We start from the raw sequence: 144,179 nt of genomic DNA, 5'->3' as shown, positions 1-144,179 counted from the left end.
CTTCTCTTCTAGACTTGGTTATGACTAACTTCCCTGCTAATGTCTGCTGCTCTTCTTCTGCTCCAATCGGTTCTTCTGATCATGTGCTTGTCAAAGTGGACATCTCTCTGGCCATTCTCAGAGAGCCTCCTCAGCGTCGACGAGTCTGGCATTTCACTCAGGCCGACTGGGACGGTCTTCAAGCAGCCATCAATCGTCTGGATTGGTCTCCCATCTCCACTGCCTCTGACATCAATTCTTCCTGGGAATTCTTCCAAAGCAAACTGATCTCTCTCATGCACAGATTTATCCCATCTCGCCTTCAGTTGTCTTACCCTTCCTCCCGTCCATGGTACACTGAATCTTGTGGTGAGGCAGTTGCCCTGAAACAACTTGCCTTTGCCTCTTGGAAGGCTAATCCAACTGAAGGAAATCTCAGTTCCTTCCACCAAGCTCGGAACAAGTGTGTGTCTACCCTCAGGAGTGCCAGGAAGCACTATCTCTCCTCACTCAAGGATGAACTCTCAAACCTGTCTCCTTCCTCCAAATCCTGGTGGCGTCTGGTCAAATCCGTTTCTGGTGTTTGTTCCCCCTCCATCCCCTCCCTTACCTCGTATGGCCACACAGTTGACATCGCACGTGACAAAGCCGAATGCCTCAACTCTGTGTTTGCCTCAAAATCCTTAGTCCCAAACCCATCTCTCTCTGTTCCCACCTTTCCCAGTCGAACCAAACTGCTCCTGGACTCTGTGACCTTCTCTCCTGACAAGGTGGAGAAGTTTTTATCAAACCTCGACTCTGATTCTGCAACTGGACCAGATGGCATCAGCCCACGGGTCCTAAAATCCTGCTCTGCCGCTCTATGTCACCCTCTCGCTGTTCTTTTCACCCTATCTTTTGCTCAAGGTCATCTGCCAGCATCCTGGAAATCAGCAAACATTACCGCTTTACACAAAAAAGGTGCAAAAACAGATCCTTGCAACTACAGACCAATCAGCCTGCTCCCAATTATCAGCAAAGTCATGGAATCCATCATTGCTTCGGATATGAAATCTTTCCTCTTCTCCAATGGCTTGATCTCTGATCATCAATTTGGTTTCAGACCAGGTCACTCTACTCTGGACATGCTGCTTCTGCTGTCTCAACAATGGATGGAGGTCCTCAATGCCAAACAGGAAATCAGAGCTGTCTCCCTTGACATATCACGTGCCTTCAATACGGTCTGGCACCCAGCTCTGCTCACCAAACTCTCCTCCTATGGTATCCATGGAAATCTCCATGCACGGCTTGCGGACTTCCTCTCTGGTCGTAGTCAACGTGTGGCCCTGAATGGATTTCTCTCATCTCCCCTTCCCGTTCAGGCTGGAGTTCCCCAAGGCAGTGTGCTGGGCCCTGTGCTTTTTCTGGTCTTTATCAATGATCTCTCCGACTCTGGAAAATCCTCTGTATCTCTTTGCTGATGACTCCACTCTCTGCCGCTCCATTCCTCTTCCCTCAGATCGGCAGTCTGCAGCCTCCTCACTCTCTGAAGACCTGGACAAAATCACAGACTGGTCAAACATGTGGAACATGTCTTTCAATCCTGACAAATCTCACTCTCTTACTATGTCTCTCCGAAAAGATCGACTGGACAACCCTCCCATCTACTTTCTCAACAATCCTCTCCAAGAAGTTCTGTCGCTCAAGCTTTTGGGTCTCACCATCTGCCATGATCTTTCTTGGGAAAACCACATTTCCAAGCTGGCCTCCAAAGCCAGTCGCCGACTGGGCATCCTCCGTCGTGCGAAGTCCTTCCTAGGCACACCTGAGCTCCTCACCACATACAAGGCTTTCATCCGCAGCTCAATGGAATACTGTTCTCCCCTATGGTGCTCCTGCCTCACACCTGGCTCGGCTTCACGCTGTTGAATCCAAAGCTTTCAGAATCATTGGAATCTCCCGCGATGAAGCTATCTCTGAGGGCCTTTCACTCACTCACCGCAGGCAGGTAGGTGGTCTTTCTGTCTTCTACCGACTCCTCTCCGGCCTTGCTCCCCCAGCTCTCTCTGTGCTCTGTCCCCCAAATATTCCTACAGGTCGCACAAGATCTGCCAGCCACCCTCTGATGGTTAAACTGCCGAAATCTCGGCTCTCTGCTCACCTTCACTCTTTCATTCCTCTTTTCTCCCGCCTCTGGAACAAACTCCCACACTCACTTCAATCACACTCCTCCCTCCATGTCTTCAAAACAGCTGTTCACCACCATCTCTTATCTTCCCCCATCCAAAACCTTGATCTTTTCTACCCCCACTAATTCACCCCATATCCACCTTGTTTGAAATTCCAACTTCTTTCCTGGAAGTCTTGGCAGTGTCCATATGTTTTATACCTCTCCCACCCCCCCCCCCTTCCCATGCCTCCCCCCCAAAGCCCTCTCCCTCCCACAGTTCTCTCGATGTCTCCATGTCTCTCGGTCCCTGCTCTCAAATGTTGTGTTTGTGTCCTTCCCCCTCTCTCCCCATCTTGTCTACCGCTCCCGATGTTATTTGTTTTGTGTGTCTGTTTGTCTTTCTGTGTGATTAATGTTCGCTCTTTCACGAGCCTCGATCTTGTATACAAAAAAAAAAAAAAAAAATTAGGAGGGGCTGTGGGAAATGAGCCGTAGCTGACTTACCTGTTCTTTCCGCTCTACCCCCCTTAGCAACCATTCAAATATTTGAGTTGAGTTGAGTCCTTGCTCCGAACTCCTGGGCGGGAGGAAAAATGTCACCACACAAAACCACTCTTTCTTACTCACACACCTTAATCAAAGACCATGAACATTTGTACAACCCCTGTATCTCTCTAAAGACCACTTTCCACAATGCCCAACAAAGATGCTACAATGCCCAACATTACCTGCGGAGCCATCCCAATGTACGCAAATTTCTGCGGGCCCTGTCTTGGTGGAACAGGTGAGTGACATGATGCGCTGGATCTTCCCCCATTCACTCACATAAACCCACGATAATCAATCATACACATTTCAATAATCACAACACTTCTTCCAACCCCCCCTGCAAAACCATGGCTTCCGTGTCATTACCCACAAGTGTGAACCTCAATTACGTAGCTGGGCGGTACCGTACACGCAAGATGGTGGGGGCACTTCAGGCTTTGGTGCCCGCAGTCCAAAAGGTGTACATTTTGACTGACTTCTTCACTCCCCCTTACCCTCTTTTAACTATATGCCCCTGACAGCCAAACAGCTCCTTATCTGTCGTCCTGCCAGGAACGGTATCCGCACCAGACTCCCTTGGCCTCAGGCTGTCACAGCCTCTGGGCCGCCAGGGGTCTCAATACCCGCTGGTGGCCCAACCAGACCCCCTCTGACCGGTTTCCAATTTCCGACACCACCGGCTGCCAGGGACAAATTACCTCGGGGAGGAGGGGGGGCGCAGTCACCACTCATCCAGAGCTTGATCCATTCCTATGGACACACTCACCTTCCCCACCCACAAAATCCAAAATGACATTCATTCCCCTGCTGCCATTCAATTCTCAACACAGTCACGCAATAAAGATGTTGGTATTTGTTGGTGTACTGCCATGGCCTGCTTACATGTTGTGTTTCCCATATTCACTCTTCCAAACACAATTCAATCTTTATTCTCACGACAATACAAAAACACCAAAACGTTTACACATATACAATCGCCACCCAAAAGACACTTTGTGGCGCTCAAACCGATTCCCTCACCAACCATGTCGTCACTCTCATCCTCCCCATTCCAAATGACTCATTTTACAATTTGTGAGCAAGTATCAAATACTTGGGACAGTAAACATTAAGGCCTTACCTAAAGTGCGGGTAGTCACAGGTTGGTCGGGTCCAAGAGTGTCATCCACCCTGCCGAATTTCCAAATTTACCCATGGGGCCAACCAATTTCCTACAAATTTCCTTTTATCCAACTGTACTGACAAGCATGTGGACCCGCCTCCTCCGGTGACTTTTATTACACGACTAAACTTGGTTACGACAGCTCTGCCCCTCTACCGTGCGAGGGCTATCGGGACAAGTTGAACAGCCAGACCGCCAACATGGCTAACAAGTGTCCACAAGGGCGTGACCCACCATCCATCCTTCAGCCTCCTGTGAGGACCACAGCTCCACTGGCCCAAGCTGGCCAACGTGGTGAGCACCTGCCGCCAACTTCGCCATTACCAATGCCTCAGACATGAGGAGCACTGTCGTAGTGCATGGCATCCCCATCATGTCCCCTGCACCTCCTCGCATCCCCCAGTTCGACCAAATGTGCAGCCCCAAGTGTCCAACCACATTTGACCTCACCAAAGGTCTAGTTGACAGTCGTATTCAACCAAGAAACTCAATCCCAGAAGACATGGTCGCACACCTCGGCCACCCATACCACCACATTGACCTCCAGACTGCCCAACTCTGTTTTTACAACTCCGCATCCCAATATTGGCGCCGTCACCACCATAGCCATTTGAAGGCTGTGTCCTGAATACCTATCAATTTTTTTCCCAGCCTCCAACACTTTGGTCTAACGAGGATTAATTTCGATCATTCGTATTAGGTCAACACAATTGTAATGAAATAATCGATTGTCCTCTGCATGGGATTACAATGAAGAATATTTTTAATTCTCGGTGTGGTAGAATTTTAATCCACAACCTCTCAAGATATAGAGCTTTATGGAAAGCAATCTCCACATCATCTACAACAAGGAATAAGCAATACATTAGAACTCCAAACATAATTCCCGAGCACTTCTCAGGCAAGCCCATAAGCAACATTAGTCAACTTACCAACTCAAGTCCAGTCACATTTAATAGCGCAGTAATCCCTCACTCCCAAAGCCGTCCCTCTTATAGGGAAGCCCCACTACTAGAGAGGGAATTACAATGAGGATCTCCTCCTTCATTTCATCACACTCGGGAGAGGGGGTCTGGCACAAAGAACATACCAAAGATACAGAGGTACTTGGAGTACCTTCAAAAGTACATTAAAATAACATCAAATACAGAACAGTAACATCATTTAGGCCAGGACCTCTCTCACCCTCCCTCTCTCAGTGGTCTCAATTTTATACTCTCGAACATGGCCGATTATCTCATCAACAAGGCCACAGCAGATGTAATGTTTTGAATTATGCCGCAGTAGACCAAAGGTTGTGTCACGTACAAGCGATAGGGATTGCAGACATCTTGGAGCCCAGGGCGTCTTGAGCTTTGTATGGACATTCATATATTTAGTTATAAGACCATTTTTATTAAAGGTGGGCGCGATTCGGAAAATTTTAAGTCCGCTTACCGCTTATCCGCTCCGCCAGCCCGTGTATTCCGATTCGCTTATCCGCTTCAGCGGCCGAAAATCTTAGGCCGCTTACCGGTTATCCGCTTATCCGCTTCGATTCGATTTTTTTAAAGCGCTTCGACGTTTTAAAAGCGATTTTTGACGTTTCTAAAGGGAATTTAATGCTTTTTAAGCCTAAATAGCCATTTCTAACTACTACAAAGACAAACAAAGCTTTTAAGATCAAAAATATACATTTTTATTTAAATAAAATTTATTCAAAATTTATTGAAATAAAGTTTTCCACTCGACTCTACTCTACTCTACAGTTAATTTAAATATAATTTTAATATATGCAAGTTACATTAAAGAAAAATCAATTTGCCCATCCTTTCTTTGACAAGAGAGTCTACGAGTCAACAGACTAGCAGTCTGTTGACTAGTCCTCGTCTTCCTCCTCCACCTCGTGGGCCTTCTTGAGGATTTGGAGGTTGCCCTTCATGAAGACGAGGGCCTCGAAGTTCGGTGCAGCCAGGGCCGACCTCTTAGGCCTGAGGATGTCCGACCCGTAGCTGAACACGCGCTCGACCGAGGCAGAGCTCGGGAGCGACCGGGTTGTGGATGTCGCTGTGCTGGGACTGCTGGTTTGCGTCGCTCGTGTGCCTGTCCCTGGCACTGCCGCTGGGCTGGAGAGTCAGAAATCTCTCCATCTTGACGTTATTGCCGCTCTAGCGTCCAATAAAATATTCAGTTTTCACTTATTATTCACTTAAATAAATATTCACAATTCTAGAGTAAGGGCTCAGGCTAACAGCTGATTTGGCGAATCGCGATGCGCTTTAATTTTTCGGTAGTCCGCGTACGCTTATCCGCTTCGGTTTCCGGGGGTTGTTCCGATTCGCTTATCCGCTTCGAAAACGTTAGTCCGCTGCAGCGGATAAGCGGATAAGCGGACTTTCGAAGCGGACCGCCCACCTTTGATTTTTATTAACCACAATACAATTGACAAGTTTGCCAACATTTTAATTCGAATTCACAACCATGTAAAACGGCACACTATTTCGTTTAGCATTTAAGATGTAACATATAAATTGCATATTAATAGGGCAAATGTTTCCTTTTGTGAGATGTTCGTACAAAGGTGTTTGCATTTATCAGTTCAAAACAGAGGCCGCTGTGCTCCAGACATCTGCAAACACTCCAAGTGAGGAGTTGGCTGGCCTTCACTCCATGCTGCCATCTCACCAACAGCACTGCTGGGGCACAACACTCTTAGAGGAGATTTCATGAACTAAATAGTCTCCAATAAATCAATCACCTTTAAAATTATCCAATTAAAATACGTTTCTCCTTTGTAACATCCTTACTGAGTTAAACAATGTCAGTGTGTCTGTTGGTGTGTGTCTGCCTGTACATGTGGATTCAAATCTTCGACACACCTGGATCAATAATGGTGTCACTGGCCCCATTGTCCACCATGGCTTCAGAAAATTCTCCCTCAATTTTGCATCTCACCCTCAAATTATCCGATTATTGAGTTGACAGGGTTTCTTTTTCAGCGAAGAAAAAAACTTTTGTGTTGTACACCATAACTTATTTGATGAATGAAAATGTATTTTATTAGTTTCGAGTCAAACCTTGGTTATTGCATCAGTGAGTGCTTGTTTGGAATGTGCTTATTATGCAAATGTTAGTATTCGATTGTGACTATTGTTTGGGATTCGGTCATGAATACATTTGTTTTACTTCTTTGCAGAAGTCACATGTCAAGACTGACTTAAATGTGGGAAACAGTCCACCAACCTTTGCAAGGGAAACATTGGTTTCCCTTCTGGCTGCGATGCTTCGGGAGGATCCAATGGAGAGGCTCACTATGACGGTGAGGGATTGATGCAGTTTTCATCTGCAGTGTTTTATTTGCATAAACATGAATGTTCACACATGCTGGGGTAACTGCCCTCCTGTTGTTGTGGATCAAAATGCAATTGCTCACCAGTGGAGGTGTTTCATGATCGTGTTCATGTTTGATTCCAACACATCCATTGTTTTGCAGGAGATTGTGAACCACACTTGGTTCAATGAAAATCGCCCCATGAAATATTAAAGGTAACCGGCACTCCTTTTGTTCTGTTTTTACATCTTCCATTGTTATTGTTTCTCTGCAACATGGATGCTCATGGAAGAGCATGGTGAGAGAGAGCGTGAACTGATGATAGGGCAGCAGGTCAAGTCTTGAACAAAATAAACATGTACTTCCGTCCAGCTCATGCATCACCACACTCTTAATGGCTTGAATCGTGCCATGTGTCCTTCAAGTTTATCAAAGCTATGTGTTCGGACCAGATCCGTTGTCTCTCCATGTTTGTAGCTCTGCCACCATCGGTGGGCACAGGTTATGGAATTTCACTCCTGTCTGTCTATTTGTTTGTTTGTCTGTGAACAGGATATCTCAGAGTTGTGGATGGATTCGGAGAAATTTGGTGGAGGGTTTGAGTGTGTGACAAGGATGAAATTTTGGTGATGATCCGGATCTGAGAGTTTAAAAAGTGATTCCCACCATTGAGTGATAAGCTCATGTTAAATCAGATATATTGCAGAATTTATTCAAATTTGATGAATATCCGAATACCAAAATGAGAATTTTTTATGTTTAAGTGATTCTTCACCAACAACAACAACAACACGCATTTTAAGGCCATTTTCCCTGCTAGAGCCGGGGTTAGCCTTGCGGTTCCCATGACAATCTTCTCCATTTTGCCCTATTTTCTGCATCTCTCCTTGTTAACCCCCTTGCCCGCATTTCTTCTTCCACCATCTTTAGCCAAGTCTTTCTCGGGCTTCCCCATCCTCTACCTCCTTCGACATTCATTTCCATCACTCTTCTCAACCAGTCACTTTCATCCTTCCTCAACACATGACCAAACCATCTCAACCTGTTTCTCTTCACAGCATCAATCACAGGCTCTATTCCCATCATCTTTCGCAATTCATCATTTGTCTTCCTCTCTCTCAACGATACTCCGCACATCCACTGAACCATTCGCATTTCCATCCTTTCCAGCCTTCATTGCTGCTCTACATTCATGACCCATGTCTCGCTCCCATAAATCATAACACTTCTCACACATGCAGCATACCCTTTAGCTTCAACGACACTCCCCTCCTCATCAGCACGCCACTCAGTTCCCAAAACTTCTTCCATGCACATCTCACTCGAGCAACCGTTGCCGTGTCTGATCCACCTTCTCCATTCAGCATGTCTCCGAGGTAGCAAAATGTTTTCACACCTTCCAGCTTCACGCCATCTCGAAGATCCAACTCAACATTTCCTCCATCTGCAGCTCCCTCTGTGCACACTTTACATTTGAATGTAGCTGCCACACTGGTTGATGACCCTCTCATACCACTACATTTTTGATGAACCCACTCAGCGCATATTGTACATTGAATGGAGTTCACTCCGGCACCCTTCCTGCACACAGCACATGGCCACTTCCCAGTTCTTTCGACCTCACCACATGCTTTACCACTTGCCATCACCTTCGTCTTTCCTATATTCACCTTCAGACCTTTTGTCTCCATACATTCCTTCCACTTGTTCATCTTTTCCTTCAGTCCATCCATACTTTCTGCAATCAACACCAGATCATCTGCATACAACAACTCTCACGGTAAACCCTCCTTTACGTTCTGAGCCAGCACCTCCATCACAGCTACAAATAGTAGTGGACTTAGTACCGACCCCTGATGCACTCCCACCTTCACCTCAAACTCACCACTGTTTCCGTCCTTCGTCCTTACAGCTGTGCACGCTCTTTTGTACATTGCCATCACTACTCTGATCAACCATTCCTCCACTCCTAACTTCCTCAATGCCCATGTCAATACTTCGCGTGGAACCCTATCGAATGCTTTCTCCAGATCAACAAACCCAAGAAACAACTTCTTCCTCTTCTCCATGTACTTCTCCTGCATCTGCCTCACAATAAAGAGCGCGTCTGTCGTTCCTCTTCCTGGCATAAATCCAAACTGCATTTCGTCGATCTTCACCTTCTTCCTTATCCTCCTCTCCAACACCCTTTCCAATACCTTCATTCCATGCTCCAATAACGTTATCGCTCGGTACGAGCCACACTCCAGAGGGTCACCTTTCCCCTTGTATGGAGGGACGAGGGTACTCAGTTCCCAAACCACTGGAATGCGGCCTTCTTTCACCACCAGATTACAGATCTCTGTCATTCTCTTCACACCCCAACTTCCTGCTGCCTTCAACATATCTCCCACAACTCCCGTCGGCCCTCCCACTTTTCTACTCCTCATTGCTTTTATCGCTTCCTCAACTTCCTTCTCAGTTATCTTCTCTGCCGGTCCGAAAACTGGGTTACTCTCTATGTTGCCATCCCATTCATTCTCTGTATTTAACAGCATTTCCATATATCTTTTCCATCTTCCTTTAATTCCATCTGGGTCCACAACGATTTGTCCCACTTCATCCTTCAAGCAACTCACCCCCATCACATCACACCTCTCTTTCGCTATCTGCTTTGCAATCCTGAATACCGCTCTCTGACCCTCTTTTCTGAATCCAAGCGTTCTCCGAACATTTTCCTATATACCTCCTGCGCCTTTGCTACCTCTTTCCTTTGCTTACTCTTTTAAGTGATTCTTTACCATTGAGTGATAATGCCAAAAACGATTTTTAGCATGATATTGTGGACAGGTTAGAGCAAAACTAGGTGCATGATTTGCATAGGTGTCAAAAACAAGCCAATTCAATTTTGGTTCACGTCCGGAATCGGATCCGGCCTATTGGTGGGATACAAAACATAAACTGCTGAACCTTGAAGAGGTATTGGCTCTACTGAATGCCCTTTCTAGTCTATTTATCTATTCTCCGCCAGTCTGTTTGTCTGTCCGTTCAGGAAGGGGCTTCAAAATCAAGTCACTACTGTTTTTAAGCGGTGAAGCCGCTTCAATATAGATGGCTATGTTCGTAAGCCTAAATGAAGAAGAAGAACCCTTTTTCATTCTAAAGGTTCAAAAGGGTAATTTTAATTGGTTCGAAGGTGCAATTCTAAAGGTTTTTAAAAGGATAATTCTAATAGGTTCGAAAGGGTAATTCTAAATGGTTCTAAAGGCTGGTTCTATCGGTTTATTAAGGGTAATTTTAACGGATTTTGTGCGTTTCTCGGCTTTGCCAATTTCATATGAAAAATGCTGAACTGAACCGCTTCCTACGGACTGGTGCTATATATATATATATATATATATATATATATATATATATATATATATATATATATATATATATATATTCTGTTTGAAAAGTCAAATGTTTTCCGATTTCTCGGGATTTGTTTGAGTCGAGTCTTAAACTTTGTCAGCAGCAGTGCAAAAATGATATCACAAAACGATGACATCATAAGAATAAATCGTAGAAGAGCCCAAAATGCTTTAGCTTTGTGACGCCTAAAAGCACGGAACTTTTAAACATTAATAAAATCAAAACCTGAGTCCCCACAAACACACCAGTTTTTATGGCGTCGGGCAAAGCCATCTGGAACAGTGTTTGTCTGTCCGTATGTTTGTATGTCCTTCACAAAGGTACACCCACCAATCAGAGCTGAGGATCTGGTCACATGACAGGGATGATGGGATGTGATTATGTCTGTGATGTCATCATGGTGTAAGATGGCTGACTATACACACCACCATTTTGATTTAAAATGTGTTACGTGCTCCTCCCCAAACCCCGGCCACGGTGTAGCTCTGAGCCCCGAAAGGAGTCACGGCACAAAGATGTGCTATTATGTGTGCCAATGACCAATGGTGAAACCATACCAATCAATTGTTACAAAAACCAAGTTTTGTATTAAAACCACACAATAATAACAAGTAACGCACGTTCAAGAAAAACCTCACTTGCATAGCAAACACCATATAATTTCTATGATGGTACCACCAATTTCCTGAATCAATAACTCACGGTATTCCCACATGAGCAATCGGTAACATCCCCCAAAGTCACCGTGTCAAAATACCAGGCCAAAATCGATCCCCTTGGCTCTCGCGATCACAAGAAAAGGTCGTACTGAGACCTGAACCCAGAACGACTAACAGTCGACGCTGCTGAAGAGCCGCTTGGTGAGGTGTCGGGCCGACGTCGGTCCGTTAAAAGTTCACCCAAAAGGTGACTGGGAATTCACACCTTCGGTTCACCAGACAATGACGCTGACATGAACGATCAGTGGCTCACAAGCGGAGAACCGCGAAGAACCGCGAGTTCCCAAGCGAAATCCACGACACACACGAGAACCAGGCGAATGGCTGGTCCGAGGTGAAATGGCTGGTGGGAGGTGAAATGGCGGACGGGCCCGTAATGGGGGCGTACCTGCTCTCCAGCGATGATTCACTTTCGGAACCAACAGCAAAACCCGTCACGCAGGTTTATTTGCCACAGCAATAACGACACTGTCACAGGAATCCCTTTCCCGGGGAAACAAATATTCGCTCGTGACCAATGTCCACCAGCGTCCACTCGACATCTCGAAGCAGATCAGCCTCCTTTCCCGATCTCACTCGATGCACTAGCCCTCCTCTTCTTCTTCTTCCGTTTTCGCCCTCACCCATCTCGTTTTCCTTCTGAGACATTATTTTTCCGTTTGAAGACAGTTATCTCCATTTCACACTCAAACTGTAACAATAATAGTACATGAAAGTAAAAATGCTTCAAGTGGATGACAACCACAAAGACGGAAGTGACGAATCCGTAACACTCCCCACCCTCAAGAAAGAAAGTTTGAACATAGTGAAAACTTTCTTTTCATGCAAAAACCCGCTTTAACAAACACAAGTAAAACTCACACCCAAACACTACCAATCAACCTATGGCTGACCAACTCACGTGAGCAACAATAACTAATATTCCTCAGAAGAAAGCAACAAAACTTCCAAACAACCTACAGGAATTTTTAAAGTTAGTTCACTCTGGATAAAGCATCGGCAATGACATTGTCCTTGCCCTTTACATGCTCAATTTCCAAGTTGAACTGCAAAGACAAACTCAATCTCATAAACCTCTGATTTTTATTTTTCATTTTTTGAATGAAGGTTAAGGCGTTGTGATCAGTGAAGACTTTTATAGGAAAGGTAGTAGTTCCCAGATACAACTCAGAATGCTGAAGCGCTAGCAGGAGAGCAAGGGTCTCTTTTTCCACAGTGGCATAATTTGCCTGATGTTTGTGAAACTTTTTCGAATAGTAGCACACCGGGTGATCCACGCCATCATCATCTTCCTGTAATCGAACTGCCCCAGCCCCCACATCACTTGCATCAATGGCCAACTTGAAAGGTTCTTGAAAATCCAGTGCTGCTAGGACAGGAGAGCTCATTAATATCGCTTTGACGTGGACAAAGGCAGCCTGGCATTTGTCATCCCAAACAAACTTGGTCTCTTTCCTCAGCAAATTCATTAAAGGGGCTACCATATCATAAAAATTCCTGCAGAACTGCCGGTACCAACCAGCCATACCCAATAATCTCATAAGCTCCTTCTTCCCTTTTGGAACTTGGAAGCGATCAATGGCTTCTAACTTGGCTGTCACCGGTTGCACCTGACCCTGACCTACTACATGGCCGAGGAACACCACCTGGGCTTTTACAAACTCACTCTTAGATAAGTTGATGGTCAACCCTGCCTCGGTCAGTTTCTTGAAAAATGCCTGAATTTGTTTAAGATGATCTTCCATGGTCATGGTGTGGATGATATCATCCAGATAAGCCTCCACCCCCTCAAGGTCTGCAATAAGCTTATTAATCAGCCGTTGAAATGTAGCAGGCCCGTTTTTCAATCCAAAGGGAAGAACCTTGTACTGATACAACCCATTTGGTGTGACTAAAGCAGAGATTTCCTTGGCTCGATCAGCAAGAGGAATCTGCCAATACCCTTTCAGCAAGTCAAATTTAGTTACAAATTTAGCTGGGCCTATTCTATCAATACAGTCATCAATCCTCGGGATGGGATATGAGTCGGTCTTGGTCACTGCATTAACCCGTTTTAAATCCGTACAACAGCGAAAACTGCCATCGGGTTTTGGAACCAACACACATGGTGAGCTCCATTCTCTGCTGCTTGGTTCGATGATGTCATTCTCCAACATATACTGAACCTCCTTCCAAAGATAATCCATCTTCACAGGGTTCATCCGATAGGGGTACAGGAATTTTTCACAGGAGTGGCTTCCCCCACCTCAATATCATGATATACCAAGTCAGTACGACCAGGTACATCTGCGAACAAATGTGCAAACTCAAAAATTAGGCTGGATAGTTGTCCTTGTTGTTCCCTCGTAAAATGACCTAATTTCTCGTCTAAACTACTCAACACTTCCGTGTTCGTCAATCTGGGACAAGCCTGGTCATCAATGTTATCAAACTTCACACCGGCCTCAACCTCTGGATTCTCTTGCACCCCGACTACAGGCACGACAGGTGAGACAAAAACCATTTTTCCCACAGGCTTCCTCTCATAATATTTCTTCAGTCGGTTGACGTGACACAGCTCCCGCTTTTTCCGTCGGTCGGGAGTTGTCACCACGTAATCTGTTTCATTAACCCTCCTTTCGATTGCATAGGGACCAAAATACCTAGCCTGTAGTGGCTGACCTGAAACAGGAAGCAACACTAACACCCGGTCCTCAGGACTGAAATTTCTTATCTGAGATTTCTTGTCATGTCTCACTTTCATTTTATCCTGTGTCACTTTCAAGTTTCCTCTCGCAACTTCACAAGCCTTTGCCAATCTGTGCCTATCCGTTGACACATACTCTCCCACTGTTGACTGCGACTCCTCCTGTAGCCACTGTTCTTTCACCAATTTCAATGGTCCTCGAACGGTGTGTCCAAACACAAGTTCAAAAGGACTGAATCCCAATAACTCCTGAACAGATTCACTCGTAGCAAACAACAATAAGGGTATTCCCTCATCCCAATCCTTGTCACATTCAAAACAGTACGTTCTGATCATATTCTTCATTGTCTGGTGAAACCTTTCCAAGGCCCCTTGGCTCTCGGGATGGTAAGTACTTGATCTTACTTGCTCCACTCCCAACAGGTGTACCACTTGCTGAAAAAGCATTGACATGAAATTGGAACTCTGATCAGACTGGACGACCTTAGGTAAGCCAACCAAAGTGAAAAATTTAATCAAGGCCTTCGCAATAACTGCCGCAGTAATTTTCCTAAGAGGCACTGCTTCTGGGAACCTTGTGGAAGCGCACATGATGGTCAGCAGATACTGATGTCCAGCCTTAGTTTTAGGTCAAGGGCCTACACAGTCAATAATGACACAGCTGAATGGCTCTTCAAAAGCTGGAATTGGTTTTAAATGTGCAGAAGGGACTTTCTGATTAGGTTTTCCCACCAGCTGGCAAGAATGGCAAGATTTACAGAACTCCGCCACATCACGTCACAATCCTGGCCAGAAAAAATGTACCAAAATTCTGTCACATGTCTTGTTCACTCCAAGGTGCCCGGCCAAAGGTGTCTCAATATCTCCTTCCGGTACGGCGGTGGCACCACAATTTGGTAATGAAGTTTCCACTCGTCATTTGCTGGCACCTCCGGTGGTCTCCATTTTCTCATGAGTATTTCCCCTTTCATGAGTAACCAACAGGTACCTTCATAGCCTCTTCCTCTGTAATGGCTTTACCAATCAAACTCCGGAGCTCCGAATCTCTGTGTTGTTCTTCAACAAGTCTCTTTCGGACAAGCACCGTTTGTTCAGCCTCGTTCCCAGATGTCTCCGACGGACACTCCATTTTCTCTTTTGGTCCAGATGGCACCTTTTCCTTAAGTTCCTTGATGTCACTCCCTTTCCTATTACCTCTTCCAGACTTTTCCTCCAATATCTCTATGGAACCCATATCCGCATCACCTTCCGTCTCCTTCTCTTCAGAGCACTTCCTACCCATAGCACGAGTCACTGCACAGGATGGAAAGATACCCGGAATCTCCTGCTCTAACTGTGCTGTGTTATTTTCCATACTGGGCTTTTCAACCAACATCGGATTTTCCAGAAACTCTACCCCTGGCCAAATCATTCCCGATAATAAGATATTCCCTCTATAGGAAGAGTGGCTTGTAACCCCACAGTGACCGGTCTTGACACCAACTCAGACTTTAAATGGATGACATGAAGAGGAGCTTTAACATAGCCACCAACCCCCTGAAAGAGAACACTAACCCCCGTTGCCGTCTTCTCCGACAATGGCAAAATGCCCTCAAGCATCAAAGATTGATGTGCTCCTGTGTCCCTCAATACCCTAACCCTCTTGGACAAGGTCGTTCTGTGATGCCGTAACTTTGGCACGGGAACCTTCACAAGGCACTGTCCTCCAAGGACGATTTCTCGCATTGGCCAACGCATTCGGAGTTGCACTAGTCTGACTCCGCTCCTGATTTTTCCTTTTCAGGGCGTAACATTGGGGCATCAAATGCCCAGGTTTCTTGCAAAAAGTGCAAGTAGGCCCGGAGGAAAAACTCGTGGTCTGCCTCGGGCCCCCCGGAAGATAGGTCTGCCTTGGAACTGCAGTCTTCTGATCCCTAAAAGTCGCGGTATCAGATTTTTCCCCATAGTCCTCTCCAGGCCGCCTCCATGAAAATTTGTTCTCTGAACGTGATTTACCGTAACTCCCCTGGCTAACTCTAGGCGGGAAGTTAGGTTTGTGGAACCCCATCCGGTGTGTCAAGGCATAGTCATCTGCCACTGTTGCTGCCTCATACAACTCCGGTACCTTTTTTTCATCCAGATGCACTTTAATGTCCATGTGGACACACTGTTTGAATTCCTCCACCAATACAAATTGTCGAAAACGGTTGAAGTCTTTCCCAATATCCTTCGAGTCACACCACCTATCAAACATAGTTTCCTTCATTCTGGCAAACTCCACATGGGTCTCACTCTCCCTCTTCCTGGCATTCCTACATTTTTGTCGGTAAGCTTCAGGGACCAATTCATAGGCCTTGAGAATGGCTTTCTTCACTATCTCATAATCTGCACATTGGTCAATCGGTTAGGCCGAATAGATATCTTGAGCTTTACCCACCAGAACACTTTGTACTAACATAGTCCATGACCCCACAGGCCATTTTAACATTTGAGCCACCTTCTCAAAGTGTAAAAAGAACTTGGCTACCTCCTTTTCATTAAAGGGTGGAACCAGCCTCACATGCCTACCAACATCCCAAGAGTTCTGACTGGTTGTCGAACTAGCCGGCATGGATAATACTTCTCTCCGTTCCCCCAGTAATTCAAGCTCCTTGAGTTTCAGTTCCCTCTGATACTCCATGTCTCGTTCCCTTAACTCCCTTTCGGCTCTCCTTTCCTCTGCTCTTTCCTCTGCTCTTCTCTCCTCGAGTTCGAGTTCCTGTTCTGCTCTTTCCTTTTCGGCTCTCCTTTCCTCTGCTCTTTCCTTTGCTCTTTCCTTTTCTGCTTTCCATTCCAACTCTTTTAACCTTTCCTGGCTCTGCAGTTGCATCTCCATTTTCCAGAGCTCCATATTTCCTTTTTCCTCTGGTAACCAATCCAAGGCTACCTCTTCCCATGCTCCTTGTCCCACCAGAGATTCTACCACCAATGTCTGAATCTCTGCTTTCTTCATACTAACTCGGACCTCCAAGTTACAATATTTGGCCAATATCGTGAGTTCCGATATTTTTAACGCCTGGAACTGTGCCTCGTTAGGGACGTCGCAAACTTTTCTACTTGAAACACCATGGTGACTATTAGTTAACACCTGTTAACCTTCACACAAAAAATTCCAAATTTTCAGAAATACAAATTTGGGAATGTTAGAAAATTCCAAATTTTGGGAATGTGAGGGAATTCTATCCCGGACGAGCCCCCAATTTCTGTTACGTGCTCCTCCCCAAACCCCGGTCACGGTGTACCTCCGAGCCCCGAAAGGAGTCACGGCAGAAAGATGTGCTATTATGTGTGCCAATGACCAATGGTGAAACCACACCAATCAGTTGTTACAAAACCCACGTATTGTATTAACATCACACAATAATAACAACTTGCGCAAGTACAAGAACCTCAATTGCACAGCAAACACCATATAATTCCTATGATGGTACCACCAGTTTCTTAACTCAATAACTCACGGTACTCCACGTGAGCGAACTGTAACACCCCCAAAGTCACTGTCACGACACCAGGTCAAAGTCAATCCACGCTCTGGGGATCACAAGAAAAAAGGTCGCACCGAGACCTGAACCCAGGACGGCCGACAGTCGACGCTGCAGAAGAGCCGCTGGGTGCGGTGTCGGGCCGACATCGGTCAGGCAAAAGTTCACCCAAAAGGCGACTGGGAATTCACACCTTCGGTTCACCAGACAATGACGCTGACATGAACGAACAGCAGTTCCCAAGCGGAGAACCGTGAATTCCCAAGCGAAATCCACGACACACACGAGCACCAGGCTAACGGCTGGTGCGAGGTGAAATGGCTGGTGCGAGGTGAAATGACGTACCGGCTCTCCCGCGATGATTCACTTTCGGAACCAACAGCAAAACCCATCACGCAGGTTTATCTGCCCCAGCAATAACGACACTGTCACAGGAATCCCTTTCCTGGGGAAACCAATATTCGCTCGTGACCAGCGTCCGCTCGACACCTCAAAGCAGATCGGCCTTTCTTTCCTGATCTCACTTGATCCGCTCCAGCCTCTTCTTCCTCCTCTTCCGGTTTCTCCCGATCCATTTCGTTTTTCTTTTGAAACACTAATTTTACCTTTGAAGACAGTTATCTCCATTTCACACCGAAACTGTAACAATAATAATACATGAAACTAAAAATGCTTCAAGTGGATGACAACCACAAAGATGGAAGTGACGAATCCGTAACAATATATATATATATATATACTATTATACGAGTGGGGTCACCCGTGGGAATTCCATGGGCATGGGCGTGTGTGACATTTGGACGTCTTGATTTAGATGCTGCACATTAAATTTTACAAAATGGTTACTGGCAATTCATCAGATCCAGAAATGGTGCAATGAACACAATTTATTTATTTCACATCATATGTGATCCCCTCACTCCTCTCCACCTGACACTCTCCTCTCTCCACCCTCACGCCTCTCCAATCCCTCTCCTCCTCACACTCCCCTCCCATACCTCCTCACACTCCTCTCCAATCCCTCACACTCCTCTCCAGTCCCTCACTCCTCTCCAATCGCTCCTCACTCTCCTCTCCAATCGCTCCTCACTCTCCTCTCCAAACGCTCCTCACTCTCCTCTCCAAACGCTCCTCACTCTCCTCTCCAAACGCTCCTCACTCTCCTCTCCAAACGCTCCTCACTCTCCTCTCCAAACGCTCCTCACTCTCCATCTCCTTGCTCCTCACTCTCCAACCCCTAGCCCCTCGCCCTCCAACCCCTCGCTCCTCGCTCTCCAACCCCTAGATCCTCGCTCTCCAACCCCTCGCTCTCCAATCCCTCACTCCTCACTCTCCAACCCCTCACTCCTCTCCAATTTCTCGCTCCTCTCCAACCCCTAGCTCCTCACTCTCCAACCCCTAGCTCATCACTCTCCAACCCCTAGCTCCTCGCTCTCCAACCCCTAGCTCCTCACTCTCCAACCCCTAGCTCCTCGCTCTAAAACCCCGAGCTCCTCGCTGTCCAACCCCTAGCTTCTCGCTGTCCAACCCCGAGCACCTTGCTCTCCAACCCCTCGCTCCTCGCTCTCCAACCCCTAGCTCCTCGCTCTCCAACCCCTCACTCCTCGCTCTCCAACCCCTCGCTCCTCGCTCTCCAACCCCTAGCTCCTCGCTCTCCAACCCCTCGCTCCTCGCTCTCCATCCCCTCGCTCCTCGCTCTCCAACTCCTCGCTCCTCTCCCGTCTCATTCATTTTGGAAATGGAAGTTTCCACACAATGCATGAATTGTCACAATCCTCAAGAGGAAGTGTCTCGTAATCATCAAATGGCAAGTAAATTACATTGTGAAAATTAAAGATTTAAAATAAGCCTATTTAAAGTGTATGCGCACAAAACTAATTTAAAAAACGAAGAAATATCTCTCGGTAATTTCCTGAAGCATATTTTAGTTTTTACTTCCGGATAATAATGTTGAATGAAATAAGAACGAAGAAATATATGTCGTTTTGTGACGACTGTCATCAAAAGTAAAAGTAATATATCTTAATGGAAAAGAAAAAGCGAATTTTTAATATTTGTCGACATTTTCCCCGACTGTTATTTTAGGCGGTGTATTATCGTGTATAATCGTGGCGCGATTTTAAAAAATATATCTCGGCAATTTCCCGTGTGTGCGTGAATGTTCTCAATTATTTTTGACACCGAGTCTAAAACCATCGATAAAAATTAAAGCAGATGATGAATTCGAGATAAAATCGTGAGGGTGACTCAATGAATGGGCTTTATTTTACAGGCCTTTGAGAAATCATTTCGTTCTATAAACGGAAACTTTCATGGGATTCTCTTCCCGTTTTTTTTCAACCGAGTCTAAAACTATGTTAGCGACTGTTAAAAATGAAATGATATATCGAATTAGAGTTGAAATAAACCTGTGTGAGAGAGAAAGACAGCACGGGCCTAACTAAACAGGCCTCAAAGCTATTTGAGGTAATAAAATGGTGGATATTTGTTTACATGAAGCCTCTCCAAGAATGGGTGGAGCTACTGTCTAAACGGAGTAAGCCACACCCCCGGACAGACAGACAGAATCACCTTCGCCTAATATATATATGTATGTATGTATGTGTATATATATATATATATATATATATATATATATCGATATATATATATATATATATAGTTAACAAATCGGTCATAGAACGAATTAAACTCGTAAGTCAAGGTTTCACTGTATATATATATATACAGTGAAACCTTGACTTACGAGTTTAATTCGTTCTGTGACCGAGCTTGTAACTCAATTTGCTCGTTTCTCAAATTAAATTTCCCCATTAAAATGAATTGAAATGCTATTAATCCGTTCCAGCCCGCCAAAAACCACACCAATTTTTTTTTAAATATACAGTATATATAAAAATATCTCGCGCTTTATATTTCACCTGTATGCAGCATACAAGTTGGCAGGATGGCCTGGACTGGAGGTACGCACACTTGACTCTAAACTGTCCAGCCTGGGTTTGAATCCCGACCCAGCTATAACCTGTCATGGGTGAATCACAGGCAGGGTGATTCATCAATGTGTGTACCGCTAAACTGGGCGCCCCGTTTGCGTCCCATTAGTTGTTGGATGTTAAGGATCTCACCGTGTTTTCCACAAAGAGAAGGCGAGCTATCGCCGGCACTCTGAACAAGTTGTGGCCTGGCATGCTCTTCTCCTCTGCCGTTATATACGTCCTCCTCGGCATCTTTTTCCAGAAGAGCCCTGTCTCGTCACAGTTGAAGATTTGCTGGGGGATGTATCGTTCGGCTTCTATCAGTTCGGCAAAAGTTATAATAAAATCTTCAGCTGCCTTCACATCCGCCTCACCAAGTTGACAACACGCACACCTCGCTCATGTTTTTCGACGATTGCGTGTTTTATATCCAAGCACATCATCCTCTTCTTCTTCTCAGTACTGCCCTTGGCATTCAATTTCTTAGAACCCATGGTTAAAACTAAGAAATTTTCCAAAATAACCAAAATGCGAAAACAAAGCAGCAGCTATATATGGCAGAGCTGCTTGCACGGCAAGATAACCACGTGACCGGAACCCACCTGGTGGCGGGTGACGTAAGCTCCAAAATAACCAAAATGCGAAAACAAAGCAGCAGCTATATACGGCAGAGCTGCTTGCACGGCAAGATAACCACGTGACCGGAACCCACCTGGTGGCGGTGACGTAAGCTCCAAAATAACCAAAATGCGAAAACAAAGCAGCAGCGATATACGGCAGAGCTGCTTGCACGGCAAGATAACCACGTGACCGGAACCCACTTGGTGGCAGGTGGCGTAAGCTCGTAACTCAGATCTCGGCTCGCATCTCAAAGCAATAAACCGCCCGAGCGACGGCTCGTATCTCGGAAAACTCGTAAGTTGGTGCACTCGTAAGTCAAGGTTTCACTGTATATATATATATATATATATATATATATATATATATATATATATATATATATATATATATATATATATATATATATATATATATATATATATATATGTATGTATGTATGTATGTATGTATGTATGTATGTATGTATGTATGTATGTATGTATGTATGTATATATATATTGTTGCGGATTCGGGGGTCGGCACTCCCCTTATCAAGGGGGGGGGGGGGGGGGTTAATCCCCTTGTCCGTGACTGACCGACCCGAGTCCTTTGAAGTTATAACGCTCCTTCCGGTCGGTATTAGCTAGGGTCATTGGTCAAGGAAGTCCCAAATACCTACTTACTAACCCGACGTAAAGCAGGAATATAACTCCTGCTCGAACCACGGACGTGATGGTAAATGCCGAGCGGTTAGCAATCCGCGGTCCGAGCCGTTAACAAATGACTAAACCCGATTCTGAGCGGTTTCCAAATCATGCCACAGGTACTCAATTGAGAAAAGACGAAATCGATCAGGTAAGAAGAAACCAGAGTATAGGAAGAACAGGTGAATTTATTTACAATCAAGAAGAAGAGGAAACGAAAGGAATATACAGGAGGAAGAAGAAGAAGAAGGACACAGGGCAATCTTATCTATGCAATCTTAACTTAACGACCCCAGGACAAACAGACACACTCACACGGGATGGTAGCTGGTAGGGGAGGAAGGTCCAAGCAGATGTCCAGGCTCCTCGTCCAGTCCCGACTCGTGCAGTGGTGGTGATGGAAGCAGGCCGGCAGCGCGTCGTTGTCGTTGACCGCGAGCGGACCTTACGTATATCGGGGGGACTGGGAGGCTACGGACGTTATACGTATTTCATGCCAACACTCTCTCTCTCCCGATTAATGTTTGTCAAAAAGGGCAGTTCGTATCAGAGGCAGTTCGTATCAAACGCAGTTCGTATCACAGGCAGTTCGTATCAAACGAGCTCCCTCACGCAGTTCCTCAAGTCCCCAAGTTCGTGCAAAAGGAGCCCGCCGAATGAGGTCCGTGGAAAGAAGTCCGTCAAAGGGCTTTGCGCGCGCGCTTATATAATGCGCTCACAGATCAATGCGCGCTTCATCAAACCACGCCTGCCAGTGAGCTCACCTCAGCCCTGGTTGGTTGGCGAGGGCTCACCAGCTCCACCCTTGACGGCGAGTTGACAGGGCCACGCCTCGTTCTTGTGTCCCGCCCCCTTTTTCCTCGGCCTGAGACCCCATGTTCAATGGCGTTTGGAGCGAGCGCTAAGGCGACGAAGGCTCAATGCAGCGAACGCTGCTAATCAAACCACGTGACAATTTGGGGAGAGACAAGCCCCGACTGTAGGGGCGCATAATGGCGTAGCTTGGAGAGAGCAGCTACAAAATGAACGGAAGGGCCTATTCTTATTTAATTGACACAATGCAGATTCAACTATTGGGAACACGGCCTTATCTGACACATAATAAGGAAATAACTAAAGTTCCTATGGTGGCCTTCGTGTTGCATATGGACTAATTAAGGGTGCAACCTTTAACCTTTTAAATGATGGAATATTTACAAGAATTATTTACAAGTGTGGGTTCTAAAAACTGCAACACTGCACCCTCCTTTCCTCCAGGCCTGGCCCGGGCCGAAACAACTTTAACTTAGTGTGACACTTAGGTGTGGTTACCCTCTACTTTTAACCTCACCCTGAGTGCGACAGTTTTAACACTAAATATGTCCCACCTGCTGCATTGCATCCTATCTAACTGACTCATGCCCACAGACTAACCGAATTGCGGAATTATTTCGAAACTACACATTTAGCCGGTGGGGAGCATTATTTACAAAAACACTAATTATTTACAAACTGTCACCCAGGACCTGTCTTTTGTGGGAAACAAGAACAAGATGTTTTGAGAAGAGGAAAATCATTGCACTGCACTGCACTGCACTGATACACCATACCATATGCACCAAAAATAATGAGTGCACCAAAAGCACCATAAATGAAAAAGGCACAAAAACAAACATTTTTAAAATAATAAATGATGCCTTGTGATGTCTTCTCTGCTGGGCCGCTGCTTCTGGTTGTCTTCTTGCTTGATGTTGTTTATTAAAAGGGCACACACCGCGTCCGCTTTTTATTACTCAGGGCCAGCAGGGCCACCTCCGGAGGTCCACCTGCATGGCATGGAGGCCACTTTGAAAACAGTGGTCCGCAACCAGATACCGCTGGCAACAATGGTTGGTCCCAGCAGAGGTGCCAGGCCACAGTACGCGTGGTCCATAAGGTGGTGCTAGGCCACAGAACGTGTGGTCCATAAGGTGGTGCTAGGCCACAGAACGTGTGGTCCATATGGTGCATCAGTGCAGGCCGGAGGCAGCAAAGGTGCGGGCACACAACTGTGGTCACCTGCACACTCCCCACCCCCACCCACCCCCCCGCTCCCCCCGCCGGGCTCAAAATAACAATGGTCCGTGAGTGGGGAAGGAAGGACAAGCAGATCAGCGGGCAGGGGCGCAAGGGTACACATCAATACAAAGCAATGCAACATGAAGGGCGCGGGAGAGCGAGCCGAGAAAGCCCGTCCCTATCCGTTCGTCACCCCCCATGTCACCTACTCTACCCTTGCCCCTACCCCGTATTTACACAATTTACAAATTACAAATTCGTCTCTAACGTCTTGTCTTTCCCATCCCCTCTAAACCGAATCCGTCATCAATCCCTCCTAAGGAGGAAGAGATGGAATATCGAACAATGTCTCACCCACGTCGAGATGTGTCTTTCATTCCAAATGCTTGCAAAAACATGGTGTGGAGTCTCATCACCTTAGTTGAGTGGATGCGGATGGTGCGAAGAGATTTTCTCCTATCTACCTTCTAAATGACATTAACACTTTATACTACCCGGGGTCTTGCCCTGCCAAACCATTGGCCACTTTACACTATGTGGTTCTAAAAACCAATTCCCATTGACCAAACTGTGGTGCCTCCCAATTTGGGGTCTCACTCCCCCGATTTTCTACCTGTGCCCTCGCACAATTTCTGGGCTGGGTCGTGTGGCTCACCAGCAGGTCCGCTCACCTGCACACCTCTGCCACTGCAGTTGCCACCCGAGCTTACCTGCTCCTCACCCTAACCTGGGGAAGGCCCTCTGGCTCTCTCACCCCGCTACCGCCTTCTCTGGCGTCGGGCTACCCGGGTCCTTCTCTGGATCCTCGGGCCCCATTGAACTCTAGCTGGCTCCCAGAGTCTACCTGCGGCCTCACCTGGCCGACAGACTACCAGTGGCGGAGTGCTCAACCAATCACACACACTAACAGGCCACACGCCCAGCCATTCCATACACTCCTGCACCCATTCAAGCAGTACTCTGCTACTTCCGCACTACAGATGTCAATATCCAACCACAATTTACCTACTCCCTCTACCTACCTTTACACTACCCTCCCCGGGTACTCATGAAGGGGTCCATCCTTCCCCCATCCACTCCTTCGCACCATACACTCCACTCCACTCATTCCACAATACTCACTCCACACCATTCATTCCACACACCTGTACTGCACTTGCACACCAAGCAAGCCAATGCACTCAATGTCATCAATACACACACATCTTTAATAAGCATTGCCTCTCAATTCCTCATGTCATCCAAAACTTAAAGCTCATACACACCGCATCATCTGGCTATCTATTGCCCTTCTAAGATTAATGCTTCCCTGTCACCCCTTATACTATTGCACATCCCTCGTCGTTATCAACCATCTAACCTGGCTACGTCCCCACTACCTATACAATGTTACTATTTAAATCTTGGTCACCTATAGTCATCTCTAGTTCCCTATACATTATCCTAACCCTCCCGAGCTAGTTTGGTACTGCCAATCCCCATAAATCTATAGCTCCTTTGCCCAAATTAGTGGAGGTGAGGGATGGTAGAGCCACCATCCCTCTACCTCGGGCATCTCCCACTATCACCCCCCAGTCCTCTCACACTACGAGCCTCCTTCGTTAGAGGTACTGGGTCCCACCTCGGCATCTAAAGCCGAGGCGATCCATGAGGGCGCCTGCTCGCCGGTGTAGGGTCTTATCTGGTCAGCATGGACGATCCGAGGGAGGGCTCATGGCCCCATCTTGATCTTAACGACCACGTCACAGACTTGCGACAGGACGACCCCCGGGCCTTGCCAGGGAGAGGTGAGTTTGGGGCACCTACCCTTCCACCTCCGGGGATTGAAGAACCAAATCTTCATCCCCGGAGCGTACTGACTGCCCTGGCTCCGGTGGTCGTACTTGTGCCTCATCCTGGCCCCCACCAGCTGGAGCTGGCGGCGGGCGAAGGCATGGACCCTCTCCATGCCTTCCTCTTAAGTGACGTGCATAGCCCTCCCTCGGCGGGATATCCGTGGTGTCTGGCACGGGACCGCAGTGCAAGTCGGCGGGAGCCCCAACTCCCGCCCATACATAAGCAACGCCGGACTGCATGCGGTGGCCCCATGCTGGCTGGTTCGGTAGGCCATTAACAAATACGGGAGATGTTCGTCCCAGTCATCCTGACGGGTGGTGGTGAACAATGCCAGTTGTTGGATCAATGTTCGATTAAACCGATCCACCATCCCATCAGATTGTGGTATTGAGGGCGTTGTTCTAGTCTTTCTAATTGACAGGAGTCTGCACACATCTTTTAGCAATTGGCTCTCAAAATTTCGACCCTGATCGGTGTGCAGCTCCTGTGGAATCCCATGCCGGCATGCAAATCCTTCCACGAAGGCCTGTGCCACCACCCTGGCTTCTTGGTTGGGGAGGGCGTAGGCCTCCGGCCACTTGGTGAAATAGTCCATTACAACGAGGATGTACTTATTACCTTGGCGGGTGTGTGGTAGCCGTCCTAGAATATCCATGGCCACCCGCTCAAGGGGGACCCCCACCTGGTGTAATTGAAGGGGGGCCCTCATCCTCCGTGCTGGTCCATTTTTAGCAGTACAGGCGTCGCATCTCCGACACCAGTCCTGTATGTCGCGCCCTATATTTACCCAATAGAACCTCCGGCGGACCCGAGATGTTGTCTTTGTCCTGCCCAAATGGCCGCCGGAGCGGGTACCATGCACCTGCTGTAATATTGTGTTCTTAAATTTGTCAGGGACTATTACCAACCAGGAAGTTCTCTCAGAGGGAACCTCCATCCATTTGCGATACAAGATGTTGCCTTTCAATTCCAGGGTCTGCCACTGAGCCCAATATGCCTTTGTTGGCGCCCCGAGGGGGGTGACCTCTTCCCCATTAGGTCTTTGTCCCAATCGAACCCATTCGTACACCGGGTCCAGGACGGGATCCTCCCGCTGGGCCGTGCTCCAAGCCATTGTTCCAAATTCTTCATCTGCGGTTAGTGGCAAAATTGGCCCTCTCACCCGGGTTGCACGGACGACGAGGATAGGGGTGGAATCGCCCAATTGTTCCTTCTCCTCGTGTCTCACACAAAATTTGCAGTTTTCCCCCAAACAAGGACGCCGAGAGAGTGCATCAGCATTCCCATGGGCCCTCCCGGCCCTATGGGTCACACTAAAATCGTACTGCTGCAACTTTTCCAACCACCTTGCAATTTGGCCCTCCGGTTCCTTGAACCGAAGGAGCCATTGCAAAGAGGAATGGTCAGTTCGAACCAAAAATTTCCGCCCGTACAAGTCAGGGTGGAAATGGCTCACAGCAGCCAGCATAGCCAATAACTCTTTGCGAGTGACGCAATAATTTCGCTTGGGCCTACTCATGGCCCGACTATAATACGCGATCACTCTCTCCACGCCCTCCTGTGTCTGAGACAAAACTGCGCCCAATCCCTCCTGGCTTGCATCCGTGTCCAGGGTAAATGTCCCGTCACTAGTGGGGTAATCTAAAACGGGTGCAGTATCACACACCCTTTCAATGCTAGGAAGGCCTCTTGGCACTCCCTTGTCCAATTAAATCTCGTCCCCTTCTCCGTAAGCCGGTGAAGGTGCCGGGCCAACTCTGCAAATTTCGCCACAAAACGCCGGTAATAGGAGCAGAGTCCCAAAAATCCCCGCACGTCCTTGATGGTACGTGGTGCGGGCCACTCCTCCACCGCTGTAATTTTGCCTGGGTCTGTTTTTACCCCCTCGCGACCGATAACGTGACCTAGATAGGCCACCTCTCTTGCAAACAAAGTGCACTTACTCGGGCTAAACTTCAACCCTGTCTGTCTGAGGCACCCAAACACCTGGTCCAAGTTAGCTATGGCTTGGGGAAATGTTTTAGCATGCACCAGGACGTCATCCCGGTACACCCGGCATGACTGCCATGGCATGCCGCCCAGTACATGCTCCATCAATCGTTCAAAGGTGGCGGGGGAGTTACACAAACCAAACGGCATCACAGTGAACTGATACAGCCCCTTACCTGTGGAAAATGCCTTTTTCTCCTTCCCTGCCCTATCCATCTCCACCTGCCAATACCCACTGTTGAGTTCCAAGGTTGAGAACCAATTTGAGCCCGCAACGGCATCGAGGGTATCGTCAATTCTTGGCAGGGGATATGAGTCCTTGAGTGTCAAGTTGTTTAGCTGGCGATAGTCCACACAGAAACGCGTGGTCCCATTCTTCTTTTTGACCAGCACAACAGGTGACATCCAAGGACTTCCCGAGGGCTCGATGACACCTGCATCGAACATTTTTTCTACCTGCTCGTCAGCTTCCTCCCTCTTGCTCCAAGGGAGCCGTCAGGTGGGCTGACGAATAGGCCGGGCCTCACCGGTGTGGATCTGATGTTTCACCAGGCCCGTACGTCCAATATCCTCGGAGGACAAGGAGAAGATATCCAAATGGGATTCAATTAATTTGTGTAACGCCTCCCTCTGGGTACCTCCAACTCTACACTACTACGATTTACCATCTCACAAATGCGATCGGGCCAATTCCTAATACTTTTTGAAGGTTCCCTCTGGGGCCGACTCGGCTGGACGTTCTCGCCCCTCACTGGCGCGACTTCGTTAACTGGGGTGCAGCCGGCTGTATTCGTGCCCCTTACGATGGTGCATGGTTCTGTACTAATATTAATTACCCGGACGGCCACCACCGGCCCGTCCGTTTTTACGAGGGTGTGGCCCACGATTAAACCAGGTATGGATTGCGCTGCCACCGGTTCGACTAGGCCGCAGGACTCCTGCCATGTTGGGCGAGCTGACCACCGGGCCGGCACTATGGCCTCGGCCCTCGGAGGGATGGTCACGGCCTCAGGAGCCTCCAGCTCCGCCCTTTCGGCCGTGCTCACCCCTCCAATGGTAGCTCCTCGACTCCCACTTGCAGGGTCCCCGGCACAAATCGATTTTACAACCGCTAGCAGTCAACAAATCCAACCCTATTAGGCATGGGTCGCACACCTCCGCCACCCAAACCTCTATCTCGCTCTTTACTGACCCCAACTTGAGGGTCACAAAACCACGCCCTATGATCGGAGCCGTTACCCCGGTAGCCAGCTGCAAACTATGATTTTCCAGACGCTGGATTTTATCCCAGCCGTCTGCACTCGAATTAAGGATCACAGGGCTGATGATCGTGGCGCCAGCTCCTGTGTCCACCGACGGCGTCACATGGCGAGCTGTTGTCGGAGCTTCGGATCCGGAAAAGCCTGGATAAAGTGATCCAGCGCCAGGCTTTCCTGGGAACGCGCTGCCATGTCAGCGTGTGCGATTCCTACTGTGCGGCGAATTCCATGGGCAAGTTCCCCGATGGTCTCCTGGGGCTTGCATTTTCGCTGAGCAAGCTGAGCTTTAACAAGCTCGCTTTGCTGTTCAATGCCGAAACGATTAATTAAGGCTGCGCGGAGGGCTGACAGGGTGAGAGCACCCCGTGGTAAAGCTGTCAGCACCTTCGTCTGGATTCCAACCGTTGCCTCCACATACATATTCGAACTGCGCCAGGTACGCCCTCAGATCACTCTTGCTGTCATATGGCGCGAGTAGGACCTTGTGGGTGCCCGAAGGCCGGACCCCGTGCGTCGCTCCTTGCGGGGTTAGCGCGGGGCCGAACCGTTCGGGCCCCCACAGTACACTATTCCCGGGGGGCTCTCGTGCATCCCCCGTCCCTCTGAACACTACCCCTGTCAGTGTCGATGCCTGGGTCGCCCCTCCGCAACCCGCTACCCACTCCATACCCGCACACCCTTGCTCACCAATACCTCTCGCACTCCCCATGGTCGGACATCCTTGCACACACCCTCTTTCCACGCACTCTGCACCAGTCGCACAACTCACCAGCGGCCCCTCACGAACGCCCGGGTCTAGACCAACACCCAAGCTCGCTGAATCTCCCCTCACACCATATACATTGCCGAGCATATCGCCACTCACCTCGGCACCTCTTCTCCTTCGCTTCTCCTCCGCCACCTGCAAACTCTTTATTTGGTCAGTAAGCACATCATCACTCTGTGAGCACAGACCTTGCACCAATTCCATCACCTCCTCCTTTATCGCTTTCTTAGTCTCCCTCCGTCTCTTCTTAATTTCACTTACCCCCTCTTCCACTTCCTCTAGCTTCTGCTTCACCTCCTTTATTTCCCGGTGCGCCCCCTCAATTTCTTCTTCTAAGCCCTAAGGCCACCTTGGTCGTTTCTATATGCATCCTGACTTCCCGTTCTTTTGTCTCCATTGCCTCTACCACCCCCTCTAACCTCTTCGTCAGTCCCTCATGTACCATCTGACATTCCCTCTTCGTCGCTATTAATTCTTTCTTTATTTCCTTCTGGGTCGCTTTCAACCCTCCTATCACCGCCGTGTTCTTTTCCACCTTCTCCCCAAGCTCCTTCTGTCCCACTGTCAGCTGCCCTACTCCCTGCGTCAACTCCTCGATACCCCCCTGTAACCTAGCCGTGCTGTTCCTCACCTCTCTCTCCATGCGCTCCTCACCCCGCTTCACCTCGTCGCGTACTCCCGCGACCTCTTCGCTCACTCCGCGCCTTATATCCTCTCCCATCTCTTTGGTAGATGCCGCCCTCATCTGCTCCAAATCATTCCTTTGGGCATCCAATTTACTTTCCAACCCATTTTTTACCTACTCTATCTGATTCCCCATCTGTTTAATTTCCCGGGTGGATTGCTCCCCTATTTCCCTCAATTTGCCTTCCATATTGTTTTCTAGCCCCTCTAACCCATTCTTCACCCTTTCCATTTGGTTCTCCTGGGTGGCCATTCTATTTTCCAACCCCGTTAACCCATCCTTCATTTCCCCAATTTGATTACCCACGTCCTCCAATTGGCCCCCTAATTTGCCTTTGAGCCCCCCTATTTGGCTTCCCATGTCATTTCTCAATTCCCCGATTTGGCTTCCCATCTCATTTCTCAATTCCCCGATTTGGTTTCCCACTCGTTCCAATTGTTCTCCCACCTTATCCATACTGTCGTTCTTTTTCTGCATTTCCGCCATGAATTGGGCCATGAAGGCTTGCATTTCGCCCACCCCCATTGGTGCAGCGGGTGCGGCCCTCGTCGCCGCCATGTGCGAGGCGCCGCCATCTTGTGCGCCTGCAACCCCCGCTACCGCCTACTCATTGCTCTTCTCCTCCCTGGGGTCCTGGATTGCCTCTAACTCCTCATTCTCCCCTACCGGCACCCGATCACCTTGACTATCCATGGCACGATTTTAATTTAGGACATTAAATAAAATTTCGGCCGCTCAAAATTTCGACCAAATTTTTAGATGGTTTTTTTTTTTGGGGGGGGGGGGGGGGGTTCGGGTCCAAATCCACTCCACGACACCAATTGTTACGGATCTCAGAGACGGCACTCCCCTTAGCAAGGGGGGGGGTTAATCCCCTTGGCCTGTTAAGCTGGCCGTCTCTAGTCCTGGTACTTATAACGCTCTTTTGCGGGTGAAATTGGTCAGGGTTATTGGTCAAGGTGTTCTCCCGAATACCTTTACCAATCCCTCCGCAAAACAGGGAGACAAGTACCGCTCGAACCACGGACAAGATGGTATTTGCCGAGTGGTTTAGCAATCCGCGATTCGAGCCGTTAGCAATTGACTAACCCGATTCCGAGCGTTGGCCAAATCGTGCCACAGGTACTCAATTGGAGACAGGACGAAAGCGATCGGGGGAAAGAAGAAACCAAAGGTAAGAAATAACAGACATTTATTAACTATATACAAAACCAGAACCAAAGAAGAAACGAAAGTAATATACAGAAGAAGAAGAAGAAGATACACAGGGCAGCCTTAAACAGTCTTATATTATCAATGCCCAAGACAGACAGACAGACAGACAAACAGACTTACATGAAAGGGGAATAGCAGGCAGGAATGACTGGAAGAAGGAGAAGGGTCCAGGTGGGACAGCAGGGCTGGAAGGTTTGGCAGAGGCACAGCAAGGAGGTCCGCTCCAGGTCCATGCTCCGGGCTGGAAGCGAACAGCCAGCGGCAGCTTCACGTATTCGTTCACGCGGTAGGGCTTTCCAAAGCAGCTTGGCAAAGGGCTCCGCGCAGCTTCGTCTCTCTCAGCCAGACCTCACCACGTGCCGTCTCCAACCCAAGTCGACTCTCGTTCATCTCCGTTCATCTCCGTAAAAAGGCTTCGCGCTGGCGCTTATATTACGTGCTTCTAAATCAATGTGCGCTTCATAGAGCCACGCCCGTGATGGTCTTTCGTCAGCCCTGGTTGGCTGGTGGGGGCTCGCTGGCCCTGCCTCTGGTGGTGCGTCGGCGTGCCATGCCCGTGACCTGGCGGCTCCGCCCCCTTCCTCCTCGGCTTGACCGCATGGCTAATGGCGGTTTGGGGCCCACAACCGAATCAAGGCAAGGAGCAGCGAACGCCGCCCGACTGTTACTTTGCGGAGACGATTGGGGGAATTGAAAGGGACCTATCTTATTTGATTAATGCAACGCAGATTCAACTATTGGGAACAGGTCCTTAACTGAAACACATAATAATGAAATAACCACGGAGAGGTCCTATGGTTCGCTGCGTGTTGTACATGGACTAACTCAGGTGCGATCTTTAACAAGCCAATTGATGGGGATATTTACAGGGGAACATTTATAAGGGAAACATTTACTAAAATTTACTACTCGTGAAGGTTCTAAAAACTGTAACAGTGTGTGTGTGTGTATGTGTGTGTGTGTGTGTGTGTGTGTGTGTGTGTGTGTGTGTGTGTGTGTGTGTGTGTGTGTGTGTGTGTGTGTGTGTGTGTGTGTGTCGTTCTGCTTGATTCATGTTCTCACTCTACCAGCATGACATGCTAACAAATATTAAATTTTGTCCTTTTTTGACACATTTAGATGTCCTTGCCTTGCGTGTACCAGAAGAAGGCAGTGGCTGAAGCTGAGGAGCCACAGACAGAGACACTTGAGCACCACTGGATCGTAGAGGACATGTATACATTTGAAAATGTGGGTTTCACAAAAGCCGCAAATGGAGCTGCAGTTGGTTCGGAAACCATGCTCCGCTACTTGGCTTGTGGAGATTGTGGGACCGGGCCCATTGGCTGGCATTCCCCCTCCATTGTACCACACGAATTTTTCGTGGCCCTGAGTCGAGTCAAGCACGAATGAGGGCTTTAAGATATATTGTGGGTCATTAAATGTGTACACAATGGAGCCAACTAACCCTTATAACAGCCCGAGGATGAATGTTCCAATGTGAGAGCCTGGTGTTTCACTGACCACCGCTAGATTTGTACTCGACGTGGAACTCGGACTTGTATACTTTGCAACTTTAATAACATTTGAGCATTGTCGGTCCATTGAGCGTGGCAAAGCCGTGTGGCCACGATCTCATCACACCATTACCGAGTCATCTTCCGCCATTTGTAAAAGACCTGTACGTGACACCCTCTGCTTAACTCTGCATAATAATTTGATGGCATGCACACAAAGTTGATAAATGTTTTGTTTTTTAATCATATGAAAATAATAAATGTGCACACATTTATATAATTGTCAGACAAATGTCAATGCTCTTCAAAAGAATGCAACTATTTGACAAAGTCACTCGGGGAAAAAAGGAATCCATTTTTGAGAAGAACAAAGATTGGAGGTCTTAGGTCGGGTCGGGAGAAATAGGTTTAAGGGAGGAAATATTGCCAAGGCAGCGTTGGGGACTGTCCAGTATTTTTGTGGTACCAACTAGGCCATCAAAACACTTACACACGCTATTTGTACTGAGTCCACTATGCCCCACTTGAATACGACTGCCATTGGCTAGTTTTCTCGAATTGCGTGGGACGTTGTTACTGCATCGAGAATGAGTTTAAAAATCAAGACCGTTACCTCCTAATGTAAGAAAAGTGCACTGTGACATGTTTAAATTCGTACAACGTTACGCATACCTGCTCGGTCCATCAATAGAGGAGGGTGCAGATTGTGGTATTCAATTTGAAGCGAAGAAATAAACGATCGATTTATTGTCCCCGTCGCACCGCGGAGCGAAAGGGGGACTATGGTTTTCCCCTCCGTCCGTGCGTGCGTGCGTGCGGGCATGTGTGCGTGCGTAAGTGAAGGACCGAATTCTAATTTTGTGTGTGGGTGCAACCCACGTCAAAATCCAAGATGGCCGCCGCCATGTATGTCTGAACCTTGTGAGCGGAATATCTTGAAAAATAAGCGAAGTACCAACTTCTAATCTGGTGTGTGGGTGTATCTAGGCATAAGGAAGAACGCTATTGAAAATTGGGTCGCCACGTCAAAATCCAAGATGGCCGCCACAATATATATGTCTGAACCTTGTGAGCGAAATATCTTGAAAAATAAACGATCGACTAACTTCTAATCTGGTGTGTGGGTGTATCTACGCATAAGTGAACGCTATTGAAAATTGGGTCGCCACGTCAAAATCCAAGAAGGCCGCCTTGCGTCTTCCACTTTGTCAACTCACATCACTTCACCGACGGGGGACCTAGGCGTAACGCTTGTTTGTTTGAATCTGGGGAGCCTCCGCCAAGACCCTACGAATATCCACGCAAGCCCTGGTCTTCTCTGCAGCCGAATACTGCACCCCAGCTTGGAGCAGAAGCCCACACGTGAGAAAGGTTGATGTTGCCATGAACAACACCCTCCGCATTGTAGCTGGTTGCTTGAAGCCTGCCCCGGCATTCCACCTGCCAGTCCTAGCGGGACTCGCCCTGGCCGGCCTCCGACGGGAGGCTGCTACCCTCGCCCTGGCAAGGAATGCCCAGAAACACGACTGGCACATCCTGCACAACACCACAACGATAGTGGCGCCTCCAAGCAGACTCAAGTCCCGCCATTCCTACAACAAGGCGGCACAAGAGATGCTCAGTTCTATCCCCGAGGACCTGTCTAGAAGCGCATGGCTTGCGGCATCTTGGAAGCAGGTGTGGGAAACGGCCGGGCCCACCCGCATCCACCGCTACATCTGGGACCCAGGGAGGTGGTGTCATAGGAGAAGACCTACCACGCCTGCAATGGACCTTGCTGAACCGTCTACGTACGGGGGTCGGCCGCTTCAAATCATCGCTGAAGATGTGGGGCCTGGCAGACAGCGCCGCGTGCGAGTGCGGCGAGCCTGAGCAGACTGCCGAACACATAATTACCACCTGCCCCCTATACAGACCACATTCAGAAGCCGGCCTCTTCGACGTAGGACCAGAGACGAGGGCATGGCTGCACGACACTGAGCTGGCCATCTGATGTTACACGAAAGAAGAAGAAGTTTGAATCTGCTTCCCTTGCCGGAACGGTCGACTCATCCAAAGGAAACCTTTTTTTTTTTTTTTTTTTTTAATGTCCTGGAACCAGCTAACGAATCACTGGAAATTCCAAACAAGAATGTCTGATGACGTTTTAAAGCTAGCGAATTCTCTCAAAGGATAAAAGTTTTACGGACGGCGCGACGCTGGGCTTCACAATTTGTCGGTGGTCGTGGCTTCAATGGCAGGAGGATCAGAGGATCCTCGCCGAGCTGGAGACACTTTAAAGCAGTTAATATCAAATCAAACAAAATGCACATTTTTAAAAAAAAAACTCAACAACTTGCGGTCTGACACCACTATGCCTGCATTAGCTGCATCACCAAACAATTGCCTGTTCTCATTCACGAGTAACTGTTTCCTGGAAGCTGGACTAGTCTGGAGCAAGTGTCTAAAATTACAGTGCGGAGGACGGGTTCTGATCTGAAATTAGCACGGACGATCAATTTGTTCATTAAAATAATGTTGCCAAAACAACATTTGTAAATCCAGTACCATAACCCCAGCTGCACATGTCGCGGCGACAACAGAGGTGCATCCTCACTATCACGTGGCTGAAACAAGCTGCTTATAAAAGGAAAACAACCTAACAGTACTAGTACCCCACTGCAAAGCCGCAATGAGCCGGCGAAGCCAAAGCCTCTTGCCACTATTTTACCCATCACTATGGCTTACATAGGTTAGGTAGTAGGTAGGTGTAGTAGGTACCGTACCTTGTTCAAAATTACACCATTTGCATTCTGGGTGAGATTAAAATTTATAAAATTTCCTTCTTGATTAATTCGGTGAATTCCGTCTCAACTTCGGATATTTCTGGCCGTGAAAAATTACCCCCTACGGCCGCGAGATTTCGAAAAAATATTTCTTCGTCAATTTTAGAATATTTGACGCCGTTTTCAGCCTCCGAAACGCGGTACCGGTAAGCTTTTTTGAAATGTTTTTTCAAATGCTCGAATCTCATTTGTTCCGGTGTTTGGTGACGATTTTCGTTGAAAATAACCAGGGCCCATGCGGGCCAGTGGAACTAGGTTGGTCTTAAAGTATTTTAATTACAAATTAGAGGTGCATAAGATTGTGAATCAAAAAAAGATGGGTGAAACAAACTCCTATTGAACTTTTTCTCAATTTTTATGCATAATTCTGCATCCGCAAGATGGCGTCCTCCATGGAGTGATTTGGTTTTTGAAATATTTTTTCAAATGCTCGAATCTCATTGGTTCCTGTGATGGGTGACGATTTTCGTTGAAGATAACCAGGGCCCATGCGGGCCCGGGAACGAGGTTGGTCTTAAAGTATTTTAATTACAAATTAGAGGTGCATAATATGGTGAATCAAACAAAGACGGGTGAAACTGAAACAAACTCCTATTGAATTTTTTCGCAATTTTTTATGCACACTTCCGCATCCGCAAGATGGCGGCCTCCATCGAGTGATTTGGTGCGTCAAAGCTTGGAATTCTCAAAGGATCCAGCAAAATCTGGCTTTTCAACATAATACGTACGCGTTCATTCACAACACCGGCTTAGCCGGCTACAAACCCAAGCGGTATTCAAACAATTTGCTGAAGGTAAGTGTTAGAGATACCCAGACAGCACTACTTTAAGATTGCACGCGGTCACTCAATGGGTGAGGAAGAGTCGTGTTGGAACATCGGCCTGGCTCCACTCCTGGACTGCTGGGGAAAAACAGTCTGTTAGCTGCTGCACAAACGAACCCGATGAAGAGCGAAGTTACATGCACAGGGCGACGATTTAAAAGTTCACGTGATGGAGGAAAATCGAAAAAGGTTCATGCGGGTTTTTGTCCCCCATCGCACCGTGGAGCGAAAGGGGGACTATGGTTTTTCCGTCCGTGTGTGCGTCCGTGTGTAAGCGAAGGACCGAATTCTAATTTGGTGTGTGGGTGAAACCCACATCAAAATCCAAGATGGCCACCGCCATATATGTCTGACGCCATCCATGTATGTCTGAACATTGTGAGCGGAATATCTTGAAAAATAAGCGAAGTACCAACTTCTAATCTGGTGTGTGGGTGTATCTAGGCATAAGGAAGAACGCTATTGAAAATTGGGTCGCCACGTCAAAATCCAAGATGGCCACCACCATATATATGTCTGAACCTTGTGAGCGAAATATCTTGAAAAATAAACGAACTACTAACGTCTAATCTGGTGTTTGGGTGTATCTACGCATAAGTGAGAACGCTATGGAAAATTGGGTCGTCACGTCAAAATCCAAGATGGCCGCCTTGCGTCTTCCACTTTGTCAACTCATCATTTCACCGACGCGGGACCTCGGCGTAACGCTTGTCCCTAGTCCTCGTGGATAATCGTCTGCCTCCATTTCCTGTACTACTACAACTAATGATCCTCCACACCCCCCAAAAAATACCAAAAATCATTTTGTTTTGCAAATCATGCTTGAATAAATCTAACGGTCAACCTGGACAGGTGCAATATAGGTAATCTCTACATTGTTGACTTCCTGTGGCAGAGTGGACCGAGAGGTGCAAAAGGTAAATACTCAAAACGAGGCCAGTTTCGAGTCAAAAGGTCACGTAGTCATTTGACTTCTGATATTCAAAACAAACGGTATAATGCTCTCCAAATGTAAAACCAGGAAGTAGAACATCGTCCGGTGAAGGTGAACGATGAGAGGCCATGCCAGAATGGGGAGCAGTTGGGTGGAGTACGAGGGGAAGCACATCCTGCGGTGAAAGCACAAGTCAATGGGCATCTTACACGGCAAGGCCTGTCAACTTCACTTTCATTTAGCAACCGCATTCACCCAATAAATAAATAGATATGGATATACAAACAAACATTCTTCGACAGACGAAATTGGGTGCGAGCATTCACCTCCACAACATTCGTTAAATACAAGGACGCTACTTACCATTAAACTACCCTTCACATTGTAAGTAGTCTTCCTCGTCCAATACCATGTCGAGACTCCAGGGTAGACGAGAGTCACACAGCAATGAGAAACTGCTGCACACGATCATTCGCGCATCCAGGTGTGATGGAACATCCGCACGTCTCATGAAAAGACGGACTACACTTGCAGTGTCACAACGCATTTCAAAATGGCATGCCTACCCGACGGAGCGGCAGGTCAGGAAAACGATCCTCTTCACCTTTTTGTTGTAAAAAAAAAGTAGTTGAAGGACCAGAGGCTACCCTCTTCACCATAGCGGTCAGAAGCCAAGTCAGGATTGTAGCTGGATGGGGTGGGAGCACAGGTGATGCAAGCCAAATCACGACCGACAATCAGTCCAAAGCACAGGGGAAGATGTCATCAGTTCCAAAATGAACATCCTCCATGAACCTCTAAACTTGGAGGCAGAGGGTTAAAAAAAATTGCTCTCACCTGTAGATGTCACACTCAGACAGCACAATCTCATCGTCGATAGCCTTCCAAAGCGCAGGTCCGAGCTCGGTGAAGCGGGAGCCAGCAGCAGAGCCAAGGGGACTATTCACTGCATTCTCCACCTGCAGACACGGCCCACAAGCGCCGACACATTACCTTTCACTACTTTGTCCCATCTTACTCGTGATGCCCAAAAATCAAACTGCACACAAACCCAGGACAGCGACGGTTCACGGCTGAACACGTGCGAGCGGGCATGGCTGAAGTCGTGCGAGCGGGCATGGCTGAAGTCGTGCGAGCGGGCATGGCTGAACTCGTGCGAGCGGGCATGGCTGAGCTCGTGCGAGCGGGCATGGCTGAACTCGTGCGAGCGGGCATGGCTGAACTCATGCGAGCGGGCATGGCTGAACTCGTGTGAGCGGGCATGGCTGAACTCGTGCGAGCGGGCATGGCTGAACTCGTGCGAGCGGGCATGGCTGAACTCATGCGAGCGGGCATGGCTGAACTCGTGCGAGCGGGCATGGCTGAACTCGTGCGAGCGGGCATGGCTGAACTCGTGCGAGCGGGCATGGCTGAACTCGTGCGAGCGGGCATGGCTGAACTCTTGCGAGCGGGCATGGCTGAACTCGTGCGAGCGGGCATGGCTGAAGTCGTAATGTGGTCGAAAGGCGGAATTCAGAGTCGACATCAGGTAGTACAACGTCTTTCGACTGCAAGTGTCACACAAGGGGCCGTCTCCACCTTCCTCTGCACTCTGACACGCGACAAAAAGTGGGGAATATTTTTGTGTCGAGCGAACAAAAGCTTGAATACGCATCAAAGGAAGCAGGACATTGCATTATGGGAACATTTTAGCTCTGATTGTGCACAATAATTAGGTATAACACCTTCCTGGGCTCACGGCCAGAGCCTGTGGTGCAGACAAGGCCTGCATGAGGTGAGGTTCTCCTTCCAGACAAAATTGCTTGAACATCTGCTTGTCATCTCCAGCCATCTTGCAAGAGTAGCTTTCAATCCTGTTAACAGAGACAGACCGTTGGCAGCAATAGCATCCCAGCAGCTTCCGAACAATGTCCATTTCTAAAATGCCGCACAGAACGTGAACCCACGAGCAGATCAGTGCACCGTTTCAAACCCTCCTTTATTACCCTTATTATTATCAAACTTAGTACATAGAAAATGAATTATGGCTTACATATGCACGCCATTGTTTTTCGAGATCAAATCCACGATGGCCGACTGGCGGCCATTTTGTTACTTAAGCATGTCTCCAACAATTTCTCGAACATGCATGGTCCAATTTTGTTCAAACTTGGCACAATCACAGCACATGATGACAAACACGTGCACCTCACTTTATTTTGCAATCTGATGAAAGATGGCTGACTGGTAGACTGGCGGCCATTTTGTTACTTAAGCATGTCTCCAACAATTTCTCGGACATGCATTGTCCAATTTTGTTCAAACTTGGCACAATCACAGCACATGATGACAAACACGTGAACCTCACTTTATTTTGCGATCTGATGAAAGATGGCCGACTGGTAGACTGGCGGCCATTTTGTTACTTAAGCATGCCTCCAGCAATTTCTCGGACATGCATTGTCCAATTTTGTTCAAACTTGGCACAATCACAGCACACGATGACAAACACGTGCACCTCACTTTATTTTGCGATCTGATGAAAGATGGCCGACTGGTAGACTGGCGGCCATTTTGTTACTTAAGCATGTCTCCAGCAATTTCTCGGACATGCATGGTCCAATTTTGTTCAAACTTGGCACAATCACAGCACACGATGACAAACACGTGCACCTCACTTTATTTTGCGATCTGATGAAAGATGGCCGACTGGTAGACTGGCGGCCACTTTAGTTGTAAAAAGCCTGATATTGAAGAAGTCCTCAACCATTTCTCGGACATGGATTCACCGATCTTGTTCAAATTTGGCACAGATATTGAATGATGGGTTACATATGCGCGGTGGGTTAGAAAGGCTCTTCTTCATATTTGATGGGTGAATGGCAGGAAGGACAAAGCCAAATATTGAAGCGGTTTATCCGCTTAAATAAATTTAAGGATTTATACAAAAGAGAGGAAATTTTAAAACAGTTAACCATAATTGTTCTGTTCCTGAATGCAAATCAGACTCACGGAAATAGAGGAAATACAAGAAATATCCATGGATGAGAGGAGTCAATTTCCTATTGGCTAGTTAATACTATTGATACAATTAGATTCGTAAACAGGATTATAAATGAAATTGACATATGTGGGAAAATTACGTGCCAGGACCAGGAATCAACCCAAGGACCTCTGGTGAACCGTACCAGTGCTCTGCCATCTGAGCTATCTGAGCGACCCTGACTGAGCATGTCATTTATCCCCACACATATTTCTCACGTATATCAATTTAATTATTTAATTATGTTCATTAATCAAATAATTGCTTCACTACGCCCCCAGTGGTGTTTACAATAGAGGACATGGATTTCTCGCCCCCCCCCCCACCCCCCCACCCCCCCCCCCCCATTGGAGGAAGACCCTCTCTTGTTCATCTTGCACGTTGGTTTGGCTGATTCCAGGTATGGATGACGGATTATGCAGAGTTGTGGGTTCAAATCGACATGAAGGTGACAATAATAAATAAATAAATATATATATGTACTAATCTTTTGGAAACCATGCATGGATTCACCTTTACTCTGATTGTTGATGAACACCCACCTGGCTCACCAATGACTAATGTAATACCTGCCCAATTCAAACCACTAACTCAGACTGCAATTCCACCTTTTGTGGTCGACGCTAATGTCACCATCACACGGATCATCGTGTTTAATATTGAACACGTTTCTCAAGATTGCCATTGTTAGATAAAGTTGTGATATGGATGGAGAATTAGCACCGGCTACGTTTATATTTACGGTCGTAGTTTTTCGCCTATTTTTATGTTATTTTGTTTCATTATTTTTTGTGTTTAATTTCATAATCGTAAACATCAGGTGAATTCTTGTTCGTAAACGCAAAGCCATGGACAGCTCCGCATCGCACGGTGACGGATGCTTGTCGATTACAGAATCGTCGTCACAACCCAAGTCATCAATGTGGGTCACATGGTTTACTGTTAGTAAAATGACTAGTGAAACGACATCAGGTGTTAACTTCGTTATGATTATTTTGTTAACAATGTCCTTCTCCAAATTTGGAATTGTTACATCATAAGAACCACACAGAATTCCACGCAGCCAGTTAGTTCATGATAAGGCCAAGATCCAGAAGGATAGGAAACGTGACTTGGCGTATGGCATCGGATGTGGAGACCCATCACACACTGAGCCCTCCGCATGGGAGAACGTTGGCAAAGTCTTCAGGCCCGTATGAATCACCATCGTCGTCCGGCTTATGAAAAGGCTCTGCTGTGAATACCCATTTGAACCTGCACGGTCACAGCTTCGATAACAGTCAAGTCGTCTTCTTGGGTAGAGAAGAAAAGTGCTTTGCTCGTGGTGTAAAAGAATCAATTTGAGAAAGAGTTGAATCACCATCTCTCAACAAAAGGGGCGGTTTGCGATGTAACCTGTCACGGACGTGGGACAAGGCTATTACATCTGTCCCACGTCGTCTACAATCATCACGGGACGCTGGATTGGTCAACAGACCACGTGGCAATGACTTGGAAATTTCCGAGGTTCCTCTTCACTTGAACGTCTGCTGTGAACAAGACGAGTGGATTCTTGCTGAAACGTCGGCTCCTCCAACTTGCAAGTCCAGCTTTTTCAATTATAAACTTTTACTGATTTATTTCCACCGGATGAATCACAACAACGTGCAAGCATTTCCATGCTGTTTCTGCAATTTCCATAATTGGAACGTTTCCATCTTGTCCACCCCATGCCCATTTTCCCCACATCCCTAATTTCCTCCAAGTCCCCCTCGATTTTGTACCCCAACCCTGTTGTTGGTGTTTCCCCTCTCTCCTTCTCCTGTTCCTTTTGCTCCGTTTCGTCCTGATCCATTCTACGTTCGAGCTCCTTCACGAACCTCGTCATTATACACAAAAAAGCATTTGTAACTCGACTCCAAGAAAATAAGTTGATTATATTTTATTATTTTCCAGTTTGTAAAAAGGTTTGGCTTCAGTTTGAAAAATCCCATAGGAAGGTCGCCCTTCCTTTAATTGTCAAATCATTCCTTTCCATTCGATTCAATTCCCTCCCCTCATTCTTTAGCTTCCCCTGCTGGCCCACAGCAGTGGAGTTAGTGATTGGCCTTTTGTATTTTCTGTGTTTCGTTTTCTGTTTGGATGTCGATAATAAGTTATTCATTTATAATCAAGGTGGAGTGACGTGTTCACTTCCATGGTGAAATTAGACTCTAAAGCAAATAAGTTTTGAAGTTAAGAGAACAGGTATCCACCAGACCAGTTTGGCAGGCCAAGCTTGCTGTGCCCTCTGGGTGTTGCAAGAGTTGCTTAATTAACAATAATGTGACGGATCCTGGAACCAACCTCACACAAAATGACCTGCATTCGTCATGGGCGCAAACACCATACGCAGCTTCTCTCACAGCGGGTGGACACATGGAGAAAGTGAGACGGTTACATTCCCCCCCCCCCCCACGCCTCCCCCCACCCCCCCCCCACGCCCCCCCCCCCCAGCCAGTGAGCATCACCATCGATGCTGCGTGGTCCAACTACCTTGAAATATCCGAAGCCCTGGAGCAGCTTTGTGGCAGCAACACCGAGACACAGGACACACAGTCAGATGCAGCTATTTGGTTGAATGGCATGATCACCTGACCGACATTTTCACTGTATACCTATTCTTTTGGAAGCCCTTTCTAACTGAGATGAATGACACCCACAAAAAATTCTTTTATAAATGCACAATAGTCATTGTTGATAATTGCTTTATCTGTGTGTAAACCACGTGATACTAAATTGATAAATAATCATTCTCAGCACTCTTTTGAAGGCTGATAATTATGAAAAGAACATCAGTGAGTGAAAATATGGAGCAGGCAATTTAACAGAGAGGATATCCTGGTCGTGGTCGTGGTCGTCGTAGTCGTGGTCATGCTCGTAGTGGTCGTCGGGGTCATGCTCGTAGTGGTCGTTGTGATCGTGGTCATGGTCGTGGTCGTGGTCGTGGTCGTGGTCGTCGTAGTCGTAGTCGTGGTCGTGCTCGCTGTGGTCGTCGTGGTCATGCTCGTAGTGGTCGTTGTGATCGTGGTCATGGTCGTAGTGGTCGTCGAGGGCATGGTCATGGTGGAGGCAGGGGTCAAGACAATATGTAACAAGAACAAGAAAGAGCAATCAGAGATAGCAAACCTTCACCAGGATGTGTCAGTGGTTTTCAAGGCTTTTGTGTTAAAACAAATATGACGGCCGAACCACGTGACCGATGACGTCATCATTATATTTTTTCTCCACCAATTTATCCCAAGATCATGCTCAAGAAATTTCATCTTGATCGGATGAAGTTTTGTACTTGTCGAATTATGACGTCATAATGGAGGCACCTATGACATCATCATTAACAGATGTTCTTCCAAATGTAGAGTTCTTTACAATGAGTCGTCAATTTTTTTTCTTTTCAGCGCTTTTGGAGATATGGAGGTGCAAAGTTTTTCGGTGTTTCCAAGATGACGGTCGACCCACGTGACCTATGACGTCATAATTATCATTAAAAAATACCGCAGGTGGAGTTGCACCTATGGTGTAAATTTCCTGCCAATCGGACCAACGGTTGTAGAGAAAATCATATTTATTCTGTGCGGACAAACAGACAGACAAACAGACAGACAGACAAACAAACTCAAATGCAACGAGAACGCCACTCAGTAGAGCGCATACTCCCGCCGTGAGTCAAGTTGGAATAGTACAATTTCACAACAGTTTGAGGGAGTAGTTCAGTGACAACACAAGACAACACAAGACAGACACTGCACAGATATATATATCGATATAATATATAGAAGATAATGTTTAAAAAAACAAGGCAATTTCACTTACATTTTCGGATTCAGCGTTCAATTCTACATAAGTGAGTGTATTTTGAGGCATGTGTGACTTCAAATAAAATTGTAAGCCAGGAAAACGTGCGTTTCATTCCTTAGGGATACAATTTAGCGGCTACCGCTGGGTATACACAATCGCCTTGCACCTACCGAGGACGCGGAGCGATCACCATGCCGGGCTCGCCCAGGACGCCCGGGCACGCCCGGTCTCGCCTTTCCAGGGCTCGCCCAGGACGCCCGGGCATGCCCGCTCTCGACTTGCCAGGCCTCGTCCAGGACGCCTGGGCATGTCCAGACTCGCCTTTCCAGGGTTCGCCCAGGACGTCCGGGCACGCCCGGCCTCGCCTTTCCAGGGCTCGTCCAGGACGCCCGGGCATGCCCGCTCTTGACTTGCCAGGCCTCGTCCAGGACGCCCGGGCATGTCCAGACTCGCCTTTCCAGGTTTCGCCCAGGACGCCCGGGCACGCCCGGTCTCGCCTTTCCAGGGTTCGCCCAGGACGCCCGGGCACGCCCAGCCTCGCCTTTCCAGGGCTCGTCCAGGACGCCCGGGCATGCCCGCTCTCGACTTGCCAGGCCTCGTCCAGGACGCCCGGGCATGTCCAGACTCGCCTTTCCAGGGTTCGCCCAGGATGCCCGGGCACGCCCAGCCTCGCCTTTCCAGGGCTCGTCCAGGACGCCCGGGCATGCCCGCTCTCGACTTGCCAGGCCTCGTCCAGGACGCCCGGGCATGTCCAGACTCGCCTTTCCAGGTTTCGCCCAGGACGCCCGGGCACGCCCGGTCTCGCCTTTCCCGGGCAAACGCTCCGGGATAATGTGTATATATATTGCTGCCCGATAAACGGGCTTTTCAGAGTACCCGAGTTGATTTGACACAATAAAGAAACTCGGACGAATTCCAGCTTTTTGTCGCGTCCATTCTTCCGATTTACGTTGGAGCCCAGCTCCTACAACAACATGTAAAACTGGCCCAAACGTGAAAACAAAACTCGCTTATTTTAAGTCGTACGAGCTAATGCGACCAGTCATTCTTCTGGGAAGAATCCCGTGCACATGCAGGTCACACTTATAACTCACCTAAGTCTTTATAAGTTCATCAAATACTGACACCGCGATTGACATTCGCTGAGGTAAATGTTGATATCTCTTCTGATGTAAAAAAAAAAACAGTTTTAAAGCATTATACGTATCAAACGATACATTTTCTGAAACGGGGAAACCTAATACACACTTTGGTGGTTTCAAAATGACAGAATATGTCTTCATTAGAAAGAAAAAAAGAACCTTGAAGATGACGCTGCTAACACAATACACCACTCTAATGCATAACCACGAGTTTAAACTACATTTACAACAAATATGAAAACTATTTTCATAACACAATGTTATATATAGAACACATAGAAGATAATGTTTAAAAAAATGAGCCCTGTCTTCCAATGGTAAAAAAATCCTTCAACAAATTCCTGGATCCGGAATAATATCCTGAGCTTCACCAAAAACTAATCAATTCTTCCTTATCCCAAGGGCAATCATCCCACCAACTTTCATCCAAATCCGTTCAGAACTTTTCCAGATATCCTGTTCACAAACACACGAACACACACGCATGGACACGATCGAATGCATCACTCTCTGGCGGGAGTAATAACCTCTCAGGCGAGGGTAACTAGACGGAGGCTGTCTGCTGTCACTAATGAAATATTAAAGGGCAACAATAGTTATCAGAGGTTTGACCATGAGATAAGCAGGTTGTCATGTATGAAGCTGCAAATATTCATCGTTGTATCCCTACACCGTGACCGCATTGTATCCCTACGCCCATGCTCGGATGGCGCTGAGGTGAATCGGGCCTGTATTGGCAGAGTGAATAAACGTGCATGACAATCGATCGTAGTTTGTCGAGATACCTTCCATAGCGACGAGGATAAACATCTGGACCATGACTTCTTTCGGCCATATCGACGAATTCGCCCCTCATGAGGGGGAGTATTCTGAGCGGTTGTCTTTTTACTTCGAGACGAACGGCATCGCGACCGAAGCCCGGATGAAGGCCGTCTTCCTGTCCGTTTGCGGAGGTGAGACGTTCACACTCGTTAAAAACCTGATTCGGCCTCGGACAATCCAGGAGCTCACGTATGCAGAGCTCAAGGCCGCTTTGAAGGAACATTGTAATCCATCTCCTTCAGTCATCCTGTGTCGGTTTAATTTTTACATGTGCAGACAACAGCAAGGTCAGTCGATCGCAGACTTCATTGCACACCTCAAAAAACTGTCACATCTGTGTGAGTTTGGGGACACGATTGATGACATGCTCCGTGATTTGCTGGTGGTTGGCATGTCCGATGACCGCACTCGTAGACGCCTGCTTGCTGAGAGAAGACTGACGTTCCAAAATGCCAGAGACACCGCCATTTCCATGGAGAGTGCTGAACGCAACGCTACAAGCATCGGTGCCACTCGCTCGTCTGGTACCAGCCCTGCTGTGAATCGGTTGGATCATGTTCAGCCAAAACGTTGGAACAAAGCTCCTCGTCAGAAGCCAGTGCAGTCTCAAACACACAACAAATGTTTTCAGTGCAACGGAAAGCACCCTCCGGAGACGTGTCGGTTCAAAGATGCAACCTGCCATTTCTGTTCGAAAACTGGCCATATTGCTCCAGCTTGCATCACTCGCAAATCGGGAAAAGGGAAAGCTGCTGACAAGATTCATCAGTTTATCGATTCGGAGGAACCTGAGCTTGACCAGGTGAGCTCTGTTTCTGACAACTCAGAATCGTATGACCTGCTTCATATTGATTCTCACCATAGGCGGGACCCTCTTCTTGCCACTGTTGTCGTCAACAATCGACCATTGCAAATGGAGGTCGACACTGGTGCGGCCATCTCGCTCATCAGCCATGCTGTTTTCACAAACCTGTGGAGTGATGCTGACCGACCCCATCTGAAACCTACTACCTATGGACTCTCCACCTATACAGGTGAGAAGATTGTTCCCTGCGGTACATGTGACGTCACGGTGGGCTACGATAACCGTGACTTTCACCTACCCCTGATCGCCATTCCTGGAAAGGGCCCTTCCTTACTCAGCAGGAGCTGGTTGAGCATAATTCGACTGAAGTGGAAAAGCATTCATCAACTCCGGGCAGTCAACGTTTCTGCTACCGCAGCATACACAATCAAAAATGTGCTGGATACGTACCCGGATGTCTTCAAGGATGAGCTTGGAACCTTGAAAGGACATACGGCTAAACTCAGGGTTGACCGGGATGCCAATCCTATATTTTGCAGAGCTCGCCCAGTCCCTTTTGCCCTGCGTGAGCGGATTGACAAGGAACTGGATCATCTTGAAAATCTCCTTTTCTTCTCAATTTGCCCCCTCTCACTCCCTCTCCTCAAAGCGTCCTCCCCGCTTCTTCCCCCTTCCAACTCTCACCTCCATCTCCCCCAACCTTCTGCCTCGCTCTTCTCCCTCCTCAAATAACACCTCATTGTGCCTCACCCAATCACCATCAAACCTTTTGTCCGCCCCATCCTTCCCTTTCTCCGAGCTATTCTGAAATCTCTGACACACCTTCAACAGCTCTCCCTACCTCTTCCACCTCTTCCACATCTTACCCTACCCCTCCTCCCCCCTGTTCTGTATCCGATGCTCCCCCGTCCTCTTCATTAACGGTATGGACCTCAAACATCCGGGCCTTCGTTCAAACTTAACTGATCTCTCCATACAGGTTGCTTCTGTCAAACCAGACGTGATCTGCTTAACAGAAACTTTCCTCCTTCATGATGTCTCTGATTCCTTAGTATCTCTCCCGGGTTACTCCCTCTTCCGGTATGATAGACCTGAGCCTCGTCCTGGAGGTGGGGTTGCTATCTTTATCAAAAACTCTCTTCCTCACTCGCCCTGCACTGCACTCTCTCCACCTCACCCCCAGGAATACCTCTGGCTACGGCTTCCCCTTCGCTCCCACCTCTTGTTCATATGTGTGTTGTACCGTCCACCAAACAGTGATGACTCCATCTACATCTCACTGTCTGATAATATGGACCAACTTCTATCTACTCATCCCAACTCTCTCTTCCTCATATGTGGTGATTTCAACTGTCATCATGCCAGTTGGCTGGGTGTGGGTACCTCTCTCACCAGCCATGGCTCCTCAGCAAAGGACTTCTGCGACTCACTGGGACTGACACAATCTGTCAATTTCCCGACCCGGATCTCAGTCAACGGAGCATCTTCTCTTCTGGACTTGGTTATGACTAACTTCCCTGAAAATGTCTGCTGCTCTTCTTCTGCTCCAATCGGATCATCTGATCATGTCCTTGTTAAAGTGGACATCTCTCTGACCATTCTCAGGGAGCCTGCTCAGCGTCGACGAGCCTGGCATTTCACTCAGGCCAACTGGCACGGTCTTCAAGCAGCCATCAATCATCTGGACTGGTCTCCCATCTCTACCACCTCTGACATCAACTCATCCTGGGAATTCTTCCAAAGTAAATTGCTCTCTCTCATGCACAGATTTATCCCATCTCGTCTTCAGTTGTCATACCCTTCCTCAAGTCCATGGTACACGGAATCTTGTGGTGAGGCTGTTGCCCAGAAACAACTTGCCTTCGTCTCCTGGAAAGCAAATCCAACGGAAGGAAATCTCATTTCCTTTCACAAAGCCCGAAACAAGTGTGTGTCCACCCTCAGGAGAGCCAGGAAACAATATCTCTCCGTTCTCAAGACCGAACTCTCTTATCTGTCTCCCTCTTCCAAATCCTGGTGGCGTCTGGTCAAATCCGTTTCTGGTGTTTGTTCCCCCTCCATCCCCTCCCTTACCTCAAACGGCTACACAGCTGACTCCGCACGTGAAAAAGCTGAATGCCTCAACTCTGTGTTTGCCTCTAAATCTTGTGTCCCAAACCCATCCCTCTCTGTACCCACCATACCCAGTCGTACCCAGCTGCTCCTGGACTCCGTGTCCTTTCCTCCTGACAAGGTGGAAAAGTTTCTGTCAACCCTCGACTCTGATTCTGCAACTGGACCCGACGGCATCAGCCCACGGGTCCTAAAATCCTGCCCTGCCGCTCTATCTCACCCTCTCTCTGTTCTCTTCACCCTCTCTTTTGCTCAAGGTCAACTGCCATCTGCTTGGAAATCAGCCAACATCACCGCTTTGCACAAAAAAGGTGCAAAAACAGATCCTAGCAACTACAGACCAATCAGCCTTCTCCCAATTATCAGCAAAGTCATGGAATCCATCATTGCTTCGGATATGAAATCTTTCCTCTTCTCCAATGGCTTGATCTCTGATCATCAATTTGGTTTCAGACCAGGTCACTCTACTCTGGACATGCTGCTTCTGCTGTCTCCACAATGGATGGAGGTCCTCAATGCCAAACAGGATATTAGAGCTGTCTCCCTCGACATATTAGACTGGTTCAATTTCCAGCAAATGTGATTGCATGAGGCATTTTTGAGGAAAAGCAAACAAATAGGTTTTTCTTAAAGGGGATTTTGTGCTGAATATGAATATCTTGTTTGTGTTTCCCAAAATTGCCTAATTAGGTCATTAATTAAGGTCAAAGGTCAATAATCCTCCCCGAATATGAATATCCTCCCCGCTTCTTCCCCCTTCCAACTTTCACCTTCATCTTCCTCAACCTTCTGCCTCACTCTTCCCCCTCCTCAAATAACACCTCACTGCGCCTCACCCAAACACCATCAAACCTTTTGTCCGCCCCATTCTTCCCTTTCTCCAAGCTATTCTGTAATCTCTGACACACCTGCAACAGCTCTCCCTACCTCTTCCTCCTCTTCCACATCCTGCCCTACCGCTCCCCCCCCCCCCCCCTGTTCTGTATCCGATGCTCCCCCTTCCTCTTCCTTAACAGTATGGACCTCAAACATCCGGGGCCTTCGCTCAAACTTAACTGATCTCTCCATACAGGTTGCTTCTGACAAACCAGACGTGATCTGCTTAACAGAAACCTTCCTCCTTCATGATGTCTCTGATTCCTTGGTATCTCTCCCAGGTTACTCCCTCCTCTGGTATGATAGACCTGAGCCTCGTCCTGGAGGTGGGGTTGCTATCTTTATAAAAAAACTCTCTTCCTCACTCGCCCTGCACTGCCCTCTCTCCACCTCACCCCCAGGAATACCTTTGGCTACGGCTTCCCCTTCGCTCCCACCTTTTGTTCATATGCGTGTTGTACCGTCCACCAAACAGTGATGACTCCATCTACATCTCGCTGTCTGATAATATGGACCAACTTCTATATACCCATCCCAACTCTCTCTTCCTCATATGTGGTGATTTCAACTGTCACCATGCCAGTTGGCTGGGGGTGGGTACCTCTCTCACCAGCCATGGCTCTTCAGCAAAGGACTTCTGTGACTCACTGGGACTGACACAATCTGTCAATTTCCCAACCTGGATCTCAGTCAATGGAGAATCTTCTCTTCTGGACTTGGTTATGACTAACTTCCCTGAAAATGTCTGCTGCTCTTCTTCTGCTCCAATCGGCTCTTCTGATCATGTGCTTGTTAAAGTGGACATCTCTCTGACCATTTTCAGAGAGCCTCCTCAGCGTCGACGAGTCTGGCATTTCACTCAGGCCAACTGGCACGGTATTCAAGCAGCCATCAATCATCTGGACTGGTCTCCCATCTCTACTGCCTCTGACATCAACTCATCCTGGGAATTCTTCCAAAGTAAATTGCTCTCTCTCATGCACAGATTTATCCCTTCTCGTCTTCAGTTGTCATACCCTTCCTCCCGTCCATGGTACACGGAATCTTGTGGTGAGGCTATTGCCCAGAAACAACTTGCTTTCGTCTCCTGGAAAGCAAATCCAACGGAAGGAAATCTCATTTCCTTTCACAAAGCCCGAAACAAGTGTGTATCCACCCTCAGGAGAGCCAGGAAACAATATCTCTCCGTCCTCAGGACCGAACTCTCTTGGCTGTCTCCCTCTTCCAAATCCTGGTGGCGTCTGGTGAAATCTGTTTCTGGTGTTTGTTCCCCCTCCATCCCCTCCCTCACCTTAAATGGCCACACGGCTGACTCCGCACGTGAAAAAGCTGAATGCATCAACTCTGTGTTTGCCTCTAAATCTTGTGTCCCAAACCCATCCCTCTCTGTACCCACCGTACCCAGTCGTACCCAGCTGCTCCTGGACTCTGTGTCCTTTCCTCCTGACAAGGTGGAAAAGTTTCTGTCAACCCTCGACTCTGATTCTGCAACTGGACCTGACGGCATCAGCCCACGGGTCCTAAAATCATGTTCTTCTGCTCTTTCACTCCCCCTCTCTGTTCTCTTCACCCTCTCTTTTGCTCAAGGTCATCTTCCATCTGCTTGGAAATCTGCCAACATCACCGCTTTGCACAAAAAAGGTGCAAAAACAGATCCCAGCAACTACAGACCAATCAGCCTTCTCCCAATTATCAGCAAAGTCATGGAATCCATCATTGCTTCAGATATGAAATCTTTCCTCTTCTCCAATGGCTTGATTTCTGATCATCAATTTGGTTTCAGACCTGGACACTCCACTCTGGACATGCTGCTTCTGCTTTCTCAACAATGGATGGAGGTCCTCAATGCCAAACAGGAAATTAGAGCAGTCTCCCTTGACATATCATGTGCCTTCGATACGGTCTGGCACCCCGCTCTGCTCACCAAACTCTCCTCTTTTGGTATCCATGGAAATCTCCACGCATGGCTGGCGCACTTCCCCTCTAGTCGTCGTCAACGTGTGGCCCTGAATGGGTTTCTCTCATCTCCTCTTCCTGTTCAGGCTGGAGTTCCACAAGGCAGTGTTCTGGGCCCTGTGCTTTTTCTGGTCTTCATCAATGATCTCTCTGACTCTCTTGAAAATCCTCTCTATCTCTTTGCTGACGACTCTACTCTCTGTCGCTCCATTCTTCATCCCTCAGATCGGCAGTCTGCAGCCTCCTCACTCTCTGCAGACCTTGACAAAATCACAGACTGGGCAAACAAGTGGAACATGTCTTTCAATCCTGACAAATCTCACACTCTTACGATGCCTCTCCGAAAAGACCGACTGGACAACCCTCCCATCCACTTTCTGAATAATCCTCTCCAAGAAGTTCTGTCACTCAAGCTTTTGGGTCTCACTATCTGCCATGATCTTTCCTGGAAAACCCACATTTCAAATCTGGCCTCCAAAGCCAGTCGCCGACTGGGCATCCTCCGTCGTGCGAAGTCCTTCCTTGGCACACCTGAGCTCCTCACCACATACAAGGCTTTCATCCGCAGCTCAATGGAATACTGCTCTCCCCTCTGGGCTGGTGCTCCTGCCTCACACCTAGCTCGCCTTCACGCTGTTGAAACCAAAGCATTCAGAATCATTGGAATCTCCCACGATGAAGCTAACTCCAAGGGCCTCTCACTCACTCACCGCAGGCAGGTTGGTGGTCTTTCCGTCTTCTACCGACTCCTCTCTGGCCTTGCCCCCCCAGCTCTCTCTGTGCTCTGTCCCGCAAATATTCCTACAGGTCGCACAAGATCTGCCTGCAACCCTCTTTTGGTTAAACTGCCAAAATCAAGACTCTCTGCTCACCTTCACTCCTTCATTCCTCTTTTCTCCTGCCTCTGGAACAAACTCCCTCACTCTCTTCAATCCCACTCCACCCTCCAAGTCTTTAAAACAGCTGTTCACCACCATCTCTTATCTTCCCCCATCCAAAACCTTGATCTTTTCTACCCCCGCTAATTCACCCCAGATCCACCTTGTTTGGAATTCCAAGTTCTTTCCTGGAAGTCCTGGCAGTGTCCATATGTTTTATACCTCTCCCACCTTCCCATGCCCCCCCCCCCCACAAAGCCCTCGCCCTCTCTCAGATCTCTCGATGTCTCCACGTCTCTCGGTCCCTGCTCTCAAATGTTGTGTTCGTGTCCTTCCCCCTCTCTCCCCATCTTGTCTACCACTCCCGATGTTATATGTTTTATGTGTCGGTTTGTCTTTCTGTGTGATTAATGTTCGCTCTTTCACGAGCCTCGATTTTGTATACAAGAAAGAAAAAAAAATCTGGGGATCATCGAGCAAATCCAGCATGCCGAATGGGCGGCGCCCATCGTTCCGGTCATAAAATCGGACCAGTCCATCCGCATATGTGGAGATTATAAAATGACCGTGAACAAGTGTTCTTCATTGGATAAATATCCAATCCCGAGGATCGAAGACCTCTATGCTCGTCTCACGGGAGGCAAGACTTTTACGAAACTCGATCTCAAATCCGCCTATCTACAGCTCCGCTTGGACGAGAATTCGAAACAGTATCTTACCATCAACACGCATCGTGGGTTGTACAGGTACCACCGACTCAGTTTTGGAGTGAAATCTGCACCTGGAATTTATCAGCGTGTCATGGACAGTTTGTTTGCCGCCGAACGCAACGTCGTTTGTTACCAGGATGATATTCTGGTTACTGGTCGTACGGACACGGAACATCTACAAAACCTGGATAGAGTTCTGAAGTAGATTTCGGACTCCGGCCTACGTTTGCGTCGAGACAAGTGCAAGTTTATGGTGCCATCAGTCACGTACCTGGGTCATACGATTGATGCCGAGGGTCTACACCCGACAGATGAGAAAGTCCGAGCTATCAAGGATGCTCCTGCTCCACGAGACGTGACCGAATTGAAGTCATACCTCGGTTTGCTTCAGTTCTATGGTCGTTACATCCCGAATGTGACCGGCGTTTTGGGCCCCCTTTATCGGCTTTTGAGGTAAGGAGTCTCCCGGAGCTGGGGATCTACTGAACAATCAGCATTCCAGACCTCTAAGGATCTGCTCAAATCGTCCAATGTTCTCGTTCATTTTGATCCAGAGAAGGATCTTGTGCTGACATGCGATGCCTGTCGGTATGGAGTGGGGAGTGTATTATCACACGTGATGCCTGATGGTACGGAAAGACCTGTTGCATTTTCATCCAGAACGTTGTCCCTGGCAGAGAAGAACTATTCCCAACTTGACAAGGAAGGATTGGGAATCGTTTTCGGCGTCAGCAAATTTTGCCAGTACCTTCTTGGACATCATTTCACGATTCGCACTGATCACAAGCCGCTGATCAGTCTGTTTGGTCCAACTAAGGCGACATCTGACACACTACCGCCCAGGATCATCCGCTGGTCCCTGTTTCTCGCTGCTTATGACTACACCATATGTCATAAGCCCGGTTCGTCTATCACAAATGCAGATGCCATGAGTCGGTAACCCCTTCCAGAATCCGTTGATGATTCGCCTACACCAGGATCCATTATCGCACTGATGGATCATCTGGAAGATTGTGCTCTCGATTCCAGCCAGATCCGCACTCGTACTCGACGAGACCCCGTTCTGTCCAGAACTGTCCAGGCTGTACAGCTTGGATGGAATTTGCTACCTGAGGGTGACCCAGCTTTTGCGGCTTTTAAAGCACGTAAAAACGAACTCAGCGTGGAAAATGGTTGCCTACTCTGGGGATGTCGTGTCGTGATCCCGGGAAATCTGCGTTCCAGGGTCATGGATGAAATCCATGACTGTCACCCCGGGATTGTGAAGATGAAGTCACTCGCTAGAAACTTTGTGTGGTGGCCGAATCTTGATGCTGATATCGAACATCATGTTCGACATTGTTACCCCTGCCAGAGCACCCGGAATACACCTGCGAAAGCACCACTGCATCCCTGGGAATGGCCCAGCGAATCGTGGCATCGCCTTCATCTCGATTATGCCGGGCCTATTAACGGCAGCATGATTCTAATAATTACGGACGTGCACACAAAATGGATTGATGCCTATGTGACGCGTGGTACTACGTCAGCCATTGTCATCGAAGATTCAGATGCTGTTTCACCACTCATGGTCTGCCCAGGATGATCGTGAGTGATAACGGTTCGTGTTTTTCCAGTCCCAAGTTTGCTGAGGTCACACGTCGGAACGGCATCAAACATAAGTTTGTCAGCCCAGATCACCAGGCTTCAAATGGCTTGGCCGAACGATCCGTGGGAATCATCAAACCCGGATTGCGGAAACTTCAGGAGGGAATCCTGGAAAGAAAGCTTTCTCGTCTCCTGTTCAAATACCGCATCACGCCACAATCGACAACCAGTGCAGCTCCGTCTGAGTTATTGATGAAATGACACTTGAGATCGACACTTGACAATCTCAAACCAGACATATCATCAAATGTTTATCAGAGCCAGCTTAATCAAAAGTTGGTGCACGATAAGACGTCCAACAGTCGATGTATCAACATCGTAGATCCAGTGTTTGCCCGAAATTTTGGTGCAGGTGCAACGTGGCTACCGGGGGACATCATCGAGAAGCCAGGTCCACTGTCCTGTGTGATTCGCCTGCAGGACGGCCGCGAAATTCGTCGACATCAGGACCACATAACCTACCATCACTGTGAGTCGATAGAGCCTGCAGCATCGTCACAGTCAGGACAACAGTTCGACCCACCACTGCCAGAGATCGTCGTGGCCGCTCCAGCCGGCTCGGATGCCCCGAAAACCTCTGCGAACGCTATACCCTTCGTGGAGACCAAAGGAATCACCTCGGACTCTGTATCCACTGGTACACCGTGACCCAAAGGAATCACCTCGGACTCTGTATCCACTGGCATACCGCGACCCAAAGGGATCACCTCGGACTCTGTATCCACTGGTACACCGCGACCCAAAGGGATCACCTCGGACTCTGTATCCACTGGTACACCGCCACCCAAAGGGATCACCTCGGACTCTGTATCCACTGGTACACCGCGACCCAAAGGGATCACCTCGGACTCTGTATCCACTGGTACACCGCGACCCAAAGGAATCACCTCGGACTCTGTATCCACTGGTACACCGCCACCCAAAGGGATCACCTCGGACTCTGTATCCACTGGTACACCGCCACCCAAAGGGATCACCTCGGACTCTGTATCCACTGGTACACCGCCACCCAAAGGAATCACCTCGGATTCTGTATCCACTGGTATACCGCCACCCAAAGGGATCACCTCGGACTCTGTATCCACTGGTACACCGCGACCCAAAGGAATCACCTCGGACTCTGTATCCACTGCTACACCGCGACGCTCAATGCGTGAGAGAAAAGCACCCGACCGGTTGAATCTTTGAAGATGTTTTTTTTCACGGTGACACATGTTCTATTTTCACGGTGACACACGTTCTATTTTCACGTTGACACATGTTCTATTTTCACGGTGACACATGTTCTATTTTCATGGTGACACATGTTCTATTTTCACGATGACACATGTTCTATTTTCACATTGACACACGTTCTATTTTCATAGTGACACATGTTCTATTTTCACGATGACACACGTTCTATTTTCACGTTGACACATGTTCTATTTTCACGGTGACACATGTTCTATTTTCACGGTGACACATGTTCTATTTTCACGTATTTTCATGATTCTCATAATCGTTTGCACACATATTTTCACATGTTTTGGAAATGTTGCTTTTGAAATGTCAATTCTTGAAATCTAGCAGGTATTGCTCTTGGTAATTTTGGACTTAAAGGGGAGGATGTCATGTATGAAGCTGCAAATATTCACGATCCCACACCCCCTCTCGCACATTTCCATCCCTCCTCCTCGCACGATCCCACACCCCCTCTCGCACATTTCCATCCCTCCCCCTCGCACATCCTCATCCTCTTGCACATCTCCATTCCCCTCCCCCCTCGCACGATCCCACAATCCCCTCTCGCACATTTCCATCCCTCCTCCTCGCACGATCCCACACCTTCTCTCGCACATTTGCACCTCCTTCCCTTCGCACGATCCCACACCACCTCTCGCACAATTCCATTCCCCTCCCCCCCCCCCCCCCCCACTCGCACGATCCCACACCCCATCTCGCACATTTCCATTCCCCTCCCCCCTCCTCGCACGATCCCACACATCCTCTCGCACATTTCCACACCTCTCCTCGCACGATCCCACACATCCTCTCGCACATTTCAATCCCTCCACTCGCACGATCCCACACCCCTCTCGCACATTCACACCCCCTCCTCCCTCCTCGCATGACCCCACGCCTCCTCTCGCACATTCCCACCGCCTCCCCCTCGCACGATCCCACACCTCCTTGCACATTTCCATTCCCCTCCTCCTCTTCGCACGATCCCACACCCCCCTCGCACGATCCCACACCCTCCTCGCACATTCCCACACCCCCCGTCGCACATTCCCACACCTCCCCTCGCACGATCCCACAACCCCTCTCGCACATTCCCACACCCTCCTCGCACGATCCCACACCCTCCTCGCACGATCCCACACCCTCCTCGCATGATCCCACACCCTCCTCGCACGATCCCACACCCTCCTCGCACGATCCCACACCCTCCTCGCACGATCCCACACCCTCGTCGCATTTCAATTATCCTGACGATTCGCCGACTACGTTAATTAGCAACGTTAGTTTTAGTGAGATATATTGAACAACACGTTTGTTACCTCCGCCACCAAAGGTGGATGGATGGAGGTTTTGTCTTCTCCACTGTCTGTTTGTCTGTTTGTCTGACAGTTTGTGAACAAAATATCTCAAAAAGTTGTGATTCGGCCGAAATTTGGGAGAGATGCAGCGTAAGTGACAAGGACGAAATGATTCGATTTTGGTGAAGATCCGGATCCGGATCCGGCTAGTAGAATGTTTTTAGATGATTCTTCACCATTGGGAGATCGGGCCCAAACGATACATCGCAAGATATCACAATAAAAATATGGATGGATTTGGACGAAACTTATTGGACAGGTTGTGTCTGTGATGAGGATGAATCGATTCTATTTTGGTGAAGATCCGGATCCGGCTACTACAATTTTAATAGTGATTCTTCACCATTGAGTGACAGGGCCAAAAACGATAAATAGCAGGATATCACAAAAAGTTGTGGACGGATGATTTTGATTAAATGTGATTCTGTTTTGTGATTTTCTCGTCTACTCTGGGATATAAAACCTAAACTGTTCATCTGGCTGAGGTATGCTCTCCACTGAGGGACGTTCGACTTTCCTGATTGGGGCTTTCTTTCACCATCATTGACACTTTCATTTTGCAATTTATCATTTATTTTCCTTTCAACGTCTGATCTCTGGGAACATAAAACAATTTCATAACATTATTTTTGGCAATAAGTGTGCGGATGACGAAAATTGACACTGAATTGTTGGCAGTAAACATAAACTTCTGGGAGCATGCGAGACAGCACTTTGTTGCCTATACACTGCCCAAACAAAGGGAGGGTTTTCTGTGGAACCCTGTTCTTCGGGTCCCTGCTAGTTTCAACAAAAGTAGAAACGATGATACAATCCACGTGGTTTCGTTTAGTTTGCTGTCCCTGGTAATCAATTATCCTCACGATGTCGCTGGTAAGATGGATCCAACATGGCGGATCGCAAGAATAGTCGGGGGAGGGGTGTTCGTTCGGGAAGGTTGAACTTGATGAGGTTAAATGGAAATAACACCTTCTATTAAAGGAATTATTGTAGCGGCTGCCGCTGGGGTTTCACAATCGCCTTGCACCTATCAAGGACGCGGAGCGATCACCATGCCGGGCTCGTCCAGGACGCCCGGGCAGGCCCGCGCTCAACTTGCCAGGCCTCGGTCGGGACGCTGGGCCACGCCCCCTGGCGCCGGGCCTGGGCAAACCCCCTGGGTTAATAGATATATATTGCTGACCGATAAACGGGTTTTCAGAGTGCCTGAGTGTTTGATTTCAATAAAGCAACTCAGATGAATTCCAGCTTTTTGTCGCGTCCATTCTTCTGATCGACGTGGGAGCCCCAGCTCCTTCATTGGTGACCTATCGACATGGACACGGCAGTCGCCCTTAAACTGCCTACCTTCTGGGAGGCTCACGCTGCGGTTTGGTTCGCACAGGCGGAGTCCCTGTTCGCCCTGCGAGGCATCACGGCCGACGACACCCGCTTCCACCATGTGGTAGCTGCGCTCGAGTCGGCTACCGCAGCCCGCGCCCTGAGCCTCCTCGAAAGCCCGCCAGCCGCTGACAAATACGGCGCGATTAAGCAGCTTCTCCTCGATGCTTTCGCCCTCCCATCGGCGGAACGCGCACGGCGCCTGCTCGAACTGCCTGAGCTCGGCGACACGCGCCCTTCCGAGCGAATGGACTACATGCTTTCACTGCTCGGCGAGCACTCTCCGGCATTCCTGTTCCGGGAGCTGTTCCTCCGTCAGCTGCCTAACCCGGTACGCCTCGCCCTGGCAAGCACGACGATCACAGATCCCCGGGCCCTTGCCAGAGAAGCCGACAAGATCTCCGCTGCAGGACGGCGCATCGCAGCGGCGACATGGGACCCACCGCCGTCCGACGCAACAACCATGGCGCCCGAGCACCCGGCACGGTCGACGGCCGAACTGCCGACGCAATTGGCGGCCGCTCTACCGTGCCGACCACCTCCACCCGACCAAGCGTGGTGTTACTATCATGCCAGGTTCGGACAAAAGGCCCGGACATGCCGACCCCCGTGCACCTTCGGCAGGCCGGGAAACGGCCGGGCCGGCGTTCATTACCAGCCATGAGCGCCGGCCATACGGGCAACTTACTGTTCATCACGGATAAAGCGTCCGGACGGCGCTTCCTGTGCGACACCGGCGCCCAACTGAGCGTCATACCCGCCTCTGACCAGGACAGGCAATCCGCGGTTTGCGGCCCCTCCTTAGTTGCGGCCAACGGATCGACTATCCGCACCTTCGGCCCGCGCAACGTCACCCTCTGCTTCGGCGGCCAACGCTTTGCTTGGACGTTTGTAACCGCCAACGTGCCCGTGGCTCTGCTAGGCGCCGACTTCCTCTGCGCACACGGACTGCTGGTGGACGTCCAACGGCGTCGTTTAATCAACGCTGAAACCTTCAGCTCCCTGGTATGCACATTGAGCAGCTCCGCGCCGACCGAGCTGGCATGCACCATCCCGGCGGCGAACGAGTTTGCTCGCCTGCTCACGGAGTTCCCGGCCCTCACGCGGCCGACGTTTTCGGCCGTCGCAGTACGGCATGGGATCGAGCACCACATACCAACCACGGGCCCGCCGGTCTACGCCAGGGCCCGCCGCCTCGACCCAGCCAAGCTCGCCGTAGCGAAGGCCGAATTCGACGCGTTGGAACACCTCGGCATCGTGCGGCGCTCCGATAGCGCGTGGGCCTCGCCACTGCACATCGTGCCAAAGCCGGGGGGTGGATGGCGCCCGTGTGGCGACTACCGCCGTCTGAATGACGCTACCACCCCCGACAGGTACCCGATCCCGCATATCCAAGACTTCTCCGCCCGTCTGGCGGGACGGGTTATTTTTTCGAAAATTGATCTCATACGGGGATATCACCAGGTACCTGTCAGGGCGGCCGACGTCCCTAAAACGGCAGTCATCACGCCGTTCGGCTTATTCGAATTCTTGCGGATGCCGTTTGGTCTCAAGAACGCGGCTCAGGCGTTCCAGCGCTTGATGGACGGCGTGCTGCGTGACCTGCCGTCCTTTTCGTTTACCTGGACGACATCCTCGTCGCCAGCACGTCCCGGGCCGAGCACCTCCTCCACCTCCGAACACTGTTCGAGCGCCTCAGCGAGCACGGCCTCATCGTCAACCCGGCCAAATGCCACTTCGGCACGACGGCCGTTGATTTTTTGGGCCACCACATCACCAAGAACGGGGCCGTGCCGCTGCCAACCAAGGTCGAGGCCATCACCACGTTCCCGCGTCCCCGCACCATAAAGGCCCTGCAGGAATTCCTGGGAATGGTGAATTTTTATCACCGCTTCGTGCCCCGCGCTGCTCACCTCATGCGGCCCCTCTACGAAGCCCTCCGGGGCAAGCCGGCCAAGCACGACATCGTCTGGTCCGCAGCAATGGATGCGGCCTTCCAAAGCTCAAAGCGGGCCCTCGCCGACGCAACACTGCTCGCTCACCCGGTGCTCAACGCTCCCATCGCCCTCACCACGGATGCCTCCGACTACGCGGTGGGCGCCGTCCATGAGCAATGGGTGAACGGGGTTTGGCAGCCACTCGCTTTTTTCAGCCGGCAGCTCCGGCCGAACGAGCTCAAATACAGCACGTTTGACCGGGAGCTCCTCGGTCTACACCTGGCCGTCCGCCATTTCCGCCACCTCCTGGAGGGCCGACCTTTCACGGCGTTCGTCGACCACAAGCCGTTGATTTACGCCATGGCCAAGGTCACGGAGCCATGGTCGGCCCGCCAACAGCGCCACCTCTCCGCCGTGTCGGAGTTTACCACGGACATCCGGCACGTCGCCGGCAAAAACAACGCCGTGGCCGACTGTCTTTCCCGGGCCAGCGCGAACGCGGTCCACCTGGGCGTGGACTTTGCGCTTATGGCGGCGGACCAAACCACCGACACCACGGTGCAAGCCCTCCGGGCGGCGGACACGGGCCTCCGCCTGGCCGACATCCCCTGTGCGGACACTGTCCTGCTCTGCGACGTCTCCCAAGGCCAGCCTCGCCCCATCGTGCCCGTCACCTGGCAACGCCGCATCTTCGCCTCCCTCCACGGCCTTTCCCACCCGGGCCGGAAAGCTTCCCAGAAGCTGGTGTCGGCGCGTTTCGTCTGGCACGGCCTTCGTCGGGACGTCCGCGATTGGACCAGCGCCTGCACGGCCTGCCAACGGGCCAAGGTCCACCGACACACCCAGGCCCCGCTGGCACCTTTCACCGTGCCCGAACGACGTTTCGACCACGTCAACGTGGATCTGGTGGGCCCCCTCCCCCCGTCACGGGGGTTCACACACCTGCTCACCATGGTGGACAGGACCACCAGGTGGCCGGAGGCCGTTCCCCTCGTCTCCACCACCACCGCCGACGTGGCGCAGGCTTTCATCGCCACCTGGGTCGCCCGCTTCGGCGCACCGGCGGACATCTCGTCAGACCGCGGACCACAGTTCACCTCCGAGCTGTGGGGCGCGGTCGCCCGCAACCTGGGGGTCAAGCTCCACCGTACTACGGCCTACCACCCCCAAGCAAACGGGTTGTGCGAGCGATTCCACCGCTCCATGAAGGCCGCGCTCATGGCCGGCCTTCAAGACGGCGGTTGGGCCGACCGGCTGCCGTGGGTCCTTTTGGGCCTTCGCACGGCCCCCAAGGAGGACCTCCAGGCATCCATCGCCGAGCTGGTCTATGGCCAGGTGCTACGCGTCCCGGGCGAATTCGTGCCCGACGCTACCAGTCCCTGGTCCGCAGCTCACCAGCGCTCGGACCTCCAGGAGGCCGCCCGACGGTTTGCCCCCGTGCCGACATCCCACCACGGTGACCCCCGGTCCTACGTCCCCCCAGCACTCCGCACAGCGGAGTATGTTTTTGTGCGTCACGACGCACATCGGTGGCCACTCCAGCCGCCGTACGACGGGCCCTTCCGGGTGCTGCGACGGGACGACAAGTCGTTCGTCATCGACATCGGCGGCAGGTCGGACCGGATTGCAGTGGACCGCCTCAAGCCGGCGCACGTGGACGTCGACCACCCACCACGGGTGGCCCTTCCGCCGCGGCGAGGCCGCCCCCCGTCCACGGGGCCCCCCACTCGACCGCCCACCACCTCACCGGACCCCCTCCCACGACCCGCAAGGGGTCGCTTCGGCCGGGTCATCAGGACCCCCCTCAAGTTGACCCTGCCGGTGCAAGTCGATTCTGGGGGGACGTGTGTAGCGGCTGCCGCTGGGGTTTCACAATCGCCTTGCACCTATCAAGGACGCGGAGCGATCACCATGCCGGGCTCGTCCAGGACGCCCGGGCAGGCCCGCGCTCAACTTGCCAGGCCTCGGTCGGGACGCCCGGGCAGGCTCGCCCTCAACTTGCCAGGCCGCAGCCAGGACGCTGGGCCACGCCCCCTGGCGCCGGGCCTGGGCAAACCCCCTGGGTTAATAGATATATATTGCTGACCGATAAACGGGTTTTCAGAGTGCCTGAGTGTTTGATTTCAATAAAGCAACTCAGATGAATTCCAGCTTTTTGTCGCGTCCATTCTTCTGATCGACGTGGGAGCCCCAGCTCCTTCATTATCATGTATTAATTCAAGAAAGGATTTTAAAATCGACATTACGATCATCATCCTGATGATCAAGTTTAACATCGAAATAGTCTCAACACCCTTCAAGTGCCCCAAGCGACCCTGAACGCAACTTCCCCAAAATAAATATATAACGATTGATTTATTTTAAAAACGTAATAAATAACGATGATGAAGATTTAAAATCTACCAATCGGATCGTGTTTAAGCGCCTCAATATTTAACGGCTAGGAAGGCTGACGTCACAAATGTATCATGTGGTAACCATGGAACAACAACATTAAAATCATCTTGATGCAGATATCTCGTGGTGTGGGACGTGTGTTCGGCATCTTGCGAATTGTTTCATAGATATTCTCTCTGCCCTCCCTCCCCCATACGTTTTTTTATTTCCCACGATGCCTCTTTTCAACAAGAGATCGCAACGAAGGTATCGCACACGGGTTTCACAGCATTAAGTGAATTTTATCTTTTCATATCGAGTTGCAGCAGGGGCATTGTCGTGTCAGTTGTTTAAATGGAGAATGTGTATATGTATATGTATATGTATATGTATATGTATATATATCCGGTTCAGCACATTTGCACTCATTTGTCGATTCAAGGGTTCTGTTGTTTTTCAGGGAACTAAATATGAACAAGTTGACTTGTTCGGACGATGACGGCATGAACCATCCTTCGCTGTCAAGTTCCCCGAAGAACACCAATTTATGGAAACGTCTGAAGTAAATAATTTTGTTTTCCTCCTCTCGACTTTTTTAAACTTGTTTTTGACTTCATCTACCACAAGAAATGTCGAAGAAGCTAACATTTGAATGTTTTTCAACCTAGGCAAAAGTTTACCACACAAAAGAAGACCAGGTGTGTTGGTGACATTGCACATGACGTGTAAGTATGAGAAAATATCCCTTTGGAATGCCCTGACATGACCCATGCTCGCAATGGAAATGGTATTCCTTTAAGGAAATTCAAGCTCTCCCTGTCGTATCTCCATCACATTTTGCTCTTGAAATATTTTCTGTGCCATTGTTTGGAAGTTTCAGGGCTGAGGGATTCCACTGAGTTGTTACCTCCACCACCAAAGGTGGATGGAGGTTATGTTTTCACCCCTGTCTGTCTGTCCGTTTGTTTGTGAACAAGATATCTCAAAAGGTTGTGGACAGATTCGGACGAAATTTGGCAGAGATGTAGCGTATGTGACAAGGACAAAATGATGAGATTTTGCTGAAGATCCGGATTCGGATCCGGCTACTAGAATTTTTTTGTTATGTTAGGTTATGGACGGATTTGGAATAAACTTTGTGGACAGTTTGTGTTTGTGACGAGGAAGAATCGATTCAATTTGGGTGAAGATTCGAATCCAGATCGTATAATTTTTGATGTGATTCTTCACCATTGAGTGATGGAGCGAAAACCGATACATCGCACGATATCTCAAAATGTTATGGACGGATTTGGACGAAACCTGATGGACCGGTTGTGTGTGTGACGAGGACGAATCGATTTGATTTTGGTGAAGATCTGAATGTGGATTTGGATTTGACAATTATTTGATTATCAAGTGATTCTTCACCATTGAGAGATCGGGTGAAAAGCGATATAAAACATGATGTTTAAAAAAAGTTATAGACGAGTGATGACGAAACATGGGGGATGAGTTCGTTGGGTGACAAAAAAGGCGATTAGATTTTGGTCCAGGTCCGAATCCAGATCCGGCCCATCGGTGGGATACAAAACGTAACTGGCGGAGGGATGCTCTCTACTGAGTGCAGTTGTAGTTTAACCGGGTTGGCATGTCTCTTGTAAAGAGTTCACAAATTATTGCCGGTACCCTGAACAAATGATGAATTCCTGCCAGTCAACAAAACGATTGGTCAACCGATTCGTGAAAACCTTGTGCTACACCTGTTCCCACTGCCACAACTGTTCCCACAGCCAGACTCCAAAATAAGGGAGAGGTATCTGATGAAGAAGAGAAAGTGTAAGGTGGGGATACGAATGTCTATCGAGAAATGCAAATGAGAAGCGTCATGAGGTACCTGATCTGAGGAGACGGATGTGATACACGGAATACCACTTAAACCAGACGTATCAAAATATTAATATTCGATTGCAAATATTTCATTAACAACGAAGAACGCAACAACTGCTTTGTACAATATTATATCAGAATAATACCAGCAATACTGTCAACCAATACAAGGGACTTTGAGGAGGCCATTTCTCCCGTAATGCCTGCTCTCGATGAACACCGTATTAATTAAATTGATCAGTTCATGTACTTATCACTGAGATGGTGTTGAGGTGGTGTTGGAGTTTATGGATATGAGAAGGTGGTGGAGGAGCTGCAGAAATATCACCTGGCGATGAACAAGCATATGTTATGGGTACATCACCTGGTAACTAGTGGCCTCTCTCGGACCTGCTTCCTGACGTTGGATCCTGAAACCAATGAGTCGTGGATAAATCCGCGACCCGACGGGTTGCGAAGCAACCACGGACGCCGTCTAAGGTGATTAAAATCTGGCAGAGTCCCTGCGGCCAACTTTCACTTTACTTTCCCGGTGACGAACTAGTTACATCAGATCGGACTATGCTCTCGGCTCCCACCTTTATCTTTTTATTACATAAGGCCGAGCAAAACCGTAGGCGGGATTCCGGCTAGACTTGCGTGGTGAATCAGTGGGGTACAACCTCCCTTCTATTTATTGTTTGCTACGTCTAACCAATGAAGGAAAGAGACAATCAAGCAGGTTTGGAAACAACAAATCTAGCATGAAACAGGCACGTATTTACAAGAGAATGCAGTGTCACATGAGAAACAGTCCTATCCCGAGCATTCAACGAAACCCCTTGTACAACTGGCTTTAAACAAAATACAGATAGGTTCCACGTTCATCCTGGGAAATTAGACAGAAAAGGGGACATAAAGTAAGAGGTCGGGGGCGTGTTGGCGACCCATTCCTCACCCTCATGTAAATAGGCTTGGCGCCGTCGGGCTCAACGAGGTGTCAATGCAGGAAGACGAGTGGTGCAAGCGAGAGGTGTGCTGTCGTGGAGTGTATCGTGGGTGTTTAGCGCTGACAAATATTGGAGGTCTTGTGTCGTTCAATGTTGCTCCACAACAGGTGAGCCCTGAGGTGTATGCGCTGAAAAATGTAAGGTTGTGCGGTGCGTGTGCGAAAGCCATGCAAGATGTCAGTCTTACCGGGATGAGGTCATTGCCTGTTCTGCTCGGCAGTTTGGGGAGCACCGTGTGTGGCGCCTTTTGCGTTACCAGGAAATGAGGAGCGAAAAACAGTTACCAGAATGTGAGGAGCTTTTGCGTTACCCAGACGTGAGGAGGTGGAAAGAATGGTGAGGTGATGTGATTTGAGAAGGTGTGTTTGAGAAGGGGGTTTCAAATCCGGGTGTCGGGAAATAACGGTTTGAGAATGGGTGCTTGAAAATGGCGGTCAGTTCAAGTACAGGTGTCGGTAAATACGAGTTTGGAAATGAGGTTCGAATAAAAAGAGGAAAAATGAAGGTTTGGGAAAAATACTGAAGGAAAATGAAGGTTTGGGAAAGAGGATTTAAGGAAAATGAAGGTTTGGGCATGAGGAAGAGAACAATGGGAAAGGCTCAAACCACAATCACAACGCATCTCCCTTTCCCCTGGTACGAGGACGGTAACCTGAAGAAGCAATCACTTTGGAAATATCTGAACTCCAGGCTCATCTTATGTGTTGGATGTTACTCTGCGAGGTCTTTTCCAAATCTGAAACGCATTGATTGCACATTCTCTCGTCTGTCCGCCCATCTTGCCAAAATTGTGGGGTTTTTTTGTTCTCTTTTATACACCGTTGCCCAAATTGTTTTATTTTACATGATGTTTCTGGAGGGGACATTATTATGTCAGTTGTTGAAATGAAGAATGTATGTGATACAGATTCACACATTTATTACCATTATTCACCATTATTACATACCAGCAGAAGTACCCGGCGTTGCTGGGCGGGGGAGGAGTGGGGGAGGGGAAGGGGAAGGAGGGGGGAAGGAAGGGGAGCAGTCAGAATTGGAAGCTCTTTTACAGAGTATTTATATCTTAAAGGGGAGGGGAGGAGAGGAAGGGAAGGGGTGGAGGAAGAGGATTGGGGGAAGGGGAGGGGGGGAAGGAGGGGGGAAGGGGAGTGGCTCACGTTTCTTAGTTGAGTGTGATGCCGATCAGGAAGAAGAAGAAGCCGTACTAATGAATTACTAATACTAATTACGTACTAATACTCATTCGTACACTTCCGGAATTGTTTGATTTATTTGTATTCAAATGTCTGGTAATTGTTTTGTATTTATTGATGCGAATGTGTACTTGTATATAACTCTCATTCATTTTAAAAGGCTTCAGCACTATCGAGCGATGTTTTTAAAAAAAAATTATTTTATTTTTGTTAACTCCAAAAAAACGAACTTTATTTTTTCAATTTTTTTTTTGCCTAAAACACTCCCAGGCACTCACTGATGAAAGTTTGATGAAAATGCGTTCAGCCATCTCTGAATAATACGCGGACACACACACACACACACAGACAACTCACGTTTATATACAGACTTGGCATTTAATATGGAATATTTTTTTTGTGGGGGTGAACATACTTTTCAAGATGACTTAGAACCAAAAGTTCATTGGAATTATGTTGAAATTATTCTAGATTTTGTTAATGTGACCTTTAAAAGAAACAAAAACCACATTTGACATTTCGAAACAAATAAATTGATCCTTGAAAGTGATGTAAACTGATATCGAACTCAATTCACGGACAGTACTGTACTGTGTTAAACTTCTGTACGTTTTCCAGAAGTATCTCTTTATTTTGCACATTAGCCAAAAAAAATTTCAACAAAAACAAAAGCGAAATTATGACTGGGATTACGGACAGTAAAATTACAGTTCAGTACTTCGTGTAACCCCCACGAGCATTCAGGAGAGCACGTACACGTCGAGGCATGCTGTTCACGAGATTTGCCAAGGTTTGGACAGGAATCGCTTGCCATGCAGTGACAATAGTCTGCTGCAATTCACGCACAGAGGTAGGCTGCTGGTCCAAGTTGTCGATTTGACGCGTTAATTCTGCCCACAAGTTCTCTATCGGATTCATATCTGGGGACATGGCAGGCCACTCCATATGCTCTACACCACGGTCAGCAAGAAAGTGTTGGATCATGCGAGCACGATGAGGCCGTGCATTGTCATCTTGGAAGACAAAGTCTCCTCGAAAGGCTGCACGAGCAAATGGAAGCAATGTTTCTTCCAGAATGACCCTGTACTTGAACTGGTTCAGGTTTCCATTCAGAACAACCAGGTCAGTTTTGCCCCCTGCATGAAAAGCAGCCCAAATGGTCACCCCACCACCTCCAGCTTGGACTCTTGGCACTATACAATCTTCGTTGTGGGCTTCATGCACTTGTCTCCGCACTCGGACACGGCCATCTTGACGAAAGACCAGAAATCTAGACTCGTCACTGAAGGTCACGTGAATTCCAGTTTCCTGGCTGCCATTGACAGTGCTCTCTGGCCCACTGCAATCGGTGCTGGCTGTGTTGTCTGGTCAGGTGTGGCTTTCTCAGGGGACGCCTGGCACGATAGCCTGCTTGAACCAGTCGTTGGTTGACTAGCCTTCTGGATACAGGCACATTTGTCAGTTGCTGCCACTCAGCCCGAAGCCGATTAGCTGACTTGGCCACGGCCATTGCAGACTAACCGGTGCAGCTGGCGATCATCTCTTTGTGGTTCTGCGTGGACGTCCTGGCCTCGGTATTGGAGTAGGGACATCCCTCTGAGCATTTCGTTTCAGGATCTTTGACACCTGACCTTGAGTGATGCCATACTGCCGAGCAATAGCACGCTGTTTCATGCCAGAATTTCGTAAAGCCACCACTCCATGACAAACAGCATTGTCAAGTTGACGGACCATCTCCAGAGGAAGCGGCAATAACTTTTGTAGACGTGCAGTAGTTGTTTTCCACTAATACAGAACGCAATAACCCATATATACCCGATTGTGAAGCCAATCGTCAAATGTACCTGTCCTTACATTTTGTCACGCCACCTGTGATATAATCTTGTTATTGACTTCTTGCTGCGAAAGACAATCGGTGACATGGTTCTTTCAGCAAAGACATCACCGAAGGGTAAAATAAACTCACCAGATTGATATACTGAGTTCAGAAAGTAAACTCAAGTTAAGAAAAAATATGTATATATTCCATATTAAATGCCAAGTCTGTATATAGATTAGGAGCATTATTACCATTTATTATTATTTATTACCATTATTACATATTTATTTATTTGAATTCATTCATTTATTGATTATTCACCGGTTTAGCACATTTGAACTCGGTTTTGGATGAAGAGATCTGTTCTTTTGCAGGGAACCAAAGATTAACACGTCTTCGTCATCGAAGACGAAGAAAATGAGCTGTTGGAAGCGTCTGAAGTAAATAATTTTGTTTTCCTCCTCTTGACTTTTTTAACTTCTTTTTGACTATATCCACCACAACAAATGTACAAGAAGCTAACATTTCAATCTTTTTCAACCTAGGCAAAAGTTTACAACACATAAAAAGAACAAGTGCGGTGGTGACATTGCACATGACGTGTAAGTATGAGAAAATATCCCTTTGGAATGTCCCGACATGAAACTTGCGCGCAATGGAAATGGTATTCCTTTCAGGAAATTCAAGCTCTCCCTGTCGTATCTCCATCACATTTTGCTCTTGAAATATTTTCTGTACCATTGTTTGGAAGTTTCAGGGCTGAAGGATTCCACTGAGTTGTTTAAACTGAGCTGGCATGTCTCTTGTAAAGAGTTGACAAATTATTGCCAGTACCCTGAACAAATGATAAATTCCTGCCAGTCAACAAAACGATATTTTTTTTTTTTTTTTTTTTTTGTATACTGAATCGAAGCTCGTGAAAGAGCTAACATTTATTTCACAAACAAATCAACCAGACAAACAAGATATATAAAAAGAGGGAGCGGAAGACAAGATGGGGAGAGAAGGGGAAGCACACAAACATTACATTTGAGAGCAGGGAGATGTGTGGGAGGGAAGGGCTTGGGGGGAGGAGGCGTGGGAAGGGGGGTGCGGGGGGTGGGAGAAGCATAAAACACAAGGACACCAAGGACTTCCAGGACAGAAGTTGGTATTTCAAAAAAGTGGATTTGGGGTGAAATTAGCAGGGGTAGAAAAGATCAAGGTTTTGGATGGGGGAAGATAAGAGATGGTGGTGAACAGCTGTTTTAAAGACCTGGAGGGTGGAGTGGGATTGAAGAGAGTGAGGGAGTTTGTTCCAGAGGCGGGAGAAAAGAGGAAAGAAGGAGTGAAGGTGAGCAGAGTGTCTTGATTTTGGCAGTTTAACCATAAGAGGGTTGCAGGCAGATCTTGTGCGACCTGCAGGAATATTTGGGGGACAGAGCCCAGAGAGAGCTGGGGGGGGCAAGGCCAGAGAGGAGTCGGTAGAAGACGGAAAGACCACCAACCTGCCTGCGGTGAGTGAGTGAAAGGCCCTTGGAGTTAGCTTCATCGCGGGAGATTCCAATGATTCTGAACGCTTTGGTTTCAACAGCGTGAAGACGAGCTAGGTGTGAGGCAGGAGCACCAGCCCAGAGGGGAGAGCAGTATTCCATTGAGCTGCGGATGAAAGCCTTGTATGTGGTGAGGAGCTCAGGTGTGCGAAGGAAGGACTTCGCACGACTGAGGATGCCCAGTCGGCGACTGGCTTTGGAGGCCAGATTTGAAATGTGGTTTTCCCAGGAAAGATCATGGCAGATAGTGAGCCCCAAAAGCTTGAGTGACGGAACTTCTTGGAGAGGATTATTCAGAAAGTGGATGGGAGGGTTGTCCAGTCGGTCTTTTCGGAGAGACATCGTAAGAGTGTGAGATTTGTCAGGATTGAAGGACATGTTCCACTTGTTTGCCCAGTCTGTGATTTTGTCCAAGTCGAGGTTGATTGGTCAAGCGATTCGTAAAAATCTTGACCTACACCTGTTCCCACTGCTACAACTGTTCCCACAGCGAGACTCCAAAATAAGGGAGAGGTATCTGACGAAGAAGAGAAAGTTAAAAGTGACATGAATGTCTATCGAGAAGTGCAAATGAGAAGCATCAGGAGATACTTGATCTGAAGAGAGGGATGTGAATTATTATTATTATTATTATTATTATTATTATTATTATTATCATTTTGTATACAAGATCGAGGCTCGTGTAAGAGCCAACATTAATCACAAAGAAACATAAATGGACACATAAAACATAAAATAAAAGGAGTGGGAGACGAGATGGGGAGAGAGAGGGAAGCACACAAGTACAACAGTAGAGAACAGGGACATCGGGAGATCTGTGGGAGGGGGGGCAGGGGAAGGGGAGGGGGTGGGAGAGGTATGAAACAAATGTACACTGGTGGTGAACAGCTGTTTTAAAGACCTGGAGGGAGGAATGGGACTGAAGAGAGTGAGGGAGTTTGTTGCAGAGGTGGGAGAAAAGAGGAATGAAAGAGTGAAGGTGAGCAGAGAGTCTTTATTTATGGCAGTTTCACCAGAGAGGGATGCTAACAGATCTTGTGCGACCTGAAGGAATATTTGTGGGGACAGAGCACAGACATCTGGGGGAGCAAGGCCGGAGAGGAGTCTGAAGAAGACAGAAAGACCACCTACTTGCCTGTCGTGAGCGAGTGAAAGGCCCTCGGAGTTGGCTTCATCGTGGGAGATTCTAATGATTCTGAAAGCTTTGGTTTCAACAGTGTGAAGCCGAGCCAGGTGTGAGGCAGGAACACCAGCCCAGAGGGGAGAGCAGTGTTCCATTGATCTACGGATGAAAGCCTTTTATGTGGGGAGGAGCTCAGGTGTGCCAAGGAAGGACTTTGCACGACGGAGGATTCCCTGTTGGCAACTGGCTTTGGAGGCCAGCTTGGAAATGTGGTTTTCCCAGGAAAGATCATGGCAGATAGTGAGACCCAAAAGCTTGAGTGACAGAACTTCTTTGAGAGGATTGTTCAGAAAGTAGATGGGAGGGTTGTCCTGATGGTCTTTTTGGAGAGACATAGTGAGAGTGTGAGATTTGTCAGGATTGAAAGACGTGTTCCACTTGTTTGACCAGTCTGTGATTTTGTCCAGGTCTGCAGAGATTGACGAGGCTGCAGACTTCCGATCTGAGGGATGAGGTATGGAGCGGCAGAGAGTGGAGTCATCAGCAAATAGAAAGAGATAATTTCCCAGAGAGTCGGAGAGGTCATTGATGAAGACCAGAAAACAGCACAGGGACCAGAACACTGCCTTTGGGAACTCCAGCCTGAACAGGAAGAGGAGATGAGAGAATTCCATTCAGGGCCACACGTTGACTGCGACCAGAAAGGAAGTTTGCAAGCCATGCGTGGAGGTTTCAATGGATACCATAGGAGGAGAGTTTGGTAAGCAGAGCGGGGTGCCAGACCGTATCGAAGGCACGTGATATGTCAAGGGAGACAGCTCTAATTTCCTGTTTGGCATTGAGGACCTCCATCCATTGTTGAGACAGCAGAAGCAGCACGTCTAGAGTAGAGTGACCTGGTCTGAATCCAAATTGATGATCAGAGATCAAGCCATTGGAGAAGAGGAAGGATTTGATATCCGAAGCAATGATGGATTCCATGACTATGCTGATAATTGAGTGCAGGCTGATTGGTCTGTAGTTGCAAGGATCTGTTTTCGCACCTTTCTTATGTCTGCCTTACCTTGACCTGGTGGTGGGGTGGCTATCTTTATCAAAAATTATCTTCCTCACTCTCCCTGCACTGCCCTCTTTCGACCCCACCCCCAGGAGTACCTGTGGCTATGGCTTCCTCTCTGCTCCCACCTTTTGTTCATATGTGTTCTGTACCGTCCTCCAAACAGTGATGACTCCATTTACATTTCGCTGTCGGACAACATGGACCAACTTCTATCAACTCATCCAAACTCTCTCTTTCTCATATGTGGCGACGTAAACTGTCATCATGCCAGCTGGCTGGGTGTGGGTTCATCTCTCACCAGCCATGGCACCTCAGCAAAGGACTTCTGCGACTCATTTGGACTGACACAATCTGTCAATTTCCCGACCCGGATCTCAGTCAATGGAGTATCTTCTCTTCTGGACTTGGTTATGACTAACTTCCCTTCAAATGTCTGCTGCTCTTCTTCTGCTCCAATCGGTTCTTCTGATTATGTGCTTGTTAAAGTGGACATCTCTCTGGCCATTCTCAGAGAGCCCCCTCAGCACCGATGAGTCTGGCATTTCACTCAGGCCGACTGGCACGGTCTGCAAGCAGCCATCAATCATCTGGACTGGTCTCCCATCTCTACTGCCTCTGACATCAATTCTTCCTGGGAATTCTTCCAAAGCAAACTGCTCTCTCTCATGCACAGATTTATCACATCTCGTCTTCAGTTGTCTTACCCTTCCTCCCGTCCATGGTACACTGGAAGTTGTGGTGAGGCAGTTGCCCTGAAACAACTTGCCTTTGCCTCTTGGAAGGCAAATCCAACTGAAGGCAATGTCAGTTCCTTCCACGAAGCTCGAAACAAGTGTGTGTCTAACCACAGGAGTGCCAGGAAGCACTATCTCTCCACTCATAAGATTGAACTCTCAAACCTGTCTCCTTCCTCCAAATCCTGGTGGCGTCTGGTCAAATCCGTTTCTGGTGTTTGTTCCCAGACCTCAATGGCTACACAGTTGACTCCGCACGTGACAAAGCCGAATGCCTCTCTCCGTTCCCACCTTTCCCAGTCGAACCCAACTGCTCCTGGACTCTGTGTCCTTCTCTCCTGACAATGTGGAGAAGTTTTTATCAAACCTCGACTCTGATTCTGCAACTGGACCAGACGGCATCAGCCCACGGGTCCTAAAATCCTGCTCTGCCACTCTATCTCACCCTCTCTCTCTGTTCTTTTCACCCTCTCTTTTGCTCAAGGTCATCTGCCAGCATCTTGGAAATCAGCAAACATTACCGCTTTCCACAAAAAGGTGCAAAAACAGATCCTTGCAACTACAGACCGATCAGCCTGCTTCCAATTATCAGCAAAGTCATGGAATCCATCATTACTTCGGATATCAAATCCTTCCTCTTCTGCAATGGCTTGATCTCCGATCATCAATTTGGATTCAGACCAGGTCATTCTACTCTGGACATGTTGCTTCTGCTGTCTCAACAATGGATGGAGGTCCTCAATGCCAAACAGGAAATCAGAGCTGTCTCACTTGACATATCATGTGCCTTCGATACGGTCTGGCGCCCAGCTCTGCTCACCAAACTCTCCTCCTATGGTATCCATGGAAGTCTCCACTCATGGCTTGCTGACTTCCTCTCTGGTCGTAGGCAACGTGTGGCCCTGAATGGATTTCTCTCATCTCCCCTTCCTGTTCTGGCTGGAGTTCCCCAAGGTAGTGTTTTTGCCCCTGTGCTATTTCTGGTCTTCATCAATGATCTCTCCGACTCTCTGGAAAATCCTCTCTATCTCTCTGCTGATGACTCCACTATCTGCCGCTCATTCCTCATCCCTCAGATCGGCAGTCTGCAGCCTCCTCACTGTCTGCAGACCTGGACAAAATCACAGACTGGTCAAAAAGTGGAACATGTCTTTCAATCCTGACAAATCTCACACTCTTACAATGTCTCTCCGAAAGGACCGACTGGAAAACCCTCCCATCTACTTTCTCAACAATCCTGTCCAAGAAGTTCTGTCGCTCAAGCTTTTGGGTCTCACTATCTGCCATGATCTTTCTTGGGAAAACCACATTTCCAAGCTGGCCTCCAAAGCCATTCGCCGACTGGGCATCCTCCGTCGTGCGAAGTCCTTCCTTGGCACACCTGAGCTCCTCACCACATACAAGGCTTTCATCCGCAGCTCAATGGAATACTGTTCTTCCCTCTGGGCTGGTGCTCCTGTCTCACACCTAGCTCGGCTTCATGCTGTTGAGGCCAAAGCTTTCAGAATCATTGGAATCTCCTGCGATGAAGTTAACTCCGAGGGCCTTTCGCTCACTCACCGCAGGCAGGTTGGTGGTCTTTCTGTCTTCTACCGACTCCTCTCCGGCCTTGCTCCCCCAGCTCTCTCTGTGCTCTGTCCCCCCAATATTCCTTCAGGTCGCACAAGATCTGCCTGCAACACTCTTATGGTTAAACTGCCAAAATAGAGGCTCTCTGCTCACCTTCACTCTTTCATTCCCCTTTCCTCCCGCCTCTGGAACAAACTCCCCCACTCCCTTCAATCCCACTCCTCCCTCCAGGTCTTTAAAACAGCTGTTCACCACCATCTCTTATCTTCCCCCATCCAAAACCTTGATCTTTTCTACTCCCGCTAATTCGCCCCAGATTCCTTGCAGTGTTCATATGTTTTATACCTCTCCCACCTCCCCCCAAGTCCTCCCGATGTCCCTGCTCTCAAATGTTTTGTATGTGTCCTTCCCCCTCTCTCCTCACCTTGTCTGCCGCTCCCCTTGTTTTTTGTGTTTTGTGTGTCGGTTTGACTCTTTGTGTGATTAATGTTAGCTCTTTCACGAGCCTCGATCTTGTATACAAAAAAAAGAAAAAAGTGAAGCGGTGATGTTGGCTGATTTCCAAGCTGATGCTGGCAAATGACCTTGAGCAAAAGAGAGGGTGAAGAGAACAGAGAGAGGGTGTGAAAGAGTGGCAGATCAGGATTTTAAGTCCCGCAGGCTGATGCCGTCTCGTCCAGTTGCAGAATCAGAGTCTCGGTTTGACAGAAACTTTTCCACCTTGTCAGGAGAGAACGACTGGGTAAGGTGGGTACAGAGAGAGATGGGTTTGGGACAATATTTTGAGGTAAACACAGAGTTGAGGCATTCAGCTTTTTATTGATACACGTGACACACTGAATACCACTTAAACTAGATGTATCAAAATATTAATCTTCGTTTGCAAATATTTGAACCATAACAAAGGACGCACCAAGTGCTTTGTACAATATTATATTCGAAAGATACCACCAATACTGTCAACCAATACAAGGAACTTTGAGGAAGCCATTTCTCCCATAATGCTTTCTCTCAATTAACGCCACATGAATTGAATTAATCAGTTCATGTACTTATCTTTGAGAAGGTGTTGGGTGTTGAGGTGGTGTGAGTAGTAGGAAAATGTTGGTTTTGGGACAATCACCAAAATAGCTCACTCGCTGCACTCATTTTACCATTTTGGCGCTTATCTCAAAACCAACATTTTCCTACGACAAGCGCCCCCTCTCCTTTCCCCTCCCCACCCTGCCGCTCACCCCTTACACCCAAATTTAATTTTTTCCCGTATCACAATGTCTAAATTTCGAATTGAAAAACTATTTGGCCAAAACCCCATATCCCTCAAATAATTTGTCTATTTCTCCCTTCCCCATCGAAGCCATCAACAAAGGTTAACTTCTCAATGGACCCCCATATTTCCTTTAAACTCACACAGAGAGCCAACAAATGTTTGTTTGTTCTATTTTAGGGAATAACTGAATTTTCTTTTTGAACTCATCACCATCGAGTATATTGACAATTAATATTGTTATGTTTGTGGGGTTAAGGATGAATCTCATCGGAAATGTAGGAATGTATTAATTAACATGGACCTTGTGACGCGAAGATGCAGAACTTCAATGTACATAAGCAGGGTAAATGTTCAGGTTAAGAGTGTTTACGTGTCACCACACAGACGGTGGTGTTTTATGTTCGTCAGAAAGGGCACAACATTAATAATTCCCAGTATGTATTGCATCCTGCGATTTTTACCTCCGCTGCCAAAGGTGGATGGAGGTTATGTTTTTACCCCTGTCTGTTTGTCTTTCCGTTTATCTGTGAACAAAATATCTCAAAAAGTTGTGGACGGATTCAGACGAAATTTAGCAGAGATGTAGCATACAGTGCAACCAGAAAGTATTCAGACCCCTTCACGTTTTTCACATTTTGTTATGTTGCAGCCTTATGCTGAAATTGTTTAAATTCATTTTTACCCTCATCAATCTACACTCGATACCCCATAATGACAAATAGAAAACAGGATTTTATAAAGTTTTGCAAATTTATTAAAAAGAAAAAACTGAAATATCACATTGACATAAGTATTCATACCCTTTGCTGACACTTGAAATTTAGCTCAGGTGCCTCCCATTTCTCTTGATCATCTTTGAGATGTTTCTACACCTTGATTGGAGTCCACCTGTGGTAAATTTAATTGATTGGACATGATTTGGAAAGGCACACACCTGTCTATATAAGGTCTCACAGCTGACAATGCATGTCAGAGCAAAAACCAAGCCATGAGGTCGAAGGAACTGCCTGCAGAGCTCAGAGACAGGATTGTGTCGAGGCACAGATCTGCGGAAGCCTACAAAAAAAAATTCTGCTGCATTGAACGTTCCCAGGAGCACAGTGGCCTCCATAATTCTTAATTGGAAGAAGTTTGGAACAACCAGGACTCTTTCTAGAGCTGGCCGTCCGGCCAAACTGAGCAGTCGGGGGAGAAGGGCCTTGGTAACAGAGGTGATCAAGAACCCGAAGGTCACTCTTGCTGAGCTCCAGAGATCCTGTGTGGAGATGGGAGAAACTTCCAGAAGGACAACCATCACTGCAACACTCCACCGATCTGGGCTTTATGGCAGAGTGGCTAGGCGGAAGCCAAACAGTTCAATCTTGATTTCATCAGACCACAGAATCATGTTTCTCGCAGTCTGAGAGTCCTTTAGGTGCTCTTTTGCAAACTCCAAGTGGGCTTTCATGTGTCTTTCACTGAGGAGAGGCTTCCCTCTGGCCACTCTGCCATTAAGCCCAGATCGGTGGAGTGTTGAAGTGATGGTTGTCCTTCTGGAAGTTTCTCCCATCTCCACACAGGATCTCTGGAGCTCAGCAAGAGTGACCTTCGGGTTCTTGGTCACCTCCCTTACCAAGGCCCTTCTCCCCCGATTGCTCAGTTTGGCCGGACGGCCAGCTCTAGAAAGAGTCCTGGTTGTTCCAAACTTCTTCTATTTAAGAATTGTGGAGGCCACTGTGCTCTTGGGAACCTTCAATGCAGCAGAATTTTTTTTTGTAGGTTTCCTCAGATCTGTGCCTCGACACAATCCTGTCTCTGAGCTCTGCAGGCAGTTCCTTCCACCTCATGGCTTGGTTTTTGTTCTGACATGCATTGTCAGCTGTGAGACCTTATATAGACAGGTGTGTGCCTTTCCAAATCATGTCCAATCAATTAAATTTACCACAGGTGGACTCCAATCAAGGTGTAGAAACATCTCAAAGATGATCAAGAGAAATGGGAGGCACCTGAGCTAAATTTCAAGTGTCAAAGCAAAGGGTCTGAATACTTATGTAAATGTGATATTTCAGTTTTTTCTTTTTAATAAATTTGCAAAACTTTCTAAAATCCTGTTATCTCTTTGTCATTATGGGGTATTGAGTGCAGATTGATGAGGGAAAAAATGAATTTAAACGATTTCAGCATAAGGCTGCAACATAACAAAATGTGAAAAAAGTGAAGGGGTCTGAATACTTTCTGAATGCACTGTATGTGACAAGGACGAAATGTTAGATTTTGGTTAAGATCAGGATTCGGATCCGGCTACTCGAATTTTTAAAGTGATTCTTCACCACTGCATTGGGAGATCGGGCCAAAAAGAATATATAGCAGGATATCTCAAAAAGTTATGGATGGATTTGGACGAAACTTGTTGGACAGGTTGTGTGTGCGATCAGGAAGAATCAATTCAATTTTGGTGAAGATCCCGATCCGGCTCGTATTATGTTTAAGTGATTCATCACCATTGAGTGATATGGCCAACCAGGCGGAGGTTTGCTCTCTTCTGAGTGCCGTTGTCGTTCCCTTCGTTTTTATTTCATCAAAAAGGGCCGCCATTACAACAACCATAATAGCCGACAGTATACCGGACATTCCGATCGGCAAGGGAACCCCACCCAGCCAAACATTCCCGAAGGATGGCTGGACTCCACCTCTCTGACTCGAGACGGAGAAACCACGCCCCGAGATTCGTGACTGGTTGAGGAGCCATGGGATGATGTAATGGGATGTCAGGATTGGTCAGGGAGTGACGTCAGCAAGGGGAAAAGGAGGATGCGTCGTTGCGTCCCTTCCTAGTTCCTGTCGCTGTCTCTCGAACTGGTGCTGCGGTCGCGTTGGTCGTGGATCGTGGAGGAGGAGGAAGAAGAAGCAGTTTCTAGTTCTCTGATGCTCGCTTTGTGGTCGACGGTCGCTCTCCTCGTGTGCGCTAAAAAGAGAGCATTCGTGGCTTTGTGGAGCCTTTGCCAAGTTGATGTAGCGGGGGAACGTTGGCCGCCTGCTGCACTGCTCGGTGCGCTGCACGATCGACCAGCGCCATTGTTCGGACGTTTTGACGTGCGGTCGTCTCAGCGACCGATCCCAACGAAGTACTCGTCGACACCGGAGCTCAGTGCCACGTCGAAGGGTGCATTTTATTTTTATTTTCTTCAATCATCCCGTTGTCTGTTTCGTGTATCTTAATAGTGCAGACATCTCAAATTAGGAATAATAGGTTATTTTTAACCTCAACATTAATTTTGCCTTTTTTTTTATTTTTATACAATATGGAGGCTCTTGAAAGAGCTAAAACGTTTATAAACGTTTCCTGTTTATTTTAATAAATTCATTATTGTTGCATTTCACTTTTGTGTCGTATTCGTTTCCTCCTTTGTGGGTCGAGGAATAAAATCCCGTGGAGACCGTCTGACTAGATTAGGCCTTTAACGTTTCCCGCGCGCGCCAACGATAATCCCGCCAAGTTTCGAAATACACCTCGGAGTTAACTGGTCGGCTGGTTTGGTCCGGTCCAAGGCCAAGGTCAAGACTGCTCTGGTCCGGTCCAAGGCCAAGGTCAAGACTGCTCTGGTCCAAGGCCAAGGTCAAGACTGCTCTGGTCCAAGGCCAAGGTCAAGACTGTTCTGGTCCAAGGCCAAGGTCAAGACTGCTCTGGTCCAAGGCCAAGGTCAAGACTGCTCTGGTCCAAGGCCAAGGTCAAGACTGCTCTGGTCCAAGGCCAAGGTCAAGACTGCTCTGGTCCAAGGCTGGCCACGGACGTGACAGTATGTTTGAACTTGGTTCTTGGTTTAAGTATCTTTGTTAGGCAGAGATGAAATGATAAACCTCTCTTGTTGCTCTTGTCTGAGAACCCCCTGAGTTGTACGTTTTCCATTTTTATACCAAGGATGTGATTTTCTCCATTCTGTGGTTTGGTTATTGCTGGTTATACCATTTGTATGCCACTAAAAAAGGTGGGGGGAGCCCGTTAACCCCCCCCCCCCACCCCCATTTCCTTTTTAAACTAATTCATATTTATATCTTAACACTCATACTTATCTTTTAAATATCTTAACTCATGTTTATCTCAACACTTATACTTATCTTAACACTTATACTTATCTTAACACTTATAACCATTAGGGAGGCTGTCAATTCCATTGTCTAAAATAAACCTCTCATCAAAAGCCCCCAATACCTTCTTATTTACCTCCTCTGAAAATAATTGATGTTTATAACTTCTTATTGTATTCATTTTTCTGTACTCTTCTTTCTCAAAGGTTAAACATTTGTAATAATGTTCAAAGTTTATTGTTTCTTTGATTACATTTTTCTTTTCCCCCTTTAACTTTTTATCACTATTTTTGGTTCACGAGTTGTCAAACAGAGTGACCACTATATTCGTCATGGGTGTGTGTCTGTGTGTCTGTCTGTCCGCAGCATAACTACCCGATGATATCATCCGATCTTGATGAAATTTGGGTGGGAGGTCGATATCATGATCTAGTTGTGTCATGCCGAGAGTGGGCGTATTGCGCCATTGTGGGCGGAGCCATGCCCGAAAAAGATGTCTTTTTCGGGGGTAACCGATTTCAAGCTACATCTTCTCCGAGGGAGTTGGTGGAATCTGACAGGGGTTTCGATATTTGGTTAGGCCAATGTCACGTGTCTAGCCCCACGGAGCTCGATTTTTCATTTTCGCCCCAAGGTCAAGGTCACAAGGTCACAAAATTTAGAAAAGTCGATTTTTGATGGTTTTATTACATTCTTCGCTTCCTGATAGGGTGAAATGTCATACATGTTTTTATATTATCACATACATCATGAAATACAAGTTTTCCAACAAATTTCAGAATCTTCGACCTTTGACCTTTGAAGGTCACAAAGGTCAAATTTTCAAAGTTGTCAGAATCGAACCCAATTTTTGGTATTGTGTAGCTAACTAACGTCATAACTGATTATACATTATATTCTATCTCATTTCAAGGTCAGGAACCTTCGTTTTGACATTTCCAGGCCAAAACCCGACACAATTACGTACAGCTGGCTCTTAAAGGCCTGCGCATGCAGCGCATTGCGGCCCTTTGTAAATAGGCATGTACACCGCAATCCAGGGGCCGACACCTGCCACGTGGGCCCCCGACCCCCCCAGTCCGGGCCTGTTTCGCTTATAGTCCGTCCTTTGTCATTGAATACCGCTCGCTCGTGAACCATCGTCGTCTTCTGACTTGTCAATATTATTATCAATATATTTATAAGCATAAGCCTTTGCTCTCAATCCTACAAATTCACTCATTATCTTTCCACCCAATTCATCTTTAAACTTTCCAATAACCTTTTTATTCTTTGTCGAGAATAGTTTGTTATCTGATTTATAATTGCTTGTATCATAATATCTATCATAATATCTATCATTGTATCATGTTGAAACATCCTGAGACATATCCTCATAAATATCTTCCGTATTGATTTTGAAAATAAAACTCTGTATCCATAAAAGTAGATTAATATCATCCACATATCTCCTCTTTAAGTTGTTGTAAAAGTAGTGATACATTAACAACTTTGACAAGTCAATAATTGATGTTCCCATATAAATAGGTTTATCCATTTCAATGCTCTCTTTATTCAAATGAAAAGCACAATAAGTTCTCTGAAAACACCTCCAACCTTTGAAAACTTGGTTTATTAATTAATTTAGATGCCTGTTTCCGGTATGTAACAAGTCTTATGTTTTGTCCATTCCTAACATTTTCCATAGTTTTTCCAAATACAGCATTATTGATTAATTTGTAAAAGTCCTTCTCAAAATATGTTTTTGCTTCCGTTCTCCTTTTTGTATTAACATCAATATAGGTCTTTTAACAATGACTTTATTTACATTCTAAAATTCTATTAACTTTCTTTACTCTAAACCCAGCAGATAAATATTGTCTTAAATTCCTTTTTTTATTATTATTTTTTATTCAAGATCGAGGCTCGTGAAAGAGCTAACAATCACACAAAAAGTCAAACTGACACATAAAACATATAATAAGGGGAGCGGCAGACAAGATGGGGAGAGAGGGGGAAGGACACAAACACAACATTTGAGAGCAGGGACATTGAGAGATCTGTGGGAGGGAGAGTGCTGTGGGAGAGGTATTAACCATATGGACACTGCAAGGACTTGTAGGAAAGAAGTTGGAATTTCAAAAAAAGTAGATCTGGGGTGAATTAGCGGGGGCAGAAAAGATCAAGGTTTTGGATGGGGGAAGATAAGAGATGGTGGTGAACAGCTGTTTTGAAGACCTGGAGGGAGGAGTGGGATTGAAGGGAGTGGGGGAGTTTGTTCCAGAGGCAAGAGAAAAGAGGAATGAAAGAGTGAAGGTTAGTAGAGATATCAGGTATGAAGATACTTGGTAGGGTAGCACAGTGTAGTGGTGGTGTTTCTGTCTGAATGTAGAAAACACAAAGAACCGATGCAGCTGATTTTCTCCTGCCTGACGGCATTTTTATTCTGCTATTGTTTCTTATTTGTGACATTTATTTAACGACAGCTTTACAAAATCTGTTTTCTGCAGGAATGCGGAGCATAAAGTGTCGAATGGTTCTGTTGATGAAGAGCTGCTTCCTGGTGAGTTTTGAGAATTTATCTTTTCACAAAATATACACTTATTTACAAGTCCAAGAAGAGAGACCTGAAAATGTTTTGTTGTTGTTTTCTTTATTTGCCAATTTGCCGGTGGTGGCTGCTTGTTCCTCACGACAGTGACGCAAACAACTTCCTCTCATCACAGCAATCTTTCCCGTGAATGCTCCAAACTTTTTGTTTTGATTCTCCAGTCATGCCATGGCAGTGTTTTAGCAGCTTCACTCGGTCACAGGTGTAACTATCGTTCAGAGGGACCCAATGTGTAATATTTGGCCACGCTGAGAATCACCTCAACCAATACAAAACAATACTGATTGGAAATGTTGATGGAAGAGGAGGAAGGCAAGGATTAAAATGGACAGACAAGATGATGGAATAGATGAGGAAGTTAAAGATCGAGCTGCTGGATAGACATTTGAATGGTGTTCCTGAAGAAGCAACCTCTGAATCGTAGACGGTACCAGATGATGGTGAGAGTGCAAATCAATTTCAATGAAAATGTAAAACGACGTGATCATTGAGGTGGAGGAAACGCTGAAAGGAAGCAAGTGATTGGTTTGGGTTGGGAAGGGTTAATGCGGTTCATATAGATCATGGTCATGAGGATGGATGACGTGAGATGGTGCTTAAACTGGGTATCCCGTGTGCCGGCATGAGGTGGTGAGCGTTAAAGATCACATGGTGACCTTCACCAAGAGTAGTGGAGCTATCACTGGCACTCTGGACAAATTCCAAATTCCTGCCTTTATCCACGACGATGATGTCAGGCCTAGCCAAACAGTTGCTCAAGGACTTGGGCCAATTCTGCATGTTCTGAGCCCTTGATCTCTTACTAGGGGATATGGTATGTGAACACCTGGCTGGCAAAGAAGAAGACGAAGACTAATTTATGAAATTGATGTCTTATTTCCACAATGCACACACACCTGAACTTCGTGATATTCTGTCCATTGATCTTTTTCTGTCACAATATCTGTTTCATGTCCATTTTGCTTCTTCTTTCCAGGATCTTCTCTCCGTCATGGTGAAGACGATGAGAGCACTTCCAGTGATGGTCGTTATTGCAGACCTGATTTTGAAGAGTACGAGCTGCCGGAGGTGGTGGTAAGCAAGACATTAGATTTACTTTTTGTGCCTCCGTTATCGAAGTCGCGGGAGGCATTATGGTTTCAGGTTGTCCGTCCGTCCGTCCGTGATAGGCTTTCATTACTGCGATAACTTGAGAACTGCTGAAGGGATCTTAGTCAAACTTGGTGCAGGTATGTATAATGATGTAAAGATTAACTGATTAGATTTTGGGGTCACGGGGTGAAAGGTCAGAGGTCATGTTTGGTAAAAATCCTGTTACCGCAATAACTTGTGAACCAGTGATGTCATTCTGCCCAAAGTTTATGCAACAATGTATTATGATGCAAAGATGAAATTATTTGATTTTGGCGTCAAGAGGTCAAAGGTTAAAGTCTGGGATAGGTCTATAACTTGAGAATGACTGAAGCTATCTAATTCAAACTTGGCACAGGTATGTATAATGATGTAAAGATTAACTGTTTAATTTCAGGATCAAGACGTCAAAGGTCACAGGTCATGTTAAGTAAAAATTATGTTGCTGCGCCAACTCGTGAACCAGTAACGGGATTTTGAACAAACACTGGTATTCGTGTTTATGATACAAACATGAACTGATTGGCTTGTGGCATCAACAGATCAAAGTTCAGAGGTCATGTCAGGTAAAAATATGATAACTTGAGAACAGCTGATGGGATTTAAATCAAACTTGGTACAGGTATTACAATGATGTAAACGTGAACTGATTACATTTTTGGATGAAGAGGTCAGAGGTCACATTAAGGAAAACATCTGTTGCTGTTCTAACTTGTGAACCGTCGATGGGATTTTGCCCAAACTTGGTATAAGTATATATTATGATGCAAAGATGAACTGATTCTTATTATTATTATTTTGTTTTTGTATCCAAGATCAAGGCTCGTGTAAGAGCTAACATCAATCACAAAAAAACAAACAAAAAAACCGGACACAAAACATACAATAAAGGGAGCGGGAGACACGATGAGGAGGGAGAGGGAAGCGCACAAGCACAACAGCAGAGAACAGGGACATCGGGAGATTTGTGGGAGGGAGGCATGGGAAGGGGTCGGGGGTGGGGTGGGGGGGTATAAAAGATCAAGGTTTTGGACGGGGGAAGATAAGAGATGGTGGTGAACAGCTGTTTTAAAGACCTGGAGGGAGGAGTGGGATTGAAGAGAGTGGGGGAGTTTGTTCCAGAAGTGGGAGTAAAGAGGAATGAAAGAGAAGGTGAGCAGAGAGTCTTGATTTTGGCAATTTAACCATAAGACGGTTGCTGGCAGATCTTGTGCGACCTGTAGGAATATTTGGAGGACAGAGCACAGAGAGAGCTGGCGTATTCATTTGAGCTGTATTCCATTTGAGTATTCTATTGAGCTGCGGATGAAAGCCTTGCATGTGATGAGGAGCTCAGGTGTGCCAAGGAAAGACTTTGCATGACGGAGGATGCCCAGTCGGCGACTGGCTTTGGAGGCCAGCTTGGAAATGTGGTTTTCCCAGGAAAGATCATGGCAGATAGTGAGACCAGATGGCAGAAGTGAGGTTGTCCAGTTGGTCTTTTCGGAGAGACATTGTAAGAGTGAGAGATTTGTCAGGATTGAAAGACATGTTCCACCTGTTTAACCAGTCTGTGATTTTGTCCATGTGTCCAGAGAGTGAGGAGGCTGCAGACTGCCGATCTGATGGATGAGGAATAGAGTGGCAGAGAGTGGAGTCATCAGCAAAGAGATAGAGAGGATTTTCTAAAATCTTCTAAAACCATCATAAAAATTAAAACATCATAAAACCATCATAAAAACTTCCCCATGCAAAACCTTGATCTTTTCTACCCCCACTAATTCACCCCAGATGCACTTTTATTGAAATTCCAACTTCTTTCCTGGAAGTCCTTGCAGTGTTGATGTTTTATACCTCTCCCACCTCTCCCCAAGCCCTCCCCCTCCCACATTTCTCTCGATGTCCTTGCTCTCAAATGTTGTGTTTGTGTCGTTCCCCCTTTCTCCCCATCTTGTGGTCCGCTCCCCTTATTTTGTGTGTTATGTGTTGGTTGCCTTTTTGTGTGATTAATGTTAGCTCTTTCACTCGATCTTGTATTGCAAAAAAAAAAAAAAAGTTGGAGATATTCGTGTTAAAATGGTAACGTGACTTTCTGAATGTTATCTGAATGGGTAATATGACTGACGTGCATCCACGTGTGTCTGGTATCAATGGATTAGCGTTCACATTTGTGCCCATAGCTTAAATATATGTTGTGCTCCTTGAGAATCTACTATAAAGTCGATGAAAGGTAACTTTCGACATTCTTTGAGCATTTCAACACCATTCACAATTTTGTTGAAAGCTCATGGTTGATTAACATTATTGTGAAAGGCCTGTTACACGTTGACTGCTCAAAATATGGCCATCACTCCTTCTGTCATCGCCATCAGCACCTGCTCATCTGGTATCTTTTCTCTTGTTAATCCTGCTCAAATCGGAGCTGTATACTTTCATCTATTCCTTTGTGGTTTTTTTTCACTTGTATATTGATTTGCTTCCTTGTCTTTGTCCAATGCCGTTACCTTCTCCATTCCTTCAAAATGGTGACTCATCACCATCTCAATTGACCCACCCTCCCCTCCCCTGTACATCTCTTTAATGACCTACAAACTCTGTGTAAAAGCACTATACTTTAAAAAAAAAACTTTCCAGATGAATAAGAGTTACCAGTGGTTTTTATAACTGGTTATTTGTCTTTTAATGCATCTCAGATACAGCTTTGCGAATGCTACCACAATTAAACAAGCGCTTCTGTCTGTGAGGGACAGCAACATTGCCCCGTACAGTCTAAAACTGAGTTGATGTCCTCAGGCTGCACAGTTACAGATTGGAGCCATGTTGGCAATAACAACAGGAAAGCACATAAAGGCAAAACGCTGGTGGCATTGTGGAAACTAGGGCATGCCCGTACTATATATAAGCTAGGACGTGCCCGTACGTGGGTGCCCGTTCCTTGCAAAAAAAAAAAAACTGCAAAAAAAAAAAAAACTGCAAAAAAAAAAAAAACTGCAAAAAAAAAACAATGGTTTGGTCCATTCGCAACGACCACAGAACCCCCACCCTCTATTTACATGAATGGTTTGGTCCATTCGCAAAGCCAAAGCGAACGACCACAGAACCCCCCCCTCTATTTACATGAATGGTTTGGTCCATTCGCAAAGCCAAAGCGAACGACCACAGAACCCCCCCCCCCCTCTATTTACATGAATGGTTTGGTCCATTCGCAACGGCAAAGCGAACGGCGAACGGCTAAATCGCCATAGCTCGGTAAGTACTTGTCCGATTAATTTCAAACCTTGAAAAGGCACATCCTCGGGTCCCCAGCAATATACCTGGCAAGTTTCAAGTATATCGGACCGGTAGTTGTCGAGAAACAGCGGTCACAGACAAACGTACAGACGTACAGACGTACAAACGTACAGAGATTACTGGAATTATAGATAGATGAAGGTTGTAGGATGTGGACCTGACATGTCTGTGTGTGTGTGTGTGTGTGTGTGTGTGTGTGTGTGTGTGTGTGTGTGTGTGTGTGTGTGTGTGTGTGTGTGTGTGTGTGTGTGTGTGTCTCCGTGTGTGAAATATACATCGGGGTTCGACCTCAACTCCGAAGGTGTGCTGTGATGAGTGTCCGTAGATGTCCCGAGGAGCTGTATTTTTCAATATCACAAGCGGCGAATGACCTTTACGGTGTGGAAGGTCACCGATGATTTAGCCCCTTATAAATGTCTGTGAAGGAACCAAGCTCTTTGTCATCGTGACATGTGTTGGCGTTGTATTTTAGTGGCACAGCATCCATATTTGCATGCCACACTGGCCAGAGTTAATTTTTCGTGATGACGATGCATCTATGAGCTGCACTAATAAGGAACTTTCTCCGAATAAATTGAATCAAAATCCTTCAACGACGACCTGCATTGGGTTTGGAACTACAAGTGTGCAGCTGCACTTCCTCGTCACCAAACAAACCTTCATTGAAATATGCCCTCTACGATGAATGAATGGCATCAAATCCCTTGTCAAACCATCAGAAGACTCATTTGCTCCTCAAGATATTGTTGTTTGTTCATGTATCGATTCCAATGGTGGGCCCTCATGAAATCCAAGCAGCTGCCTACTTTACGCTCGGGTAATGCTGGAGATTTATTGGCAAAGCAAGCTGCCTCCATTGGCTGTTTCTTATGGCACAATAGCCTGAGTTTTACGCCATGCCGGTGTCAATCTACCGTTTACCTCCCATCGTCAGTATGTTTGTCTGCGACATATGCTCACCAATTGTGTCCGACTGAAGAAGCGATGGCGTTCGAGCCATCGGGGATGTCTCCCCCATCTTTGATGTTCCTCACCTTATTTTAAATCCATCATTTTACTTTCACTACCAAGCACTTTAAATGCTTTATGCTCATCTCCAATTCTATTGAACTCCCATAAGCAATCCGTTTTCACGTGGTAATGTTTTCTGGATATGTCGTGTCTCGTGTATTTTTGTAAAACGGGGGGAATTCACGTAAAATCCGGAAAATCGTGGGGAAAAAATCCTCCAGTGTACCAGCACAGCCTTACTTGAAAGTTGGCCTCCTATTATTGTTCGGGTGGGATATAATATGTTTTTCTTGTGCAATTCTTGCCGTAGTCGTTGCTTTGACACATCTTGGAATGTCGCTCATTGTGTTTCACGACAAGTGTTCAGAAAGTTTAAATTCCGTAACTTGGACACATCATCCAACCAGGCAGCAAAATTGGCCAAGCATCCATTTTGGCCTTGTCTTGAGCGTGCTGCATGTAAACGACATCAATAATTCAGGCAGCGCACAGTAATTGGAGCCGAGCCATCAGGCGAGACGTCCACAAACCTCTCCCTCGTCTCCACCTGCAGCCGGCTTCCCACTGCGTCCCTGTCGCTCCACTGCCTTGCAGGCAAACAGGAGGGACCAAGACAAAGTGTGTACGGCTCTGGGTTCTGTGTTTTTAATGAAACGTGGCATAAAATGAGGCTCATTGCTGGTGATATGTATATCCGACAATTGCTTATCAATTTATCGAATAATAACAACGGAGAGGTGAACAAAATGATTGAATCCACAAAGACCACTATCGATAAACCCACAGTGCATACCTCGAAATATTGCTCACGCCACCGAGCATAAAGTCGCCAAGTTTAAGAATTTCCATGTGGACATGTTTGATTCTCACGGTCTGTACACGATCTTCTTTTTCCGATTGGCGTTTAGCATTCTGAGTTGGCAGGTGGGCCATTTGGAATCGGCAACCTCGGTGACTTAAAGCGGTTGCAGTCGAGGATGCTTTATACAAAATGGATTCAGGACTTCTTCATCTTTGATATCATTTTTCGAGTTATACCCAAATTTAAGCTGCACAGGTAAACATGCAAAGATTGCAACGGTGTGGATTGCTCCGAAGGATGTTCCAAGCCATGACCTTTTTGTCCAATTCCACCGGCCGCCTGACAGGACAACACTCGGCGTGTGGAGAATTCCCTTCGGGTGTGGGTGATCGAAGCGAGAGACCTTCCACCGAAACGCCGCTACTTCTGTGAGGTGTGTGTGGATGACGCCCTGTGTGCACGAACCACGAGCAAGGCGCGGCGTGAGAACCTCTTTTGGGGAGAGCAGTTTGAGTTTGCAGCTTTACCGTCTTCCGCTCGACACTTGACCATACACTTGTACAAGGTACGTAACAAACGGCTAATTGGCCAAATAGCAAATCAAATCGTTGGACAATTTGGGAAACAGGAATGCCTTATACCGACGGTAAAAAGCTAACAAAAATGTGGAATCGACAAAGTGAAAACACTCATGCCATTGCAAAAGCAGTCGGCAACCGACTGACCAAGTTGTCGGCAGGTACTGCCATAATGACCTCCGAATAGAGTGCGCATATAGCCAGCTCGCCAAAGGCATATTACCATAGTTCATTTGAAAAGGCATCCCTGAAAGGTATTTGTGGATTACCAGCGATGTGTGAAAACATATAGGCTACAGGGGATCCGTACACAAGAATCCATCCAGAAAATAATGCACCATCATCTCCTGGGTCTATCACCTGGTTAGGGCAAGAGCAACGGCCTAAAAGTTTTGCGGAGCTGGCTTAGCAGCTATGCACGGACATTGCTCATTGTCACACGGGGTTTGCTAGCCCCAGTGGCCTGAGGTAGAGCCCGGAAGGATTGAATTTGAATCCAAGTCTTGTCAGTGCAGGGGGTTTTCGCTCTGAAGCTTTAAAGGTGATCACGGGCGATGCTCCTTTGTGAACATTGCAACAACATAGGTAAACGGGCTCCTGTAACAATTAAAGGATTCATTCCTCCCGAGTGCTGGATCCGTACAGCTGATCGGACAGTTGGCGGTTAAACACAGCAAACTTGGTACAGCTACGCTGCTGATGCATTGCGTCCACACTCTATACCAGCCCAAGAATGCAGAATTTGGCCAGGGCACCGGCGTACATCGGCATGCTCTTTTTGAAAGACCGCGAGATATTTAACGTCCGTAAGTCACAAGAGCAGGTGGAACAACAAGCGTAACATCTCCCATGAAGGGAGGCGTCCTCCTTGATGCAGCATTCTGATCACAACACAAGAGATAACATGCAGCGAGGTAGCATAATGAGATCTACAATGACTTGTGATGACGATAACTACACCGTATTGATGATGCAACCAGCTGATCGTATCTGTGATCTAATCCTAATCCACAATTTGTTCCTTAAATAATTACAATCCCATATTGCACTCAGCGCCTGCTTACCTGAACTCGCTATTTATTTTTATCTCTCTTGTTTGTCGCTTATTCACCATTTTTTTCCACTGTTCTTTGTTCTTTTCTTCTTATGTCCATTGTTTTTTTGTTTTTTTTTCCAGAGAACCCATCCATTTTTTTTGGTCTTCATCATGCCCTCTTTCACCTCTTCCACAGGAACAAGAGAAAATCAAGAAGAAGAAAGACAAGGCGAGTGGTTATGTGGGGCTGGTCATGATACCGATGATGGCGGTACGGGGCCGCCAGTTTGTTGAGAAATGGTACGCCATTTCAACTCCCGGTGGCAGCGGGCCCGGTGGTGGCGGGGGTGGTGTGAGTGGGGCCGCCACTAAGCTGAGTGGTGCGGGTAAGGCTGCATCCCCACCTGCAGCCCTACGCATAAAGGCACGTTTTTTGAGCATCGCGGTGCTCCCCATGGAGTGCTACAAGGAGTTTGCGGAGCACATAACAACACGGCACGGAGCACTATGTGCTGCTCTCGAGCCCCTACTGTCAGTAAAGAGCAAGGAGGAGGTGGCACGTGCCCTCGTTCACATTTTACAGAGCACCGGGAATGCCAAGGTGAGACACAGCTGGCCCGACGAATGGACCTTCCTTGTAATATTTTGTGGACTTTGGGATCCTCTACCTATCTCTCCACCTAGATCCCTTGTCTTTTCTTCCTGCTATATTCTTTCCATCCTCTTCTTGATCGCTAGTTTCCCACTTTTGACCTCCGCCACCAAAGGTGGATGGAGGTTGTATTTTCACCCGTCTGTCTGTCTGTGAGCAGGATATCTCAAAAATTTATGAATGGATTCGGATGAAATTTGGTGGACAGGTTGGTTGTGTGACAATGACGAATTGATTCGATCTTGGTGAAGATCCCTGGTGTTGGGCTAGCGGCTAGGGTGCCGGCTTAGGATCCTAGGATCCTGGGTTCGAATCCCGGTCAATCGCTGAATTAACGCCAGGGGGGTTGACTCAGCCTGTCATCCTTCCGAGGTCGGGCAAATTGAGTACCAGTTCACTGGTAATTCCCTGCTTGTCGTTAAAGGCGGCAAAAAGGGTTGGCGTCAGGAAGGGCATCCGGCCGTAAAACATTGCTTCAAAAAGGGGACCGAAAAACAACAACAACCACAGTTCCCGAAAAAGGCCAACCCCCGCTTGCGGGGAAAAATGGCCTCTAAAGGTGGTTTTTTTTTTTGGTGAAGATGCGGATCCAGATACGAGACTTTTTAAAGTGATTCTTCACCATTGAGAGATAGGGCCAAAAAGTATATATAGCACAATATTTCAAAATGTTATTGGCAGATTTGGCCGAAACTTGGTCGATAGATTGGGTGTGTGATAAGGGCACATTAATTAAATTTTGGTGAAGATCCGGATCCGGATACAAGGATTTTTAAAGTGATTCCTCAGCATTGAGAGATGGGACCGAAAACGATATATAGCACGATATTTCCAAAAGTTGTGGACGGATTATGACAAAACCTGGTGGATGAATTGGGTAGGTGACAAGAACAAATCGATTCGATTTTGGTTCAGGTCCGGATACAGATCCGGCCTATCAGTGGGATACAAAACGTAAACTGCTCAGCCTGGCAGAGGTATGCTCTCTACCGAGTACTACCATCGCTATTCGTCTCAATGATGAACATTATTTGAGATTAATCAAAGGAAATTTGGAAACCACACTGAAATGTAAAAACACACAATAGCTTCATTTCATTGCCATATAATTTGCCACTTCCCATTATTGTATGAAAACTTCCACATTAAGCAAAAAATGCAACTTCATTGAACTCCCCATCTGTTTCTGTGCAGCCAGCCATGCGTTCCTATCTGACGTCTCTGATTGGCTCTGAAAGCCGCATGAAGGTATGTCTTTCGCATCCAATCAGGAACCAACAAAGGAAATGCGTGGCCACATGCACAGACATTGCCAGCAGATTCATGAAGTTACATTTGCTGCTTAATAGTGCTTCTGCCTTTTTGTTCTCATACAAGGGTGTAAGGCAGAAAATTTCAAATGATCACATCTTGCAATTCTCAGTTTTTGAAACGAGTGTGGTTACCCTTTAATAACTTCCTTTACTTACTGCAGCGATAAGAAACTTGCACACGTACTTACTTTTATCATTATTTTTTGCTTTTATGCTCGCGTTATTGCCACACAGTGTGACGTCATAGTCTAGAAATTTGAAATGGATCACGTGTCGATAGGCTTTGTGATCATCACGCGAGTGAAAGCTTGTATTCTTGTACCGTCCTCCAAACAGTGATGACTCTATTTACATTTCACTGTCTGACAACATGGAACAACTTCTATCCACTCATCCCAACTCTCTCTTCCTCATTTGTGGCGACTTCAACTGTCATCATGCCAGCTGGCTGGGTGTGGGTTCATCTCTCACCAGCCATGGCACCTCAGCAAAGGACTTCTGCGACTCACTGGGATTGACACAATCTGTCAATTTCCCGACCCGGATCTCAGCCAATGGTGTATCTTCCCTTCTAGACTTGGTTATGACAAACTTCCCTGCTAATGTCTGCTGCTCTTCTTCTGCCCCAATCGGTTCTTCTGATCATGTGCTTGTTAAAGTGGACATCTCTCTGGCCATTCTCAGAGAGCCTCCTCAGCGTCGCCGAGTCTGGCATTTCACTCAGGCCAACTGGCACGGTCTTCAAGCAGCCATCAATCATCTCATCTGGACTGGTCTCCCATCTCCACTGCCTCTGACATCAATTCTTCCTGGGAATTCTTCCAAAGCAAACTGCTCTCTCTCATGCACAGATTTATCCCATCTCGTCTTCAGTTGTCTTACCCTTCCTCCCATCCATGGTACACTGAATCTTGTGGTGAGGCAGTTGCCCTGAAACAACTTGCCTTTGCCTCTTGGAAGGCTAATCCAACTGAAGGCAATCTCAGTTCCTTCCACCAAGCTCGGAACAAGAGAATGAACTCTCAAACCTGTCTCCTTCCTCCAAATTCTAGTGGCGTCTGGTCAAATCCGTTTCTGGTGTTTGTTCCCCCTCCATCCCCTCCCTTACCTCAAATGGCCACACAGTTGACACCGCACGTGACAAAGCCGAATGCCTCAACTCTGTGTTTGCCTCAAAATCTTTTGTCCCAAACCCATCTCTCTCTGTTCCCACCTTACCCAATCGAACCCAACTGCTCCTGGACTCTGTGTCCTTCTCTTCTGACAAGGTGGAGGAGTTTTTGTCAAACCTCGACTCTGATTCTGCAACTGGACCAGACGGCATCAGCCCACGAGTCCTACAATCCTGCTCTGCCGCTCTATCTCACCCTCTCTCTGTTCTTTTCACCCTCTCTTTTGCTCAAGGTCATCTGCCAGCATCCTGGAAATCAGCAAACATTACCGCTTTACACAAAAAAGGTGCAAAAACTGATCCTTGCAACTACAGACCTATCAGCCTCCTCCCAATTATCAGCAAAGTCATGGAATCCATCATTGCTTTGGATATCAAATCCTTCCTCTTCTCCAATGGCTTGATCTCCGATCATCAATTTGGATTCAGACCAGGTCATTCTACTCTGGACATGCTGCTTCTGCTGTCTCAACAATGGATGGAGGTCCTCAATGCCAAACAGGAAATCAGAGCCGTCTCCCTTGACATATCACGTGCCTTCGATACAGTCTGGCACCCAGCTCTGCTCACCAAACTCTCCTCCTATGGTATCCATGGAAATCTCCATGCATGGCTTGTGGACTTCCTCTCTTGTCGTAGTCAACGTGTGGCTCCAAATGGAATTCTCTCATCTCCTCTTCCTGTCCAGTCTGGAGCTCATCAAGGCAGTTTTCTGGGCCCTATGCTTTTTCTGGTATTCATTAATGATCTCTCCAACTCTCTGGAAAATCCTCTCTATCGCTTTGCTGATGACCCCACTCTCTGCCGCTCCATATCTCAACCCTCAGATTGGCAGGCAACAGCCTCTTCACTCTCTGCAGATCTGGACAATATCACAAACTGGTCACACAAGTGGAACATGTCTTTCAATCCTGACAAATCTCACACTCTCACTTTGTCTCTCCGAAATGACCGTCTGGAAAACCCTCCCATCTACTTTCTCAACAATCCTCTCGAAGAAGCCCTGCCACTCAAGCTTTTGGGTCTCACTATCTGCCATGATCTTTCCTGGGAAAACCACATTTCCACGCTGGCCTCCAAAGCCAGTTGGCACTGGGCATCCTCTGTCATGCGAAGTTCTTCCACGGTACTACTGAGCGTCTCACCACATACAAAGCTTTCAGCCTCAGTTTGATGGAATACTGCTCTCCCCCCGCCCCCACCCCCCCCCCCTCCCCAAGCCCTCTCCCTTCCACATCTCCCGATGTCCCTATTCTCTATTGTTGTGCTTCCCTCTCCCTTCCCTTCTCGTCTCCCGCTCCCTTTATTGTATGTTCTATGTGTTAGCTCTTACACAAGCCTCAACTTCGTATACAACAAAAGAAAAAAGAAGAAGCAGATCCATTAACCTTATCTTGGCCCCGAATTCACCGAAATGATCACTCGATCACCGCAGAATGTGTTGTGAACAGCCAAGCCCACTTTTAACACACAACGACAATAATTATACAATTGTTTTGATCTGTTGTGTTGTGATTATATATCCCGTCATTATGGCCAGTGCCTGTGGAAAAATGCATCGTCCAAGTGTGCATGGATTAAAGCATAAAACCCAACAGCAGGCGATAAAAATGTTTTACTATTTATAAACATAAGATTTATCTTTCGTAACTTGTATTTAATTCAAGCAACAAGTTCATTGTGTTCACCCGTTAATTTTGTCACGGATATTATTGATAGTTCAACTGAAATGGGTGTCTTCATTTTGTCTGCTCCTTTAAACATTATAAATTGGTATCAATGACATTATATTTCTCTGCTCACCCCATCCCGCTCCCCACACCTTCCATTGTGCAGGAATTTCTTTGTGAGATGGTGCTGTCAGAGATTGAAAGGTGCGGCGAGAACGAACACCTACTCTTTCGAGAAAACACGTTGGGTACCAAAGCCATTGAGGAGTTCCTGAAGCTCGTTGGGCACAAGTATCTCCAGGATGCACTTGGTGCGTATGTTGAGTAGTGAGAACTTGAGTGTATTTTATGTGTGTTTGCTTTGTGTGTGTACATTTATCTGTTTTGTGTTTAAGGCTCATGAAGGAGCTTGTTTCTTATGGAGGAATATGGGTAGCAGAGTAGCTGTTTTTATTAACGGCACATTCACAGCTTTTTTTTTTTTTTTTTTTTTTTTTTTTTTTGTATACTGAATCGAGGCTCGTGAAAGAGCTAACATTTACTTCACAAACAAATCAACCAGACAAACAAAATATATAAAAAGAGGGAGCGGAAAATAAGATAGGGAGAGAAGGGGAAGCGCACAAACACAACATTTGAGAGCAGGGAGATGTGTGGAAGGGAGAGGGCTTGGGGGGAGGAGGCGTGGGAAGGGGGGGGGGAGGGAGAAGTATAAAACACAAGGACACCAAGGACTTCCAGGACAGAAGTTGGTATTTCAAAAAAGTGGAACGAGGGTGAAATTAGCGGGGGTAGAAAATATCAAGGTTTTGGATGGGGGAAGATAAGAGATTGTGGTGAACAGCTGTTTTAAAGACCTGGAGGGTGGAGTGGGATTGAAGAGAGTGAGGGACTTTGTTCCAGAGGCGGGAGAAAAGAGGAATGAAGGAGTGAAGGTGAGCAGAGAGTCTTGATTTTGGCAGTTTGACCATAAGAGGGTTGCCAGGCAGATCTTGTGCGACCTGTAGGAATATTTGCGGGACAGAGCCCAGAGAGAGCTGGGGGGGCAAGGCCAGAGAGGAGTCGGTAGAAGACGGAAAGACCACCAACCTGCCTGCGGTGAGTGAGTGAGAGGCCCTTGGAGTTAGCTTCATCGCGGGAGATTCCAATGATTCTGAATGCTTTGGTTTCAACAGCGTGAAGACGAGCTAGGTGTGAGGCAGGAGCACCAGCCCAGAGGGGAGAGCAGTATTCCATTGAGCTGCGGATGAAAGCCTTGTATGTGGTGAGGAGCTCAGGTGTGCCAAGGAAGGACTTCGCACGACGGAGGATGCCCAGTCGGCGACTGGCTTTGGAGGCCAGATTTGAAATGTGGTTTTCCCAGGAAAGATCATGGCAGATAGTGAGACCCAAAAGCTTGAGTGACAGAACTTCTTGGAGAGGATTATTCAGAAAGTGGATGGGAGGGTTGTCCAGTCGGTCTTTTCGGAGAGACATCGTAAGAGTGTGAGATTTGTCAGGATTGAAAGACATGTTCCACTTGTTTGCCCAGTCTGTGATTTTGTCCAGGTCTGCAGAGAGTGAGGAGGCTGCAGACTGCCGATCTGAGGGATGAAGAATGGAGCGACAGAGAGAGTAGAGTCATCAGCAAAGAGATACAGAGGATTTTCAAGAGAGTCAGAGAGATCATTGCTGAAGACCAGAAAAAGCACAGGGCCCAGAACACTGCTTTGTGGAACTCCAGCCTGAACAGGAAGAGGAGATGAGAGAAACCCATTCAGGGCCACACGTTGATTACGACTAGAGAGGAAGTCCGCCAGCCATGCGTGGAGATTTCCATGGATACCAAAAGAGGAGAGTTTGGTGAGCAGAGCGGGGTGCCAGACCGTATCGAAGGCACGTGATATGTCAAGGGAGACTGCTCTAATTTCCTGTTTGGCATTGAGGACCTCCATCCATTGTTGAGAAAGCAGAAGCAGCATGTCCAGAGTAGAGTGTCCAGGTCTGAAACCAAATTGATGATCAGAGATCAAGCCATTGGAGAAGAGGAAAGATTTCATATCTGAAGCAATGATGGATTCCATGACTTTGCTGATAATTGGGAGAAGGCTGATTGGTCTGTAGTTGCTGGGATCTGTTTTTGCACCTTTTTTGTGCAAAGCGGTGATGTTGGCAGATTTCCAAGCAGATGGAAGATGACCTTGAGCAAAAGAGAGGGTGAAGAGAACAGAGAGAGGGAGTGAAAGAGCGGAAGAACAGGATTTTAGGACCCGTGGGCTGATGCCGTCAGGTCCAGTTGCAGAATCCGAGTCAAGGGTTGACAGAAACTTTTCCACCTTGTCAGGAGGAAAGGACACAGAGTCCAGGAGCAGCTGGGTACGACTGGGTACGGTGGGTACAGAGAGGGATGGGTTTGGGACACAAGATTTAGAGGCAAACACAGAGTTGAGGCATTCAGCTTTTTCACGTGCGGAGTCAGCCGTGTGGCCATTTGAGGTGAGGGAGGGGATGGAGGGGGAACAAACACCAGAAACAGATTTGACCAGATGCCACCAGGATTTGGAAGAGGGAGACAGATAAGAGAGTTCGGTCCTGAGAATGGAGAGATATTGTTTCCTGGCTCTCCTGAGGGTGGACACACACTTGTTTCGGGCTTTGTGAAAGGAAATGAGATTTCCTTCCGTTGGATTTGCTTTCCAGGAGACGAAAGCAAGTTGTTTCTGGGCAATAGCCTCACCACAAGATTCCGTGTACCATGGACGGGAGGAAGGGTATGACAACAGAAGACGAGATGGGATAAATCTGTGCATGAGAGAGAGCAGTTTGCTTTGGAAGAATTCCCAGGAAGAATTTATGTCAGAGGCAGTAGAGATGGGAGACCAGTCCAGATGATTGATGGCTGCTTGAAGACCGTGCCAGTTGGCCTGAGTGAAATGCCAGACTCGTCGACGCTGAGGAGGCTCTCTGAGAATGGTCAGAGAGATGTCCACTTTAACAAGCACATGATCAGAAGAGCCGATTGGAGCAGAAGAAGAGCAGCAGACATTTTCAGGGAAGTTAGTCATAACCAAGTCCAGAAGAGAAGATGCTCGGTTGACTGAAATCCGGGTCGGGAAATTGACAGATTGTGTCAGTCCCAGTGAGTCACAGAAGTCCTTTGCTGAAGAGCCATATCTGGTGAGAGAGGTACCCACACCCAGCCAACTGGCATGGTGACAGTTGAAATCACTACATATGAGGAAGAGAGAGTTGGGATGGGTAGATAGAAGTTGGTCCATATTCTCAGACAGCAAGATGTAGATGGAGTCACCACTGTTTGGTGGACTGTACAACACACATATGAACAAAAGGTGGGAGCGAAGGGGAAGCCGTAGCCAAAGGTATTCCTGGGGGTGAGGTGGAGAGAGGGCAGTGCAGGGCGAGTGAGGAAGAGAGTTTTTTATAAAGATAGCAACCCCACCTCCAGGACGAGGCTCAGGTCTATCATACCGGAGGAGGGAGTAACCTGGGAGAGATACCAAGGAATCAGAGACGTCATGAAGGAGTAAAGTTTCTGTTAAGCAGATCACGTCTGTTTGAGTGAAGGCCCCGGATGTTTGAGGTCCATACCATTAAGGAAGAGGAAGAGGAAGAGGAAGGGGGAGCTGTTGAAGGTGTGTCGGAGATTACAGAATAGCTTGGAGAAAGCGAAGAATGGGGCGGACAAAAGGTTTGATGGTGATTGGGAGAGGCGCAGTGAGGTGTTTGACGAGGGGGAAGAGCGAGGCAGAATGTTGAGGGAGATGAAGGTGAAAGTTGGAAGGGGGAACAAGCGGGGAGGACGCTCAGGGAGTGACCTCCCTGCCCCATGCGAGTCCCGTGCTCAGCTGGTTCTGGCTAACAGTACCTGGTATGGGCCCCTCCCTCGTCCAGGGTAACGGATCCCCACTGCCTTGTGGGGGAAGCCTCTTTCGGCTAAGGCTATGAGAAGGACACTCAAATATCAAACCGCACTGGTAGGTCAGCCTGGGCAGCACAACATCGTGGATAAATGTGCCCATGAAAGTCAGTGGTGGCACAAATTAAGGCTTCACTGCGCAGCATCTGCAGACAGCTGTGTCAACTTCATGCTGGTTTTTCCCTTCATTGGCACCAGCTCACCTGCTCACCATCCATTTTTACCTATTCAGCCATCGCACAACGCACAATGCTTTGTGAGCATGCCAACAAAGTGAAGTGAGTCGTAGAAAGCGACGACTCACACCATCGTCATCACATACATTACATGTTGACAATGACGTCCGGGTCACAGTGAACAAATCAACACGTTGTATTGTATTTGAGCCGAGAATCTCAATATCGTAAGCCAAGTGCTCACATCGGAGTGCCAGAGAGGTCAAGCAGAATATAATTTTCTGAAATAAATCACAACCATCCTTGCTGTTCTACAGAGTTTTCAAAGACCCGAAAGCTCATCCATGTTAATGGTTGTTTACATTTTGGTGTCACAATCCTTTTGTCCTTTGTGTTCTTCATATATATACAATTATACATGCTATGTCCCCTATGTCACTGATGATGTCATTGATGGTTGTTGGTATTTCGCTAAGTTTATATTTATGAAATTTGACCTTTTATCAAGATACTTGGTATTCTGAACTTGTCTCCATTATTGAGAGATCGAAAGATCCTCCTTCATCACACGATGCGAAGCAGATGATGCTGATTAACAGTGCGTTTTGTTTACACCGTTCAGGGGAATTCATCAAGGCTCTATACGAGTCAGATGAGAATTGCGAGGTGGACCCAAGCCGCTGCACACCCGGTGACCTGCAGATGAACCAGGATAACCTGCGCATGTGTTGCGAGTTGGCGTTCTGCAAAATAATCAATTCCTATTGGTGGGTGATTAAATGTGACTCACCCATAAAGGTCTTGCTTCCTCCTTCTTCTTCCTCCTCTTCCTCTTCTGCTTCTACTTCTTCTTCTTCTTCTTCTTCTTCTTCGTCGTCGTTGTTTTACGGCCATTTGCATGCTTGAATGTGTAAGCCGTGTTTCACCTAATGGCTGCTTTCCAGGCAGCGCAATCCGTTGCTAGCCCTCTTGTTAGGCTTTTAACTCTGAGATCATCTCTCAGCAACTCATTCCATGATTTCCTCGGACAGCCTGGAGCTCTTCTTCCATTCACATTCATATTTATACACTTCTTCACACAGCTGCCCTTCCCCATCTTTTCCATGTGTCCGAACCACCTCAACCTACCCCTATGCATAACCTCACTCATGCTCTCTATACCTAACCTACCTCTTAATTCCACATTTGGTTTCCTATCCTTCAGTGTCACATTACACATCCATCTCACCATTCATATTTCATCGTTTTTGATCGCCCAGGTTTCACTGCCATACATCATCGCACTTCGAACGCAAGCTGCATTAAGTTTTCCCTTTAGTTGGAGAGAGATATCCCCCTTGATGTCAACAGGGGTAACAACTCCCTAAACTTCCGCCAACCACTTCTATTTCTTGCAGTCACTGCTGCCACTGCACCGCCACCTGCAGCAATCATAACACCATGGTAACAAAATCTATCTACACATTCCAGGGATATGTCCCCATCAACTAATCTTTCCACTCTGACTGGTACCAGTTGTTTACCTGCACAGACAGCACACTTAAAGTCAGGAACCACCTGCAGTCTACCCCTGATGTCACTACACCTCTTGTGCACCCAGCAGTTACAATATTTACACAATATTGAGTTGCTACCTGCACCCTTTTTACAGACAACACAAGGTCACCTCCCACTTTTTTTCCACAGTTCATTCTCCCACCGCACTAATCAGTGCTTTTGTTTTTGTTCTCTTCACTTTCAATCTTCTGGCCTCCAAACGCTCCTTCAATACTGTATATTTACCCATGACCTCTTCCACACTCTCGACTATCAGCACTAAGTCATCAGCGTACATGAGCTCGCAAGGTAAGTCTCCTCTACGTTCCTGTGATATGGCTTCAAGAACCATGATGAACAAGATTGGGCTGAAGACTGACCCCTGGTGAACCCCCACTTTCACTTCAAAGTCCTCACTCTGCACTCCATTTACCCTCACAGAAGTTTTTGGTCCATCATACATCACCATGACTACCCTGACTAACCAATCCTCCACACATAACTTTCTCATTGACCATTGCACCACTTCCCGAGGCACCTGAGGCACTGTCGAATGCGTTCTCTAAATCCACAAATATAAAGTACAGCTGTCTCTTCTTCCCCAGATATTTTTCCTGTATTTGCCTAATTATAAAAATAGCATCGAACGTGCCCCATCCTGGCATAAAGCCAATTTGAATTTGATGTATATTAACACTCCGTCTTATCAATTTATCCACGACTCTCTCGAACACTTTCATTCCATGGTCCAGCAGCTTCAAACCCCTATAATTATCCCTAACTCAGGCATCACCCTTCCCTTTATAAATATTCACTCATTCCTTACAGGAGTGGTCAGAGAATAGGGGTGAGTGTGGAGGGTCATCCTGTTACCCTTATTATTATTACTATTATTAATATTATTCCTTAGTAATAATGTGAAAGGGCCAGCAGGATGGCCTAGAGGTATGCACACTCGCCTTTAAGCTGTCGAGCTTGAGTTTGAATCCAGACCCAGCTATAAACTATCATCCTGGTGTTTCATTGGGAGGATGATTCATCAATGTGTGTGTCGTCCCTCGGATGGACACGGTAATCTGGACGTCTTGTCTGTTTGCATTAGTTGTTGACGTTACAGATCCCACATTGTCCTTCACGAAGAGTTGGCAAGTTATTGCCGGCACCATGAACACATTACAAATTCCTGCCCAAATTACTCCTGAAAAGGCAATGGCAAACCACCTAGTCCTTGCCAGGAAACTGCTTTGGCAACACTGACACTCTGAAACATAGCATGGTGCATCAGAATCAGAATAATGTTAATATTATTATGCTATTATTGTTATTGTTGTTATCACTTTTGTTCTTGGGTGCGCCATGTTATGGCCTTGGAAAAATGCCACAACATGAAATGACACTCAAGCTGCTATCTATACACGTTAACATGGCATTTTCCAAGGTGGAAAAGCTGATAAAAAATGGAAATTCCTCCAGATTTTGTTGAGGTCGAGTCAAATTATTATTACGATTATTTTTGTCAATATTATTATTATTATTAATATTAATATTGCAGCCTTGCCAGCGGCCTACTTAGAAGGCTCACTCACTCTCCTCAATGCGACTCAGGTACGTTAGTCTTTGGGGGACGTGCTCGATGCTTGATGTTCTTCTTCTTCGTGTGATGTATGGATGGCAGCTTGTTAATATTATCATTATTTTTTATTATGCCATTATCAATGGACAGAATTAACTGAATAGTTTGTGGTTATAATATTTTTAAACTTCTGGTACGTGAGCCCCACAAAATGCCACAGTAAGCTGTACAGTCATGTGAAAAAGTAAGTACACCCCATGTAAAGTTTTGACTTTTTCAACATATTTCAACATACAGCTATTTGATCTTCATTTCAACAATATTGATAGATAAAAGTGATATAATATGACAAATATCATGAAACATTTACATTTTGTAGTCCATTGTATAATTTAAATAAACATAAATGCAAATACCGCATGTAGAAAAAGTAAGTACACCCCTACGTTTATCACTACTTCAAATACCTAAAATTAGAATCAGGTGCACCAGCTCAGGTGCAAATGATTAGAACATTGTTAGAGAGGATCTTGCAGGAACCTGTCTTGTTTAAACCTCAGACATTTAGTTGGGTTTGCTCTTTGTTGTTGAAGTATGCAGCGTCACCATGCCTAGATCAAAAGAGCTCTCTGAGGCCTTCAGAAAGAAGGTTATAGATGCCTACAAGGCGGGGAAGGGATTTAAAAAGATCTCCAAACAATTTGAAATCAATCATTTGACTGTCCGGAAGATCATCTACAAGTGGAGAAGATTCCAAACAACTGCCAACTTGTTCAGGCCAGCCCGCCCCAGCAAATTCAGCCCGAGAGCAGACCGCAAGATGCTGAAAGAAGTCTGTAAGAACCCCAGAATGTCATCATGGGACCGACGTAGCTCTTGCCACTGTTGATGTCAAAGTGCACGAGTCTACCATTAGAAAGAGGCTGCACAAATTTGATCTCCATGGGAGGTGTGCCAGGAGGAAACCTTTGCTCTCCAAAAAGAACATTTTAAAAAAGAACGAGCAGGGACCCGTGGAACAGAGTTCTGTGGAAAAGCCTCGCTTTATTTGGGTGGTGTATAAGCAACGAAGCGGTGCCTCGCATGCTTTCAGAAGTTTATGTTTACTGCTAAGCCAGCGTTAATGTTCGTCGTCTGCACACTTATTACCAAAAGATAATGTCATGAATTTGTTTTATGTTCCCAGAGATCAGATGTTGAAGTGGAGATAAATGATGAATTGCAAAATGAAAGTGACAATCAGGAAAAACAAACGTGTTGTTTTATACATCTGACCAAAACAAACGTTGCAAATTAGCCTTATAGGGGCATCGCGTTTGTTTCCATTGGCATCATTTATGCTTTGTGACGGTGAACAATAGTTAGGTATAGTCAGTTGTAATGAACAAAAAAAAGTTTTATTTACTGAGCCAAATTAGTCCATTTTTTTTAAAGCATCATTTTCTTGGGAGCTATTATCCCTCAAACTTTCACTCTGTATCTGCCCCTGAGTTCGTAGATGATCTCCCCATAAACAACGTTGCGGGTTAGTCGGCCTGCAGTAAGCTCAGTCTCTCTCCTTATCCGCAATTAATTCTGGTTGGCAAAGACACGCAGATAATGTGGGTCTCCTACTCTACTCGGTGCAACGTAAAAACACTGGTGGGAAGCAGCACTCCAGCAAGCTCTGACCCTGGCTTTTGTTGATTGTCATCGCAAAGACCGGCCTGACCGGAAACTGTCCTCCGCGGAGTTGTAAAGGATGATCCGTGTCAGATGGAGAAAGAAAAATTCTAGGAATAAGGAGAATAGACCCGGAACGATCACCAGCGAGCTTCCGCGCCTGAAGAACACGTTCAGTGGGTCATACGAAGCACCGCCCGGAGACACCTTTTTAACAGTCGGAACTGCTGCTAAGCTCAAATCCACAGTTAAAATTTTGAAATTTGGTTCAGGTTAGAAAATTTTACAGCGTGTCACTCTATTGTAGAGCGGAGCGGAGCGGTGCTTTGTATGATTGGCTGTCCCATATATGTTTAGGTCCTGGACATTAAATATCCCATTGTGTATTTTAAAAAGAGCAGACCGTTGTGGCCTTGGGATGTGAATATGACAGGCTTGATGGGCCAAGTGGTCCTTTCCTGTGCTTTAATACCTCCACCACCGAAGGTGGACGGAGGTTATGTTTTCACACCTGTCTGTCTGACTGTTTGTCTGTGAGCAGGATATCTCAGAAAGTTGTAGACAGATTCGGATGAAACTTAGTTGACAGGTTGGGTGTGTTTCAAGAACAAGACGATTCGATTTTGGTTCAGGTCTGGATCCAGATCCGGCCTATCAATGGGATACAAAAGGTAAACCGTTCAGCCTTGCGGAGGTATGCGCTCTACCGAGTGTTCTAGTCGTGTGTGCGTATGTATGTGTGTGTGTGTCTTTGGCTGTCCGGGCGGTAACCTTTTAACATTTGAACTTTTGTCATCAGATTTTCTTAAAGTTATATTTATAATATGGAGAAAACAAATTAATTATTTGGTCAAAAAGTTAAAGGTCAGTGTCATAAAATCGTCAATTTTCATCCAATTTACCTGAAGTTTTAAGAATTTGCATATTGGGTCATTGAAGCCTATTGCTTTTGAGGTCAAGAGGTCAAGATCACCTAAAATGGGTTTTTGGGGGTGGGGGTTTGTTATCCGTTTTCGTCATGTTTACCATCCGGAAGAAGAAGTCTGAATACAAAGCAGACACGGACGGGCTTTGCCTTTTCAGATGCTTCTAGTTTAATTTGTGGAGCATTGTGGGTTTATCAGTTGAGATAAACACTCAGCTTAGAAAACGCACCTTTTTCTTTTCAAGTGCAAGTACTGTATAGTAAAATAAATAGGGTGGTAATACTCCTGTGGACCTTATGAAGCTCGTCAGGCCACCATAGTGGTTTTTCTTTGCACAGATATACCCAGTGGTGCCCATCTCCTCCGGTCGAGGTTTTTTTCTGAGCAGCCTTGAGAATTGAAGCTGGACCAGTGATGACAATGCAACAAAGTTTCAGGAAATGCAACCACCACAAACTTTACACTTTAGCTATACTTACCCTGTAACAAGAGAAATACTGTTTGAGAGGCCTTGCATACTTTGTTTGGTTTAGATGAGCCCATGGTACTTTAATTACAAACTTATAATCTTGTGCATTTCCTTCACAGCGTGTTTCCTCGAGAGCTCCGTGAAGTGTTTGCATCTTGTCGGCAGCAATGTGGCGGCCGTGGGCGCCACGATTTGAGTGAGCGCCTCGTAGTTGCCTCCCTCTTCCTGCGTTTCCTGTGTCCCGCCATCATGTCCCCAAGTCTGTTTGGTTTGACCCAGGAGTACCCAGATGAGCGCACCGCTCGAACACTCACACTCATTGCCAAAGTCATCCAGAACCTCGCTAACTTCACAAAGTGAGTGCTGGGTATCCGGCCTTCAGATATACTTAACCATCATGCTTGCAATTATTAGCTTATTGTCTTCAGTCTAGATCTGTTTACTCCTGGACATAATTCCACCTTGTCTTACTTTTGCCATCCATAATTCCTTGACTTTCAACTTCTTTTTACCTGTGCATTTTGTTGTGCTCTCATACCCTGCACCAAAGCCCCTATCTTCCCCTCATTTCGTATTTCCTCAACCCATGCCACATTTTCTCATTCCATGTCAGGTTTGGAAACAAGGAAGACTACATGGCCTTCATGAATGACTTTTTGGAAAACGAGTGGGGAAAGATGAAGCGGTATCTGCTGGAAATGACCAACCCAGATTCAGGGCCTCACTCTGAGAGCTTTGATGGCTACATAGACCTAGGCCGTGAACTCTCCTTCCTCCACATCCTCCTTTCAGAACTCCTCGCTCAAGGAGATGCGGTACGTAGCCAAGAACATGGGGATACAGTACATTACAATTCAATCATTCCGGAGTTACGGTGACTATATAATCGGTGTTGAATTCTTCAAAGCAGGTGCACAGCCTCATTTCTTCTGCCAGTCCAGACATTGTGGAGGAAGAATTATGGTTACTCCAAGTAATAAACCTTCCACACTGTTAAGTATGAAATATCTAGGATTTTAAATCTGCAACATGTACCAACTAGAACGCCACTCAGTAGAGTGCATACTCCCGCCGTGGGTTTAGTTGGAATAATACGTTTTGTTTGACATCCCCTCTCCCCAAAACAATAAATGAAAAAGGAAGTAAGCCCTAACTGTCAGAATTTATTTTGATATATCTCGGAATTAGAGGAGAAAAACATCATTTAAGAATAAGAATAAAAGCTTTAATGCTGTAAAACAGAAAAAATCTTTCCCAAAAAAATTTCCAAAAACATTCCTGGATCCGGAATAATATCCTGAGCTTCACCAAAAACTAAACAATTCTTCCTTATCCCAAGAGCAATCATCCCACCAACTTTCATCCAAATCCATTCAGAACTTTTCCAGATAACTTGTTCACAAACACACGAACACACACACACACACACACACACACACACACGGACGGACAGGATCGAATGCGTTACTCCCTAGCGGGAGTAATAAACCTGAAAATCGCAGAGCCAGAACCAGAATTATTTATTTGGTCGGGGAAGCCCATGCGAGGTTTCTTCTTCTTCAGCCTCTCGCAACCCTGAGTGAATGTGCGATCTTTTTTTAAAAAGGTGAAATTTTGCCAAATCTGTTTTAATTCGTTTGTTAATATACCTCAGCCATTGACAAATCTGGAACTAAGTCTTTATAAGTTCATCAAATACTGACACCGCGAATGACATTCGCTGAGCTAAATGTTGATATCTCTTCTGAGGTAAAGATTTAAAAAAAAAAAAGTTTTAAAGCATTATACGTATCAAACGATACATTTTATGAAACGGGGAAACCTAATACACACTTTGGTGGTTTTAAAATGACAGAATATGTCTTTATTAGAAAAACAAAAAGAATATTGAAGACGACGCTGCTAAAAGAAAATACACCGCTCCAACGCATAACCACGAGTTTAAACTACATTTACAACAAATATGAAAACTATTTTCATATCACAATGTTAAATATAGAATATATAGAAGATAATGTTAAAAAAAACGAGCCCTATCTTCCAATGGTAAAAAAAATCCTTCAAAAAATTCCTGGATCGGGAATAATATCCTGAGCTTCACCAAAAACTAATCAATTCTTCCTTATCCCAAGGGCAATCATCCCACCAACTTTCATCCAAATCCGTTCAGAACTTTTCCAGATATCTTGTTCGCAAACACACGAACACACCACACACACACGGACGGACACGATCGAATGCATTACTCCCTGGCGGAGTAATCATGTCAACAAATCACGAGTGTTACCTTCGACCTGTTTCAGCTGAGCAGGAGGTGTGCGTAGCTTGCCAATCATTGTCATGGTGAATTAACAGGGTCTCGACGAGTTTGCAAAGGACATTGCAATAGGTGCTTTTGCAGCATCTTTTCTTGAAGATGCAAAAGCAGATATACATCTACCATGTTTTTCAGATCCCTTTTTAGAAAACCACTATAGATTTGAGCAAGTTTAGTGCAATGCAACCATTTGCACACATGCTTAGTTTAGTGCATACATGTGCAAAATACGACAAGTAACAGACATGTCACAGTTATTTTGACTCGTTAACATACCGTATTTGACCTTTGGTGGCAGGCCTGCTCAAAACAGATCAGACCAAAGGCAAGCAGAATGCCAACAAAACTACCACAGTGACGTGGCGAGTGAAACAGATGTGCTTTGGTGGTGTTTCGTTATATGTATGAGTCGGAATGTTTACCAAAGGCCTTGTGTTGATTGCTCGCCATTAAACATCGCCCATACATTAGTAGTTACATAGGTTCTGTGAAAAGGACAGTGTGCTTAGACTTTAGAGCAACAACAACAAAAAAAACTCCAATTTATGTAAGCTGAAGAGGAAGCCTTTGTTCTTTCTGAAATGTTTATCTAATTACTGGCGTTTTCAAACAGCCCTTGTCGACCCAATTTCAGGCCATCGAGGCTTGGTCTTCCAAAATGCTTTTATGAGAACGAATGCAAATTACCAAGAAATGCACGTTGTAGAATCCCCACCAAATTGTGTAGAATCTGGCATTTGGATTAAACGCTGCTCTTGTACCCGCTGTTTAAGGGATTCACTTTGTGGCCAAGTGCTATATTAATTGTGGCCTTCTCTTTGGTTGTTTTTTTTTGGTTTTTTTTCCCAAATACACAGAAGGAAAGAAGTGCAAAAGGCTTTTTCATCCTACGTTACAAAATTTTACTCGCAGTGTGTGGTGGCTCCATTCCATGCGCTGCGTTGCGTATTTCTGAAAGCCCACACCATAGCTGCAGTTTCATTACTGTTGCCATTTTCATGAATGCACCCATCGTAACTATACAGTGATCCAAGACAGCTGGCATACCATTTCTGTTAGTGACATGGGACATCCTTTGGGAAGAAGAGATGGTCAAATAATTGGCTCATTTGCGCACGCACTGCCACAGTGGCAGAACTAGCCTCAACTCAGAATTCTGCTGGTACTGCGATACCACAAAGCTGAGCTGCATCCTTCGATGGTGATCGGACCTGTTAATGAGGCATGGTCACCTCTCTCTCTCTCTCACTCCCCCCTTTCCCCTCCCCTCTCCCTCCACTCCCCCTCTCATCCCCCTCTCTCTTTTCTCCATCTCTTTCCCCATTCTCTCTTCACCCCCTTTCCCTTTCTCATTCCTCCTCCTTCCCCCCTGTCCTTCTTCCCCTTTGCTTCCTCCCCTCTGCTTTCTCCCTCTCCTTCCCCTCTCCTCCTCCCTATCCCCACTCTCCTCCCCCAACCTCCCTCTTCTTCCTCCTCTCCGCCCCCCTGCCACCACCTCTCTTCTTACCCCTCTCATTCCCCCCTGCTTGCCTCCTCTCTCCTTCCTCCCTTTCTCCCTCCCCCTTCTTCCCTTCTATCCCCCTCTCCTTCCCGTACCTCTCCTTGCCAACCTCCCTCATCCTTTCCGAACCTCTCCTTGCCAACCTCCCTCTCCTTCGTTCCTCTCTTCCCCCATCTCCTTCTAGCTTACTCTTCTCCCATTTACTTCCCCTCATACTCTCCTTCCCGTCCCTCATCTCCTCCCACATCTCCTTTCCCTCACCATCTCTTTGCTTCCTTTCGTTACTCCCTCGTCCACCTTTCTATTGATTGGTTACTTCATTTAATCATTCATGATGACATTGCTGAGGATCTGTTGGTATATGCAAATTAGTATACAGGTTGACTTGAAAGCTCTGCATTTTAAGCCAAGTTTTACATGTTGCTGGTGCCTGTAGCTTGCTGTAATTTGTCGTGGGGTACCACGTGAATTGATATCTCCTGAGAGGAAAACACAAAATTGAGCTTGGTGGTGGAGATTTGGTGATTTAATAGCCACTGAAGTTTCCCAACCACTTGCAAAGAGGATGAAACACGGATATGAAAAACTTATAAACCCAATTGCACTTCGCACCCTGGGAAAATTATTTAAAAGCCTAAAATCTGCCCAAAACGTCATGTTGATTTGAGTTTTGGCAATACCGTCTGATCACTGTACATTCGTGATAATTGTCTGTGAAAGACTCCGTTTTCTTCCCTAACCTTCTCCCACCCCCAACCCCTTGCCTTAGACTCTTGCAGCCAAACTCGGTCCTTTGCCACGGATCCTGGGTGACATCAGTGCAGCGCTCGCTTCAACGAGCCCCCCAGCCCCACCTGCGCCCTTGGTATCTATGCACGGACCCGGCACGGCATGCCCGGGCCTGTTGATAACGGGTGTTGCAGGAGATCGGCTTGCGAGTGGGCCCGCCATCAGCAGCATGAGCTTGGCTTCAGGCCTCCATCGTATAGTTGAAGATGGAGATATGGCCGGGTGAGAGATTGGTGGCATAAATGGGATTGATGGGATCTATTTTGGTTGGCACCAGGAAACCGAATCAATGTAATGTGGATTAGGCAAGCATTGATCTCCTTCGTGCATACCTGGCAGTCCCATTGTGGCCCCAAAGCTGAACAAGTCAGGATTCATCGTAACTATTTTAACACGAGCACATCCAAGCCATTAAAACACTTAATTCCCAATGTCGATGGTAATAACATGTTCTTCTGCTCATGAGTAATTTACAATATTAATGACATGATATTGTCAAATGTTACTCACTGGTCAGAAGAGTAGATTTTGAGCACCAAGTATAAATTATTGTACTATTCCCAATTGTGAATTTTATTTTTTCGATTGTGCTCAGGAGGCACATTTGTGATGGAGGAGCGACTGCTGCCAAATATGTATGTTAATTTAGAGATAATATGGTTCGAGAATGGAACTACTCAAAGATAGCAAAGGAATATGCACATGAATCATATGTACAAGTTACGTAGTCTCCGAGCCTCAGATACAGGATAACTGATAACACAACAATGGCTCTTTGTCACCGCCCTCTGTAGTACGGTGTCCAATTAACATTCCTATTGTGTCCTGCTGGATGATTGTTATTGTTCATTTTGACTCGATATTAGCCATACTACAATGGCCGTTGCCCGGAACATAATTGTAGGGGACGTTGGCGGCGTAGTGGGTCAAGACATTGTAATGGGATGCCGAAGCCAGCAGCATGAAGGATTTGGATTCAAATGCAGTGTTCGCACAGATTCATCTGCAGAAGCTTGTCAGTATTTATTACTGGCAATTCTGATCCACAGTAAGTAGTCCAGGAATAATAGATTTAACCCGGAACAAATTCAAACAAAGCTGTAAATTTCAGGATATGTTCAGAAAACTGTCCTGAATAACATACTAAAAGTCCCCAGACATCTGCCTTGTGCTTCAACGGAAATTCAAGATGGCGTCCAAAATGGCGGCAATTTTGGCATTTTATCATATTACCACCTAAAAACATGATAGAAATGCAAACAGGGTGTCAAAATACATGTTTTCAAGCACGAGGATTGTTTTAAAGATTACATTATGAGTTTATATGACATATGTGTCATTCGATCGATTATGAACAATTTCAAACTACCTTTTATGAACATTATGAACAAAATGATTATGAACAAACAATATTTTGAATGACTACCTTTCGTTAACGACTATCTTTCACCTCTATCCTTTCTCAGGGGAGTCACTCGCTTACCATCACCGACACAAGAGAACCGTGAAGCTTTCTTCGTAACGCGTCCCGAACCGCCACCATTATCCTCTCCACCCGCACCGCACAGCCACCCTCCCTCTGATCGTGATGGTGATGTGGGTGGTGGAAGCAGCAGCAGCCTCCACAGTGGTGGCATTGACCTTGGTTCGGCCGATGAGAGCACGGGGCCAGGTGGGAAGCTGTGGCCTAAAGGAGGCTGGTCGCAAACTTCTGGTGGTGTTTTGGCTCGCAGACCCGAACAGCTAGCGTTGACCATGGCAGAGGTTGGCAGGTATGGAACCAATGGTTCGCTCTGGTCCAACAACCCTTCCTTAATTTTTTCCCATCTTACATGTGTAATTTTACTTCCCCTTCCCCAGGGATATTGGCCACTCAGTTGCACCACCACCCCTGCTTCCGTTGTCTTTTCACAATCCGCTGTTCCATCTCGGCGTGCCGCCCGACTGCACCCGCGGCTCTACGTCCGGGTCGGTCACCGAGGGGACGTCTGGCCTCCGAGCCCCAATGCTCGATTTTCCTGCTGGCGATGGTGTCGGGTGAGCTTCTAATAATAATAATAATAATTCATTTATTTTGTATAGCACTTTTCATGAAGCCCAAAGGTGCTTTGACAGAGTGCAAAACATAATGCATAACAAAACATGAAAACAACAATTGCAAAAAGACAAGAATCAATAGGGAAATATTTAAAGCAAAAGGAGGGAGAAGGAGAAGTGATAGTCAGGGGTTAAATGCTGTGGGTTGAATGTTGAATGCAGTGCTGAACAGGTGGGTCTTGAGTGATGTTTTGAATGTGGTGAGTGAGGAGGAGTCTCTGATGGTGTGAGGTAGTGAGTTCCAGAGGGTGGGAGCAGCGATGGAGAAGGCCCTGTCCCCCCAGGATCTGAATTTGGTCCGGATGGGGGGGGGGGGGGGGGGGGTCAGGAGGTTGGTACCAGCAGAGCGGAGGTTGCGGGTGGGAGTGTGTCTGGAGAGGAGGTCAGCCAGGTAGGATGGGGCCAGGTTATGGAGGGCTTTGTAGGTCAAGAGGAGGATTTTGTACTGGATTCTCTGGGAGATGGGGAGCCAGTGAAGCTTGTAAAGGACGGGGGTGATGTGGTCACGGGTCCGGGAATGGGTGAGTAGACGGGCAGCGGAGTTTTGAATATATTGGAGTTTATTGGTGATTGTTGAGGGTGAACCATAGAGGAGGCTATTGCAGTAGTCCAGACGGGAAGTGATGAAGGCGTGGATGAGGGTTTCTGCAGCCGTGGAGGAGAGGGATGAGCGGAGACGGGCGATGTTTTTCAGGTGAAAGAAGGCTGTCTTTGTGATCTGTTTAGTGTATTTGTCGAAGGAGAGGGTTTGGTCAAAGATGACGCCAAGATTCCGGATGAGAGGGGAGGTGGATACTGGGATACCGTCGATGTTGAGGGCAAAATTATGGGTGGATTTTGTGAGCGTTTTTGGGCCAATGATGATTATTTCAGATTTATCACAGTTAAGTTTGAGGAAGTTGATTTGAAGCCAGGATTTTATTTCAGAGATGCAGTTTGTCAGGACGGTGGGGAGCATTCTAGCTCAACCCATCCGGAAAACTTCACAATAACTACTAACTTAGCCGTTTTTCCTTGGCTTACTGCCAAGTAAATGGAAGCAACTTGTATACCACATAGGTGGTACATATTTTTATACATTTTACAATAGTCTCCTTCTCAAGCCACCATATGTTGGCTGTGACATCCTCCCTCTTGCTGTTCTCTCTCTAGCACGGGGTTCACAGCTGGCGATGAAGCTAACCGCGGTGGAGAGTATGCACGCCGGCAGACATTGCCCGACAAAAACCCCCCACTTGTCGCAGCTCGTCCGCGCCGCTCTGAGCCACCGTCACTTTGCCTGGGCCCAGGCAGCACTTTAGCGTCGAATGCTGCATCCGGCCGTGTGCAGTGGGATGGGCCCAGTGTCGCTGAGGTGAGAAAGATTGAGGGAAATACAAATGTGGGAGAAACGGAGAAAGGGAAGGAAGCGATTGAATAGCTGTTACTTCATTATTTTTTTGTGGTTTTGATACGATTCTCATTGTTTGTTACAACCCATTGGCATTATATACACATGGGAAAAAGTTAAGCTCTAATTTTCTTCAAACATCGAAGAAAGAGCCGTCCATGTGCAGGCTGTGTTTTCCATTCATCACTAGGCCAAGGCAATTTTCACACCCAGCACGTACCGCACAGTTATAGAAGTGTCAACTAAAAAAAAAAAACACCTGATCAAGATTTGGAGAAGGTAACATTGCGTAATTCCTTTGGTGGACTGTGTTACGATGGCAAGTAGAATACTTAGTGAAGCCTAAAGATGACAAATCATTGGGACTAGAACTGACTCGAGCTCTCCATGCAGACGAGATAATAGTAATAATTGTATTTATATAGCGCCTTTTACCTATAGTGGAGCGGATAAGTGCAAAAGTTGTGCACTTCTGGCAGAAAGCATGAAATTTAGCACATGGGGGTTTTCGAGTATGCTAAATTCAATAAGAAGAGGCAAGTCGTAAAATGATTGCTTCCGGTTCAAAATGGCTGTTTTCAAAATGGCCGCCAAGTAAACCGATAAAAACGTTTATCTCATATATTGGTTACATAGCGATGTGTTTGCAAAGCCAAAATAAGTAACATATCATGATGCCAACTCTACATTGCTTCTGCACACTAAGATTTACATTTAGTGCTGCCCGAAAGAGCATGAAGGCATATGGATAATGCTTACGTCTGTGCGCCGAAAAATTGAAACAATTGGTACAATATCGACACAATTTTTTAAATTAAACATGATTGATTTTACATAGAATTATGTTGAATAATATCACTTGAACTGTGAAAATACATTGCAACCTTAACGCTTATCTAATATCATTAAAATATACAAATTGTCCACAACAAATATGGTAGCTTAAGGAGAAATACATTATATACACGTAAACGTCCAGTGTTCTCAGTCCCTGGAACATTGGCCTGCACATAAACACAACTGGGTACACGGAAGGCTTGCTTTAGAACATTTGCACCTCCTAGAGCAGCTCTTTTTGCACTGACAAGTGTAAGTTGAATAGTGGTAAGTGGTAACAATTGTTACCACTATTCGTGGTAACAATTGAATAGTGGTAAGTTGTTTTTGGTGATGGTGTCATAGAAAGGAGTACGCGTGCTTGCAATTCGCAATTCGATCGTCGACAAAGCTCTTGTACTGGGTTTTGCCAAGTTCTTCTACAGTTCGTACACCGTTAACCACTTCTTCCGACATGATTACTTTCGTGTCCAAGGAATACAATTCGTCACTATCATCTGTAAAGGGATTACCCATTCCATCAATCACGTGCACCACATTTGTCACATCAGAAGCAAATGATTTCTGTGTACTGGGTATCTGTTCATGTTGACGACTGTCTGTACTCCTCGACAATTGACTGTCCTCATACTCGTTTAGAATTATTGATACCTCCGGCCCAGCTACCATCCAACGTCGCAAAGCTCCTTCGTTCTCCGTGATACCAATCGCTCCTCCTTCACCTTTGACCATAGCATTGAGCTGTTCATGAACGTGGTCATGGGCCATCGCAGAAAATTTGTGACAGGTCTTCTGAGTCACGAAATGTCCTTTGTAAAATTGAGATAAAGCATTCGGGCATTGTTCCTGGAGCTGTACGAGATCACAACCATGTACAGTGAGCCATCGGGAATAGTGGTAGTGGTCCAAACCGAACATCCATGGAATGATTTTACCAAGTGCTTCCACATACAATTTGAAGTTCCCCTCGCGTTGTGATCGAAGAAACTGCAGGAAGAGGAGCTCTAGTTGGAGAGTTTTACTCCAGTAACAGAACTGTGGATGGTTGAGTTCCATCTGGTTACACCATTCACGAAAAGGCAAAATATCATCTGGTGCAGTAGTCTTTATTGCAGCGCTATATGATTTCATCTGCAGCATGAAGAGAGCAGCGGCTGTTACCTGGTGTGCCCACTGTGCGCTAGCTGTATCAATCCCTCTGCAAATTATCAGCTCGGCCTTTGGGAGTAACGTTTGCACTTGACAAAACAGCCGTCCAACCACTTCCTTCTAACCAGTCTCCCATGAGGTTGAGCATTGCCATCTCTCTATGAAGGCCCCCTAGTAATACAACGTACTTGTCCTCTCCATACAATGAAGGCCAAGACCACTGAACCTTCTTTGCAAGAGCATATAGTGGTTGGTCCAGTGTGATAACAGGAATTTGTCCTCGATTGACGTGTTCTGTAGATTTTTTTGATGAGATCCATGCCATGTTTTACCATGGTCAACGTGTGGGCACAGTCACGGAACAAGGGCATCAGTCCTATGACGGCTGGAGGACGTGGAACCGAATCTTGTAGACTTGCAAAATATGCCGACCAAGATATATTGCCATGACTATCCAGGTCTTCTTTATGAATGAGTTCACGAACTTTGGATAGCCATTGATGCTGGGTCTCATCTGCCTCCAGTAGTGTGGTATCTGGTATACGGCTGTGATATATTTGACATGTAGGCTCAGGCTTGGCCACTGGGAACTGTGCTGGTGGGACATATGTATAAGCATCTGGTAATGGTTTAATCGTTCTGGATTTACACACAGAAGTTTCACTTTGAACAACTTGCTCATTCCGCTCACAAGCAATACCAGGATTGTCATGTGTCACATGTTGCGTTAGAGATAATGCAGTGCCATGAAAGGAATCTTGAGCTGATGATGATGAGGGATTGTGGTCTATATTGTCGAGGTTCCCGGTAGTATAGAGTCCGGTTCTGATTAAAGTAGGGCAAACAACACCATCTCGCTCAAATTGATCAATCACTTTATTAGCTTCGTCAGTGGATACTTGTAGTACCCTATCGTACGACACTGATATACCTTTCTCAAACATGATGTCTACCAAATCACGCTTTCTGGTCTTGTTATGGACCAGAAGACCCAAGTATAGTGGAAGTTGTCTCACGATCGGGATTGTGCCTTACAAGTTTAGTTTCCTTGCGAAATCGTTTCACAGCATTGTAGCATAACAACTGGGACTACGATGATACGGTGCTCTGTATCTGTAGCTCTGTATAGCTCTGTCCTGTGTTGCTGGCAGTTTGACTCTTGATATTTGTACCACAGAGTATCATCTGGACCAAGGCTAGCAAGGATGACGGAAGGTTGCTCTAGTGAGTATCCAGTAAAGACCCTGAGAAGGACTGTTTTACCTCAAACAACTTTCTGCGTACAATTTGTGCGGCCCTCATGAGTGTGACAGCATCACTATCTGGGTCTGTCTGACTAGCAGTAAGTATTGCATCACCTATATCATCTTTGAATGAAAGGATCACATCATTTGATTTGGTCTTGTTTGCCTCTAAGCCTGGTAATATAGCGAGGAGCTTTTCCTTGAGTCTAGTGGCATGAATATACCCTAGTTTATCAGCTGTGAGCTGATGTAGGCGATCCTTGTACAAAACAAAAAGATCTGCCAGTTTAAAAATCTTGTTTCGTTTCTCATCGCTCTGGTGTGCATCTTCTATGTACGAGACCAATTCTGCTCGAGCCATCGAGTCTGGCGTAATATCGCGAGCTTTGTTTGTAGTGTCTTGGTGTCGTTGATATGATCTGTACCTCGTATACAAATCAGTCATACAGATCTTGTGATATGTAGCGTCTTTAGCTGGCATGTCGCCAGAACTAAGTTTAGCTAGCAACTTTGTATCATTCAGTGCTGTCGCCATTAGCCGAACATTCTGATCGACATTCATTGTCTCTCCACAGTGATATTTGTGTTCAGTTTGTATAGGTTGATCGCAGAAGAAACATACGGTGGCGTCATCTGACTGACCGAAGGATAAGTTGCACCGAAGTTTATTTTTAACAGGCGTTGATGCTTTTGGCGAAGTACCTGTGTCCTGTTTGGCATTTCGTTTCCGAACCCTGTCAATTTGTTGTTTGTTACAGGATAGATAACATGTTTTGTGCCATTTAGCGTTATTTCTAGTAAGTGTTTCTTCAATACCAGATCCATCGTCCAATTTGGCAATATTCATGGAGAATGGAACAGCGTCTAAATCCTTCAATGCGTGGAGATTCTCTGATAAAGTCTGGTATCCTATAGATCTGTAGGACACATTGCGGTTCCTCTTTGGATCTACCAATACTTCGGTGCTGGCTTCTTGACATAGAACACACAGTGACCAGTCTGTGCCTTGACCTGGTGTGTCTGGTAACACGAGCTTGATTTTCTTTGACATCACTGCAGTGTAGCGTGGAGACTACCACCAAACACCAAACCCTGGAAAGATAGAACACACCTCAATCAGTGCAGATGAATACTATTCATAGACTTCAACATCATTTATCATTTATGTTATGCAAATATAAGATAATAACCAGTGGACTGTTCGAACCATATATCGACTGTACCAAACTGTAGAGAAAAACAACAACACAAGTTATTTTTACCACATTTTAATGACCATGGCACTTTCACTAAACATACCAACGGCGCTGTTAGCTCACCAACGTTATGTCAAAATTAACGTGATGACAAAATTAAAACCTCACAAAAATTCATGGTGTGATATTAATGAAAAATATTGTGTCAATATGGTGTCAGTTGTCAATTTTATAGGCGCGCAGGGTTGAACGTTATTAATATGCCTTCAGGCCCTCACTGGTACCAAATGTACATCTTGACATGAAGAAGCAATGTACAGTTAATAATAATGATATTCTAGCTATTTTGGTTATGCAAACACATTGCTATATGCCCGATATATGAGATACACGTTTTTTATCGGTTTACTTGGAGGCCATTTTGAAATCCGCCATTTTTAACCGGAAGTAATCATTTTGCGACTTGCCTCTTCTTATTGAATTCAGCATACTCGAAAACCCCCGTGTGCCAAATGTCATGCTTTCTGCCAGAAGTGCACTACTCTGGTGTTTTTTGGCACATATCCACTCCACTATGAGGGAAAAAATGAATTTAAACGATTTTAGCATGAGGCTGCAACATAACAAAATGTGAAAAAAGTGAAGGGGTCTGAATACTTTCTGAATGCACTGTGTATATATATACAGACTTGGCATTTAATATGGAATATATTTTTTTTCTTGACTTGGGTTTACTTTCTGAACTCAGTATATCAATCTGGTGAGTTTCTTTTACCCTTCGGTGATGTCTTTGTTGAAAGAACCATGTCACTGATTGTCTTTCGCAGCAAGAAGTCAATAACAGGATTATATCACAGGTGGCGTGACAAAATGCAAGGACAGGTACATTTGACGATTGGCTTCACAATCGGGTATATAAGGGTTGTTGCATTCTGTATTAGTGGAAAACAACTGCTGCACGTCTACAAAAGTTATTGCCGCTTCCTCTGGAGATGGTCCGTCAACTTTACAATGCTGTTTGTCATGGAGTGGTGGCTTTACGAAATTCTAGCATGAAACAGCGTGCTGTTGCTCGGCAGTATGGCATCACTCAAGGTCAGGTGTCAAAGAACCTGAAACGAAATGCTCATAGGGGTGTCCCTACTCCAACACCGAGGCCAGGACGTCCACGCAGAACCACAAGGAGAGATGATCAACAGCTGCACCGGTTAGTCTGCAATGGCCGTACCAAGTCAGCTAATCGGCTTAGGGCTGAGTGGCAGCAACTGACAAATGTGCCTGTATCCAGAAGGCTAGTCGACCAACGACTGGTTCAAGCAGGCTATCGTGCCAGGCGTCCCCTGAGAAAGCCACGCCTGACCAGACAACACAGCCAGCACCGATTACAGTGGGCCAGAGAGCACCGTCAATGGCAGCCAGGACACTGGAATCACGTGACCTTCAGTGACGAGTCTAGATTTCTGGTCTATCATCAAGATGGCCGCGTCCGAGTGCGCAGACAAGTGCATGAAGCCCACAACGAAGATTGTATAGTGCCAAGAGTCCAAGCTGGAGGTGGCGGGGTGACCGTTTGGGCTGCTTTTCATGCAGGGGGCAAAACTGACCTGGTTGTTCTGAATGGAAACCTGAACCAGTTCAAGTACAGGGTCATTCTGGAAGAAACATTGCTTCCATTTGCTCGTGCAGCCTTTCGAGGAAAACTTTGTCTTCCAGGATGACAATGCACGGCCTCATCCTGCTCACATGATCCAACACTTTCTTGCTGACCGTGGTGTAGAGCATATGGAGTGGCCTGCCATGTCCCCGGATATGAATCCGATAGAGAACTTGTGGGCAGAATTAACGCGTCAAATCGACAACTTGGACCCGCAGCCTACCTCTGTGCGTGAATTGCAGCAGACTATTGTCACTGCATGGCAAGCGATTCCTGTCCAAACCTTGGCAAATCTCGTGAACAGCATGCCTCGACGTGTACGTGCTCTCCTGAATGCTCGTGGGGGTTACACGAAGTACTGAACTGTAATTTTACTGTCCGTAATCCCAGTCATTATTTAGCTTTTGTTTTTGTTGAAATTTTTTTTTGGCTAATGTGCAAAATAAAGAGATACTTCTGGAAAACGTACAGAAGTTTTACACAGTACTGTCCGTGAATTGAGTTCGATATCAGTTTACATCACTTTCAAGGATCAATTTATTTGCTTCGAAATGTCAAATGTGGTTTTTGTTTCTTTTAAAGGTCACATTAACAAAATCTAGAATAATGTCAACATAATTCCAATGAACTTTTGGTTCTAAGTCATCTTGAAAAGTAAGTTCATCCCCACAAAAAAAATATTCCATATTAAATGCCAAGTCTGTATATATATATATATATATATATATATATATATATATATATATATATGTATGTATGTATGTATGTATGTATGTATGTATGTATATATAATTATATAATTTTATATATATATATATAATTATATAAATAAATAAATAAATAAATAAATAAAAAATATATATATATATACATATATATATATATATCACAATGAATAGATTGATGCAAGATTTTATGACTTGACCTGGTGATTTATATGTTTGGAGAGTTTTTTTTTCTCAAACCATCCAGGTTATCCCCATTTCTTGTGTAACTTCTGATCTCAATGGCTACATGGACTTTACAGCACCAGTCTTTGTGTGCATGAAAAATGGATATACTGTGACGTTTCATTCAGTTTTGTTCTGAATTAAACAGGCTTGATGATAGTGAGTAAATGTACAAATGTGATGTTGAAATGACTAAGATTCTGCAACTGGACCAGAAGGCATCAGCCCATGGGTCCTAAAATCCTGCTTTGCCGCTCTATCTCACCCTCTCTCTGTTCTCTTCACCCTCTCTTTTGCTCAAGGTCATCTGCCATCAGCTTGGAAATCAACAAACATTGCCACTTTACCCAAAAAGGGGGCAGGAAAGAACAAAATTCATATTGTTGGGTGAAACCTACAATGGAGGGAAAGAGGGCGGGATCTGTCACATATGGACCCTTTTTGTGTTCATTATAGAATGATTTAAACTTCAAATATAAATAGAAAGTAAGAAATCAAAATTAAATACCCATTCCAGCTCGGTTGTAGTCTGTGAAAAAGACTGCCACCCACTGTTGGAATTTGTGTGTAATTTTGATATATATTGGATATCTATTGGTGTGTAAATTTGATATCTATTATGAGTCTACACACACTATCTTGTGGTCTCTTGTCCATAAATGCTGCGTCAGGCCTGGTGAACGGGGGGGGGGGGGGGGGGGGGGGGTGGGGCACCTCCGGTCCGTGTATTTGAAGTGAGGTATGGGGCCGTCCTGATTTGGAACATTTATCTTTTGTCGCGTTTCATTGTTCTCAGTTCCGTTTAATAAATATTTCTTTTTGTGCCATAAATTCCGTATTGGTCGGAAGAAGAGTGGACATATGTTGTGTGCAGAAGACGAGATGGAAGGGAAGTGGTGTGAGAATGGTGAAGGGTAGGCAGGGACAGAAATACAAGTTTGTGTGGCAAGGGTGCCCAGAGGGCGTGAATGGTGTTGGTGTCCTGTTTTCTGAGGAGTTTGTAGACAGTGTGGTGAGTGTGACTAGAGTGAGTGAAAGGTTGATGATGATTGGAAAGCTCTTGGTGAACATCATCTCGGGATATGCTCCACCGGAGCGATGAAGAGAAGGACAAGTTCTGGTGTGCTATAGAGAAGCTGATGGAAAATGTGAAAGATGAGGAAGTTGTTGTGGTAGGAGGAGACCTAAATGGACTTGTGGGAAGGAGTATGGATGGTTTTGAGGGAGTTCATGGGGGTTACGGATATGGTGTGAGAAATGGAGAAGGTGAAAGGATTTTGGAGTTTGCTGATGGAGCTGATTTGTTCATTTGCAATACTCAGTTCCAGAAAGAGGATAATAAGCTTGTTACATACACGTCAGGTGGGTCGATGACAACCGTTGACTACCTGCTGATGCGTAGGCGAGATAGGGGGCACCTCCAGGACACAAAGGTGATCCCGGGGGAGGAGGCTGTTTCACAGCACCACTTGGTTGTCTGCGACATAAGGGTGAAAGGTGCGAGGAGAGCTCGGCGGGTGAAGTACCAACCAAGAATGAAGGTGTGGAGGTTGAAAGAGGTGACAGTGAGGGAGGCATTAAAAGAGAGGCTGAGTATGGTGGAGGATGATGTGGTTGAGCTTGAAAGTGGTTGGATGTCAATGAAAGATAGTCTGTTGGGAGCCGTTGGTGAGGTATGTGGATGACAAAAGGACCACCGAGGCACTCGGAAACATGGTGGTGGCGAGATGAAGTTGGAAAGAAGATTGCCGAGAAGAGGAAGAAGTTCAAGGAGTGGCAGAAGGCGAAGGGTATGGGGGCAGAAAAGGCAGAGCATGAAAGTTATAAGGCAGCCAAGAAGGCTGCAAAGAAAGAGGTAGCAAAGGCACAGGAGGCATGTAGGAAAATGTTCGGAGAACGCTTGGATTTGGAAGAGGGTCAGAGAGCGCTATGCAGGATTGCAAAGCAGATAGCGACAGAGAGGTGTGATGTGATGGGGGTGAGTTGCTTGAAGGATGAAGTGGGACAAATCGTTGTGGACCCAGATGGAATTAAAGGAAGATGGAAGAGATATATGGAAATACTGTTGAATGCAGAGAATGAATGGGATGGCAACATAGAGAGTAACCCAGTTTTAGGACCGGCAGAGAAGATAACCAAGAAGAAAGTTGAGGAAGCGATAAAAGCAATGAAGAGTAGAAAAGAGGAAGGGCCGACGGGAGTTGTGGGAGATATGTTGAAGGAAGCGGGAAATTGGGGTGTGAAGAGAATGACAGAGATCTGCAATCTGGTGGTGAAAGAAGGCCGCATTCCAGTGGATTGGGAACTGAGTACCCTCGTCCCTCTATACAAGGGGAAAGGTGACCCTCCGGACTGTGGCTCGTATCGAGCGATAAAGTTATTGGAGCATGGAATGAAGGTATTGGAAAGGGTGTTGGAGAGGAGGATAAGGAAGAAAGTGAAGATTGACGAAATGCAGTTTGGATTTATGCCAGGAAGAGGAACGACAGACGCGCTTTTTATTGTGAGGCAGTTGCAGGAGAAGTATATGGAGAAGAGGAAGAAGTTGTTTCTTGGGTTTGTTGATCTGGAGAAAGCATTCGATAGGGTTCCACGTGAAGTAGTGACGGGCATTGAGGAAGTTAGGAGTGGAGGAATGGTTGATCAGAGTAGTGATGGCAATGTACAAAAGAACGCGAACAGCTGTAAGGACGAAGGACGGGAACAGTGGTGAGTTTGAGTTGAAGGTGGGAGTGCATCAGGGGTTGGCACTAAGTCCACTACTATTTGTAGCTGTGATGGAGGTGCTGGCTCAGAACGTAAAGGAGGGTTTATCGTGGGAGTTGTTGTTTGCAGATGATCTGGTGTTGATTGCAGAAAGTATGGATGGACTGAAGGAGAAGATGAACAAGTGGAAGGAATGTATGGAGACAAAAGGTCTGAAGGTGAATATCGGAAAAACGAAGGTGATGGCAAGTGGTAAAGCATGTGGTGAGGTGGAAAGAACTGGGAAGTGGCCGTGTACTGTGTGCAGGAAGGGTGTCGGAGTGAATTCCATTCAATGTACAATGTGCGCTAAGTGGGTTCATCAAAAATGTAGTGGTTTGAGAGGGTCATTAACCAGTGTGGCAGCTACATTCAAGTGTAAGGTGTGCACAGAGGGAGCTGCAGATGGAGGAAATGTTGAGTAGGATCTTGGAGATGGCGTGAAGCTGGAAGGTGTGAAAACATTTTGTTACCTTGGAGACATGCTGAATGGAGAAGGTGGATCAGACTCGGCAACGGTTGCTAGAGTGAGATGTGCATGGAAGAAGTTTCGGGAACTGAGTGGCGTGCTGATGAGGAGGGGAGTTTCATTGAAGCTGAAGGGAAAGGTGTATGCTGCATGTGTGAGAAGTGTTATGATTTATGGGAGTGAGACATGGGTAATGAACGTAGAGCAGCAACGAAGGCTGGAAAGGGTGGAAATGCGAATGGTTCGGGGGATGTGTGGAGTATCGTTGAGAGAGAGGAAGACAAATGATGAATTGTGAAAGATGATGGGAATAGAGCCTGTGATGGATGCTGTGAAGAGAAACAGTTTGAGCTGGTTTGGTCATGTGTTGAGGAAGGATGAAAGTGACTGGTTGAAAAGAGTGATGGGAATGAATGTAGAAGGAAGTAGAGGAAGGGGAAGACCGAGAAAGACTTGGCTGAAGATGGTCGAAGAAGAAATGCGGGCAAGGGGGTTAACAAGGGGAGATGCAGAAAATAGGGCAAAATGGAGAACATTGTCATGGGGACCGCAAGGCTAACCCCTTCTCTTGCAGGGAAAATGGCCTTAAAATGCCTGTTGTTGTTGTTTGTTTGTGCCATAAATTCCGTGTTCGTTCGTGAGTTAATTTCCACAGGGAGAAGACATCGGACCGTGAAGGTAATCGGCATAATCCCCCAATCCCCATCTCATGTATGATCCGCCATCAATTGGGAAACGCCTCGTTCGTTAAGCTCGATTATATCCATCCGTGGCATGCTCTCGGTGTTCACTGAGCCAGCCACACGACAATACTTTTTGAATTCTTCATGAATCTTTCAATATTACTCTTCCGTCACACCAGGAGCCTGATTATACGTGACTAACTACTCTTCCATCCCTAATCTCTATCCACACAGAACACTCTTCATTAATTCCATGCTTCAGATCGCCTTTTTCTCTTGATATAATATTGTCCCTTACCGAGATTGCGAAATTTATTTTGAGTTTCTCTTTCCTTTCACACCTCCACAACTTGTGGCCTTCGATTCCTGTCATTTAGCTCAACAAAGTCTCACTTCCTGTGACTTTGTACTCCTCATTTGGATATCGTTTGTAAACCTCGCTTTCTACTCTCACTTCAGCTGCCTCCATATTATGTAAACTCCTGACAGAAATTGATAGAGGATGTTTTTATAAAACCTTTCCCTTTCTGGAATTTTTTTCCTGCCTTCCCTTCACATTTACATTTACATCTTTCCTTCAGTGTAATATATCACCAAAGGTTTCATGTTTTTTCACATATTGACTTCTGTTTATTCTCTAGCTACAAAACGTGCTCTTCAGCAATGAGGGGATCGTGAAGGTCATCGACTTCAACATGGCCACACCTTTCATACATCGTAAATTTTTTTACGATGACTGGGGCACACCTGGCTATATGGCACCAGAGCTCACAGAGCATGGATACGAAGGTCCCCCAGTCGATGTGTGGGCACTTGGCATCCTCTTCACAAAATTATTTGATGGACTTCGATTTGATGGACATAATATTATTGAAGTGAGTATTCTTACCTCCGCCACCAAAGGTGGATGGAGGTTATGTTTTCACCCCTGTCTGTCTGTTTGTTTGTGAACAAAATATCTCAAAAAGTTTTGGACGGCTTCTGACGAAATTTGGCAGAAAGGTAGCGTATGTGACGAGGACGAAATGATTAGATGTTGGTGAAGATCCGGATTTGGACCCGGCAAGTATAATTTTTTAAAACGATTCTTCACCATTGGGAGATAGGGCCAAAAACTACATACAGCAGAAGATCTCAAAAAGTTGTTGACGGATGATTTTGATGAAATGTGATTCTGTATTGTGATTTTCTGGTCTACTCTGGGATACAAAACGTAAACTGTTCACCTGGCGGTGGTATGCTCTCAACTGAGTGCCGTTCTAGTTTGTATTGGTGTCATGATTATGATTATGAATGTGGTGTGAAAGGAAATGCTGATACTATGAGTGTGTTGCGCGAAGGGAGTCTTGAGTGTTTCACACACAGTGCCTTGAGAGGGTATTGTCGCGTCCACCCTGTCGTGAACACCTCAGGGTGACAGATGGCCAAAAACGAGCTTCACACTCCGAGGCGAAGACTCCAATCTCTGGCGGAATTGTGTTTGGAGCTCGTGGGAAAGGCTTGAGGCCTTATCTGATCGGAAACACACGTGGTCATCCGATTACACAGACACAGTGAATAAAATGTACAAATAAATTTATTTACACTAATAATGAACAAAGGAAAACGTGAGGTAACTCATAAAACTAAACAGACGTCTCCACACTCTGACGCACACAACCAACAAGGGGGAATGATAAAGTAAAGAAAATAAATGTTTTATTATCGGCCAAACTCAGCTCTATGTCCAAACAAGGGCGTCAAATTCCAATCGGCGTTCACAGCGACCCAAAGCCATGCGCAGGGAGGTACCCAAGATGGCGCATATCACCTCAGCCCTTTTTCTCCTTCCTTAGCCGTTCCGAGCTCCAGCTGTTTTGAAACTAGCGTCTCAGCACATGACGTATCCAAACGCAATCGTCCTCGACCCACAAATCACTCCAAACACGAGCGTAAGCGACCTCCGTGGCCCACTCAGCAGGAGAGAAGCAAGAATGCGACCGCTCACTATCTAGCACCGAGAAGATGACAAGATGGCGTGGCCTCTCAGCTACAGGCCATCGAGGGGGCAGAGCCCAGTCTTTTGGGAATGTTCGCATGACGTTCCCTTGCCAATTGGCGAATGTGCTAGGTTTGTCGGACCTAGTTGCGTTGTGAGTGAACTGATCCATTTACCGTGCTTGTTGCAGTTTGCTTGTCAAGTGCCTTTTTTGATTCAATAAAAACGAAGGGAAAAATCACAGGGCAATTACACACTGGGTTTATCCTTATGGACCCTATCTTGTCAGCATAGCTCCACACATGGAGAGACATACAATCTACCCCGAACATTCGGCCTACTTAGATACAGAAGTGGTTCTACACGACATTCGGAGAACGCTAGCTGACACAATTTATATATCAAATAAGATATGTCATGCCTACACCCACACACGTAACACAGCCCCCCCCCCCCCCCCCCCAGGTTCAATGCAGGCATTACCGTTCCAGCCTTAACACTTACCGACTCACACTTAATTAGCCTTTGAAATAAATTAGGAGGGGCTGTGGGAAACGAGCAGTAGCTGACTTACCTGTTCTCCTTTCCGCTCTACACCCCTTAGCAACCATTCAAAGATTTGAGTTGAGTTGAGTCCTCGCTCCTAACTCTTGGGCGGGAAGAAAAATGTCACCACACAAAACCACTCTTTCTTACTCACACACTTTAATGAAAGACCATGAACATTTGTACAACCCCTGTATCTCTCTAAAGACCACGTTCCACAATGCCCAACAAAGATGCCACAATGCCCAACATTACCTGCGGAGCCATCCCAATGTACGCAAATTTCTGTGGGCCCTGTCCTGGTAGTACAGGTGAGTGACATGATGCGCTGGATCTTCCCCCATTCACTCACATAAACCCACAATAATTAATCATACACATTTCAATAATCACAACACTTCTTCCAACCCCCCTGCAAAACCATGCTTCCGTGTCATTACCCACAAGTGTGAACCTCAATTACGTAGATTGGAGGTACCGTACACGCAAGATGGTGGGGGCACTTCAGGCTTTGGTGCCCGCAGTCCAAAAGGCGTACATTTTGGCTGACTTCTTCACCCCCCTCCCCCTCTTTCAGCTATAGGCCCCTGACACCCAAACAGCTCCTTATCTGTCATCCTGCCAGGAAGGGTATCCACACCAGACTCCCTTGACCTCAGGCTGTCATAGCCTCTGGGTCGCCAGGGGTCTCAATACCCGCTGGTGGCCCAACCAGACCCCCTCTGACGGGTTTCCAATTTCCGACACCACCGGCTGCCAGGGACCAATTACCTCGGGGGGAGAGAGGGGGGAGGCGCAGTCACCGCTCATCCAGAGTTTGATCCATTCTTACAGACACACGCACCTTTCCCACCCACAAAATCCAAAATGATATTCATTCCCCTGCTGCCATACAATTCTCAACACAGTCACGCAATAAAGATGTTGGTATTTGTTGGTGTACTGCCATGGCCTGCTTACATGTTGTATTTCCCATATTCACTCTTCCAAACACAATTCAATCTCTATTCTCACGACAATACAAAAACACCAAAACGTTTACACATATACAATCACCACCCAAAAGACACTTTGTGGCGCTCAAACCGATTCCCTCAACGACCATGTCGTCACTCTAGTCCTCCCCATTCCAAATGACTCATTTTCCAATTTGTGAGCAAGTACCAAATACTTGGGACAGTAAACATGAAGGCCTTACCTTAAGTGCAGGTAGTCACAGGTTGGTTGGGTCCAAGAGTGTCATCCACCCTGCCGAATTTCCAAATTTACCCATGGGGCCAACCAATTTCCTACAAATTTCCTTTTATCCAACTGTACTGGCAAACATGTGGACCCGCCTCCTCCGGTGACCTTTATTACGCGACTAAACTTGGCTACGACAGCTCTGCCCCTCTACCGTGCGAGGGCTATCGGGACAAGTTGAACAGCCAGACCACCAACATGGTCAACAAGTGTCCACAAGGGCGTGACCCACCATCCATCCTTCAGCCTCCTGTGAGGACCACAGCTCCACTAGCCCAAGCTGGCCAACGTGGTGAGCACCTGCCGCCAACTCCGCCATTACCAAGGCCTCAGGCATGAGGAGCACTGTCGTAGTGCATGGCATCCCCATTATGTCCCCTGCACCTCCTCACATCCCCCAGTTCGACCAAATGCGCAGCCCCCCGTGTCAAACCACATTTGACCTCACCAAAGGTGTAGTTGACAGTCGTATTCAACCAAGAAACTCAATCCCAGAAGACATGGTCGCACACCTCGGCCACCCATACCACCACATTGACCTCCAGACTGCCCAACTCTGTTTTTACAACTCCGCATCCCAATATTGGTGCCGTCACCACCATAGCCATTTGAAGGCTGTGTCCTGAATACCTATCAATTCTTTTCCCAGTCTCCAACACTTTGGTCTAACGAGGATTAATTGCGATCATTCGTATTAGGTCAACACAATTGTAATGAAATAATCGATTGTCCTCTGCATGGGATTACAATGAAGAATATTTTAAATTCTCGGTGTGGTAGAATTTTAAATCCACAACCTCTCTCAAGATATAGAGCTTTATGGAAATCAATCTCCACATCATCTACAACATGGAATAAGCAATACATTAGAACTCTAAACATAATTCCCGAGCACTTCTCAAGCAAGCCCATAAGCAACATTAGTCAACTTACCAACTCAAGTCCAGTCACATTTAATAGCGCAGTAATCCCTTACTCCCAAAGCTGTCCTTCTTATAGGGAAGCCCCTCCACAAGAGAGGGAATTACAATGAGGATCTCCTCCTTCATTTCATCACACTCGGGAGAGGGGGTCTGGCACAAAGAACATACCAAAGATACAGAGGTACGTGGAGTACCTTCAAAAGTACATTAAAATAACATCAAATACAGAACATTAACAATATTTAGGCCAGGACCTCTCTCACCCTCCCTCTCTCAGTGGTCTCAATTTTATACTCTCGAACATGGCCGATTATCTCATCATCAAGGCCACAGCAGATGTAATGTTTTAAATTATGCCGCAGTAGACCAAAGGTTGTGTCACGTACAAGCGATAGGGATTGCAGACATCTTGGAGCCCAGGGCGTCTTGACCTTTGTATGGACATTCATATATTTAGTTATAAGAACATTTTTATTAACCACAATACAATTAACTAGTTTGCCAACATTTTAATTCGAATTCACAACCATGTAAAACGCCACACTATTTCGTTTAGCATTTAAGATGTAACATATAAATTGCATATGAATAGGGCAAATGTTTCCTTTTGTGAGATGTTCGTACAAAGGTGTTTGCATTTATCAGTTCAAAACAGGCCGCTGTGCTCCAGACATCTCCTGCAAACACCAAGTGAGGAGTTGGCTGGCCTTCACTCCACCCTGCCATCTCACCAACAGCACTGCTGGGGCACAACACTCTTAGAGGAGATTTCATGAACTAAATAGTCTCCAATAATCAATCACCTTTATAATTATCCAATTAAAATACGTTTCGCCTTTGTAACATCCTTACTGAGTTAAACAATGTCAGTGTGTCTGTTGGTGTGTGTCTGCCTGTACATGTGGATTAAAATCTTCGACACACCTGGATCAATAATGGTGTCACTGGCCCCATTGTCCACCATGGCTTCACAAAATTCTCCCTCAATTTTGCATCTCACCCTCAAATTATCCAATTATTGAGTTGACAGGGTTTTTTTTTCAGCGAAAAAAAAAACTTTTGTGTTGTACACCATAACTTATTTGATGAATGAAAATGTATTTTATTAGTTTCGAGTCAAACCTTGGTTATTGCATCAGTTAGTGCTTGTTTGGAATGTTCTTATTATGCAAATGTTCGTATTCGATTGCGACGATTGTTTGGGATTCAGTCATGAATACATTTGTTTTACTTCTTTGCAGATGTCACATGACAAGACTGACTTAAATGTGGGAAACAGTCCACCAACCTTTGCAAGGGAAACATTGGTTTCCCTTCTGGCTGCGATGCTTCGGGAGGATCCAATGGAGAGGCTCACTATGACGGTGAGGGATTGATGCAGTTTTCATCTGCAGTGTTTTATTTGCATAAACATGAATGTTCACACATGCTGGGGTAACTGACCACCTGTTATTGTGGATCAAAATGCAGTTGCTCACCAGTGGAGGTGTTTCATGATCGTGTTCATATTTGATTCCAACACATCCATTGTTTTGCAGGAGATTGTGAACCACACTTGGTTCAAGGAAAATGACCCTCTGACATATTTAAGGTAACCGGCACTCCTTTTGTTCTGTTTTTACATCTTCCATTGTTATTGTTTCTCTGCAACATGGAGTCTCATGGAAGAGCATGGTGAGAGAGAGCGTGAACTGATGATAGGGCAGCAGGTCAAGTCTTGAACAAAATTAACATGTACTTCCGTCCAGCTCACGCATCACCACACTCTTAATGGCTTGAATCGTGCCATGTGTCCTTCAAGTTTATCAAAGCTAAGTGTTCGGACCAGATCCGTTGTCTCTCCATGTTTGTAGCTCTGCCACCATCGGTGGGCACAGGTTATGGAATTTCACTCCTGCCTGTCTATTTGTTTGTTTGTCTGTGAACAGGATATCTCAAAGAGTTGTGGATGGATTCGGAGAAATTTGGTGGAGGGTTTGAGTGTGTGACAAGGATGAAATTTTGGTGAAGATTCAGATCTGAGAGTTTAAAAAGTGATTCCCACAATTGAGTGATAAGCTCATGCTAAATCAGATATATTGCAGAATTGATTCAAATTTGATGAATATCCGAATACCAATATGAGAATTTTTTAAGTTTAAGTGATTCTTTACCATTGAGTGATAATGGCAAAAACGATTTTTAGCATGATATTGTGGACGAGTTATAGCCAAACTGGGTGCATGATTTGCATAAGTGTCAAATACAAGCCAATTCAATTTTGGTTCACATCCGGAATCGGATCTGGCCTGTTGGTGGGGTACAAAACATAAACTGCTGAACCTTGCAGAGGTATTGGCTCTACCGAATGCCCTTTCTAGTCTATTTATCTGTTCTCCGCCAGTCTGTTTGTCTGTCCGTTTAGGAAGGGGCTTCAAAATCAAGTCACCACTGTTTTTAAGCGGTGAACCCGCTTCAATATGGATGGCTATGTTCGTAAGCCTAAATGAAGAAGAAGAACCTCTTTTTCATTCTGAAGGTTCCAAAGGGTAATTTTAATTGGTTCTAAGGTGCAATTCTAAAGGTATCTAAAGGATAATTCTAGCAGGTTCGAAAGTGTAATTCTAAAGGGTTTGAAAGGCTGGTTCTATCGGTTTATAAAGGGCAATTTTAACGGATTTTGTGCGTTTCTCGGCTTTGCCAATTTCATATGAAAAATGCCAAACTGAACCGCTTCCTACGGACTGGTGCGATATATATATATATATATATATATATATATATATATATATATTTCTGTTTAAAAAGTCAAATGTTTTCCGAATTCTCGGGATTTGTTTGAGTCGAGTCTTAAACTTTGTCAGCAGCAGTGAAAAATGATATCACAAAACGAGGACATCATAAGAATAAATCGTAGAAGAGCCCAAAATGCTTTAGCTTTGTGAGGCCTCAAAGCATGGAACTTTTAAACATTGATAAAATCAAAACCTGAGTCCCCACAAACACACCAGTTTTTACGGCGTCGGGCAAAGCCGTCTGGAACAGTGTTTGAATGTCCGTATGTATGTATGTCCTTCACAAAAGTACACCAATCAGAGCTGAGGATCTGGTCACATGACAGGGATGATGTGATGTGATTATGTCTGTGATGTCATTGTGGTGTACGATGGCTGACTCCACACACCACCATTTTGATTTAAATTGCCATTCAGGACAAACATATTGTTGAACCTGTCATATATCAGAATCGCTATGCTCTACCTTTAGATTTTTATTTCTGTGTGAAACACAAACAAACCGATTGTTTAAACGACCATCAAATATTGAAAGCATATGTGTTATGGGTCTTCCAACGATAGTTCGTATAAGCCTTTGGCTTCATCCCTTCATGGCTCGCCTTCAGGCCATTTCGGACAAATTAGCCCAGGTTTCTTCATAAAGTAGTATCGTTTTCGTAATAATAATAATAACATAAATAAAAATGATACAGTAAATATAATTGTAACACTGCAATCCCTTTGTCGTGACTGCAAAGTTACTGGATTGAAGCGCTGTATCGTTCACTGATGACTCAAAACATATGGAATAAACCACTGTATCAGTGCAGTCTCTTTACTTCTATGGTAACAGACAGCTTAAAGACTTACAGTACTTCAAAAAAAATTTAACACTTACATTATTTGCTAACTGGTATCCCTATGCAGGTCATACTATCCTTTTCACCTGAAGTATCAAACAAGTCCAGCTACGCCGCTGGTAGACTTTCAATCTTGTTTTCTTCTTCTCAGAAAATACTCGCCTCTCCAAATATCCACACATGCACCCAATCACGTAACCACAGCACCGATGCTGGTAACCTGCAGCGGTTCATGTACACCAGAGGCCTTTGAGGCCTGAGAACCAACACGGAGAGAAAAAACAAAACCCATAAGAATTACCCTTTGGAACCCTGTATAATTATCCTTTTTCAGCCTGTAGAATGACCCTTTAGATCTTTAGAACTCTCTCGGATTCAATTCCAGGCAAGACAGCTCGGAGGTGAGTGTGGGAGCTTGGGACATGAAAGGGGAAAGAAAAAAGTGTGGTTAAAAATAATACTCTTTGGTTATCTTCCCCCCCCCCCCCCCACCCCCTCTTTACCATGTGTCATTTCTTGGCTTCATTGTCAACTGTGTTTGAAAATACTTGGGAGGGTAGCCCAGTGCAGGGTGTGGTTTGCTGTCTGAATGTAGAAAACACAATGAACCGATGCAGTCTGATTATCACCTTCCTGATTGCATTTTTATTGTGACATTGTTTCTTATTTATGACATTTATTTAACGACAGCTTTACAAAATCTTTATTTTCTGCAGGAATGCTGAGCCTAAGGTGACAAATGTATCGGTTGAGGAAGAGCATGCTGAACCCCAAGTGACAAATGTATTTGTTGAGGAAGAGAATGCTGAACCCCAAGTGACAAATGAATCCGTTGATGAAGAGTATGCTGAACCCCAAGTTACAAATGAATCTGTTGAGGAAGAGAATGCTGAACCCCAAGTGACAAATGAATCTGTTGATGAGGAGAATGCTGCACCCCAAGTGACAAATGTATCTGCTGAGGAAGAGACGCTAACTGGTGAGTTTTGAGAATTAATCTTTTCACAAAATAAATTATCTCATTTGCAAGTGCAAGAAGAGACACCTGAAAATGTTTGTTGTTGATTTGTTTATTTTTCAATTTGCTGGTGGTGGCTGCTTGTTCATCATGACACTGACACAAACAACTTCCTCTCATCACAGTAACCTTTCCCATGAATGCTCCAAACTTGTTGTTTTGATCCTCCAGTAATGCCATGGTGGTGTTTTAGCAGCTTCACTTGGTCACAGGTGTAACTATAGTGCAGAGGGACCCACACTGAGCATCACCTGAACCAATACAAAACAATACTGATTGGTAATATTGATGGAAGAGGAGGAAGGCAAGGATTAAAATCGAGAGACAACATGATGGAATAGATGAGGAAGTTAAAGATTGGTTCATAAAGGTCATGGTCATGAGGTTGGATGACATGAGATGGTGCTTAAACTGGGTGTCCCGTGTGCCGGCATGAGGTGGTGATCGTTAAAGATCACATGGTGACTGACCTTCGCCAAGAGTCGAGGAGCCTTTGGCATGAGGTGGTGAGCGTTAAAGATCACATGGTGACCTTTCGCCAAGAGTCGGGGGGCCTTTGGCATGAGGTGGTGAGCGTTAAAAATCACATGGTGACCGTCGCCAAGTGTATCATTGGCACCCTGGACAAATTCCAAATTCCTGCCATAACCAGCAGACGGCACTGCATCAGCGGGACATCCGCCTTCTCAGCCGATGGTACTTGCTCCTCCACAGTCTTTTGCTAAGTATGAACATGGAAGAAGACTTCTTTGTCTCATTCTAAAATATAAATCCCTTTCATATCCATCTATAAACCTAAATTTGCCTTCATTTATTGATGTCCAACACTGTTTCAGATGCATTTCTGTGTGTTTTTTGTGGGAGAGGTAAAAAAAACATATGAACACTGCAAGGACTTCCAGGAAAGAAGTTGTAATTAAAAAAAAAAAAGAAGGTGTATCTGGGGTGAATTAGCGGGGGTAGAAAAGATCAAGGTTTTGCATGGGTGAAGATAAGAGATGGTGGTGAACAGCTGTTTGAAAGACCTGGAGGGATAAGTGGGATTGAATAGAGTGTGGGAGTTTGTTGCAGAGGTGAGAGAAAAAAGGAATGAAAGAGTGAAGGTGAGCAGAGAGCATAGAATTTGGTAGTTTCACCAGAAGAGGGTTGCCTGCAGATCTTTTTCCTCCTGCAGGAATATTTGGGGTGCAGAGCACAGAGAGAGCTGGGGGAGCAAGGCCGGAGAGGAGTCGGTAGAAGACAGAAAGAGCACCTCCCTGCCTGCAGTGAGTGAGTGAAAGGCCCTCGGAGTTCGAGTCATCACGGGAGATTCCAATGATTCTGAAAGCTTTGGTTTCAACAGCGTGAAGCCGAGCTAGGTGTGAGGCAGGAGCACCGGCCCATAGGGGAGAACATTATTCCATTGAGCTGCGGATGAAAGCCTTGTATGTGGTGAGGAGCTCAGGTGTGCCACAGAAGGACTTCACACGACGGAGGATGCCCAGTCAGCGACTGGCTTTGGAGGCCAGCTTGGAAATGTGGTTTTCCCAGGAAAGATCATGGCAGATAGTGAGACCCAAAAGCTTGAGCGACAGAACTTCTTGGAGAGGATTGTTGAGAAAGTAGATGGGAGGGTTGTCCAGTTGGTCTTTTTGGAGAGACATAGTAAGAGTGTGAGATTTGTCAGGATTGAAAGACATGTTCCACTTGTTTGACCAGTGCATGATTTTGTCCAATCTGCAGAGAGTGAGGAAGCTGCACACTGCCAATCTGAGGGATGAGGAATGGAGCGGCAGAGAGTGGAGTCATCAGCAAAGAGATAGAGAGGATTTTCCAGAGAGTCATTTCCAGAGAGATTTTCCAGAGAGTCATTTCCAGAGAGATTTTCCAGAGAGTCATTTCCAGAGAGATTTTCCAGAGAGATCATTGATGAAGACCAGAAAAAGCACAGGGCCCAGAACACTGCCTTGGGGAACTCCAGCCTGAACAGGAAGAGTAGATGAGAGAAATCCATTCAGGGCCATACTTTTACGGCGACCAGAGAGGAAGTCTGCATGCCAAGCGTGGAGATTTCCATGGATACCATAGGAGGAGAGTTTGGTGAGCAGAGCTGGGTGCCAGACCGTATCGAAGGCAGGTGATTTGTCAAGGGAGACGGCTCTGATTTCCTGTTTGGCATTGAGGACCTCCATCCATTGTTGAGACAGCAGAAGCAGCATGTCCAGGGTGGAATGACCTGGTCTAAATCCAAATTGATGATCGGAGCTCAAGCCATTGGAGAAGAGGAAGGATTTGATATCCGACGCAATGATGGATTCCATGACTTTGCTGATAATTGGGAGCAGGCTGATCGGTCTGTAGTTGCAAGGATATGTTTTTGCACCTTTTTGTGCAAAGCAGTAATGTTTGCTGATTTCCAAGATGCTGGCAGAAGACCTTGAACAAAAGAGAGGGTGAAAATAACAGAGAAAGGGTAAGATAGAACGGCAGAGCAGGATTTTAGGACCCGTGGGCTGATGCCGTGTGGTCCAGTTGCAGAATCAAAGTCGAGGTTTGACAAAAACTTCTCCATGTTGTCAGGAAAGAAGGACACAGAGTCCAGGAGCAGTTGGGTTTGAGTGGGTAAGGTGGGAACAGAGAGAGATGGGTTTGGGACCCAAGATTTTGAGGCAAACACAGAGTTGAGTCATTTTGCTTTGTTACATGCGGTGTCAACTGTATAGCCATTTGAGGTAAGGGGGGGGGGGGGGGCGGTTGGAGAGGGAACAAACACCTGAAACGGATTTGACCAGATGCCACCAGGATTTGGAGGAAGGAGACAAGGTTTGAGAGTTCATTCTTGAGTGTGGAGAGATAGTGCTTCCTGGCACTCCTGAGGGTAGACACACACTTGTTCTGAGCTTGGTGGAAGGAACTGAGATTGCCTTCAGTTGGATTTGCCTTCCAAGAGGCGAAGGCAAGTTGTTTCAGGGCAACTGCCTCACCACAAGATTCATTGTACCATGGATGGGAGGAAAGGTAAGACAACTGAAGACGAGATGGGATAAATCTGTGCATGAGAGAGAGCAGTTTGCTTTGGAAGAATTCCCAGGAAGAATTTCTTTCAGAGGCAGTAGAGATGGGAGACCAGTCCAGATGATTGATGGCTGCTTGAAGACCATGCCAGTCGGCCTGAGTGAAATGCCAGACTCGTCGATGCTCAGGACGCTCTCTGAGAATGGTCAGAGAGATGTCCACTTTAACAAGCACATGATCAGTAGAACCGATTGGAGCAGAAGAAGAGCAGCAGACATTTGCAGGGAAGTTAGTCATAACCAAGTCTAGAAGAGAATATACTCCATTGACTGAGATCCGGGTCAGCAAATTGACAGATTGTGTCAGTCCCAATGAGTCGTAGATGTCCTTTGCTGAGGTGCCATTTCTGGTGAGAGAGGAACCCACACCCAGCCAGCTGGCATGATGACAGTTGAAGTCACCACATATGAGGAAGAGAGAGTTGGGATGAGTGGCTAGAAGTTGGTCCATGTCGTCAGACAGCGAAATGTAAATGGGGTCATCACTGTTTGGAGGACGGTACAGAACACATATGAACAAAAGGTGGGAGTGGAGAGGAAGCCGTAGCCAGAAATACTCCTGGGGGTGAGGTGGAGAGAGGGCAGTGCAAGGAGAGTGAGGAGATAGAATTCTGCAATTGTAAGAGAAAAAATTCTTTTTTTTTTTTGAAGTGGAATGAGTTGAAGAAGAAATTGAAAGGAGCCTTTTAAATAGGAAGAAAAACAGCGTGTTGCAATATACCACTGAATAAAACACTGCAGGGGAAAGTTTAAACATATTTAAATAATATTTAAACAGAACCGTGAAGAACAATCTTATATTCACAAAATACCAACGGGGAGAGGACCCAGAGGGACAACCACGAGGCACGTGAACAGGGCAAAAGGTGGAAGACAAGGAGATAATGGGGGCGGCACGAGACAGCGCACGTGGACAGAAGCACACGAAACAGCACACGTGGAAAAAAGGAAATAAATGTTTGTTTTTTTGTTTGTTTTTGGGCGGGGGGGGGGGGGGGGGTTCAAACCGTTAGACAAAGAGTAGATGTTCGGGGGAGAAGGGAAAAATCTAAGAGCCAAGCAAAACACGAAGTAAGGAACTTAAGTTAACAACCACTGACGGGGGTAGCCTCAGGGTACAAGGCCGCACACGCGGAGCAAACAGAACACGATTAATGAATTACGAGTCACAGGAAATTCAAACCAAAACGAACTGGAAACAAACAATAATGCATAGACGATGAAATAACGAGTGGAAATTTGACAAACGCACGAATGGAAAAATAACTTCACTTTTGATGTCCAGAGAGAGCAAAAGTCGCCACCTCGATCGAGAAACCGGAAGCGGAAGTCAAAGGGTTGAGGTCACAGGTGTAACACAGGTCACAGGTGCCCTGGTCACAGGTGCCCTGGTCACAGGTCACAGGTGCCACTTGGTCACAGGTGTAACCATGGTGCAGAAGCACCCACACTGAGCATCACCTGAACCAATACAAAACAATACTGATTGGTAATATTGATGGAAGAGGAGGAAGGCAAGGATTAAAATGGACAGACAAGATGATGGAACAGATGAGGAAGTTAAAGATTGGTTTACAAAGATCATGGTCATGAGGATGGATGGCATGAGATGGTGCTTAAACTGGGTGTCCCGTGTACCGGCATGAGGTGGTGAGCGTTAAAGATCACATGGTGACCTTCGCCAAGAGTAGGTGACCTTCGCCAAGAGTAGGTGACCTTCGCCAAGAGTAGGTGACCTTCGCCAAGAGTGTCACTGGCACCCTGGACAAATTCCAAATTCCTGCCATAACCAGCAGAGGGCACTGCATCAGTGGTACATCCGCCTTCTCAGCCAATGGTGCTTGCTCCTCCACAGTCTTTTGCTAAGTATGAACATGGAAGAAGACTTCTTTGTCTAATTCTGAAATATAAATCCCTTTCATATCCATCTACAAACCTAAATTTGCCTTCATTATTGTTGTCCAACACTGTCTCCGATGCATTTCTGTGTGTTTTTTCCACCATTATTCCTTTATCCTTTTCCTGAAGGGAATCCCCCATTTATAAATTGTACTGTGTCCAACAGGGCTGGACAGACGTAGCGAATTTACCTCTGAACTGTCCAGTCTGCTTTGCTTCTCATCCTGACCATGCACTGTCGAATCAAGAGCTAGTCTTGCTCGTGAGGCCCTATGTCGGACTGTTTTGGCTTTTATGGTCCGACGAAGGGTTGATGCCAGGAATGTCAGCTTCCCCTCGCTTCTGTGGAAAGCATAGCCTGATCAATGTCTTTCCTGGTGATTCCATCCGTTTTATAAAATCAAATGGTGCTTCACAAGTCGTGTGTTTGGTCACAAATGTGTGGTCCCTCAGATGGACCTTGTGCTGGGTATTCTGTCTGGTAGCATTAGTTTGGAGACATGAAACATCTCTCAGTGTCTTTCATGAAGAAAGAGTTGGCAAGTCAATGCCAGCACCTTGAGCAAACTACAAATTCCTGCCTTTACCCACTACAATCATGTCAGGCCTGGCCAACCAGTTCCTGAAAGACTTGGGCCAATTCTGCATGTTCTCAGCCCTTGATCTCTCACTAGAGGATATGGTAGGTGAACACCTGGCTGGCAAAGAAGAAGACGAAGACGAATTTGTGAAATTGATGTCTAATTTGCACAATGCACACACATCTGAACACGTGATTTTCTGTCCATTGATCTTTTTCTGTCACAATATCTGTTTTATGTTAATTTTGCCTCTTCTTTCCAGGATCTTCTCTCCATCATGATGAAGATGATGAGAGTACTTACAGTGATGGGAGTCCTGACAGTGAGGAGCATGAAGAGTACAATTGCGGGGAGGTCGTGGTAAGCAATACATTATATTCCCTTTTTACAGTAATTGTTCGGTTTGCATTGGGGATGCGTTCTGAAAAGTGCGACGATTATCAAAACGACGTAAATCAAAACAGTTTTTATGCCTCCGCGGACAAAGTTGCGGGGGGCATTATGTTTTCATGTTTCTTATCCGGTCGTCCGTCCATCCGTCCGTATGACCATCCGTTCGTCTGTACATTCGTCCAAGATATAATTTCGTCACCGCGTTAACTTGAGAACGTCTGAACGGATCTTAGTCAAACTTGGTGCAGGTATGTATAATGAGTTAAAGATGAATTGATTTGATTTTGGGGTCACGAGGTCAAAGACCAAAGGTCAGAGGGCATGTTGGTTAAAAATCCTTTACTGCGATAACTTGTGAACCAGTGATGGGATTCTGACCAAAGTTGGGACAAATATGTATTATGATGCACAGATGAAATTATTTGATTTTGACGTCAAGAGGTCAAAGGTCAAAGTCTGTGATATGTCTATAGCTTGAGAACGACTGAAGCGATCTAATTGAATCTTGGCACAGGTATGTTTAATGATTTAAAGATTTACTGATTCGATTTTCGAGTCAAGAGGTCAAAGGTCACAGGTCATGTTAAGTAAAAATTATGTTGCTGCACCAACTCGTGAACCAGCAATGGGATTTTGAACAAACTTGGTATTGGTAAATACTAGGGCATGCCCGTACTATATATATATCTAAAATTATATCCCCCCCCTCTATTTACATGAAATGGTTTGGTCCATTCGCAAAGCCAAAGCGAACGGCTTGCGAGTACGGTGACAATCCCCCCCGCCCCTCTATTTACATGAAATGGTTTGGTCCAAAGCGAACGGCTTGCGAGTACGGTGACAATCCCCCCCCTCTATTTACATGAAATGGTTTGGTCCAAAGCGAACGGCTTGCGGAGTTTGGTAAAGAAATTGCCATAGCGTGCACAAACGCGCAGGAAAGCGAATGAATCGCAAATTAGTTTTAATTAGTTGTAAAACATAGTTTAACGCCAACATAGTTTGCCAACGTGAAATAAATGAATACGCTCTCAAATGTGCCGTCCGAGGCAGAGTCTGTTCGCCACGTTCGGCACACGTGATAACTCGCTGCTCTCTGATTGGTTGAATCGTTTTTTGGACATAGCTCGGTAACTACTTGTCCGATTAATATGAAACCTTGAAAAGGCACATCCTCGGGTCCCCAGCAATATACCTGGCAAGTTTCAAGTATATCGGACCCGTGGTTGTCGAGAAACAGCGGTCACAGACATACAGACATACAGAGATTACTGGAATTATAGATAGATGATGCTAACATGAACTGTTTGGATTGTGGCATCAATGTTCAATGTTCAGAGGGCATGTCAGGTAAAAATGTCATAACTTGAGAACAGCTGAAGGGATTTAAATCAAACTTGGTACAAGTATGTATTATGTTGTAATAATATGGGTGGAGGCATATCAGTCGATGTCATGACGTCGAAGAGTGTTGTTCTAGTTGTCATCAGCATTAATAAGATAAGCGTGGGACGCGTTCCTAACGTCGCCACTTCCCGTATTGTATTTCACTTTTTACCGGTGATATTCCTCTTATTATGATTAATGACAGCTGTAGTCAAGTACACAAACGTACAGTTGTTCTGTGTACGATTTTGCAATCTCCCAATTTTGTACTTTGCAATGTATTATGACGTTTCTATCAGTCTTGGCAGTTCTGAAACCGTTCGAGAATAAAAGATATGGTTTATAAATCGATGTAAGTGTGAGTTGAGGCGATGCAAGTCGGGTGGTGGTGTAATTACGTTACTGTGGGGGTTACCCCATTGAGACATAATCCACAGGCACAGGACCAGTGGGGCTATTGATGGTTTGGGCGTGGCGTGCGCTCGGTTGTTGGAGCCACGCCCCCTTAAGAGTGATTTTGTGTCATAAAATATGCGTGAGTTCCGGTATTAGTTCAGTTCTGTTGGAATAAAGGAGCTTTGATCAAGCCACGAAGTGTCTCGCTCTCTCGTTGTCCACAACTCCGACATTGGTGAGTCCGTCTTGCTCTCGAACGTTTTTGGTGCTTCAAACGAACATGGCGACGAGCGCAGTTTCGATCAAACTGCCGGAGTTTTGGGAACGACAAGCTGCCGTTTGGTTCGCACAAGCTGAGGCCCAATTCGCCATTCGGAGCATTTCTGCGGACGACACGAAGTATTATTATGTCGTGTCTGCGCTCAGTGGCTCCACTGCAACCAGAGTGGTGAGCCTTCTCCAAGATCCTCCGAAGGGCCGCAAGTACGAGACGCTAAAGGTGCTGCTACTCATAACCTTCGAGCTCACTGAGGCCGAGCGTGCCCGCCAGCTACTTTCGCTACCCGGGCTGGGCGGCTCCAAGCCGTCGGAGCTGATGGACCACATGTTGTCTCCTGGGCAGCCACCGGCCATGTTTCCTCTTCAAAGAACTGTTCCTGCAACAGCTGCCAGGTCAGGTACGGACAGCCCTGGCCAACTCGTCTGTTAAGGATTTCCGCGCCCTGGCTAGGGAAGCAGACAAGTATTTCTCCGCCAGACAGCAATGTAGTGCGGCTGCATGGGACCCCGGCCCCGTCGAACCTCCACCGCTCGTGGACACCATCGCGGCCGCCATTACGGCCCAGCGGCGGAAGGCCCCAGGCTTGTGCTTTTACCACGCAAGGTTTGGGCCCAAGGCCAAGGCATGCCGGCCACCCTGCAGCTTCAGCGAGTCGGCAAACGGGATGGCCGGCGCTCGTTAACTGCCAGGAGTGTCGGCCGTTCGGGCAGTTTGTTCTTCATGTCGGACACAGACTCCGGACATTGTTTCCTCTGCGACACAGGGGCCCAGGTGAGTGTTCTACCTGCGTCAGCATCGGACCGGGAGGCCGGGAGTCACGGCCCCGCCCTGGAAGCCGCCAACGGCAGTGCTATTCAGACTTTTGGCAAACGGACCGTGGCACTGTGCTTGGGCGGGCAGCGGTTTACATGGGATTTTGTCACGGCGAGGGTGTCCACCCCCTTGCTGGGCACTGATTTCTTCTGCGCCAACGGCCTATTGATGGATGTTAAAAATTGGCGGCTCATTAATGCTGAGACATTCAGTTCTCTTCCATGCTCGCTGAGCGGGTCCGCCTCGACGAGGCTTGCGTGCACGCTCTCGACCTCTGATGAGTTTGCCCGCCTCCTCACCGAGTTCCCGGCCCTTACACGGCCCACCTTTTCGGCCGTTTCCGTCAAGCACGGGGTGGAGCATCACATTCCGACATTCGGTTCTCTCGGTGAATGTCGGCAGAGTTCGGTGAATGTCGGAATGGAGCATCACATTCCGACCACCGGCCCGCCTGTCTACGCCCGGGCTTGACGCTTCGACCCGGCGAAACTCGCTATCACAAAGGCGGAGTTCGACAAGTTGGAGCGTCTTGGCATCGTGCGACGGTCCGACAGCGCGTGGGCCTCGCCTCTCCACATTGCACCGAAGCCGGGTGGTGGTTGGCGCCCGTGTGGGGATTATTGCCACCTTAACGGCACCACTACCCCTGACCGCTACCCAATCCCGCACATCCAGG

General features: G+C 46.6%; 1 protein-coding gene and 1 pseudogene across 1 annotated transcript; one reads left to right on the top strand and one right to left on the bottom strand.

Annotated features, from left to right (window-relative positions):
- Positions 1-37,718: 37,718 nt before the first annotated feature.
- Positions 37,719-39,507, bottom strand: LOC137422257 (repressor of RNA polymerase III transcription MAF1 homolog; annotated as a pseudogene).
- A 3,999-nt stretch (positions 39,508-43,506) lies between these two features.
- LOC144890819 (disabled homolog 2-interacting protein-like) lies at positions 43,507-112,656 on the top strand. The gene is made up of 14 exons (XM_078772660.1): positions 43,507-43,775; positions 83,366-83,418; positions 84,443-84,540; positions 89,665-89,802; positions 90,027-90,245; positions 91,491-91,644; positions 91,705-91,895; positions 96,267-96,411; positions 100,815-100,959; positions 106,478-106,714; positions 106,972-107,173; positions 110,946-111,187; positions 112,432-112,556; positions 112,625-112,656. The coding sequence occupies exons 1-14, from the start codon at positions 43,507-43,509 to the stop codon at positions 112,654-112,656; spliced, it is 2,250 nt and encodes a 749-aa protein (XP_078628786.1).
- Positions 112,657-144,179: the final 31,523 nt, after the last annotated feature.

Source organism: Myxine glutinosa, chromosome 2, assembly GCF_964187855.1.
Source record: "Myxine glutinosa chromosome 2, kmMyxGlut1.1, whole genome shotgun sequence".
Lineage (NCBI taxonomy): Eukaryota > Metazoa > Chordata > Myxini > Myxiniformes > Myxinidae > Myxine > Myxine glutinosa.
The sequence above is the reverse complement of the archived record's forward strand: the minus strand, read 5'-3'. Positions and strand labels throughout refer to the sequence as shown.

What these genes read in the sequence shown, in the direction of transcription:
- LOC144890819 (XM_078772660.1), top strand. Translation starts at nt 43,507, where the DNA reads ATGCTCGTAGTGGTCGTCGGGGTCATGCTCGTAGTGGTCGTTGTGATC. An exon ending in GTATCTCCAGGATGCACTTG is followed by an intron (nt 96,412 to 100,814) that starts GTGCGTATGTTG and finishes TACACCGTTCAG; the next exon opens with GGGAATTCATCAAGGCTCTA. An exon ending in CCCTCCCTCTGATCGTGATG is followed by an intron (nt 112,557 to 112,624) that starts GTGATGTGGGTG and finishes TCGGCCGATGAG; the next exon opens with AGCACGGGGCCAGGTGGGAA.